The sequence below is a fragment of the Callospermophilus lateralis genome, chromosome 1 (genome assembly GCF_048772815.1).
Source record: "Callospermophilus lateralis isolate mCalLat2 chromosome 1, mCalLat2.hap1, whole genome shotgun sequence".
Classification (NCBI taxonomy): domain Eukaryota; kingdom Metazoa; phylum Chordata; class Mammalia; order Rodentia; family Sciuridae; genus Callospermophilus; species Callospermophilus lateralis.
The window spans coordinates 84,086,899-84,231,077 of record NC_135305.1 but is presented as its reverse complement, the minus strand read 5'-3'; the positions used below and the strand labels follow the sequence as shown (position 1 = coordinate 84,231,077).

At 35.6% G+C, this 144,179-nt stretch overlaps 1 protein-coding gene across 1 annotated transcript; it reads left to right on the top strand.

The window, feature by feature from the left end:
* Positions 1-24,320: 24,320 nt before the first annotated feature.
* On the top strand, positions 24,321-127,080 carry Hibadh (3-hydroxyisobutyrate dehydrogenase). The gene is made up of 8 exons (XM_076835800.2): positions 24,321-24,464; positions 33,521-33,681; positions 45,673-45,782; positions 48,540-48,661; positions 115,218-115,351; positions 117,025-117,101; positions 124,042-124,198; positions 126,117-127,080. The coding sequence occupies exons 1-8, from the start codon at positions 24,374-24,376 to the stop codon at positions 126,273-126,275; spliced, it is 1,011 nt and encodes a 336-aa protein (XP_076691915.1). The 5' UTR covers positions 24,321-24,373; the 3' UTR covers positions 126,276-127,080.
* The last annotated feature ends 17,099 nt before the right edge of the window (positions 127,081-144,179 follow it).

The window sequence follows — 144,179 nt, the reverse complement described above, 5'->3', positions numbered from 1 at the left end:
AACCTCTTTAGAAGAATTTTATTTATTAAACTGGAGGTTGTACTTAGGGTTGCTCTATCACTGAGGTACATTTGCAGTCCTTTTTACATTTTTAATTTTGAGACACAGTCTTCCTAAATTGCTGAGGCTGTCCTCCAATTAGCAATCTTCTTGTCATCTTTCTAAATTGCTGGGATTACAAGTATGCTGTCCCCACGCCCAGTTTTAGAAGGGATTTTCCTGACAGCTATTAAAATGCAAAACACATTTTTGAAGCAACTATTTATTCCATTTCTAGGAATTTATCCTCAGATTTATATTCACATTTTTGTTCAATTATATAAATTTGAAGATGTTAATTGCATCACTATTTATAGTGGCAACAAATTAGAAAATTAGAAATTGTTTAAATGAATTGTGGTATAACCATACAATAGAAAACCACAGTCTTTAAAAAAAAAATAAGGTAGATCTATATGTACTGATTTAAGATCATTTGCAAGATACATAAGGTACAATAAGCAAGATGTAAAACAATGTGTATATTGTGCTTCTATTTGAGTAAAAATGAGGATGCAGACACACACACACACACGCACACACACACACACGCATGAAACTTATTCTGGGTTGACTCTGGAGAGGTAAATGATGTCTAAAATGAGGAAGACATTTACTTTGTCTTTACGTACTGTTCAAATTTTTTTATTTGTTCTTTTTAGATGTACATGACATTGGAGTGTATTTTGGCATATTATATATATATGGAGTATAACATTCTAACTGAATTCCATTCTTGTGGTTGTACATGATGTGGAATTTCACTGGTTGTGTTACTGTTTGAATTTTACCATATAGTCACACACAAATTTTTTTATGATAATATAAATGTGAAATAAAATCACGACTCACCATTTCCGTTTGGATGCTTTTGCCAGAAAGTCCCAGAAAATTAGACTCCGTAGCCTTTTAATTGCCTCATTACTAGGAATTCATTGGCCTACATCATAGAAGTCCAGAGCAGGACAGCTTCAGATTCAGCCTGGTCCAGATTGCCAGGACTGTAATTTCCTTCTTCATTGGATTGGTTCTTATTTTGACTTTTCTCATGACCAAATGCCATGCCAATCTGACGGGGACCATGAAACCCACTCCAAACTTCCTCAATGCTGATATAAAGGCTTTCCATGATTGCTTCCACAAAATTATCCTTGTTCATAAGATTATTATGAAAGAAAAAGAAATTAGTTTCTCTTCTATGGCAACAGAGTAAGCCTGGAATAATGATTGTAATACATCCTTTGAAAAGATATAATTTATAGGAGATCTCACATTTGATATAGCCTATACCATCTGTTAGATTATCCTATTACTTAGAATACAACCATTGGGGGAATGGAAGTACATTATTTGAGAATGTCAGGCTTGAAGACAATATGGAGTAATTATCATCATAATGAGTATATAATAAAGGGATTCATTAGGGTTTAACTTTCTTTCACTAATGATTGCCTAGCCAAAGATGATATTCCTGGAGGACTGCATCATGCAAAGAAAGTTGAAAGTGTCATGGGCGCCATATACAAGACAATTATTGTTGGCCATATTTAAGATTGAGTCCTGTCTTTCAAATCCCATTTGTCTCATGTTTCTCCAGAGTTGCAACAAATTCTTCTAGATGGGTTGCTGGATTAGTGATAGAAGTAATGGAGAATCACTTGGAGTGTTCAGAGGACTAAATTTTGTGCCCCTTCCCTAACACCCAATGTGATGGTATTTGGATGTAGGACCTTTGGGAGGTGATTAGATCACAAGGGCAGAGCACCCGTAAATGGGACAGATCCCTTGCAAAAAAGGCACCAGGTTCCTTTCCCCTCCACCCTGTGAGGACAAGCACGTGAATGAGAAAACAAACTCTCACCACATTCTCACCAAGTCTCCTAGGCCCTTAACCTTGGACTTCCCAACCTCTGGGACTGTGAGCAATACATTTTTTTTTCATCGTTTATAAGGTACTTAATTTATGGCATTAAAAATACATTTTATTTGGTGTGTTTAAAGTATACAACATGATATTATTGGAAGTCTACTCACTTAGCAGGAATCCTCAAAACAGTGCAGTATTCTTAACTGTATTACTCGTGTTATCCATTAGATCTCAGGACTTGTTCATTCTACATATTTACTACTTTGTAAATACCACTAATCAATATCTCCCTATTTCCTTCCTTCCCTGCCCTCAGTAACTCCTGTTTTATTCTCTGAATCTATATATTTGACCTATTTTAAGATTCCATATAAGTGGGAACATGCAAATTTTTCTATCTCTAGCTTATTTCACTTAGCATGCCCTCGAATTTCACCCATCTTATAGCAAATAGCAATCTCTCTCTCTTTTGGGGGGGTGGGTACTAGGGATTGAACTAAGGGGCACTCAATCACTGAGCCACATCCCCCAGCCCTATTTTGTATTTTATTTAAAGACAGGATCTCACTGAGTTGCTTAGCACCTTGCCGTTGCTGAGCCTGGCTTTGAACTCGTGATCCTCCTGTCTTAGCCTCCAGAGCTCTGGGATTACAGGTGTATGGCACTGCACTTGGTGGCAATATCTCTTTTTAAAGGCTAAATAATATTCCATTGTGTGTGAAATGACACAAAATCTTTGCAGGGTTTTTGTTTGTTTGTTTTTGTACCAGGGATTGAATGCAGAAGCTTAACTACTGAGTACATTCCCTTTTTTTTCATGTTTTATTTTGAGACAGGGTCTTGCTAAGTTGTTTAGGGCCTCACCAAGTTGCTGAGGCTGGCTTTGAACTTTCAATCCTTCTGCCTCAGCCTCCTGAGCCACTGGGATTACAGGCAAGCACCACCAAATCGGAATATAGCAAGTATTTTTTAGTATTGGCAAATGGAGTTACAAAAAATTCCACCGAGTGAAGTATGTACTGTTAAGGTCAACTGTCCTGCTCAAAAGATGCCCTAAATCTGAAATAATCTAGTACTTGGTTCATACTTTCTTGGTCATGAATTTAGAGGTTATAGGACCTGGGTTTGAAATATCATAGGAGATGATTATAAATATGGGTTCCCTGATTTTATAAATATGGGACCCCTGATGATAGGAACCTATTTGGTGGTCACATCCTGCAGGTGCATAGTTGAGTGTTTAGGGTTAAACGTGGTCAGATGCAAGTGATAAATAAGTGTCTTTATCAATAGCTACATTGCCCCTGAGATAGACTCAGAGAGAAGGGGAGGTTTATGATTAAATTGCATGACATTGTTGCCTAGAATGCTTAGGGAAAACAGAATTATAGCTCTTCAAAAGTTACCAGTTTATCTTTTGGCCAAGAGTGTCCTTTGCATTTACCTGACTAATGAAAGAGTTTATGTTACACATGGGAACATAAGAGTCCCTAATGGGCCAAATTAGTTTTCTGGAAAGGGCCCTTGTGGCTCTCTCAATTGTATCCTGGCACAATAGGAAGCCCTGGATCCAGACCTTGTCTTCTGGGACATGTAACTGCCTGTCGTTGCAATGGAAATCTTCTTTAGTCCCAGTTCAAACAGCTGACCGGCAGAGTATGGCCAGAGCCTTGCAAACATGGACAGGTGTAGGAATTTTGTTTTAATGGCGCTAGGTGAGGTTTGCCAGTCCTTCGGAGGCTATAGGACTATGGAGATTTTTGAATGGATGGTCTGGGATGGAGACAGCCTTTTGATTTCTTTGTCTCCAAACATACTAAAACTTGAAATTGATCATTAAAAACAGGGGTTTATTAAATCTCTGGTTTAAATTTCTAGGGACTCATATCCTCTTGGGTCTTCATTTTGAGTTAACTAAGAGTACCAGGTTTTTGTTTTGTTTTGTTTTTGTTTTTTAGATTGGTCCTTTTGGAGTTGAAGGTGAATTTCAGGGTGAGGAGACCTTTTCTATCCTAGTAATTAAGCTTCTCTGGTGTCAGTCTCTGAAATTGCTGAGCTCATAGCAGAACATTTGTCCAGGTGTATCCTGGGGACAATGGCTTTGGAGGAATCAGTCTCTATTGCAAATGAATGCTAGGGTATAGGGTATCTTACAGGGTCTCTAGCTTCCTGACTGCTGTGGCAGTAACTGAATTCTGTGTGGTCTCTTGGCTTTCGTCTAAAACTGTATAATATAGTAGCCACAGGCTACACGTGGCTACTGAGCACTTGAAAAGTGACCCATCTGAATTAGGATATACTTTAAGTACAAAATAGACTCCAGATTTTGGAGATTTAGTCTGACAAAAGGAATGTAAAATATCTCATTGATAATTTTTAGTATTGGTATATGAAGAAATGGTAATATTTTAAATATCATATTTTAATAATATGTTTGGCATATTATTAAATAATATATTTTAAAAATTATTTTAAAATTTCACTTAATTTCTCTATATGTTTTTAAAATGTGACCCTGGAAGATTTGTAATAGCATGTGGCTCTCATCATGTTTCATTAGCCAGTGATAGTGGGAGAGTTAGGCAGTGAAGATGTGGCCAGAAGCTGCAAAATCCAAAATTTATAAATAATTCTCACATATGAGGAGGATCTCTCTACATTCAAGGCATTCAAAATGGATTTTCCCTGGGTTGTCTCAGAGATAGGCATACAAGTCAAGATCCAGGAATCAAATAAATCTATCAATTCAGAGAGTCATAATCATATTGTTAACTAATGCTAGGAAATGGTTATGGTTTGGATATGAGATATCCCTCCAAAAACTCATGTGTCAATATTAACAGAAATGTTCAAAGGTGAAATGATTGGATTATAAGAGTTGTAACCTGATCATTGGATTAATCAATTTGTTGGATTGATAATCTGAATGTGTTAGTGGGTGGTTGCTAGGCAGGCGGAGCATGGATGGAGGAAGTAGGTCACTGGGGGCATGCCTTTGGGGAATACATTTTGTCCTTGGCTCCTTATGTGTGCTCTCTCTGTTTTCTGGATGCCACGAGTAGAGCAGTTTTCCTCCACCATGCCCTTCTACCATGATGTTTGGCCTGACTTTTGGGCCCGGAGCCCATGGAGTCAGCTGACCATGGAGAGAAACCTCGAAAACAATGACCTTAAAACAAACTTTTCCTCTTCTAAGCTGTTTTTGTCAGGTATCTTAGATGAAAATCTGACTAACATAAAAATTATAGTATTTGAAACCAGCTCGCAAACAACTGGAATAAGCTCGGACAAATTGCTCTGTTTCCTGAGAAATATGCCCAAGACTTTAGCTCCTTAGAGCTCTTACTATCTGATGAATGTATCAGATGTAGTGCTTGCTAGGGAAGAGGCAAGTAGCTTGTGGTGCCCTCTGGTCACTGTGTAGGCAACTGTGCTCCTAATAGAGGGTCTCATTTTTCCCAAGGAACAAGGGAACTTGGCAGCCTGATTTGAATTTGAAGGGGAATTTTCTCCAAGAACAGTTGGCTACATGCTGTGGGAATACTCTACCATAAATCAGCATTTGCCACAAATGCACATTGGAAAGTTGGTTGAGTCCATCTCAGATACTATAGAGACATTAGACCCTGGCTACCATCAAGGAAGTTGGGAGAGTAGGAACAGAGAGACCCAGAAAACTGTCATGGCACTGACTTTCTGACATAAGCACTCACTTCAGTGACCAATTTCAGTCTTTGTTCCCTGATGTAATCTTGCCATGTTGTGGAGGCGCCTGGAGAGCATCTGCCAATCTTGATTCTGTGCCTTTCAGCAGCTTGATTCAGCTACGTGCCTGATTCAGCTGTGTGCCTGATTCGGCTGTGCACAGCAGCATTTGGAATCTGCTATGGTTCGGATGTCAAATGTCCCCCAAAGTCCCATGTGTTAAAGGCTTGGTCCCATGGTGGTGCCATAGAGAGATGGTGGAATGTTTAAGAGGTGGGGACCAGTGAGAGGTCCTTAGATCATTGGGAGTGTGCCATTGGAAAGGACTGTGGGACCCTGCCTATCTCCACCTTTCCGACCTTCCTCCTTCAGTTGGAAATATGAGTGCTCACTATGATATGCACTCCTGCCATTGCCATCCACTGCCCTCACCAGAGGTCAAACCAACAGGGCTTGTCTAATCTTGGACCTTGAACTTCCATTACTGAACCAAATAAACTTTTTATCTTTATAAAGTTAGTTGCCTCAGATGTTTCATTATAGTAACATTATGTTGACGAATACAGGATCAATCACCTCTCATCAACAAAGTCAGTGGATTTTCTTAATCAGGTTCTTGCTTGGTTTCCCATTTTTTTAAAAAAATAATTTTTAGTTGTAGATGGACACAATACCTCTATTTTATTTATTTATTTTTATGTGGTGCTGAGGATCAAACCTAGTGCCTCACACATGACAGACAGGAGCTATACCACTGATCTACAAACCCAGTCAATTGGTTTCCCATTTTTGGCCTTCTTTTTCATTTTCTGTCTAGCTCTAGACCTTTGCATTTGATAATCTTAACTTTCCCCAAAGAACCTTGCTTTATACCTGTTCTACTAGATCTCCTCTGGTATTATAAGAGAAAAAGAAGAAGAAGGAGGAGGAGAAAAAAAACAGCTAACATAGCAGTTCTGATTGCTATCTTTGCAAACACCTCCCAGCATCTAAACTAGAAATTGGGAAAGATTCTTACCACACTGACTGATTAAAAAAAAAAAAAAAAGATGGCTTGCTGTATCTAAACTGTTTGTGCAAGCAATGCATTTTTATGCCAAACAACTTTTTCTCTCTAGGACTCCAAAATTCTGTGACAGGCAGAGGGTTCTATGAGACAAGCCCCCAGTAAAAACTCCAGGTACGAAGTCTACAATGAGTTTTTCTGGTTGTCATGGTGACAACATTTCACCTGTGTCACCATGACTCCTTGATGAGGAATTAAATGCTTAATTTAATGTCTTGTGTAACTACATTGGCAGAGAAGAATTACAATCTTATGCTTGGTTTCCTCTAGACTTTGCCCCATGTGCCTTTTACATGAGTTTGCTTTGTATCTTTTTTTGCTGTAATAAATTATAGCCATGAGTCTGACCACATCCAGACTCCTGAGTCCTAGTAAATAACTAAGTGGTCTCAGAGACCCTTGACATATGATATATAGAACTTACTGGAGGAAAATCTAATTTTTAGTTTGATTGACCCTCAAAAACAGTTAAAGAGTTGGGCCCCTGGATATATTGAGGTTCTGAGTGCTTACATTATGGTACCCTTCTGGACTTGGGAGACCCAAAGCACTAGTATGTGGAAAATTGGCAGATGATGTAGACTTCTCAAAAGACACTTGTTAGGAAAGGTTACCTAGGGTACACTCTAGAGAGCTCAGTGAAGGAAGATCAAGGAAAGTTTGGAGGATTCAGTATGGAAGAAAGACATTCCTTAAATAGAATCCAAGGCCATATCCCAGAAAGGGGAATAAACATTTCTCAGCCACATTGACCAAGTAGGGCAACACCAGAAATTTTATTGAAAAAAAAAAACAACTTAAAAGCTTAGGATCAGCACATAAACATCTTTCTTAAAGAATATTGCTCTTGTTGTTTTTAATTAATGTCTTATGGATGTACACAATGGAGGGATTCACTTCGTTGTATTCATATATGAACATAGGAAAGTTAAGTCAGATTCATTCCACTGTCTTTCCTTTTCCTAGCCCTTCTCCTTTCTGTTTATTCCCCTTTGTTTAATCCAATGAACTTCTGTTCTTTTCCCCCGCCTTGTTGTGGGTTAGCTTCCACATATCAGAGAAAACACTGGACCTTTGGTTTTTTGGGGACTGGGTTGTTTCACTTAGTATGGCAGTCTCTAGATCCCTCCATTTACTGGCAAAGGTCATAAAGTCATTCTTCTTTAGGGCTGAGTAATATTCAATTGTGTATATGTACCACATTTTCCTTATCCATTATCTATTGAAGGGCATCTGGGTTGGCTCCATAGCTTAGCTATTGTGAATCGTGCTGCTATAAACACTTATATGGCTGTGTCACTGTAGTATGTTTTTGATAAAGCTTTTCTCAGGAATCATTTTAGTGACACAAAATTCACAAATGGAGTGTGAAAAAGAGGATGGCATTATAGAGACGTTTTAAAATTATTCTACCATAGAAAATGCAAGTTATTTGTATATGGATGGGGTGGATTAAGTTTAGCACCAAACATTTAAAAAATATTAAACAAAGCCCTGTTCAATTTCATTAATTTTGTTGTCTCATAGAAAATCTGGGTTCAAATTCCCAATAAGAAGGCAGTTTCTGATTTTTTGAAAGTGGTTAAGGGTATAGATATTGGTATCAGATACCTGTTTTTGAGTTCTAGGGCTAGCTACTAGGTATGTGACCTTGGACAAATTAATAACCTCTTTATGTTTTAATTGCAAATAGTTTTGTCCTCAAATGCAAATAATAATTATAATTATTTCATAAGGTTGCTAGAAGGACAACCTGAATTAAACCCTATAAAAAACTTATATAGTTCCTGACATATAGTATGTGACCAAGAAATGATAGCTACCATTATCATTATTGTTATTTTTATTATTGTAAAACTGATTCCTGTGCTCTTAGAAAGTAAATTCATGGCATGTCATAAGAACATGATATGTCTCAATAACTTGTAAATGAAATAAAAGAGAATTTCCTCTAAGAATGTGACTATACAAATGACAAAAAGGAATCATTGGGAGGATAGCTAGGAGATAGTTAGAAGGCCTAGAAATTTCAATGAAATCAGTTTGAAGTTATGATCATATCTGTGTATGTGTGTGTGTGTGTGTGTGTGTGTGTGTGTGTGTGTATGAAGTACTGGTGATTGAACTCTGGGCTTTGCACATGCTAGCCAAGCACTGAGCTACATCACCAGGCCTTTTTAATTATTTATTTATTTAGAGACGGAATCATAAATTTCTCAGGTTGGTAATGCTCCTGCCTCAACTTCCCAAGTTGCTGGGATTACAGGTGTGCACCACCATGCCAGGCTAGTTGTTATCTTATTTTAAGAGTGTATCAGTCATAAAAAGTTGCTATTCAACTGTGGCAAGATAAAACAGTAGGTCCAGGACTTGGAGTTTTATGACTTTGTTAGAAAAAAATTGGAAGACCTGATGAAGGGCTGCCAACTTTCCAATTTACAAAAGATGGGCATAAGAAAGATCCAACAGTCTATGGCCACTATGTTGTCCCCAACAAAAGAGGCTTTACCATAAAAAAATAAGAAATAGCATATTTTCAGAACAAAGACATCCCTTCCCAGAAGTCTACTCATCTAGAGAAATATTTTTTTTCTTTTCCTCAAAAACAGTTGGAAGTTTCTTTAAAGATAAGCAACACTCTCTGATCCAGCCCGTGGGATAGGAAAAGTCATAGAGATAAACAAGGAAAAGGAAACCATACCATCTAACTTTGGCCTATTGTCTCCAGTTGCAACATCATTTCCAAAGTGAAGAGAAACATGGAGATTTAGGCATTGACTTTGAGTACTTCCAGTTAGGAAGGTCACCAAAGTGACAGCACATTCACTAGACATTTGATTTGTTTGCTTCCCATTGTTTTGATTTCATACCCATGAAGCAACCTTGGAATTCCAGTGTGGGTCCTTCCACAGGGAGACAATGGGTTGACCACATGAACTTAAAATATTTCTGGCAAATCACTGAAATGGTTTCTGACTATGATGAGCTTCCCATGTAGCTTTGTTATAGGAGACAGAATGTGCTGATTATGCCCACAGAAGGGCATTGCTGTTTTATTTTTCCTAGTATACTAATAAATTTGCATCCTGGTGTCTATTTCAGTCTCTTGTGCTTTTTAGTTAACTTGTTCCAGTCCCTCAGGACCTGATTACTTCTAACCACTGAGGAAATGAAATTTCTAGATTGTGGAAGCAAACACTCTTCTTGTAGACAATGTCACGTACACACTGTTCCATTTTCAGAGTCAGGTTTATCTACTAAGACATTTACAAGGAAAACATAAAGTACAAGCTAAATTGCTGTAATAAAGAGACTCTAAAATGTAGAAACTTCAAGAAGGTAGAAGGTTTTTTTTCTCTCTCGTTAGTCTAAACCAGGGATGGTCTGGGGGCTGTGCTCCAGGAGAGCAGATGCTCAGGCTTCTTTCAGAGACCCCTGCGTCTTCATTATCTGCTGGGTGTTGTCTTTATCCACACAGTTGAATCTGGTTGCTTCCATGCTTATATCCCAGTCTGTGGGAATGGAAAAAGAAAATGTCCAGGGCAAGACTCCAGGTTTAAGGAAAGATCTGGAAGGTGCACACATTTCTTCTGTTCATATCTTATTGGAATTTCATCATATAACTACATCTTGTTGCAAGGGAGACTGGAAATGTTCTGCTCAGTGTCATGTGCTACAACCAAGCACAGAAAATACCTTGATTGCTCTGAATAACTTATCTGGACTTTTGAATGATACCTGTGAAATGTGACCTAACCTTATTATTATGGAAAGAAGAACAAAAGGATGGGTACAGTGGTATGTGCCTAGGATCTTCCTCCAGAAGCTGAGGGTTCACTTGAACTCAGGAGCTTGAGACCAGCTGGGAAATAAAGTGAGAATCTGTGTCAAAATAAAAGAATAATACTAATAAACCTGTCTCCCCTTCCTTTCAAATGGAGGTAAACCCTGTACTGAAATCTGTGTTAATCATTTTCTTGCTTTAACAAGTATTTTTAATACATGGATATGTATTCATAAAAAGAAATTCTTTCTGTTCTACCTGTTTGAGTGCCATCTACATATTTTTTGTGACTTGTTCAATGATGCTTTTGAGGGTCATCCAGGTTGACAAGAACAGCTATATTGCATTCATTCATACTGCTATGATAGTTTTCCATTTTGTGCATATACCACAATGTTTTATGTATTTTGTTGGATATCTGGCCTCTCCTCCCCAGTTCTTTGTCATTTGGAGCAGTTGTGTTGTGATCTTTCCTACCTAAAATATGTGCGTATTTCTCTTAAGATAAATATTTAAGAGTGGAATTAGATTTTTTGCAAATTTATTAGGTAATGGCAAGCAGTTGTCCACTGTCATTGACCCAATTTACACTCCTTCCAGCTGTGTAAGAAAGTTCCCCATTTCTCTTTTCATTGTATCAAAGGACAATATTAAAATAATTTAGCTTAAAAAATTTACTGGGCTTTATTTCTGATTGTAGAATTAAACACACTTCATTCCAGAAAAGAAAAAAGGGTTCCAAACTTAGAAAGAAAAGGGCTTGAAGAAGCAGGAATAAAAAGCAAAAGCAGATTGGTCATCTCAAAGTTACTGGAAACAGGAGAGTACCGAGAGCAACACAGGATGCCTGAAGATGAAGCCAACACCGTGGCAGGCAGCAGGAGGCCCAGGGAGAACACGTCTCTCTTAAAGCCAAGCCCATTAAAGGAGTGAGACATTCATTTTATTTCTTTAAGCAAATTAAACATTTAAAACCATTTGTGCCATGGTCTGAATGTGTCCCCCAAAATTTACATGCAGAAAACTATCAGGCTGAAATTCAAGACCTCACCTCAAACTTATTTGTATTCAGTTTATTCAATTACTTTTTGTAATCCCTATTTACAAGGTTAAATAATTGTTGACCACCACAGAAAAATTTCAGTGCTGAAATGCTAGGGAAACACTCTATCGCTGAGGTACACCCCAGGTGGGTTTAGAAGCTTAAGTTAAAGCAACAGTGTGAAAGGTAGAACTTTGGGGCAGTTTAAAGTTTAGGTCCTGAAGGTGAATTATTCATTATATAATGGATTAATGCTGTTACAAAATACTTTGTGGGAGTTAGTTCACCCTCTTTTGTTCTTCTGCCATGTGAATACACAAAGTTTATCTTCTCTTGCCCTCTGGCCTCTTCTATGTGAGGACATAGCAATGAGGCCTGCACCAGATGTAGGTGTCTTGATCTAGGTCATCGCAGACCCTAGAACTATAGGAAACGAATTTCTGTTTTGTTTAGATTAACTAGGCTGTAGTATTCCATTCAGGAAAACACAAAACAGACTAAGACAACTTGAGACAGGAATACTAAAATGATGTGCTGTCTTTTCTTTTTTTTGGCTGGGTGGAGGGGTGGTACTGGGATTGAATCCAGAGGCACTTAACCAAGAGCCACATCCCCAGCCCTTTTTATTTTTTATTTTGAGACAGAGTCTCTCTAAGTTATTAAGGCTGGCTTTGAACTTGCGATTCTGCTGCCTCAGCCTCCTGATTTGCTGGGATTACAGGTGTGCACCACTGTGCTCAGCTGTTGTGCTATCTTAATTATTAGGATTAAAATATTCATAATTTGTACGTATTCCTTTCTAATGTTGTTAATTCTACCTGTTATGTTAAGTAACTGACAAAAAAGGTAAGCATGATTCTAAACTTTTCCTTTCTCAGGGGTCATAAAAATTCAGGCCCAAATGAGGAACAAAATCATCAAGGTAAAATATAATGGAAATTTTTGTGGACTTATAACGCGTTTAAATCGTAGATAGTGTGGATTTGGGTAAGACTCAGTCGTGTTTTTTTTTTTCTTTTAATTTTTTTTTTTTGGTAGTTGCAGCTGGACAGAATACCTTTGTTTTATGTGTTAATTTTTTATGTGGTGCTGAGGATCAAACCCAGTGCCTCACACATCCAAGCAAGTGCTCTACCACTGAGCTACAACCCCAGCCCTCACTTGTGTTCTTATCAAGTCATTAGAAATTATGTAGCATATTGTTCTATGTATTTATAAGCATTAACAAGTTTGGTATGTTTTTATCTCACAAAAACAGAGGAACATAATTAATTTGATTAAATATTTATGCTGAATTCACATATTGAGGATCATATAGTAAGTAAAACAACTATAAATATGAATTAGTTGTATAATCATAATTGTTGGCAGAATCAACACATTCATTACATGGTAATCAAACTTATTTAATTCCTTTTTGTAATCCCTATTTATTAGGTTAGATAATTGTTGACCATCAAAGTCAAAAGTAAAGGAACTGAAAAACACATAATACCAGGTATGCTCATTGCTACTATGGTATCTGTGCTACTAGACTCCCTCAGAAGACAGAGTAAGGACATATGAATGTGTACACTAACCTGTGTATACACACATTGATAAATACTTCTATATGTAACCATCTGTTCTTATATTAAGCTCAAATTCATGCTGATGTCTCCAACTCTAATCCTTTGAAATAAACAAGTTTTGTGAACTTTGATATGCTCTCTACTTGTGACACAATTCAATTATCTTATTGGTTTATGTCCCAAAACATTTTGAAATTGATTGTGGCAAAGACTGGTCATGCCAATCCAAACACATTCTCCATTTTTTCTCTCAGCTATATCTCTAATCTTTCTTTTCAGGTACATATTGCTATATGACTGCGTTCTGGCCAGCCAGTGGGAAGGAAATTGGAGGGTGGGATTTACATGAAAACTTCTGAAAATAAGAATGGGCAGATGGCACTTCCTTTACTGCCTTTCTTCTTCCTTTTGCCTTGGATTCAAGACAAAATGTGAAGCTAGAAAAAAAAAGTGCCAGATAGTAAAACAGAAAGAGAAGCCTGGATTTTTGATAATACAGAACTGTTACACTGGCCCTTGTCTGCTTATCACTAGATCTTTCTTTCTTCTCTCTCTCTTTTATTGTGCTGGGTATTGAACCCAAGGCCTTATACATGCTAAATAGGTGCTCTACCACTGAGATCTATCCCGTGCAGACTTCTTTTAAGCGTGGAGAAAACAAATTGCTATCATTTGGATTTTCTGTTCCATCCAGCTAAATCTGATGCAAACCAATAATTTTTTAAAGTGACGTTATAGTTTCTTCCTTCTTTTTGACCACCCCTTCTCTCTTTCTCTTTCTTTTTCCAGTGCTGGGGATCCAAACAGGACCTTACACATGTTAGGCAAGCACTTTTAGCCCAGAGATAATTTCTTCTATATCTAAATTATTTTCATGATTGCTTATATATTATCAAAGAAAATACTTTTTTGGGGGAAGGTTATATTGAGTTGAATCCTAAACACTGGGGCATAGAGAAGGTATATTAGAAATTGTTGTGAAAAAGAAAAGAAAAAACAGAAGAGGAAGGAAGGAGGAAAAGTAGGGAAGATGAGAAGAATACAGGGAAGAAGGAAAGGACAGAACCTGGGGAAGTCAGAGTGAAGTCATATCATCATGGAAGTGACTAAACAAAATCATATCTTCAGGATAGGTGCAAAAAGGATTAGAGAGTGGGGGCCTTTTTGGGAAACTGTCTTTCCTTTCCCTCCCACATTCTTTTGTTATACTCAATGGTAAGCTTCTAAGCTATGTTTCCTTTCTATCAGTCTGTTTTTATGCTGTTTAAATTGGGTGATTTCTATGGTTCTATTTTCCTGTTCACTGAATTTCTCCTTCATTCTGCTGTTGAGCTCATTAGCTGAGTTTTTGTTTCAGTTACTGCAACTTTCAGTCCTAAAACTTCCATTTATTTCTTCCATCTTCTACTTCTTTGCTGAGACTTTCTGTTTCTTTGTTGAGATTGTTTACTTTTTCATTTTCTTCAAAAACTTTTTAATTGCTCATTGAAATATTTTTTTCTGATGATTGTTGGTCTTTGTCAGACAAGTTTAACTTGGGGTTTGGCATCTGCTGATTGTTTTTTTTTTTTTTTTTTTTCATTCGGCTTGAGATCTTCTTGGGTTTTGGTTTGATGAGTGGATTTTGACTGAAATCTGAATGTTTGGGTATGAGGACATGTTGAGTCTTATTTAAACATTGTATTTTAATCAGTTTTTACTAACATGGTTCTTGCAAGGGAATGAAAGAGGATGGGGACTTTTAAATGACAAATGGTGATAGAGGTTAGCTATTCTGCCTCTGTTACTGCCAATGTGGGGGATGTCTCATTATTGCTAGGCAAGGGTGTGAGTTTCGGCTTCCCTAAAGCTGGCAGTGATACTCCCCTACTTGGGGCAGGGGTTGGAATGCCTCCTTAATGTTCCCTTCGTGGCCTCCAGTAACCATGATGGCTGAAGGAATGATAACCTCCTTCCTGCTGGGCAGTGGTAGAAGTCCTGACTCTTCACTCTGTGTCTTCTTATACACCACAGCAGAGAAAGGCAGGAGTGCCTCATTCCTGTAAGGTAAGTGTGAGAACCTGGGTTCCCCGAGTTGGTCTCCAGTAACTTCAAGTGCAAGGGGAGGTGCGTGTGTGGAGAACTCATTACTGCCCAGTGTTGGTGATGGAAGTCTCAGCACCTCAGAGGGGTTGACGGGGGCGGAGATTGAGGTGTTGGAATGTTGAGGTGTCTCCTTGCCTCCTGGAAACTATAAAAGTCTAGGCTTCCCACTTGGCCTTTGCTTTGTGGGTTAGGCCCACTGTTTGGGTATGTGTATGTGCCTCTCTTCCATCCTGGCATGTTTCTGTCTTGCTAGCGTGCTTATTTTACATTCTTTGGCTAAACAGAGCAGCTTTTTATTAGGACAGTTTTGGTCTATGTCTCTTTTTGCACTTTGGTGTTTCTGTTTTTTGGCTTCTCCAACAACCACTTCGGGATATATTAGGCTAAATAAAAACCCAGGAGGGGCTGGGTTGTAGTTCAGAGGTTGAGCACTTGCCTTGCATGCGTGAGGCACTGGGTTCAATCCTCAGCACCACATACAAAAATAAATAAATAAGATAAAAATTGAAAAAAAAAAAAAACCCAGGAATTTACTACTACTGTGTTTTACTTTAGGTCCTGAAGTCCCTAGGTAGGATGGTTTCCTTTCTCCCCCTTTCAAATCATCTTATATTTGTTTTATATACAAATGAACCCTAAATTATGATGGTTTGATGATATTTCAACTTAATCATGGAAAGAAAGCAACACAAATTTAGTAGAAACCGTACATCAAATTGTGAATTTGCATCTTTTCCAGGGCTACCAATATGTGGTATAATCCTTCTTCAAGATACTTAGAGATGGTGGAGTAGAGGAGTTTGCTTTCTAAGCTGCTCCATGATGTGAGACTAAGAAAGTAGGTAAATAGCTTCTCAATGAGGTGGGTGAAAGAGGGTTATTACTGTGATTTAATACTGAACACTCAGAACAGCTTTAGGACTCAGAAGGTTGGATACAATAAAACAAAAGAAAATATACTGCTGGCAGCTGCTGGAACTGATTCACCACGGGCAAAGTGTGGAGGGGGACTAAAAAACTTGTTTCAGGTAACATGGAAGTTTATCTTAGTATGGAGAAATCAGAGATTAAGGTCACTGCTGAACTGATCCAGAGAGTGATCTACACTATATTTTCCTGAAAGAAGGATGCTGTGCATCTCCCAGTTGTCTGCAGAGAACCAAGGCAGGGGCCATTGTGGCCAGCAGCTATGGGAGCAAGTCCAGGAGCCCAGACCTGGGTAATCTGAGTTCAGTTTGAAAACCAGATCTGGCAGATGCCTGCCATGTGACTCAGAGTGTGCCTAAGAGTCCAGGAGAAATTCAGGCACAGAGAGTGTTTTGCCCAGGGCAATAGAGGGTGTTAAGACCTGAAAGATCCTGGGTCTCTTCCCTATCTGAGTCTGGTGGCTTGCATGACCAGCTGTGGTGGGCTGGAAATGCAAATGGGTAGGTGGAAATGACTGTGCACTTGGGGACTGAGCCCAGCTGCTGGGAAAGACAGGATTTGTAGGTGGCAGAGGGGGCAAAGGAGTGGCTCTTCCATCACAGGAGTGCAACAAAGGGGAGACTCCTGGGCGCAGTCTCCCAGTGTGTTATTACTGTGACTTAATACTGGTCACTCAGAACAACTTTGGGACTCAGAAGTTTGGATACAATAAAACAAAGGAAAATATACTGCTGGCAGCTGCTGGAACTGATTCACCACAGGCAAAGTGGGGAGGGGGACTAAAAAACTTATTTCAGGTAACATGGGGGGTATCTCAGTATGGAGAAATCAGAGAGTGTTTTGCCCAGTGTGGATATGCAGATGCCAGACGATGGAGGTGCACTGATTTAAAATATTCAGACCAAGTGCCATCAAAAAAAGCACCTAAGGGTTTATCTAGACCTAAACTCTGCCTTCAGGATCTCCACCTATAGGAACTGCTCTCACAGAACACTACAGGGACCCCACGCTGAGAGTGGAGCAGACAACACTCTCCAACCTGCTCTACCTCATACTGCCAAGAAGGGAAGCAGAGAATTTTTGAACTCCAACTAGCAACTTGATGAGCAACCCAAAAAGGAAAGACTTGATAGCCTGTGGCTACTACTCTTGTGGGCCATATATACCTCAAGAAAAAAGGAAAAGAAGGATATTTGGGAACAGACAACAAACATCAGTGACAATTTTTGACCACCACAATGGAAATAATTTCTCAATTTTTCATCAAGAAACTCTGTCTCTCTCTCTTCTTTCTCTCTCTCTTTCTTTTTGGTTATTTATTCTTTCACTCTTCCTTTAATTTTTCACTTCTACTTTCTCTCTTCCTTCATAATCATCACATCCTATATCTCTTCTGCATTCTCCGTGTTCACCTTTTGAGATAGCAAACCCTTTTGCAATTACTGTTTTTACTGTTGGCAATTGCTTATCATACCATTTCTGCTTATTGTGCCAATTAACATTGTAGGTGCAATAATAGGAACTAAGTATTTAATCTAATGTTGTATATTGTTTGCATTGGTGGTTGTTATTATTTGTCTCCCCCTTAACTGTGAGATACTAGAAAACTTCAGGGACACTACAATTTCACAGGGTAAAAACTCTGCTGCCTCATATTCACACTGATAAAATGGGTAGACACATAGAAAATATCCCACATACTTCAGTAATGGAATCCCACATACTTCAGTAATGGAATCCATTGACACAACAGTAGAGGAAATGTCAGAGAAGGAATTTAGAATGTTCATAATTAAACTGATCTGTGAGGTAAAAGACAATGTGAAGAGTGAAATCAGAAAGAAAATACAGGAAGTAAAAGATCACTTCAATAAAGAGAGATTCTGAAAAAGAATCAAATGGAAATCCTTGAAATGAAGTAATCAATGAATCAAATTAAAAATTCAATGGAAAGCATCACCAACAGACTAGATCACTTGGAAGACAGAGTTTCAGGCACCAAAGACGAAATATTTAATCTTGAAAGTAAAGTTGACCATGGAGAAAAGAAGTTAAAGGACCATGAACAGAATTTTCAAGAATATTGGATATCAAGAGAAGGCCAAATTTAGGATTCATCAGGATAGATGAAGGCCCTTAAATACAAACTGTTGTGGCTCAGCGGTAGAGCGCTCGCCTCATACATGCAAGGCCCTGGGTTCGATCCTCAGCACCACATTAAAAATAAATAAATAAATAAAATAAAGTTAAAAAAAATACAAACTCAAGGAATGCACAATTGTTTCAATAAAATAATTTCAGAAAATTTCCCAAACCTTACTAGTGAAATGGAAAATCAAATACAGGAGGCAAACAGGATTCCAAATACACAAAATTATAATAGCCATATCAAGATACATTATTATAAAATTACCTAACATACAAAATAAGGATAGAATTTTAAAGGCTGATAGAGAAAAATGACAACTCACATTTACAGGTAAATCAATCCATATTTCAGATGATATCTCAACCCAGATCCTTAAAGTTAGGAAGTCCTAGACTAGTATTTACCAATCTCTGAAAGAAAATGGATGCCAACCAAGAATACTACACAAAGCAAAATTAAGCTTCAGAATTGAAGATGAAATAAAAACCTATGATAAATAAAAGTTACAAGAATTCACAACTAGAAGTCTACACTACAAAACACACTTAATAAAATATTTCATAAAGAAGAAAGAAAAAAACATAAAAATATAAACCAGTAGAAGGAAGAACTACAATAGAAGAATAGTAAATCAAAGGAAAAACAAATATAAATTAAAATCTAGAAATAAATCAAAATGACAGGGAATAAAAATCAACTCTCAATAATAACAATGAATGTAAATCATCAATCAAAAGACATTAAGCAGCCTGGTGCAATGGTGCATGCCTATAATCCCAGCAGCTTGAGAAGCTGAGGCAGGAAGACTGCAAGTTAAAGCCAGCCTCAGCAAAAGTGAGGTGCTAAGCAAATCAGTGAGACCCTGACTCTAAATAAACTACAAAATAGGGCTGGGGATCTGATTCAGTGGTTCAGTGCCCGAGTTCAATTCTCAGTACCCCGCCGGGATAAAAAAAAAAAAAAAGATGTAGGCAGATCAGATTAAAAAACAAGACTCAACAATATGCTGTCTCCTAGAGACTCACCTCATAGACAAAGACATACACAGACTAAAGGTGAAAGGATTGTGAATCTTGTAAAAAACCAGGGATTTCTATTCCCATATTGAATAAAGTGGACTTCAAGCCAAAGTTAATCAGAAGAGACTAAGAAGGTCATTTCATGCTGCTTAAGGAAATTATACAGTAACAAGAAATAATAATCATAAATATTTATGCTCCAAACAATGGAGCATCTACATATATCAAACAAAACCTCAATATCAAAACTCAAATAGACCACAACACAAAAAGGTGACTTTAATACACCTCTCTTATCACTGGATAGATTTTCCGAACAAAAACAAGATGAAGATACTACAGAATTAAAAAATACAATGAATAGTTTAGACTTAACAGACATATATAGAATATTTCATCTACCAATGACTGAATATACTTTCTTTTCAGCAGCACATGGATCATTTTCTAAAATAGACCATATCTTAGGCCACAAAGCAACTCTTAATAAAGAAAATAGAGATAATACATTGCATTCTATCAGATCATAATGGAATAAAATTAGAAATCATTAAGATAAAAGTTAAAAGCTACTCTAACACTTGGAAACGAAATAATATAGTATTGAATGATGAATGGATAGCAGTAGAAATCAAGGGTGAAGTAAAAAAGTACTTAGAGATAAATGAGAATAGTGATACAACACATCAAAATCGCTGGGACACTTTGAAAGCAGTTCTAAGAGGAAAGTTCACAGCATCAAGTTCATTCATTAAAGAATAGAAAGACACCAAATAAATAATCTATCATTTTATCTCAAGGCCCTAAAAAAAGAACAAATCAACACCAAAATCATCAGGAAACAGGAAATAATTAAAGTCACATCCAAAAATCAATGAATTGAAATAGAAAATTCTAAAAAATCAACAAAACAAAAAGTTGGTTCTTTGAAAAAATAAACAAAATGAATAGACCCTTAACCAAGCTAATTAAAAGAAGGAGGGAAAAAAACTTAAGTTATCAAAATACGTGATGAAAAAGGAAATATCACCACAGACTTACTGAAATATGGACCATAATCGAAAACTATTTTGAAAATTTATACTCTAATAAATTAGAAAATCTTGAAGACATTCAAAAATTTCTAGAGATATATGGCCTACCCAAGTTGAAACAGGAGGATATAGAAAATTTAAACAGATCAATTTCAAGTAGTGAAATTGAATGCACCACCAAAAGCCTACCAACAAAGAAAAGCCCAGGATCAGATGGATTCTCAGCTGAGTCCTGCCAGACCTTCAAAGAAGAACTAACACCAATCCTCCTCAAATTATCCCATGAAATAGAAAAGAGACACTGTCTCTAAATAAAATACAAAATAGGGCTGATGATAGTGCCCCTGAGTTCAAGCCTCAGAACCCTACCTCCCAAAATATGAACAGTCAACAAATATATGAAAAAATGCTCATAATCTCTAACAATTAGAGAAATGCAAATTAAAACTACAAAGATTTTTACCTCACACCAATTAGAATGGCAATTATCAAGAATACAAACAAAAATAAGTGTTGGTGAGGTCGTGGGAAAAAGGGTACATTCAGACATTAATTGGTACAACTACTCTGGAAAGCAGTAAGGAGATTCCTCAAAAAACTAGGAATGGAATCACCATTTGACCCAGTTATCTCACTCCTTGGTATATATTCAAAGGAGTTAAAAATCAGCATACTATGGTAACACAGGTACATTGGTGTTTATAGCGGCACAATTCACAATAGCTAAGCTACAGAACCAATCTAAATTCCCATCAACAGATCAATAAATAAAGAAAATGTGGGATATATATATATATATATATATATATATATATATATGCCATAAAGAATAATTACTTTAGGACATTTTGACAGTAAATGGATCTGGAGCCTATCATGGAAAGTGAAATAATAATAAGCCAATCCCAAAAAAACAAAGGTCAAATGTTTTCTCTGATATGTGGATGTTAACACAAATTGTAGTGGGGGAGAAAGAACAATAGTTCAGTGGATTAGGCAAAAGGTTATGAAGGGAAGGGTGGAGGATAGAAATAGCAAAGACAGTGGAATGAATCTGATATAACTTTCCTATGTACTTATATACCACAGTGAATCTCAACATCCACAAGACTGAGATCCTAATTAGAATAAGATATATTTTATGTTTGTATAAATATATGAAAATAGATTTTACTGTCATGTGTAACTAAAAAGAAGAACAATAAACCCTCCTCAAAGTCAACAGCAGGGAGGTTTGTCCAGTAGAAAGAAGGGAATATGGAGAGAGAGAAGAGGAGGGAAGAGGAAAGTACTGGGGACTGAATTAGAGCAAATTGTATTCCATGCTTTTTTATATTTCATGCTTGTGTATACATACTACATTTCTTATGTCAAAATGAATCCTAATATTATACATAACTAAAAAGAACCAATAAGGGGAAAATGTTAAAATGGGGGAAAAAAAGATGCTTAGCAGCACCTTTGTACTATTGTTCTAAAGGTTAGGTATATGAAATACATTTTCAATTTAATAATATTTTAAACTTTTGATGGGCTTGGCATATAACCCTATTGTAATTAGATAGCATCTATATAATGTCCAGGGTTTTCCGCTGTACTTAGTGAAAGGAAAAAAAAATTACATCTGCAACATCCTTCTGGAATCAGAACAGCCACTCCTATGCTTTGAAACATAACTTCAGACAAAAATGTGTGGCAAAGACGTAGAGTGAAGTTGCCAGTGCCTTTCAAATCAAGGTATCAGGAAGGCAATCAAAACAAGCAAGGCATAGGCAGTAACTGCCTTTACAAATGCAATATCTGTGAGCACTTTTAAATATTAAGAATTACTAAAAAAAATCATAATGCTTTTTGGAAACCTTCTGTGAACATTCCTTAAATTATGAATCAATATAGAACTTCTGGGAGAAGGCAACAGCCTACATGATGTAGAGATATGGAAACATTATAATTTATCCAATGATCACATCCGAGTAAAAGGAATCCAACTTTCAATACCATTCATGTTTCAAAGCCATCACCACTGTGAAAAAAGAAAATTAAAAAAATGACGTCCTGCCCTACTTAGCTCTGCCTGCTCTTCCTGAGCTCCATCTTTCTAACCTTGGGAAAATGCTGTTCACAGGAGGCAGCCTTCCGTAAATAAAAAAAAAAAAAAAGTACACACACACACACACACACACACACACACGGTCAAGAAAAAAGCCCCATAAACAATCTAGAGAAGCAAGATCAGTAGCTCATAATAAAAATGACAAAAGTGATCTGATTGGGTATAAAATTTCAAGAGGACTGGGATATAAAGAACTGGAGAGATGAGTGATGTGTTGCTTTGTGCTGTAAACAGCTCTCTTTGGGTTGACAAAGTTGGTAGGTTATTGCACTTCAGCAAGTAAATGTAGAAAACTGCAAGGCTACATTTATTGATTGCAGGTCCATTCCAGCTAAACTCTAAAGAACCCAATAAGAGAGAAATGAAATGCTCCTGAAATTAATTAACAGTCCTTTTAGTGGTGGGGTCCCAAATCTTGGAGAGTGTCTGATAGTTAAAATGCGTTTTTCCTATCTTTCTCCCCATCATTCCTTCCTTCTTTTCAGTAGGTATAGGGTAGAAGGTTGTGGCAGAGTGTCACAATGAAGGGAATTGTTTTTCTACTAGTTACAGATGGGTCCTTGCCCTGGAAACATGCCCAGAAACATGAAAAGCTGTGCTTGGAAGTTATCCAATTATTTGCTTTCCCTTTAGCAGTTTCTAGCTCCATGGGTAACTGGGCAAAGTTAAAAAAAAAAAAAAAAAAAAAAAAAAAAGACAATCCAAGTCAAATTCCTTATTTCTGCTACGTAGGTTAGAATGAATACAACCCTAGGCAAAAGAATAAAAAATAAATTTGGGAGTGGGGGTGGGATGGACAACTTCGGGATTCCTATTGCCCAAGCTACATCTCACTCTCTTCTCTTTTTTTACTACCTTTCTCCCAAAACTACAAGTCTTGTGGCTCCCAAACCTTTGGTGAAGATATGAATCCCCGAGTTTCTTATGCACACCAAGCACCCAAAGAATAAAGAATAGATGTCTGTTTCTCTAACACGTAACATGCATTCATATAGACTATTTTCTCGATTTTAATTTACCTTTACATTTTGCTTACCAAATTGAGGCAGGGCGTGAAATTTTCAAATATTAAAGAAATATGTCTTGCAATAGAAAGAGCAAGTTCCTGGAAATTCTGCTTCTAGAAAGAACAATCATCAAATTGGTTTCCTATTTTTCAAATTTACTGAGAAATTATCGGGTTATACAACATTAAATCAATTTCGGAATTATTACATACACAGTAGATTTCTTTAAAAAAATTTTTTTTGCAGTTGTATATGGACAGAATGTCCTTATTTTATTTGTTTATTTTTACGTGGTACTGAGGATCGAACCCAGTGCCTCACGCACATCAGGCAAGCGCCCTGCCGCTAAGCCCCAGCCCCAGCTCCACGGTAGATTGCTCATTGTTTTTCAATAGGCACTAAAAATACAAACGCTAAATTATAAGATCCATACTTAGAAAGGCTGGAAATTTCATCTCTTGCCTAAAAATTTTTGCAGCTGCTGCGAGACAAAGTTTGTCCTTGCCTGCAACGTAGAAACGCATAGCTACAGCTCTTGGAAGGAGGGTTTCTGGGTGCAGGTGCTCTGAGGAGGCGGGAGTGAGCGACAGACACCTCCTCCCACACAGCCTCCACGTCTTAGTAAACAAGGAGACTCAAGCTCGCAGGCTGAAAACGTAGAAGGAGCCTGAGGGAGGGGCCAGGGCGCGGGGCGGGTGTGGGGGTATCTGGGAGTTCCTATTGGTCCACTCCCTGTCTATAAGGGAGTTGACAGTCTCCGCCCCCGATCCCGGGCCTCACCTCTCCGCGCCACGCTCCTCCCTTGCGGGAGGACGCACTTCCAGATCAGTGAAAGCGCATGCGCGAGCGGCCCCACGCCGAGATCGCGCCAGCCCGCCCGCGGGGTTGCGCATTCGCGCATTCTCGAAGTCTGGGCTAGCTGGGAGGCGGTGGAGGTCACCGCGGGGAGGCGGGGCGGGGGCAGCATGGCAGCTTCCTTGCGGCTCCGAGGAGCCACCTCCGGCCTCCGGTACTGGAGCCACAGGCAGCGGCCGGCAGCAGCCAGCCTTGCAGCGGGTAAGGACCTCGCGCCTCTTCCCCAGGTTCTTGTCTGGCCGCCGGCTACAGGCGACCAGAGGGCTGAAGAGGTCTTTTCACCCAAGGTTGCTGCGGTTGGGTTGGGGTTTAAAAAACAAAAATTTAACTTGTTCCAAAGGCCTGGCCTCCACTGCGGCCACCCCTCCTGCCTGTAGTTCTGTCTCTTCTGCCGCAGTCCCCTCACCCGGCTCCAGATGTGCGGGGTTCAGAACTTAGGAAGGGGTGGGCAAGGACTTGGGGTGAAGGGAGGAGTATTTGGGCCCAGGACCTGCTTCTTTGGAGTTTGGGCTCCGAGGACATTTGGAGGCCCAAGCAGTAGGGGCGACCCCGCATTCACCCCGACGACCCCTGCCCATCCTGACGTCCCAGGTTGCACAGTCAGTGAAAACACTCGGGCCCACAACAGTTTGTGTTTAACCACCTTAATTGGGAGAGATGGATGAATAACATCCCAGCATTCCAGCAAAGTTTGTCACCCTTGACTAGCGGGGTGGATTTACCTCTTTTCTGTAACTGCTGCGTGGAAGAGTCACTTCTGACAAATTATTAACCCAAACACTTTGAACGTCCTCAAAATTGTAGTTTCAAAACGTCCAGCCAAATTGAACCTTTCCAGAATCCTTCCCCCATACAGTTAGAAGTTTTGAACACTAACCAGGGACTTAAGAAGAGGCAGTTTTGAGAGCTACATGAAGATCCACAGGAAACTAATTCAGTCCTTCATTTTTCCCCTGAGGAACCTGAGACCCTTTTTGGATAAATAAATTAGGATCTCCCCAGCAGGATCTAAAAAGTAGTCCTTGATTCTTCTTAGTACCTGCATTTTCCAGGACACCAGGGCTCCTCTTATATTGAAAAAATGTTGATTTGTGGGGATACTGCCCTTGTGTTTCTGTAAAATTGAGTTTTAACGATGCACTGTTTAGTATGATCATATTCAGGATTAACAAAGCCTTACTAATGGGGTTGGGGTTGTAGCTCAGCAGTAGAGCACTTATCTAGCATGCACTAGACCTTGTTTGGACCTCAATAGCCCCCCATCTCCTGCCCTCCAAGAGAGGAAACTCACAAGTCTTTCATATTTCATTAGATGAGTAAGATGTATTTGCTGTTTAGTGATTTTTACAAGATGTTCTAATGGTATTTGAAAGAACTCTTAAGAGTTGTGAAGGTTCTTACAATTCCTGGTAGAAGAATCTGAGGCCTAAGACTATAATACTTGCTTTTATAAATTGGAAGGACCTACCTCACAATGCTGGTTAGACTACTTTGGCATATGATCTTTAGGTTTTTTGGCACAAAGTTGTTGTAAGAATATAGATTTATGAAAAACTTTAACATAGTTCTTTTGTGATGAAATGTTTAAAACGGATCAGCAATTGTTTTTTATTCTGTGGAATTGTTTTAAACACTCATGTTGATTTTAGTTTACTACAAAACAGTTAACTCTTTTGAGGTTCAAATCTTAAAGGATAGAAAAAAACTTCACATGTAGATTTGGAGTTTAGGGACATTACTAAAAAGAACCATGATTAAATAGTAACATTATTTAGGGCTGGGGCTATAGCTCAGTGGTAGACCTCTTGTGTTGCATGTGTGAGGCACTGGGTTTGATCCTCAGCACCACATATAAACCAATAAATAAAGATATTGTGCCCCATCTACAACTAAAAAAATACTTTAAAAAATAGTAACATTATTTAGTATTCTGAATTTTGTAGGCTATTTACCTTCATAGTATGTTACATGTTTATAACATATGGATGGCAATGTTCTAAGGATCCATATAATTTATTATTAAAAAAACATAAAAGTTATCAGTTAATACCACACCTTAATTTTGAAATTTAGATGATTTTTGTTGGCATTTTAGACTACCAAGAAATGGATAACTTTGGATCATGTTACATTTGAGAGATCAAAATCTGTAAACTTGCATCTTTAAATTTAGAAACTAATGTTGCCAAATTTTCTAGCTAGTTTACCAGTTAATCAATGAATATCACCTTTTTATTATGTTGTCTGATTTTTTTTTTTCACTCCAGCTTTATATATCTGCAGTCTGACTTTGCTATTTCCACATACTACTGTCAGGACTTACTTAAAGGAAGTTGTATTCTTTAGGTTTGAAAATTTTTAGGGTAATCATAATGCCATTATATTCCTTTGGATTTCTGCCCTTTTGGGAGCAAATTCTTCTTTATTTGCCAAACACTCCTTCTCTTGCTTAATTTTCGCTAAATGTTGTCTTTTCCCATATATGGTTCATTTCCTAAATGCATCTATATGTTCTTTATTCTCTCTTGTTTCTTTCTTCTAACCCACTGGGCAGGCAAAAAGGGGCATTTGGCATAGGACTTGTCCCATAGTGCTACTTCATGATTATTGTTAATAAAAGGAACTAATATTTATTGACTATTGTGTGCTAAATGTTGCTTAATGTTTTACATACATTATCTCAAGTAACCTTTATAATCATTTTCTCATGTAGGTGCTCTTGTTGATCGACAGTAGACAATCTTGTTGATTTTAAATATTATCACCATCAATAAACAACTTCTCTTTTGATATCAGCTCAGCTTGTTATATTACCACCCTTTCTCTAACTTTTGTCATAAGCCAAGATGAAATAAAGATAACTGAGTCTATCATTGAAAGCATCATCTTCATTGGTGTTCATGTTGGCTCATCAACATGGGCCTTATTGTTCTTGATGGCCTCAACCTCAGCAACATCAGCATTCTACTTCAGTTCTTCTAGGACTTATCACAGAATTTGGCAGAATTTTTCTTGGTAGGATTACACAAGAACTAGTCATCTGATTGATTTAACTCTATGATTCTCATTCTGTTAACCAACCAGCATCACTATTACACTTTGTCTTTGACTCCTCCTTGTCACCCTCTAATACATGGACATACTTTCTCGTCTTATTTCATTAAGTACCTTTCTAGATTTATATCCAACCTCAAACTTATTTATAATTAGCAGTTTCACTGATGCCTTTGATAGTATCCTAATATTTTTATCAGTCTTCTGCTTTAGTTCTGGGTAATATCCATTGCCTTTGGTTTGTGCCTTCCCTCTGGCTGCCACCTCGGTAGTGATATGGAGAGTCACAGAAGTTTGCTGATTAAATGCAATGCTTTGTCTTGTTCATTTATTGTTACATTTTCAGATTTCCCACAGCTTTGACTTAGGGCTGGCAGCCCCTGAACCAGATATTTGGCAGAAATGGCATTACCATGTACTGGTTTAGGCAGTTTGGAACCTGACCCTGAACTTGGGAGTCAACCTGCAATATGTAATGGTTGCTGCAATGGTTTACCTTTGCTGGATCCACTTTGTCACCTTAGTTTCTCTGTAATTGTGATAGGACTGGCTTTTATCCCCATAAACACTTTGATGAAACCTTTCTGGTTAGTAGTTATTTATTCACATACTGCTTATTCAGCACTCATTGTGTGCCAGTTCATTTTCTTGGGAAAGTAGTTATAAAAGTTATGTATATGTGATAAAAACTCAAAAGGATATAAAAAGTAAGAATCTTTTCTTCAAATCTGATCCATTACTCTAACTCTCCAGGTGTAACTGCCAATTATTATATATCTATATAGAAAACCAGAAAAATAAGAACACTACATATTATTTATAAAGTTTTGCATCTTGCCTCCCCCCCCCCCACTCAATAACTTGTCTTGGAGATTTTCCCTATGCTTTTAGATAGATATATCATATTCTTTTAAATATTGGTATAATTTACATTGCATTTAATATAAATTATCAAGTATCCTTTTAATGCATATTATGAATTAAGTGGCCTATTTGCAGTTATTTAATTATTTGTGGGTTTTCTATTATAACAAACAGTTCTACAATAAACTATATATTTGTTATTCAGAATTTAGTGTATAATAACCAGTTTTTATAAATAGTTTATAAAACTTTTAAATAAAGTTTTATAAATAAAGTTGTATCAGAACACAGGCACACCCAATTATATTTGTATTGCCTATAGCTGCTTTCAAACTAGAATGGATGAGTGGTACAGTTGTGACACAAGCCTTATGGCTTGCAAAGCTAAAAATAATTTACTATTTGACTCTTTCCTTCTTATGAATGTCTTTTATAGTTTTTTTCCAAATCAGGATTTACTCAGGTTTCATACATCACATTTGATTGATATATTACTTTCTTTATATTACTTAAAATTGAGAACTCTAATGTTTGTTTTTATAATGTTCTAAGTGGATGATGTTGATGTTTTAAAAACAGCTATTTGCAATGTAGTTGATGTACAATAAACCACATCTATTTAAACTCTACAATTTGGTAAGTTTGATGTCTAGGTACCTGAGAAACCATCATCACAGTCGAGATAGTGAATGCATCTGGTACCACTGCCTTAAATTTCCTTGTGCATCTTTGTATATATAAATAAGAATATTTGTGTATTTTTACTGGTTTCAGATTTCTAGCTTGACAGTTTTTTCCCCCTCAATATTTTAAAGATGTTGCTCCAGTTGTATATTTCTGATAAGAAATCTGCTTCCATTCTTTCCCTCTGGCTGCTTTTAGCATTTTGATTCTGATGTGTCTTGGCATAGTTTTCTTATTTGTTGTATTGGGATTCATTAAGCTTCTTGGAGGCATGGAGTTTATAGTTTTTAACAAATTTGGAAGAGTTTTGGCCAGTGGGTCTTCCCATAATGCCATTAGTTCTTCCCATAGTTTTCTTTCTTCACTTTTCTATTTTGAGGACTCCCATTGCATATGCATTTGGCTGGTTAAACTGTCTCAGCTCATTAATGCTCTTCTCATTTTTAGAATTATTTTTTTCTCTGTTTTGCTTTGGGTAGTTTCTTTTGCTATGCCAGTGAAGTTATTGATCTTTTCTTCCACAGTATCTATTCTGCTGCTAATCTTCCAGTGTAATTTTCATCTTACACATTGTAGATTTCATCTCAATTAATTTACATTTGGATTTTTAAAACTATCTTCCATATCTCTACTTTTGAAATGTTTGGACCACAGTTATAATAATTTTTAATTCTAACGTCTGTGTCATTTTCAGGGTTGGTTTTATCTTTTTGACTTCTAAGTGTACTTATTCCCTGAACTTCAAAGAAGTTCAACCTTTGGGCTTCAGCCTCTTTGTTCTTGTTTGCTGACTCTCACAATTTCAACTCTAATTTTGAAATAGATGGTCAACAGATCTCTCCCTCTCTTTGTCTCTGTCTGTCTCTCTCTTTTCTCATCCTTACTATGGGAACTTTTCTTGTCCTGTCCCTGCAGCCTTGGTTATAATGTTTCTAAGTTTGCTGGACATCTTTGACCTCACGGACAGCTCATAGTTACCCTATTTAAAACTAAGCCAACTCTCCTTTTCTATTTCTCTACTTAGGGTATTGATACTACTATTCTTTTAGTGTCATTTTTGGTCTTTGCCTTGTTTCACCCCTTAATCCAATTTGTTACTTTTTTTTTAGGTCTGTCTTTGAATAATTTTTCCTATTTGTCTTTCCCCATAGTTACTACCTGTTGATTGTCTTTTATGGACAGAATGTTTGTATATCTTCAAGATTCATAGATTGGAATTCATACCTTTAAGATGATGGATTTGAAGGGTGGGACCTTTGGGAGGGAATTATGTCATAAAATTAGAGCTTATATAATCAGAGACATGAGCTCATGTCCTTTCTTTTTCTGCCTTGTGAGAATACAAAGAGAGAATGGCCATTTGCAAACCAAGACACTTGTTCTGGTATCTTTCTTCTTTCTTTTTTTTAAAGAGGGAGAGAGAGAGAGAATTTTTAATATTTATTTTTTAGTTTTCGGCAGACACAACATCTTTATTTGTATGTGGTGCTGAGGATTGAACCCGGGCCGCACGCATGCCAGGTGAGCGCCCTACCGCTTGATCCACATCCCCAGCCCTATGGCATCTTTCTTACCTTCATTTTGGACTTTCCTTCAGAACTATTGTTTAAGCCACAACAGGCTGAATATTTGTTGTAGCAGCCTGAACTAAGATCTAGAGGATTGCTATTACTTTTATATTGGTCTTCTTGAATTCAGACTCTTTCCTTCAGTTCATCTATTGTATAATGCTGCCTCATTTCTCTTTCTAAAGCATAAGTGTGATCATATCATTTCTTTATCCCACCCTTCAATAACTATCTGTTGCCTCCAAAATGCAGTCACATTGTTTAGCATGCTTTAGTCTTCCATATTATGGTCACATTATTTCTTCTAATTTAAATCTGCTGTTTCATTTCTTTGGGAATGCCATAGGAAGAATGGAGGACAGTGTCATACAACTGAAGAATCTAGTCATACTGACCTCATTTGAATATTGATGTTATAACTTAATAAATTTACTGAAAGATGATAGTGTATAATGACAATGTTATCTATAAAGTTTTCAGTGTCTGGCATGTAGTAAATTTGCAATAAACATTAATGATTTTTGTTATCATTCACTTCTGGCTTTCCTAGTTCCTTGCATATGCTCATGTTCTTTTTCTCTGACATTTACTTCCTTTCTGTTTTCCCTATTTGAAATATTACCTATTCTAGAATACCCAGGTCAAATGCTTCCTTCTTCAAGTTTCCCAGATCTTGAATTTTCCTTCTCTTTTAGTAGTATTTTTAAACAATATTTTATCCCAACTGTCTTATATTAGTATTAGATTGCATAGTGTACATCATCTTGGATTTTAAGACTGTTGAAGGCAAGAACTGTGTTTCATTAGTGTCTTCCATGTCATCTGGCGTGGGACATGTGCATAGTTGCTTAATATTTGTTGAGTATGGGAATGATTTACGATTTGTACTTGTCATAGTGACATAGTCTGAATTCAAGACATAGTTGCCTGCTAAATTAATGGCCTTTAAAATATAGTCTTCTTAGTTTCTAATGTTTTTAGATTTTTTTTTTTTTTTTAGTTGTCAATGGACTTTATTTATATGTGGTGCTGAGAATTGAACCCAGTGCCTCACACTTGCCAAGGCAAGCGCTGTACCACTGAGCCACATCCCCAGCCCTAGATTTTTAAATTATACCTTTCCAGGGGCTGGGGTTGTGGCTCATTGGTACTGTGCTCAGTATGCATGAGGCACTGGTTTGATCCTCAATACCACATAAATATAAAATGAAAATATTGTGTCCACCTAAAATTGAAAAATAAATATTAAAAAATGTAAAAATTATCAAATAGAATAGAATTTTTTTTTTAATTATACCTTTCCAACCTTAACACGATAGTCTGGAACAATAGGACTAAATTTTCTCTCAGGCCATTTTTGTCAGTGTGCTTATGAGCATCAGAATCCTTTTACAAGCCAAGTGCAGTGGTCTACACCTGCAATCCCAGCGATTCTGGAGGCTTAGGTAGGAGGATCATGAGTTCAAAGCCAGCCTCAGCAACTTAGTGAGGAACTGAGCAACCTACTGAGACCCTGTCTCTAAATAAAAATATAAAAAAGGGCTTAGGATGGCTCAGTGGTTAAGCACCCCTGGGTTCATTCCCTGGTACAAAATAATAATAGTAATCCTCTTATAATGTATACCTCTCATTCTGTTTAATTTCAAAATAAAATTTATTTTTAGATAAGTGTCATTTCTTTGTCATTGAACCCCTGTGGCCAGAAAATCAGGCAGAGGGATCCTGTTTTTACTCAGCATGTAAACTTAGCACTAGTAATGGTGATCTTGCTTGATCTTACTTGACACTCATATTTAATAAAAGTGGTAGAGACAATAATCAAATTAAAATGATTTAAATATGCTTCTAACCCAATAAGGCCCCTATTTCTTAAGCATTAGAGCTTCAAATAATTTACTTTTAGAAAAATGTCATATTCAGATTAAGTTCAAGGAAGAGCAGGAATCAATAATTTGAGAGGATCTGTAACATGAGAGGGTGTCTGATTAGTTGTTGTACTAAACAATTTTGAAACTGGAGTCTTTCAAAGAAAAAAATGAAAAGAAAACTGGCAAATGAAAGGGCAAGTGGAGTTATTTCTCTTTCTTCCTTCCTTTGATGGAGCTTTTTCAGGGCAAGGACCCCACCTTGCTTTGTCTGCTCCAGAGCTCCTCAGTACTTCATATGCAATGAATATTTGTTGAGTGGTGTTGGTTGAGTGGAGTTCTAAAAACTGAGACATTGTATCTAATGTTATTTTTGTGGTAGGGTAAAACTTTTTTTTACTCTAAAACTTTACTTTGAATAATGTGCCCCCAATGTAATTTTATGAGAAACAAAAACCAGTCTTGAATATAGTTAAAGAGCCCCCCTTCCCTCCCTTTGTCTTCCCTTGCCACCCTCCTTCCCTCCCTTCATTTTCTTGCCACCTCTGAAAATCCCTCTTTTCTGAAGGTGCAAAGTTGTTGAGCCCAGGTCCTGATATTGTTACCTTTGCCATTTAAAGCCCATGGAAGCATTTACCTCACCTCCTTTCTCCTCCCTTCCCCTAGGACCACTTTTGTAAAGTAGTAACTTTGGTTGAAATATATTCTCCTAGATTTAACATTATATTAAGATTTTTTTCTTTTTAAATTTTAGTTATTGAACATACGGTCTTGGCTTGTTAAGCATATGTTTTACCACTAAGCTATACTTCCAACCTAAGATCTGTCCTAGATGTAAGCCTTACCCATATCATTACCGGAGATAATATAGATATAAGGAACTAAAATGCTTTACATTGTGGGTAACTGACAAGAGGAGATTTACAAATGATAACATTTTTAAATTTATTGTTCAAAATGGCAAAAAGATGTTATAGAGGTAGAAAATAGAAAAGATTGCTTAAACTTTATGAATGTTTCATGGAGAACTAAATAATTACAAGTAAAATTTGCTTGCACATTGTTGATACCTTTAAATGGGGTTAGGTCATTATTTTTAAACTACTCTTTTAGAAGTCTCTTTTATAGTAAACATAAATGGCAACTGACTTATAAATACTGAAAGAATGTTTACAATGAAAAATGTTATCTGCCCCTATTGAAAGTAATATATTGAAATCAGTGTGTTCTAGGTCAATGGCTTCTAAGACTCCAGTTGGATTCATTGGACTGGGCAACATGGGGAATCCAATGGCAAAAAACCTCATGAAACATGGTTATCCGCTCATTATTTATGATGTATTCCCTGATGCATGCAAAGAGTTTCAAGAGGCAGGTGAACAGGTAAGGTCTTTTTTGCATATTGCTTTAGATTTTGATAATTAAAAATGAATGTATGCCAGGTACAGTGGCTCACACCTGTAATCCAGCAACTTGCAAGGTGGAGGCAGGAGTATTGCATGTTCAAGACCAGCCTCAGTAACTGTCTCAAAATAAAAAGTAAAAAAAGAACTGGGGATGTAGCTCAGTGGTAAAGCACCCCTGGGTTTAATCCCAAGTATTAAAATAAAACCACAAACCAAAAACCAGAATGTACATTCAAATAAGTGACATCTTCTTGGAAGTATATCCAATGAAGTTGTAAACCTAATTCATTGTTAACTTTATTTCATTAGCTATTTAACATTTTTTCAGGATCCAGATATACAAGAAAGGAGCACTTCCATTAGCTACTTGGGGGAAGAGGGTCTATCTGTCCTTTAACAGGTGACCTGGAACATTTCCCAAATTTGGTCAGAGGATCTTGTTTTGCCCTACTAGTTTCCCGAAGTAGTAACTTTACTGATTATGCTGTTGAAGCAGTTCATTTAATGGAAATAGCCTTCCAAGTTAGTGAAAGACAGGCAAGATTGTCTTAGAGATACAAAACTTTCTTGAGTCCTGGATCAGATAGTTACATGCTGTCTTAATGGTGGCAAGTTACTTACCTCTGATGGTTTCCTCATTTGTAAAATGTGCATGATGAAAACCTATGTCATTAGACTGTGAAACTCCAATGAGAGAATATATATGAATATATTTTGTAAACACTTTATGATAGCACTCTGTGAATATCTTTTAGCTATTGGCTATAAACCTGGAGATGACCTAAAAACACTGTGTGTTATAGTGAAGAGTTGAGTTATAAAAGATCTCTAGAGTATTGTTTTAGGAGGCTACCATTTGTGTTTCAAGAATTTGGAGATTGGAGTTTATCATGTTGAATGATAGCATCTGCTGGTTAAGTCTTGTATATTGTTTGGATTTATTGAACTTTATTAGTAACTCAGATGACAAGAGACCATGTGTTAGTATCTGAATTTAGAGTTTTGATTTTTTTATATATGGGGCAAGTTGTAGAGTGGTAATGGAAGGTAGAATTTGATCCCAGAACTAGGAAAAATCTATAAACCTCCTGAGAACTATAGAAAAAGATGAGAGAAAAATAAAATTTAGCTGGGTGCAGTGGTGCACACCTGTAATCCCAAGGGCTTGGGCGGCTGAGGCAGGAGGATCGTGAGTTCAAAGTCATTTTCATCAACCTAGTGAGACTCTGTCTCTAAATAAAATATAAAAAAGGGCTAGGGATGTGGCTCAGTGGTCAAGTATCCCTGGTTCAATGCCTGTTACCAAAAATAAATAAATAAAAACAAAATTTAACAGTCAACTTCTGGATGATAGACTTGAAAGTAAATACTGTGAAATGCAATGCCCAGATAAAGGACAGATTTAGGTAACTTAGAGGCCATTTGCATAACTGGACATCCTGTATATTCTTCCTCCCATGGTTGTAAACTGTCTGGAAATGGCAGCAGTCTTTTATGAGAATGTCACTGTGATCTTGGAACTTGTCAGTAACGTTGAAGCTTACTTACGCCCATGTAGTCTGTGATAACCGACCCTGTCCTCCTAGTGCAATAGGCTTGTAGATGACCTGAAGTAACTTAGAAACTTAGTAACCTTGTTTGAAAGATTTGATCAATAATTTTGCTAGAAAATCTGGAAAAGTGGCCTTTTGCCATCTTCAGATATGGTAAACATTTTAAGCTGTTATTCAGTCTGAGATGAATCAATTAGCAGTTATTTTGAAGAGAGAGATTTTATTTTTAGAAATAATACATCTGTGGTGTTGTCATTTTATAATGGTTTATATATTTGTAAGAGTAGCAGTGCTACTCAGTCTCTAAACTGAGGAAATATCTTCAGTTAAATTCAGAATTTAACTAAAGGGAAAGATACCTGGACTGGCAAAGCAGAAGCTCATGGCCTTTTAAGTTATTATTATTGCTGTTACTTTTCCTTTTATGCCTATAGCCTTTAGACCTTACCTATGGAATAACTAAAATGATTGTCACTACTTTGTGAATCTTTTCTGCTTCTTCCTAGATTCCAGATATTTCTGATGCTCTGCCTGAATTATCTCATATTCCGAAGTTACCCCCTTATCTCCATTTCCCAACAAAAATTCTTGTTCTTTGTTAATTTTAGGTAGGTATGAGGCAAGCCTACTTTAAGAATAAGGCTTATCCGTGAGTACAGGAGATATTTACATATAAAAAGGGAAAGGAAAAACTCTAATATTTAGTGAGCACCTCTTGTGTGTCAGGTCTTTTTCCAACTATTTTTATCTTTGTAACATTTTATCTTATCTCATTTTATCATTTTATTATCAGGAAACTCATTTGTGGGGAAATTAAATAATATCCCAAGGTATACAGTGGGTGAATAGCAAGAGCCAGGATCTAAACAAAGATTTGTCTTTGACTTTAGAGCTTTGGCTCTTAATTACATGGTGCATAGTCACTAAATAGTGAAATTAATGTATCAGATATTTTGGAGCATCTTCCTTGATTCTGAAATAAAGCAGCTTGTTATCTATTTATAAACTAGGTTTCTGAAAAATAAAGTGCCTAGTTTCTTTTTGAATATGTAGTCTCAGGTCACTGATCATATATCCCCTGTCCCATTCTCTCTTTAATGTGTGGTTCTATACTCTTGAAGTTTGTTGGAATTAATTAATAATTATCCATTATAATGGGTTGTTTAGTGGGTATACAGAGGTTAAGTATATCTTAATAGAAGACACAGGAGTAATTATTCATGATCTTGGATTTGGCAAAGAATTTTTAGATCTGACAGCAAGAATATGAGCAATAAAATTAAAAACATAAATTGGACTACATCAAAGTAAAAACTTGTGCTCTAAAGAACACCATCAAGCAAGTGAAAAGGCAATCCACAGAATCTGATAAATATTTATATCTGATATGGGACTTATATCTTGAATATATAAAGAAGTTGTTTTAGTTGCCTTTTTCATTGCTATGAACAAAAGACCTGAAAAGAACAACTTAGAGGAGGAAAAGTTTATCTTGGCTTATGGTTTTAGAGATTCAGTTTATGGTTGATTCAATTCATAGCTCTGGAGCCAAGGAGAGGCAGAACATCAAGGTGAAAGGGCACGATGGAGGAAAGCAGCTCAGGACATGGCAACCAGGAAGGAGAGAGAGCTCTGCTTACCAAGGATAATATATAAACTCTAAAAGCACACCCCCAATAACCTATTTCCTCTAGCTGCACCCTACATACCCATAGTTACTGCCCCGTTAATCCACTCTCAGTTGTGGCTAGCAAGCTTTTATAATCCAATCATTTCACCCCTGAAAATTTTTGCATTGTCTCTCACACATGAGCTTTTGGGGGACTCTTCAAATGGTTTAGATAAACCGTAACAGAAGTCTTATAACCCAAACATAAAAGGCAGGTAATTAAATGGGCAAAAGATCTGAAGAAGTGTTTCTTCAAGGAAGTTATACAAATGGCTAGTAAAGACACAAAAAGATTCTCAATATCATTAGTCATCAGAGAAGTGCAGTCAAAACCACGAGGTATGCATACTAGGATGGCTAGAATAAAAACATTAGAGAACAGCAAGTTTTGGTGAGGATGTGAAGAAATTAGAACCCTCATAAAATGTAAAATGGTATAGCTACTTAGTAGGAGTTCCTCAGAAAACTAAGTAAATTAGAGTTATGATATGACCTAGCAATTCTACTCATAGGTATATGCACAAGAGAAGTGAAAACTTGTATCCACACAGAAACTTCTGTAAAAAAGCATTACTCATAACAGCCAAAAGATAGCAGCAACCCAAATGTACAGCAATAGATGAATGGTTAAACAAAATGTATTATGTCTATATGATGGAATATTATTCAATAATTAAAAGGAATGAAGTACTCATATTTGCTACGATATAGAACTCTGAAAACATGCTAAATCAAAGAAGCCAGTTTCAAGGACCAGATTCTGTACAAGTCCATTCATATAGAAGTCTAGAATAAGAAAATCTATAGAGATAGAAAGTACCCTGTTGCTTAGTGCTGGGGATGAGGTGGAGGTGGACACAGAGGAGTGATAGCTAATGGATATAGAGTTTCTTCTTGAAAATGTTCTGAAATTGACTGTGATGATGGTAGCACATACCTGTGACTATACCAAAAGGCTTCAAATTATACATTTTAAATGGACAAACTGGATGGTATGTGAATTATGGCTCAATAAAGTCACTTAAAAACTGAGGTCTTGAGGTATAGCTCATTGGTAGAGTATGTGTTTAGTCTGTGTAAGGACCTGGGTCAATCCCCAGCATGACCTTAAAAAAAAAAAATCCAAGTCCTAACTCCTGGTACCTATGAATGTGACTTTTTGGGAAACAGGGTATTTGAAGATAAAAATTAAGGATCTTGAGATGAGATCATCCTGGATTTAGGGTGGGCTCTAAAACCAGTCACAAGTGTCCTTCCAATAGACAGGAAAGAAGACAAAAACACCCAGAGACGAATGCCATGTGAAGATGGAAGTGGACTTTAGAGTTATGCTACTGCAAGCTGAGCTATTCCATGAGCCACCTGAAGCTGGAAGAGGCAAAGAAGATCCCTCCCCTAGAGACTTTGGAGGTAGTGAGGACCTGCTGACACCTTGATTTCAGACTTTGGTCTTCTGAGCTGTGAGAGAGTAAATTTCTGTTTCAAGCCACCATGCTTATAGTAATTTGTTGTGGCAGCCAAGGGAAACTGATATAGCAAATGTTGGGAATCTATAGAATGCCTGGGTTTGGGATTTTTCTTCACCACTTAGAATCTGTGTAAATGGGAAAGTTTTTTAAAATTACCTCTAGCTCTGTTTTCCCATTTGTGAAATAAGGATAATAATCATACCTTTTTCATGGAGATATTATGAGGATTAAATGAGTCAATATGTGCAAAGAACTTAAAATCGTGTTTGTTACATAGTCAACCAGTGTTAGCCAGAAATTAGCTTCTGTAATCCTTAGATGCATAGGACGGGATGATGTGTACCTGTAATCCTGGCAATTTGGGAGGCTGAGGCAGGAGGATTGTGAGTTCAAAGCCAGCCTTAGCAACTTAGTGAGGCCCAAGCAACTTAGAGACCCTCTCTCTAAATAAAATATTTAAAAAGGGCTGAGGATCTGACTCAGTGGTTAAGTGCTTCTGGGTTCAATCCTTGGTACCAAAATAAATAAATAAATAAATAAAATAAAATAACAAAAACAAAAGACCTTAGATGCATTTCAACTGTACACATCTGTTATTCCTCTTCTGATGCTCTCCATTCAGATGGCATGTCAGAGTCTCTTGACTTCTTTCTTTCTTTTTTTTTTTTAGTATAGTTGTACACAGTACCTTTATTTTATTTATTTATTTTTATGTGGTGCTGAGGCTTGAACCCAGTGCCTTGCACATGCTAGGCGAGCGCTCTACCACTGAGCCACAACCCCAGCCCCTCTCCTCATTTCTTAATGAAGAAAAGTTAACTTTCTATTGCTCTGATTATAAAGTTCCTATAGATTACTGTAGCAAAACAGATGACAGGGCTGGGAATATTGCTCAGCTTTAGAGTTCTTGTCTAATATGAACAAGGTCCTGGGTTTAGTTTCCAGAACTGAAAAACAAACAAACAAAATCCCAGGTGATAACCTTCATTAAGTCATTAACTTAACAGATATTTCTTGAGTACTTTCTGTGTGCTAGGCACTGGAACTGTAGCCCAGAATGATTCATAGTCCTTGCCTTTGGGGATCAATAGTTGGTCTTAGATTATTGAAACACACAAATATGTGATTCCAAATTGTATAGGTAAAAAGAAAAAAGTAAAATGTCATATATATATATATTTTTAATGTGCATTATCTTAGGTGAGAAAGCAGATAGGGGGCGTTCTCTTAAAGACCTGACATTTAGTCAGACAGCAGAATACATAGAATTTATCCAAGATAAGAATGGGATTGAAGGAGCAATTTCTTCAAAAAGAGGAGTTTTAGTCTCCATTTGTGAGATATTTTACTTTAGGTCAACGGATATCACTTGAGTACCTGCCATTTGTCTAACAGATCACCTAGTGCAGTAGTGAATAAAACAGGTTGAGTTGAAAGTGACAAGGTGTTGGATATGTCTCAGGAGGCAAGCCAAATTAATATTACAAGGAAATTTCTATTAAAATTGTAATTGATTTGACTATAATATGCTAATAAAGCAGTTTTTAAGGAGGAAAAAAACTATTAAGAGTCATTTCTCATGGAAAACTATACAAATAATAGATTATAGATTTAATGACCAGGTTTTTCTTTTTCTTATTCCTTGTGATATGTAAGTGGGAGTAAGGAAAGAAGATGGATTCTGGATAACTGTTCCTTTGAAATTAGTGAATGAAGACTTGCCTTTACTTCTTGTGTGCCCCTCTGACCTCTGCACCCAGTACACAGTGGGAAGTATTGTGTGTGGTTCACACTGAGCCCAGAAGCCTGGAAGATGGAATTCTCTTGACCTACATTTCATCTTCCTCCCATCTCTGGTTGTCTTAAGGGTCTGTACTCGAGTATTGATTGTATCAGTAGTGGAGGGTAGGAGAATAAAATGTGTTTGAATGAAGTGAGAAAGAGAGTGAAGAAGTTTTGGGCCTGAGAGGAAGTATCCGGTTCTTTTTTTATTATTTCATAATAAAATGAAAATAAAATTTATTTATTGATAAATGATTTATGTTGGCAACTAAGAAAATATTTTGAACGGTGGCAGTATCATTTGAACGAGTGTGATTTTCTAGTAACACCCCTTTAATAAGTAATAGTAATTCAAATGATCAATAATTCAAATGAATAAGTTCAGATATATTAATATGCTAATATTATTTTGTGGCTATGTTTAATTTTTCAAATTGTTGGATAAAAGTAAAAAATGAACTTCGTTCTACACTATAAGGCAACGACAAGACTTGGAATGAGAAATGTATGTGAAAACCACGAAACTTCTTGCTGTTTTGTAAAACAGTGCCCTGAAGGGATTAAAGGTTAAAGAATTCTGGGTGAATTTTAGTTGATTCAGACATTTTAATGCTAGATATTCACCTTGCCCCACCCTTCCACCAATGTTACAATATTAAGTGAAGCTGATCAGGTGAAAGCCAGAGTAATCAAAGTATCTCCCCCATCTTCCAAATTGCAAAACCTTGCCAAGTTGATTTCTGATGTTCACTGTGCTTTCAGTGAGAGATTAGCAGGGATGAAAAAGTTGTAAAATATTTAACTCAAGGAATCTAACTCAAAGAGCAATCAGCTAGTTTTCAAGATCCTCATAAAAAGTACCATATGGGTCTGGGAGTGTAATTCAGTGGTAGAGACCTTGCCGAGTATGTGTGAGGCCTTGGGTTGCATCCCTCCCCCTGCCAAAAAAAAAAAAAAAAAAAAAAAAAATCATGGGTTAATAAGGAAATAAAAATTTTGACATGTTCAGTATTTTACATGACTAATTAGCTTATTTATGTCTCCAAATGTTAACCTAATGAGGCATTTATAATTTATCAAATTTGTTATTTGTGGACATTTCCATTAAAAATTTGGACTTTCCTGATTTAGTATCCTGTTATTATATCCTTATTTCTGTTGGAAATTTAGATTTGACCTACAATGCATCATCACAACTTTTAGCACCTTTGATAACAATGTAACTAATGATAACCATTAGGCTTGTATATATTAGAAATAAAAAAAATCAATACATAGTCAATGTAGTGTTTTAAAAACCTAAGATTGCCTGGACCCAACTCCCAGTTCTGCTATGTGCTATCTGTGTGGCTTCAAGTAGACTATTCACCTCTCTTTTGCTTAAATTTCTTTATCTTATAAAATAGAGATAATAACAATAACTCCCTCTTAGTCCTAGAGGAGCTGGCACATGAAGAGTGCTATTACTGCCACTGCTACTCTTCCTGTGGTGCTGGTTGTTGTATCTATACCATGTTTCTCAACACACTTTTATACCACTGTCTTGGCTTACAAACCACTGTCTTGGCTGAATCACTAAGTCCAAAGTATTTTGGAAGAAAATTGTAGACATATTTTTAAATGAAAGAACAATGATAAAAATTAAAATTAAACTATATGATCATTTGACAGCATCCCTTTTTATGGATCTATTCTGCACTGTCCCTTCTCTCCTACTTTTATAATAAGAAGATGCTCGTCTCTTTTTGGAACTTAAGGCTTAGCATGAAGGGCATGCAACTTGTGCTTCATTTTCATTGTCTAGGATTTTCCATGGAGATGCTGATATGTGCCAAAAGTCCCAACGTATGCATCTTTTTCGTATGAGTTTTCTGGTTGAACGAGGCTTAATTAGATCCTCTTTTGTTTTCCCTTTAAAAAGTTGGAAACCATTTTGTTGTTCCTGGATCAGAAGGCTGAACATGTTTGGTTAAGTAAATCTCTTGGGCTCTAATCTGGCATCCACTCACATCTTGTTAAATAAGAACTTTAAAAGCCTCTTGCTGAGTGGGCTCCATCATTGTTGACCAGGTGTTTCAAGATACAGGCACAAAACGTTTTTGTCAGTCAAATGTAGTACAATTTTGAAGTAACAGTGTGTTTTTCTACTTCCAAAGATTAAAAACCACTGGAATAGAGGTGTAACAAGGTCATGTTCATATTGTTTCTTTGCAAGTTTCTGTTACCCATTTATTTGGAAACGATGCTGAGCTTGACTTTCCTGACTTTTGCCTAGAAGAGAGCAAGATTTTTCTCTTCATAGAAAGCAACTAGGCAACAGTTGTCTCCTTCCAGTGGATTTGTAAAAAAGAGGTACATTTCCTTCAGATTACTCTTGGTCCTTTTCCTTTCCCCGCCTTCAGCAAAGCATATTTTGTCTTGAATCCATCCAGTCTTTTACTCTTTATATTACACAGTTGCCATTGAGGTATCCTGGCAGACAGATTAATTAAGGTAAAGTCCAGAGAAACTAGCTGTAAGAATTCTTACTGTAGATATTGAGATATACATGGAAACCAATTTCCTATAGTCAAAATTGTGATAATAAAAAAGTAGACTCATCTTAATTCATAATGGTATAAAAATGAGGCTGTTGTAATTAGCAGGAGATCTGTCTGGACAGCCTGGGCAGTCATAGCAGAGCCAAGATTCAGTCAGCCAGGCTAGGAATTGTCCACAGATGTGGAGGTATTGAAGACCTGCACAGCATGAGTCCTGTGAATGCTGTCCATTTGTATTGAGTCCCTGCAGGTGTTCCAGCCCCATTAGCCCTTTCTTACAGGGGCCACACATGTCCTTGAATTTAATGTTACTAAATTTAATGTTACTGCCCAAGTTTCCTTTTTTATTTTGTAGATAGAAACCCTTAAAGATAACCCAAATTACTGTTTTTATATTATAGATTGATTGGGAAACCGAAGCCAGAGGTTAAGTGATTTGTGCAAAATAGCACATGACTTCTTGGCTGAGCTGCAACTGAACATGGTTCTCTGGCTTCCCCAAATTAGTGTTCTTTTCTCTGATCCATGCTGTCTTTGCTTATCCACTCAATTAGCAAATGTAATTGAAGGGACTCTAATTAGTTCAGCTCCTAAAGGCTTTTGTGGTTAGTGTCAGATTGGCAAGAGGTTGTTTTTTTTCCCCTTAGATTTTGAGTTGTGGCCAAATTTCGTCAATTATTTCAGTCTTGAAGTCATCACATTGATGGCAAGATTATTTGAGTGTTTGTCTATCTGTCTGATAAACATGCCTTTGTAATGCAAATTAAAGGCTGTTATTATAATATACCAGTGTATGTCATCATGAGACACGGAGCAGTTGTGGCCACTATAGTGGTGACATTTCAGCTTTCACTATCGTGTATTTTTTCCAGGCCTGTGAGCTTTGACACTACTTTAGTATATAATTGAGGGGTTTAGCAGTGCTCTGGAAACCCAAGCATCTGCTAGGGATGCAGGGGGCTGATTTGCCACCCCATGCACTTGGCAGTTGGATGAATTGGCACTGCCAGTTCATGGGCATGAGAAGCTTGGAGGTGTGAAGTACCCTTAGATCTGTAAGCTAATTGCTACTGCCCTTTAGGGACTCTCAAGGAGTTATTTATATGAAATTGAATTTCTTTCAAAGGAAGAGAACTCAATTCCTGCGAGGAAGCCTAAAATTGACTCTTAGACCTCAGGACTTACTGATATCTCTGAAAGATCTAGAGATGGATCTACAATAGAAGGAAAGGCCACTGAAAGATATGCTATCATTTGCATTGTATTTACTATACTAAAATGGAGATGAACAAATGGGGCTCTCCAAGTAACCATGTTCTTGAGAGTCTAGGAGTAGAGAATTACAACTCCTATGACTTCCATTTCTTATCTCTTCATGTTACTACTGAGCTGTATTTTTCTTGAGTAAATTTGAATGGTTTTCCAGGAAATGGTTACCTCTTTTTTTGAATCTCAGTATTTGTTTGTGTGTAAGAAAAGTTTTCATGTTAACATTTCTTTGTAATTTCATGGAAAGTTTTTTAAGTTTTCAAAATTCTTTGTGGCCTATCCCTGCTACACATCAAAATATACATGTTGAATGTACCTCACTGTAGACTTTAAAATGTTCCATTGTTGTTAGATCGCAACATTGAGAGAGAATATCTTTGTTTTGTTTTAGAGTATGAGGTGGTCTACATTTCTTCTCTGGACTTAATACACAAATTGCTAGGATACTAATTGTCTGAAAACTTAAAGAATGGTTTTTGAAATTGCTTTGTCCAGAATTTGATTTAGAAGCTTATATTTTAAGAAAAATTGAAATGTAATTATTTCTAGCTCATAATAATATTTAGATTACATACTGTGTTTGGTTTTCCATTCTTTGACTTTCATCAAATGCATATAAAAGATAAAAAGAAAATGTTATATAAACTTCTACCACATGAAAAGCAGAGACATTCCCATTCCTAAGATGCTTTCTCGTCACTTCACATTTTCTGATAGAAAACAGGTCAGTTTCTCCATACATGATGCTTATTGAATAGTGTCAGTTTTTACATGTGTAAGTCATCCTGGAGAGAAGTCTTCAATTGATAGTCCTTCATCTTTTTTTACATGGAAAAACAAAAGACTTTAGAGAAAGTTTTGTGACAATTGGGGTGATGGGCTCCACTTCTATTAAAGGAGAATTTGAGTCAAATAGTACATTCTCAGTCTGTCCTGACCTCTTTGGTTGCCAACTGTGTGGCCATGTGTATCAAACTGTACATGTGAGAAAGAGAGAAAGCCGAGAGCAGGGGGAGAGTGTGAGTGAGAGTGTGTATGCATGCTTGCATACATACATATACAGAGCATCTTTCCTCTGTAGTATGTTTATGGTCATTTTAAAGCAGAAACGAGAATTGAGAGGGTACCCTGATAACTATTCCTGTGTCTCTTGTACATACAGTTTCCCCATGAGTTCTGATAACTCCCCACATCCTGGTAGTACTCACTGTCATTGCAGGAAGTGTTCATGTCCTGTCCTGACTTTTGTGAAATGGAGTGATTTTTTTTCTTTTTTGTTAGTTTGAAAATAGAAAGTAGAGGATGGTGATGGTTTGTATTGAGATTTTGCTAATTTTTTTAGCAAAAATTTTGATTTTGTTGCCCACCAGATTACTTAGTATCCTGTAGTAGTGCTACCAGCTCTATTGTAAAAAAATAAATATTTTTAAAATTTTGCCCTTTTCCCATTTACTCCCTTTACATTTTTAAAAACAAACAGTAGATTTGATTCCACAGAAACTGCATCTGTTCATGGATAAAAAATGGACTCCTTATTTTGGACAATAAGCTTTTTATTTTTGTCATTTGTAAACAAGATTTGATTTTTGTGTTCTGTTACTTAAGCACATATACAAAATATACTTGTGTTTTAGAAACTGCTTGCATTTTAATTTAATAAAGTGCCTTCACAATTTTTTTTTAAAGGTAGTGTCTTCCCCAGCAGATGTAGCTGAAAAGGCTGACAGGATTATTACAATGTTGCCTACCAGTATCAATGCTGTAGAAGCTTATTCTGGAACAAACGGAATTCTAAAGTATGTATTTTTCAACTATGGATATTTTCTTGTTATGCTAGTTCATGAATTTCACATTTGTTAGAACTGTTAAGAATTTACAATTATATTTGCTTAAACTTTCTATACTATTTTCTTCTTCCATAAAGTGAATAGTGGTTTTTTTCCCCCTCATTGTAAAGGGTTTATTTTTTCCACTGGAGTCAAGTATGTGACATTTGGAAATAAGTTTTTTTGCTTCTGTTTCTTTTCTTTAACTCTTGCATTAAAATTACACTTTCATTGGTAACGTTTAAGAGGCTTTTAAAGTTTGCATTTTAAACTATACAACTATTAAAAGTGTAATTTTCTTATGGCTTTTAGGAATTCAAAAAAAGGGTTCTATGAAAAATAAAACCAAACACTGGAAAGAACACTGTTATTTAATATTTTATTATATAATAAAAAGTTACTGTATGTCCTCTGGGTTAGTGTATCTGTAGTAAGCACTTCAGGAAGTTGGAATTTAAGGTTTGCAGCAATTCTTTAAATAAAACATAATTTAGGTCAGAGTTTCCTTAGCCAGTACCTATCTTCCCTGACTCTGTGCACCTTTTGGTTAATTGGCGCCTGTTGCCAAACCCTTGTGGTTATGTTAGGATGATAGTGCTTGAATTTCCAACTTAGTTTTCTGGTCTTAACTGGTTCCTATTCCTGACTTCTTTTGTTGTTGAATTTCAGCAAAGAGCTTGTACAAACTAGTGGACTCTATGGACACATCAAGAAAGGGTTGAATTCCAGGAAATTGTAATACATGAAATTTGAGGTTTTTGGAAATTGAATTACTTTGGAAAACTAATAAAGTTGGAAGCAAAAGACACTTGGATATTAGGCAGAAAACTGATAAGATAAATGTTTAGATTTCAGGGATGGTTGAAAGACACTCCTTCTGGATGAAGCCAGCAGGCAGGCCCTCAGTGTGTGTGGTCCAGAGGCATTCTTGCTGACTCATTGTCCCTCCTGTTTCAGTTAAGGCCCTGCCTTACCTCTCAGGGAAAAGTTGCAAAAACTTGTGTGGAGACAGGACCCTATCTGTATTAATATCCTTTACTTTGGAGCGTGGTGGCCAGCCACCAAACTAATTTTGTCCAGGGGGTGCTTTGAAAGAGTTTGGCTTTACATTGAACTATAATTTGCCTCTCATGGATGGTTCTTTATTTTCTTCTGGATAAGGATCAGTTTTCTATATCCAGTGCATGTGTAATTTTTTAGATGATTTCCAGTTGTTTAAAGATTTAATATCTGGGCTGGGGTTATGGATCAGTGGCAGATTGCTTGCCTAGCATGTGTGAGGCACTGGGTTTGATCCTCAGCATCACATAAAAATAAATGAATAAAATAAAGGTATCATGTCCATCTAAAACTAAAAATATTTTTAAAAAAGATTTAATATCTTAAAAATAGGAAGATTACAGAAGACTGATAAACTTAATTCTTATTTTTTAGGTTACATAAAGTAAAACCTACACAGAGGTGATCTCTAATAGTTCGTTGTGTCCTTCTATGGAATATACCAAGCTTTTGAACTAGAACAATTTGTATGTCTAAAATTGTTGTTTAAATCATGTTGTTTGCAATTTTTTCCTATAGAAAGATTTTACTTTTCTTTTTAGTAGTTCTTATCAGTGATTCCCCCGCCCATTTTCTTCTTTAATATTTATACTTGCTGAGTTCTCTTTTCCAGTCATGATTCCTGGCTGAGTTAATATTACCTTGTAGTAAGAACTTCGGGAAATTTGAATTAAGGGCTAGCCATTGCCCTTAAATAAATTATAATTGAGGTCATAGTATATTAGCCAATAAAAATATGCACTGGCTTTTTAGATAATAAGGGAACAATGTAGGTATATATATTCTTATAGTAAAAGTAGAAACATTTTACTACAAGAATGTCATTTGAATATTGAGGTAAGATGTACAAAAACACTGCTTCCTCTTTGTATATTTTAATTTCCTACAGAGAACAAAAAACTTTGTGAAATTTCCAGATTTATTCTTGTGTTTTCCTACTTGTTTGATATTTTTGTCTTTAAAAATGTATTACTTGAGGCTGAGACAGGAGGATTGCAAGCTCAAAGTCAGCCTCAGCAATGGCGAGGTACTAAGTAACTCAGTAAGACCCTGTCTCTAAATAAAATACAAAATAGGGCTGGGGATGTGGCTCAGTAGTCGAGTGTCCCTGAATTCAACCCCCAGTACCCCCTTCCTTCAAAAAGTTTTACTTATAAAACAAATATATAATCCTAAAGCAAATGGCTAGATTTCGATTGTGTTTAGTTAATCTAGTAGAAATTACATAGATATGTGAAATTTGTAGTATGGCTTGTTAAAGACAAATAAATTACTTTTTTAAGACTCAGTGACTTTACAAACAAAAATTTAAATCCTATTAAATACCCTTTTAAAGTTAATAGTTGTTTTAAATTGCTTACATTTTAGCTTTACCTATATTATATGGTTACTGTGTACTTTACCTGAAACCAGAATGTGTACCATGTAGTTTATTAGATTCTTTTGGGCTTATTTGGAAGAGCTTGGGTTTACTTTGAACTATAATTGATCTGGAAATGAATATGAGATTTTTTGAACCAGTTCAAACTAATAATGTTTTTAATACTAAGCCAAAGACCCCCCCACCTTGATATCTGGCATATTTTAGCTGATTTGAACTATATAAGTAGTTGTATGCAGTGTTTATTCAAAGTTGTAAACTATGAATATTTTTATTTATTTACTTAGAAAAGTGAAGAAAGGCTCATTATTAATAGATTCCAGTACTATTGATCCTTCAGTTTCAAAAGAATTGGCCAAAGAAGTTGAGAAAATGGGAGCAGTTTTCATGGATGCCCCTGTTTCTGGTGGTAAGTGGTAGCTAAAATATATGCATACCTATTTCTATTTATCGAAAGTAGCTATTATGATTTTGTGCTACTCAATAATTTCCAGTTATTTTTAGACCTGTTTAAAGATTCTTAATCTCACATTAAAAATAAAAACAAAACAAAAGAGGCATATTTAGTACTCTTGAGATACATTGTTTTCAATTTAGACACAAGGAGATTATAGCTTGAATAGTTGCAAATTTTTGGTCTCATTACTATGGTTAGAGATAGATAAGTTCCTAGAAATTTAACTATTTTTTTTTTTTTTTTTAATACTAGGGATTGAACCCAGGGGTATTCTACTCTGAGATATATCCTCAGACTTTTGAAATTTTATTTTTGAGACAGAGTTTTGAAATAAGTTACCCAGCTAGCATCAAACTTGTGATCCTTTTGCCTCAGCCTCTTAAATTGCTGGGATTACAGGTATGCACCACTGTACAAAATTTAACTTTTAAGAACGAATTCAAGAATTAGCTTGAGTGGTTCTTTCACTGTTGAAGAAAGTAAAGAAGTGGTAAAAAGAAAAAAGTCATCTCACAAGGAAAACAGGCCCAGATGGTTTTACAGATGATTGTCTACCAAATTTTCAAGGAGCAGATCACCTAAAATTTATTCTTTTCCAGACAATAGAAAGTGGGGAAATAGGGGCTGGGGCTGTAGCTCAATGGCAGAGTGGTTGCCTTGCACATGTGAGGCTGGGTTCGAACCTTAGCACCACATAAAAATAAATGAATAAAATAAAGGCATTCTGTACAACTACAAAATTAAAAAAAAAAAAGAAAGAAAATGGGGAAATACATCTCAACTTACTCTACGAGACCTATGTAACTCTTGATATTTAAGACAGAAACAGTAGTAGAGAGAAAAATTACATGGAGGTCTGTTTTAGTCATGATGTAGAAGTTAAAAACTTTTAAAAAGTGTGTTAGTAAACTACATCCAACCATGAATGAAGGAGATCAAACACTACAACCAAGATTGATTTAGCCTGTGTATGCAGAGATGGCTTAATATCAGAAAATTTGTAAATGTAATTCACCATACAACATACTTAGACGTCATATGATCATCTCTGTAAGAGAAGGAGACCCACTAATAGAATTCTAAAATCATATTATACCAAATAATAGAAGGATCTGGGTATTTTGGAATGGCAGGATTACAGATAAGACTTTGTGTAATTCCCAAATTTTTCAAAATTACTCTGTGCCCCCGCCCCCCGCCCCACATATTTTTAGCTGTTAATGGGCATTTATTTATTTATACATTCGAGGTACTGAGCATCCAATCCAGGGCCTCACACATGCCAGGCAAGTGCTCTACAACTGAGCCACCACCCTAGCCCCACATGTACGTGTATTTTTAGTGTAGAAATAGAATAAGAGTTTTATTCCAATTGTGTTAAACTTGACTGAAAGCTTTGGAGGTAATAAGTAAAATATAATAATTCAAATCAGTTTCTATTTTTTCCATAGAAAACTGAATGATGTTTGTTGAAAAGATCTTATATTTCCAATGATTTTTCCCCCAAAGTATTTTGAATATAGATGGAGGAATAAATAATTATTAGCTTTTATTGTTATATTGAGTGGACATAGGCAATTTGACTACAAAATACTAGTAAGCTTTGTGTTGGTGTGGCTTTTATAGGATGAAATTAATAAACTGAACAATTCTTTCTTTTGAGTGGATCTGTAGTTGAGTTTGAAAATTGGTATGGTGGGAACTGGGGTTGTAGCTCAGTGGTGGAGTGCTTGGCTAGTACATGTGAGGCACTGGGTTCGATCCTCAGCACCACATAAAAATAAATAAATAAAATAAAGATATTGTTTCCATCTACAACAAAAAATATGAAAATAAAAAGAAAATTGGTGTGGTACATTTGATCTTACTGTTGACTTTTAAAAATTTTAAAAAGTTTTAAAAATTGACACATATTTATGGGGTACATCTGATGTTTTGATACCTGGGTACATTGTAGTAGTAATGTTCAAATCAAGGTAAATGTATCTTCTCAAACATTTTTTTGTGTGTGGGAAAAACATTAAAAAATGCTTTCATCTAACTTTTTTGAGATATGCATTACATTATTATTGTATATAGTCATTTTACTGTACAAGGAACATGGGAACTTATTTTTCCTAAGTATAGTTTATTACCTTGTGGTCAACCTTTTGCCCTCCCTACCTCCCTCCTTACTCTCCCCAGCCTATTTTAAATCAGATTACCTTGTGTTGTGTTTCTTTCTTGTTTTTTTTTGCTATTGAGTTGTTTGACCCCTTGTCAGATGTGTAGTTTGTACATCATTTCTCCCATTCTGTAGGTTGTCTCTGCTCTGTTGATTGTTTTCTTTGCTGTGTGATCTTGTTGTTTGATCTTTTATTTCAAGAGTACAATTTGAAATTATATTGCCCAGGCTGGCCTTGAACTCAAAGATCCTCCTACCTCTGCCTCCACCTCCTTTGTAGCTGGAGGTGTGCAAGGCAGGCAAATTTGATTTTTAAGTGTTGTTTTAACTTTCAAAATGTAGTCTTATTTGTGTGAATACTTTGAAATACTCTTTTGTTCTTATCAATCTATTTAAAACCCTACTATAACTGTGAACACATGTGAATCTGCATTATATTGTTGATTAAAAGTTTGTGTAGGGATTTATTGGTTGACACAGGATCATTATGAGATTAATTCGTATATATCACCACCTTGTTTATATTGGTGATCCTATAGTTATTAATTTCATAGCTATGATGGGTTAAAAAAATTCCACTTTCTCAGTTAAAATAGATAAAACTTCCTGTATGTTAAATAGTCTGATTTTAAAAAATCATTATATCTTAACCAAGAAAAATTGAATAAGAGGGATATGGGAAAAGCATAGCTTAGATACCCATTGTGGACCCACAGTTTTATAGATGTCTAAATTCATCAACCTTGAAGTATTAGATATTTAGGATCATTTGAACAAAACCTTAAAAAAATTTCTCCTGTATGTTATCTTTTTCCTAAGCTTAATTTTATTTCTTATCTCAAAAAAAATTTAAAGGAAAATATGTATGTGTGTGTATATATATGTGTAGTATATTCGCATACACACACAAATACATTAGTATCATAATAGGACCATAGTGTACTTACTGCTTTGTGGTTAACATTTTCATTTTAAAGAGGTTTTTTTTTGTTTGTTTGTTTTTTGTTTTGTTTTGTTTTGTTTTTTTAACCCCAGATGAATTTAAAAGATTTTTGAGAAGTGAATGGTTTCCTCAATCCAACATTTTCCTTTGCTTCTGGAGAGGAAGTAAAAAGAGTCATTATTATATTATTTATTAGCCCATAGAGTAACAGATTGAAGGTTTTCCTCACATTTCATTTCAATATTTATTAGACCCATCACAAATGGCTCCTGTGTACATCATTCTTTTTTTATTTTTTGATAATCCTGGGGATTAAATCAAGGGCCTTACAAATGCTGGGTAAATGCTCTACCACTGAATTACGTCCCCAGCCCTATACATTATTCTTAATATAAATAATATAACTTAAGTGCTCTATGACTCACAGTGTGAGGAACCAATGTATACTTGCATAATTTTCACTGTATAGTATAGATATTTTTTATAAAGCACTCTAGCATGCTTTAACCTATTTGGTGCTTCTTTTTAAAGATGCCAAACTGTATGTGGCTCTATCAAAGCCCATATTTTGAAGTTTAAGTTTTTCGAGTACAGGGAGTCCTTTGTTGTTCCTTATTTTTATTAAATACTGAATATGAATGAAAATATCAGATATGTGTAAGGTATAAATCAAGTACATGTTGAGCTAATCTGTATCACCCAGTTTAAGAAATAGACTTATCTTACCTTTGAAGTTTTTTTAATATATTTTTATTTCTAATTAGCACATAATAATTGTACATATTTATGGATATTGTATAACATTTCTTAAGTACAGGTATATGACAGATAATGACCAAACAATATATAATGATCAGAACAGGGAAAATGGTATGTCTGTCACTTCAAACATATTAAATGCAATTCTTACATGTTTCCCCCAATCCTATTTTCTCCCTGATTAGAGATAACCAATATCATGAATTTTGTGACTAATTCTCATGATTTTCTTTACAGTTTAGCCTCATTTTAAAAATCTCTTTATAGTAGTTTTATTTTCCATGATTTGGAACATTCTAGAAATGGAATTATGCATATGTTCTGTGACTTGCTTTTTCATGATCTGTTCCTGAATTTCATCCATGGTGTTGTGAGAGCCACTAGCTTACTCAGTGCCTTTATGAGAATTGGAAAGAGGCACCCCCTTTGCACTGAAACAGCTCCTAGGTGAGCCAGATTCACCTTTGTATTATTTTTTTCTGAACAGATGTATCCCTGCAAGAAGGTTTATAGTCTGTCAAACTGTGGATTGAATTTATTATCTACCAAAAAAAAAAAAAAAAAAAAAAAGACTATTGGAGTAGACAAAGGGGAATGAAGGGAAGGGAGGAGGGACAGGATAGAAAAAACAGTAGAATGACTCTGATCTAACATTCTTATGTACATATATGAATATAGCACAGTGAATCTCACTATCAGGAGACATTAGTTTAAACAAACAAAAACTATAAGCAAATAGCCGAACTATCAATAGAATAGAGGGTGGTAGGCAGGAGGGGAAGGGGAAGTACCAAGGACTGAATTAGAACAAATTATATTCTATGCTTCTATAATTATGTCAAAATAAATTCTGTTGTCATGTGTAACTAAAAAGAAATGATTTTTTTGAAAAAGAATGTAGCCTTTACTGATATGGCTGGTGGGATGGGATGTCCATGTGCAGTGAATAGATATCTTGCCTTTATATGGTCGTTAAGTATAGCTCATTACTTTCAGCAGCTGTATGGCATTCTTCTATATAAATACATCATACTTTCATCTTTTCTATTGTGTTATACATTTGTATTGTTTCCCTTTTTTGTGTTATTCATATTCTTATACATCACAGAAGTGTATCTGACTTTTCAGTCTTTGGTTTCTCCAGCATAATGCTTGGAACATGGTTGGTCTTAAATAGTGTTCAAAAACTTCTGAGTTCAAGTGGAAAAACAACCACATGAAATAAATAGGCAGTGTTGATATTTTTATAAGTGGAGATATTTTACCAACATTGGAAATAGCACTCAGGGATGTTTTAAGTAATTTATCTCAAGATCATACTGTTATTTAGTGGCAGAGTTGAAGACTAGTGTAATGATGTTTCATATTCTGGAATATTATTTCCAAAGAGTTCTGATTTATTCCAGGAGGAAATAAAGATTGTAAAATGGAGGAATGCCCTTTAAATTATATATTTTTGGGCTGGGGATGTGGCTCAAGCGGTAACACGCTTGCCTGGCATGCACAGGGCGCTGGGTTCAATCCTCAGCACCGCATAAAAAAAATAAAATAAAGATGTTGTGTCCACCAAAAACTGAAAAATAAATATTAAAAAATTCTCTCTGTCTCTCTCTCTCTCTTCTATTTTTAAAAAAATTATATATTTTTTTTCTCATTAATTGGTTAAAATAACTAACAACTGATGTGATACACTGTTATAGTAACCATCTCTAATGACCTCTTGTATCTCTATTCTGTATTCCCTACATTGACTCTGGGCTTAGCCATCTGATTTGCTTTAGCTAGTGGTATTTTTGTAAATATTAGGCAAGAAGTGGCTTTGAAAGCATTTAATACATTGATGTGTGCCTTCTTTTGCTATTGAAAACCCACCAACAGAAAAGCCTGGGCTAGCTTGCTGGAGATATGTATACTAAACCACTAAGCATCTGAGTGAGGCCATCTTGACTACTGGGCTCCAGTCAAGGTGCATCAGATGTCGCAGCCACATTAGTGACCTCAAGCCTGACCAACTAGGCCAAGTCAAAATTGTTTACCTAACAGATTCTGAGAAAGAAAAGTTACCCATAAAGTTTTGGGAATAGGTGTTATGTAGCAATTGATAACTGATTGAGTTGGAAAACTAGAATTCTAGTCCAACATTCAGTAATAAGCTGGAGAAATGAGCTGAGTCCAGAAAAGAGTTGTTTGTTTCCTATGTCTATATTTCTGAGTACCATGATCTTTTACTGAATGTTACCTAAGCATCTATCCTGAAGAGCTGATATGAGATACCCATATTAGTAAGATCTGGAAGAGTAGTTGATAAAAATCAATAAAAATTTTTAAATCTTCTTATGGACTGCTGAGATTAAATAGTGTATCTATCTTTTAAGTGTCTCTTGTGCTCTTAGAATTGAGTTTTATTGTTAGAAGTGGACTTCTCAGCAATTTAGTTTTTACTGTTATTTAATATATGGAGAAATTGAAGTTCAAAAAGGGTAAGTGATTTGCTTGGGGTTTGCCATCTTTAAACAAATTTAGGACTAGAATCCTAGTTTTCCTGTTAAGTCTAGGGCTCTTGATACACTCTGCCAGACTTCCCTTCAGTCTCTTTTTATGGTGGTTTCCTCCCTTTTTCACAGCAATTCCTTTCTGAGGACTCTTTTCCAACTGTTTCATTACCTCAGTGACTAGTCCCTTCTCTATTTTGCTGGGTGATAGGCACTGGCATATAGTGAAAAAATAGGGGGAATTGCCTTATTTTCTAACCTGAAAAAGCTTAACATTTCTGTTCCAGAGTCACTTGAGAAGTAGTAGTTGAGAAACTGTTATTCTAGAATTTGAAGGAATAAGAGGTCAGATCATTCCTATTAACTGGTTCCAGGGAGTCTTTGTTCTTCAGATAGATTGAGATAGAACCAGTTTTTGGGGTCTTTAAGTGTTCCCTGGCTGGTGCTGTTTAATCAGATAAACCTCCAGAGAAATAAAAAGAAAGTCCTGTTTTGACATATCCCTCTCATGTTTGAGTTTAACTGGGACAGAATCTGTTCTGAGTTATAAAGACTTGGGAGTTGAACATAAGTATACCTGAAAGCAGAGGAATGAGAAGATTGTTTTATATAGCAACAATGAGACTGTTTTCCCAGATGTGGAACACATATATAAAAACTTAAAATATAGTATATAATATTATATAATTATGTAACATATAATAATGAAAAGAACATGATGATAATAATGTTAATTTTTCCATACCCTTCTTCTCTGTTCTTATTGTATTATCATCTCTGTTATTTTAAGGACCCCTGTCTTATGCTTATGTTTGTTCCTGTTTTTTTTCTACTAGACTTTGAAGAGGGCAAACAGTTTTATTCAATCTTTATCCCCATTAGATACTTCTAGTGGGCATTTTTAAAAGTATGGCTGATTGAATCAAGAATCTTTTGTATGTGTGTGTGTGGTGCTGGAGCTCAGATCCAGGGCCTTGCCCATGATGTGCAAGCATGCCACTGAACCACATCTTCAGCCCCTTTTCTGTTTTTGAAATTCAAGACCAATGTTAAATATTTGGGGACTTCCTGCAATTATTCCTCCCTCTCAAACTATATAATATTAGAACAACTTAAAGAGGAAGTCCCTATATTAAAAGTTTAAAATTTAGGAAAACATACTACCAATGTGTGAATAGTTGAAAAATAATGAAATATGGTAGTATTCCCAGTACTTAACAACCAGAAAGAGAACTTATTATTAACAGTTTGTTCTCCAGCAGCATTCTGGGCATTGTAGAGAAACATTGTTCATGCTGAGTTAGCTGTTAACTAAGTTTTCACTTCTGCATATCTTTCAACAATATTGACACAGTTGCATTAAAAGAGGTTGGAAATATAACCTAGAATTTATATATGCAATTATATTATTAGTATATTATAATTACATTCTTATTATTACATAATTACATACTATACTTGAGTTTTTAAAGATTTATTTTTTTAATTGTAGGTGGACACAATACCTTTATTTTATTTTTTTATGTGGTGCTGAGGATCGAACTCAGGACCTCACGCTTGCTAGGTGAATACCTCTGAGCCACAACCCCAACCCCAATATTTGAGGGTTTGTTTTTAAAAGAGTTTAAAAAAAAATTATGTATTTTTTTTAGTTGTAGTTGGACACATTACCTTTATTCATTTATTTTTATTTGGTACTGAGGATCAAACCCAGGGCCTCGCATGTGCTAGGCGAGCGCTCTACTGCTGAGCCACAACCTCAGCCCTATATTTGAGTTTTTATATGTGTTCCACATCTGGGAGCATATGATAAAATGGTTAATACTTTTTATCTCAACTTTATGGATATTTAAAGAGAGAGTAACATCAGATTTAACTTATACAGCTAACTCTGGGACAACAGAAAAATTTTACATCTGGAAATGGAAAGTATATGGAAAGTCAACTGAAAACTCACAGATGATTCCCAGTAATAACTCAAGGGAACCTGTGGTATTTGGATTTAGACTTGATAGCTCTTTAGTGAATATTTTTTTTTTTTTTTTTTTTTAGCTGTAGGTGGACATAATGCCTTTATTTTTTAATTTATTTTTATTTTTATGTGGTGCTGAGAATCGAACCCAGTGCCTTACCTGCACTAGGCAAGCACTCTACCACTGAGCCACAACCCCAGCCCTTCAGTAAATATTCTTAAAGAAGAAAGGGAATTGGTTAATTCATATCATTCTCTTACTACCTTTAGTTTCATTTTTGTTAGTGCTATTGTACTTACGTTAATGAAGAAATTAAAAGAAGGAACTTTCAGAAAGAGAAGGCAAATTATCGAAATCAAGGTCTACATTTCTTTCTTCAGTGAATTACTTTGCACTTAAAATTATTGTATTTATATAATTGTTACAAGATTACCTACTATATCTGATCTTTCTTCTTATGCTGACAGCACCTTGACCACAAGGGACATGCCTCAATCTCCCATTTCATTCAATAAACATTTCCTGAGTACCTTTTCTGTGCTAAGTGTGCTGTAGCCATAGGGTTAGCACTTTGCTCTTGGAATTTTTGTTTAATAGGAATAGAGAATGTAAATAAAAATAAATTCAGTGAGAAGTGCTGTGAAGAAAAATAAAAGGCAAGTATTAGTTGAGGTGGAGAGTAAAAAGAGAACTCTTACATAAAGTAGGTGGATGCCCTTAATTTTTTGGGGGAAAATGACATTTAAGCAGAGATGTGAATGCAAAGGTCCAGGAAATAGTGTGTTTCAGTGGAGGGAGCTGCTTTGTTCAGACTGTGAGGCATGAACAAACTGGCAGGTTTCTGGAACTTATATTGTTTCACCACTAGGATTTAGCTGGTAGTTTTACTTGAAGGTTGTTAAATTGAATAACGTATACTTGACTTTCCATATGTCTCATACTGTGCCTTTGTTTAACACTTCATGGAGTTTTAAAAGTAGAGCTAACTGGGCTTCATGTAAATTAGCCTTTGACACTGCTCTCATTATGAAATTTGTAATCCTCATTTAATACAAATGTTAAGTTGTACCATTTTGAATACATGTACTTCTTTGGGTGGAGGGAGTGGATGTGTTGCCACAGAATTGGTTCCAATTTGATCAGCTCTCCTCTCTAGCAAATGCTAGACAGAAAGCAAATTTAAAACTATTGTTGGTGACTCATGACCAAATACTGTTCAGTTTGCTCCAAAGACATCATTATAGCACTTAACTGTGCTTGAACAATTAAGCTAAACCCACTGATTGCTTAATATATCTATAGGTTTGCACAGAGAATGTAAGTTGAAGTGATTCTGAAGTGGCACTTGTACTTAGCCCCAGGCTGGCAAGCCTCATTGATTCACCAAACTGTATTGTTCCAGTTAGGAATTAATGTCAAAATTAAATAATTGAACTTGTGTGTATGTGTTTATATAGCAGCTCCCTACCAGGAAACCAAATTTTATACTCTACTTGGCTGGGTTAAGTTTTAGTAATTTGAGGTATTCTTAGAATATGGAATAGTAAGCACAAAACCTATTAAATTTCCTTTGGAGTGTTAGATTTGCTTGCTAAATCTCAGTGAAAGTTTCACATAGATTTCATTATTGTTTTTAAAATCAAGTGCACAGTCTTCACCTTTACTGCTCACTGAGCTATATACCTACTGTTTTCCCACCAGATCTGAATCTAATTCATGTTAAAAGGACCACAAAAACAAAAATTATTTCTGTTTTGGCACCTATTGCTATTATAGTTAAGGGTCTGTTGGCATTTCTATTAAAATGTTTTCTTAGAGAAGTTTATAACTTGGCAGTTTTACTTGGCTTTGGACTGAAACATTGCTATTTCTGTCCAAAAGCAAATTCTTTTATCAAATTTCATAGAACTGAATTTTCTGTGGTTTATAATGTGTTGAGGTTGGGAGGGAATATCATAATAGGTCTTTTTTTTTTTTTTTTTTTGATAGTCTCGGAAGCTCTTTGATTGCACAGTAATCTTTGTTCCCTCAGTAAGAATTTATTTATTTTTGTTATGGAAGATGAATGAGTTCTATAGAGTTGCTGTTACAACATGGTACCTATAATTAACACTATATTCTGTATTTAAACATTTGGTAAGAGGGTAGATCTCATGTTCAGTGTTCTTACTCAAAACAATAGCAGCAGCAGAAGCAGCAGTAATAGGGTAGGAAGATGAGGAAATTTTGGGAGGTGATAGAATATTTACTACCTTGATTATGCTGGTAGTTTCATAGGTGTATGCATCAAATTGTAGACATTAAATATGTATGGGTTTTGGTATATCAATTAATAAACCTATTAAATAAATTTTAATTGTGAAATAAGTTGGCCAAATAATTTATTTTCATGGGCCCTCCCTTTCAAGAGGTGTATTGCGGATCTGCAGGTATAACTCAATGGTAAAACACTTGTCTAGCATGTGCAAGATCCTTAGTTCAGTCCCCAGTACGAGCTGATATTAATTGTTATGATATTTTTAAAGTTAACTTTTCAATTAGCATTTCCTATATATTATAAAATTTAAAAGTACATTGTAGCATTCATTTTTATAGGAGAGACTTGACAATTAAGTAAAAAGACTCTGGTCTTATTTAAATTTGGTATTATTTTAAGTTTTATTAACTCAAATAGTTAAATATACTTTAACTTTGATGGAAAAACCCATTTCCATAGAAATGATTTAAAACTCATTGGTATCAATACAGAAAATTATGTTAGTCAATTATGTTACTTAGCCATTTACATTTCCCATAATTTTATTTATCACCTGATAGCCATTTGGTTTTCTTTTTGTCTCTTGAGGGTATCTTTTGTCCAGGGTTTTCTAATTTGCACAGGTAGTTCAGAAATGTGGTAAATAAATTTCAAGGCTTTCTTTGAAATTAGCCCTGAAGAAGATGTGCCCATAAAGTCTCTTTTATATTCTTTGGCGTACTAAGACTCCCTTATACAGTTGTCACAGTCAAGAGTCTCTGAATAAATGTAAATAAGTTCTTAAACAGTGAAGGAAGACTGTTGACTGATTGACTTATTGCCTGAGATGGGAAAAGTTGAGGAAGCTTTAAAAGTTTTGTTTCCTAAGAAAATTGTAGAATGGATTAGAGAAGGTGCATGTTTATTACTTTATTCAGAATTTTCTTTATTGTTATCATTATTTATTGTTAGTAATAGTTATTATTTCTAACAACCTAGTTTATTTCTAAAAATTTATTCTCTCAATTTGTAATTCTTTCATGTCCAATTCTGAAGGCCTAATTTTTTAACTCCATTGTAATTTCCAGTCAAGTAACCATTTTAAGGGTTGCTCTTTGCGAGGCTCTGCCTTGTGGAGAGACACTGTGTTCTCTTTACATGGTTATGCTGAAAAGTATACGGGATAAGGTAGGGGTCCTGCCTAGAGTAATCCCAGGGTATTTTTAATGTCCTTTAATTGCCAGTCAGGATGTAAGTCAGACCAGACACAATTGGGTCTGGTCATGTAGTTTAGGACTGCCTAGTCATGTTTATATAAAGGTGAAATAGACTTAGCAAATAAATCTGAAGCTATTATTTATGTATAATTTATTTTTCTTAACATCTATTGATTCCTAAGCAATGTGAAATTAGTTCTCTTATACTTTACTACATATCTTTATGTTATTTTGCTTATGATGCCTGGATAGCGTTGAGGTGGGTGGGACAAAGAGATGGAATTAAGATTTGACAAAGTTCTTGTTACTGTGATCAAAGTCAAACTGTTAGAGACTTTATAAGTTTTCTAGGTGCCTGATTTTTCTTAAAGTATGTTTATGTTTGATAATATTAGCCATGAGAAGCATATGAAGTTTTAAATCCTTCTTTCTATATTTGCCATATAATTCTATTTTGTTTTGCATTGTGATGGGTGTTTTAGTTGTGAATATTTCAGTTTACATGCAAACTTCATAACAGTTACCCTTTTTTTTTAGTGCCAAGATGGGTAGAGCAACAGACATGCCTTCTCCCTCCTGCCTTGAAGGGATCTTAACCTCACCTGAAGGTGGAGGGTTGTTGCTGTTGTTGCTTTGTATCTAGCTCAAATTATCTCCGGGGATATGGCATTTTCCCCTCTTTTTAGAAGAGTACTAAGAATTTCAAGATTAGCACATTATGTCTTTTCTTATTGAGTTATATACTATTGTAGTTATCATAATTGTTTATTCGTTGCAGCCTCTAAAAGGGCATTATTCTTAATGAGTTTTAAAAAATGAAACTTAATATAAGGCTAGGAATACAAGTAATTTAATCATTAATTAATTTTATTGCTCCTAATTCTTCTTATGTGTGAGAGTAATACTTGTTCTCAAGTGACCAACATTTTTAATGTACTTTGTCTATATAGTAAAAGAGTAGAAAAAACAGTCTTGGCAGACACTGAAATAGTTAATTGGCTTTTCCAGCCAAGATAGGTTTGTAAAACTTTCTGAAAATTAAGAAATGGAGGAAAAGAATTTTTCTTTGCACTAATGACATATTTTATTAACCCTTTACCTTAGGCTGTACAAAATTTTTTGTAGTGTTCTTTTACTAGATAAGCAACTGGAGGAAGAAAGATAGTTTATTTACTATAATTGTTAAATATCTTTCTGCAGACATTCAAATAGTGAAAAATTATTTTAATCTCAAATCCTGGGTAGTTTTTTTTTTTTCTAAATATAAGTGATAATTTTGAAAAAAAAAAAGAGCAACCACATAAGTCTGACTTTGAGACCTATAATCTTTAATAGCAAACTTTTAAAAATAGCATTTAGAAACATTTGATGATATTTTGTGGTTTTTAATTGGGCTAAACTTTTACACTCTTATTAGTACTCATATAAAATCAACAGGTTTTCATGATCAGTCATTTACATCTTAAATCTTGCACTCTGCTCTATAAGGAAATAGACTGCTCAACACCATATACTTTGAAGTTAAGTGGGAGAGTCTACATTTGATACAAAAAAGTTACCTTACGTGATGTTTAAGGACTAACAGACCAGAGAGAATGATAGATAGAGTGAATGAGCAGGAACTTGAGCATGAGCAAGCTTGGAGTGAGAGATGACTGTCCTTTTCCATTTTAGCTGCTAGTTTGTACTGCAAATTGTAAAGTTAAACTTTTTGGAATTGTTACTACCCCAAGTGGGAATATAAACTATATTGAACAAAATTTATTTAGCTTGTTAAAAGTCAACATAAAACTAATTAATTAGTTTATATTATTACATCACTTCTAGTAGAGATTCAAACTAGTACAGAGTAAGAGGAGTTGCATCAGGTGAACTGACTGCTACCCATATGGGGCTTTAAGATAATGATGAGTTTAAATTTCCTCTTAGAGCTAAGTGAGAATAAAACTGCAGGCAATAAATACTCTTGGCCAAAGCCATTAAATGAAAAAGCTGGGAATTCTCCAGCTCTTGACTTAAATTGTTTGTTTATCAGCTGGCGCCTAGTCTGGAGTCAAGAGCTGGAGATTTCTATCTGTGACAGAACTTTGAAACTCTTGCAGGACACTTTCATTTCAACTTAAGGTAACTTGAGTTTATAGCTTCGGCTTTAAAGATTACTAATGATTTACTCATTTCCTTACCATTTAACCAGAGTGGACTTTTTCCCAGGAAGGGATCTGTGTTTATTTAGGGCCTTTGTCTGCGGAGGGATTAAAAGGCAGCCCACCAGCATTGTGAACTTGATGGTAATAAAAGGTCACCAAAACACACCATAAAAACATTCTTACCATGGAATTAATTATACAGTGTAATTTTACAAAGCAACCTGATTATTCCATCCATACTCCTCTTTAAACATTTCATTATTTAAAAATTGAAGTTTTGATACAATTTTGGTTTATGAAAAAATATTTTGCTTATTTTATGGTATTTAAACACTAAGGAAATTGTCATGTGTATACATGCAGTTAATAGCTTTAAAAAGCATAAATTTTAAAACAAAAATTATTTTTCAATTATGGAATGAATAGCTTCTTTGGGATGAAGGTAGAATTGTCAAAAGGTTTGGTATTTTACCAACCATCTCAGTTAATAAAAACCAGAGCCGGGTTTAAGAGTTTATCTATGCCACCAGGTGGCATTGCATCCAAACCTGCTTGTGATAAAAGGAGAATTTTAAAAAACATTATTTTGTTTTTGAGAGGACATAATACTTCTATATTTTGCTTTTGAAGTTGGCTTAAAAATACATCTGATATCAGGGTTGATTAAATATATCCAAAGAATTGAAAAGGTTTATTTTTTCTGCAAGTATGTGTTTTTAGTTTGTTGATATTGAAATGAAAGTAAATTAAAATGAAACATTTTCAGGAATTGCCTTTTTTTTTTAAGTAAAATAAACAATTGGTTATATTGCTATCATTATTTTGTTTTACATTGGGTTACTTTTTTTGCTTTATTTGTCATAACAGTAGAGAGGGGATCCTGCTTATAAAAGTCCTCACAAATATTTTGAACCCCCCCTCCCCACCAGTGCTGCGAATTACACAGCCCGCACACCCCTACACACATTCTCCCAGGCCCTTGTAAAAAAGTGTCAGCAGGTTTCACTGTATGGGAATTTTTAAAAAGAGGGAGAGACCTTTGAAAGGTGCAAGTTGGTCCTTTTCACAAGGCTAACTATGAGATTCATTAGGCAGTTCATGTTCATGTCTTAAAAGCTGTTTTTGGGAAAGTAAGTTCTTGAGTTTCCTGTACTGGTTTTCAGGGAGTTTTTATAGTTTCAGAATCAGCTCATTTTAAAAGTGATAATATAAAAGCAAAAAAAATTATAAATTTTATAAAAGTAATATACTTTCATTAAAATCATATTTATGTTCTATTTTTATGAATCTGTAAATATAAGTTAATAAACTATAGCAGAAACAATTAAATTATTTAATATAACTATCCAGATGCCTCAGTATGTTGTCAGAATAAATACGATTGAGTGTATATTATATTAATTTTTATTCTTTTTTATTTTTAAGTGCATTCACCATACAGAGAGATGTTTAATGCTTGGCTTTGATCATTTCTCAAAAAGCTATATGAAATGTTACTCATTGTATACTCTTGCCTCTTCTCTGAGGCTTCTTAATGTGCACAGCCTGTTTAAGAAATGTATATGTTTTCAAAGTAAATGTTTGACCTCCCACCTTGATGGTCCCATTTAAAAACAAAACAAAACAAAAAACTTTTTTCCCTTCTATTTTGAACTTGATTGGAATGTGTGCTATACTAAAACTAAATATGTGCACTCTTTAGTATTATAAGAGAGATCTTTTTTATTTTAAAAATTATGATTTCACATTTGAAAGTAGTCTAGACACAGGTACTCATGACATTTGACCCTTAATATTTTACTTTTAAACTTGATACAACAGTCTGCTTCCTAGCTTTGTTGTATGCTAATATTTCTACTTATTTAACATCAAAAAGCTGTAGTGGTTTCTCTTTATAGATTATGCCTGTGTTCTGGAATTGCCTCCTGCTGTCCATGAATTGCTTCATGGCTTGTTGTATTAGAATTTCTCACTAGGGTTTTTGTGATATTATATAACCAACATTTAAAAAAAAAATCAAATTTGACACAGTAAACTGAATTAGCACAAATTATACTCACTATTCATAATTATAATTGAAGTAATCTTCATGGCCTGGCATTTATGTAGTAAGAGTAAGCAAATGCAAATCTCATGTAATGATATGCATATGTGTAATTGCATACAATGACTGTATTTTTCTAGTTATTTCTTTAATATTAAATAACTCTTTTGCCAAAATTCCAGAAATCTACTTTTTCATTAAAAAGAAGTTATTAGAAAAAAGTCCTACTTGTTAGGGTGCATGCTGTTTAGTGATGAAACATTTAGATTTGGCTGGGCTGCTCTCCTTTCAGTTGAAAATAGTATTGGTGTGAGTGAGTGCTGCCATGGGAACCTCCACATAGATATAAAAGGCAAGGCTGTCTTAAGTGGAAAAGGAGAGGCAATGTTCTAAAATACTGGTGGGCCTAAATGATCTATTTTACATATGTGTTGATGGGGAGGGGTGTAGCTAACATGAGAAAGGGAGAGAAAGTAGTGCAGAAAGTAAATGTTAAGAGTTAAAACCATCTATTTATACTTTCATAGTCTCAGATGGAGGTGTTTAAAATGTGATTCTTGTTTATTTGTGTCATTTACATATGTTGGGGAGTCGTCTTCTTATACATTATTTTATAACTACATCTGTGGAATATGTTTAACTTGATTTGACTTTTGATAAAAATGTTTAATTCAGTGAAATATCCTGGCTCAAAAGGTTTTAGGTGTTTGAGATGGCTTTAATTTTACTGGTGGCTTTTTCATTTAATTCTTTTTCAAATATCTGAAATGTTTTAAAAATTAAACTGACTAGGAAACAGCTAATGTGGCTTTCGGGAGAAAGTTGGAATTTAGGTATTATTATGTTTTTAATATTAGCTTTTAAAATTTAAACATTTTCAGTGCATATTTAGGCAGGAAACAATGGCTTACTGTGTCTGCATATATAATGTGTGAGTTTTTTTTTTTTTTAAGGAGCCGGGGAAGCAAAAAACCAAGCATCAAATCCTTTTATATCCTTTAGGAACACATGTGCAACTCTGATAAAGGTGATTTGAAATCAACTACCTTAACTGTATGCAAAATAAATTTTTTTTGTATATTTTGTACCCAACATGAATGAGCATGGTAAAAAGCAGCAGCAACAACAACATCATTATCATCATCATTATCATCATCATCATCATCATCGAGATTTAACATGTCAGATACGAATGTAAAAAAAGAAAAGACACTAACCTGACAAATGGTTTAAATTTATCTTTTTAGTCAAGGTGGAGAAAAAGTAAAGCTGTTGAGAAGTTTTTAAATGAAAAAGAATAGTTTAAAAGGGGTGAAGGGGTGAAAAAAGAAGGCATGAAAGACAAATACTGCTTCCTGGGCCTGCTTGCATATGATGTAAGGAGCCACCCCTGGGAAGTGTATTGTTTTCAACCCCAGGTAAACAATTCTGGGTATCTCTTTGGGGGTGGCTGAGTGTTGGTTTCATAGGGATCCTTGAGAAGTGAGGGGCATGCAGAAAGTTCAGTTATCAGTGGATTTTTCAGAGTGAAAAACATAAAAACAAGAATAAAGAATGAGAAAGTGTGTTTGTGTAGAAAATTGACCAAGTGAAACCTATGAGTGGTTTGAAATAATTCCTAAATTTTAGAAATGCCTAGTTGTCAGTAATCTTTTTTTTTTTTTAAATAAGAGACTGTGGCTTTCTAGTATAAAACATTCAGCAATGAAGATACCCACTTTTAAGCGGACTTTTGGCATACTATTCTGCTTCTAAAAAAGAAATGACTGCAAAATTAAATTTCTTGAAAATATAGGTAACAAGAGGGATAAAAAATTATGTTTATTTAAAAAAATTGCTGAGAGAATGAAAATAAGAGCAATATTGTGTTGTTTTCTGTTTTAGTTTTTGCTTGCTGCTTTCTTTCCTCCATTCTTCCTTGGAACAAAGTCTGACAATCTTAACAGAGTGAAAAACATTAAAATGCATACAATCTTATCAATAAGAATGTTAAACATATTTTCAATTTTAATCATCTGAAGACAGTTACATAATAGAGAATTTCCTAGAAGAAGTCAATTTTAATATTGATCAAAGTACCTTTTGTGAGTCAGGCTGTCATGCTGAGTGTTTATGTGAGTTATGTTTTTTAAAACACCAATTCTTAAAACATTCCTATGAAATACAGATTCTTCTCATATTTTAGTGAGGAAGTTGAGCTCTCTTTGGAAGGGATGAAGGACCACATGCAATTATTGTAAGAATTAGCTTGACTTAGCTCAAAGAAAACATTTTAGGTAGAGGATTTCCAAATACTATGGTAGGACTATTATCTTCAAGTTAAGAGTTTCTTTTGGTTGCTAGAATAACGAAAATGCACAACACCATTCAGTGACATCCTCCCTGCTCACACATGCCACCCCCAACTATGGGAAGAATTATTAGCAAAATTTTAAAAATCAAATTAAATGAATTAGCACAGTTTTCTTTTTGTTTTTATGTGCTTGAATCTATTAAAGGAGAGGGACAAAAGGGGTAAGAAAATGTAGAACCAGAAGTGAAAACCAGAGATTTAAAAAAAAACTTCTGAAATAACTTTCTTTGTAGGTTGTTTAGGAGTTGGAGTATTAAAAAAGAATCTGTCTTATTAAGTTATATAGTCATATGAGTTCACGTTTGTCTTTTTCAGTTGAATGTATAAGATTATAGGTTTTTATAAGTTTTCAAATACCAAAAATTAGCCTTTACAAAATATCAGTGAGAATTTCAGTATACATGATTGATCAGTGACATACTTTTTTAAATGTTTACAGAATTTAGCATTAAGACTTGTGAATAACAGCGTGCCAAGCTTATCAGTCAGTAAGAACAATAAAAACACATCATTCAGTTCTAATTTGACATTACAACTATCATTTCATATTTTACTGAAAGAACTATATAATACATTAGGGATTTTGATGATTTTCATCTTATTAGTATTTTTAAGCACTCTCAAACACAATCCTTCAGCAGCTTGTAACAGGATTTTTAAGAGTGGTGTATGTGAGTGTTGTACCTTGAAGACAATGCAGTGAAAGATACTTTCTGTACTTAGTTCAGATTATGTTTTTTTTAAAAAAAGTACAATTAATCCATACTTTCCATGGTGTAACCACATAATTTTCATTGAAAACTGTAAAAAACTGATGTTTATGACATTTTGCTTTCTCTGAATATTGTATTTTTCTGAATTTTATAGGATCAAGTATGCTAAAGTGGAAATGCTTAAGTGCATATTTTGGAAACAAACAGAACCCCACCCAACTCCTATTTTAAGTATTCTAAGAGTGAGAATTTCAAGTATTTAAATAGCCTGATAACTCTGGTTTATGACTCAGATTTCTAGCTCTAAAAATGATTGGCAGCAGTTTGGAAAGAAGAGTGAGGAGGAGGCCCTAATCAATATTTTTTTATTTTTTTAATTGTCTGTGGACCATCATTTTATTTATTTATTTTATGGTGCTGAAAATTGAACCCAGTGCCTCACACATGCTAGGCAACTACTCTACCACTGAGCTATACCCCAGCCCTAACTAGTATTCTTTTAGAAAAGATTAGCAAGAAATTTCTGTGGAAAAAAGCCTTTTAAACAGATATTTTGACCCTAATTCCAAAATTCCAAGGGAATAATTATTATTACTAGTTAGAAAATTGCCCAGAAATTAGTGATGAGAACTGGAGTTTAGCCCAGTCTTATTTTTGTGTGGTTTTGCTCATTCTTTTTTCTGTTGATCAGATTGTAAGGAACCTTTATTTAGTAGGCCATCTAATTATGGCAGAACCAGGGTCAAATTCAGCTTTGCTTGGCTTTGGTGAGTTATCTTTTCTAATCAAAGTGCTGAATGGTAATGAGATTCTTTACCAGGAAAAAAAAAACCGAACAATTCTTGATCTTTTCTGTGCTTCATTTTTAAGTCAGGGTGCTTTTTTGAAGGTAGAAATTGTGACTTTAAAGGGTGAGTCATGCTATTCCAGGAGTATGCTAATATAAACATACAGCTGTGTTTTCATGAAGGGGAGATTATGTGGGAAACTATAGTAATGAGGGTGAAGAAAAGGAAGGAAGCTTAAAGAATTCTGTTTTTGTTGTTTAAGGGCTAGAACTATGGGATTTATGTGCATTATCAATTATATGAGGATGAGAAGTTAAAAAAACAATAGGGAAAAAAACTGTACAGAATGGTAAAATTTTGATGTCTGAACTGAGCACCTTTTATTAAGTATCTTTGCAATACAGTTAAATGCCAAAATAAACTAAGGAATTGTTGACACATATTTTAATTTGTAGTATGTGTCTTGTGGCTATGAGGGTTACAACTTGGGTATGAGTTTTGGGAAAAGGTACTGTGGGAATGAGGCTCCTGTGGTTTCATGCCCTAGCCATTTACTATTTTCCATGTACTTCCTGTTGCAAACTAGAGATGAACAACCATGTAGCTGGGCGACTATGCTTGGTTCTTCTCCCCCAGCCCATCAAAACAGTTTTATTGTCTAAGAAATAAGTTATCTCTGTTTTTATTCCACATCCCATAGTAGCTTAAACTCTGAATTTCTTTTTCATTGACGACAAAATGAAGGTGATGTGCCTTCCTTTTACTTATGTCTGAGTTTTAAATGTTGTATTTTTTATGTGATAATACTCCAGAATGTATAATTATAAAGAACCAACAAACATTGACTTATAATTTTTCATGCATATCTTTTGAGAGAAAAACAAACCTTTCCTTAAAAACAAAACTTTGTTTTGAGTAATTGCTATTTAATTTTATTGCTGTTATTTTGCTTTGGCCTGCTTGATTTTAATAAATTTTTAAATAAATAAAACATTTTAAATATGAAAGAATCAAAGTAAAGTTTAGGATGTAAATTTTATCTATTGGATTCATTTTTTTTTTCCAATTCCTACTGAAAGTTCTTAAATAAATGTGCTTACTTTTGACTCTTCTTTTAATTGGACCTCCAAAAAAAGACTTTTTGGGGAGATGTTTAGCCCTAAACCACAACTTTTATTGGTATATGCCTTATTCATGAATACCTATATTTGATACGGTGATTGCTTTCTGAAGGGCTCCTTAGTTATTCTCTTTCAGTAATGATTTAAAAGGGATGGAGGGATCAATCACTTGTTCTCTCAAGAGGTTCTCCATTTAACCTTTGACAGAGACAATTGTGTTATTATGTCTAGTTTCAGTTGTACCCACTTTGCCTTGATTATATTGGGGATTATATTTTTTTCCTTTCAGTGTTTTTTATCAATGTACTCAATACATAATTATTGAAGTGAAATGGTGACAAAGTTTCTGTGGGAAAGAAGTTCGTGTTTCCTGTCTTTGTTGGTATTTGTGGATTCCTAATCTCCTAAGAGTCTTGGGATGGGGTTTGTACATCACAACCAAGGGTGGGTAGTTTTTATGGTGAGGAAGAGGGGAAAAGATAGTATTGAAGCAATTCCTGTCTAGGTCTGCAAAGTGCAGATTGCATTTCTCTTTCAGTGGTGTTAGGTTTATGGCCCTTTTTTTTTGGGAAAGTGCTATTAAGTGTTTGGAGACCTTTATCTTTGTTTTGTTGCAGCAGATGGAGTTGTACTCTGGTGGTTTTTCTAGGTATGATAAATGTCATACTAAAACTGTGCTTGTTGGAAGTTTGATCTGGAAAGTTAACTCTGTCTTTCAGTTTCATGAAGAAAATGGAATCACAGTATTCAAATTATTAAACAAATAGGCCCATCGGCGGATCAGCAATAATAAAATGTATTTCTCATTGAATCTTGTAATTCTTTTCTTCCTTTTAAACAAAGGTTTAACCAGAAATAATGACAATTTTATCAGAAATAATATAAATAGTAGAAATAGTCAAACCTCTTTCTTCAGAGCTTCCAGGGAGAAATGTCTAGATAATGAAGAATCGACCCTATTTTATAAAAGAATAATGAAAGCAAAGAAATTATGTGATTCTCTTATGTTATAGAAAGATTATTCCAGGAACAAAGTTTTCAAGTCTTCTATACAAAGCAGCCGTCCTTTGTTTTCTAGAAAAAGACATTATGTATATTTCTTACATTCTAAGAGGTATTTCCCTCTTTTCCCTTGTCTTTGTTAGTTTAATTCTATCTTGAGTAATAGTATTTTAGATAATACATACTTCTAATAGCTTTGATGCAATCTGTGTTTAATCTACACTGGTGCTGAAATATGCTAGTCACCACTTTGCTACTGGATTGAAATAAATTTAATTGATTTGAGTTCTCCCAACAAATAAACTTTTTACTAAAAACAGGAAAGTCTAATCAAATTCGAAGGCAGAATTTTCTTCTTTTTTGTGTGATTTGCACTGCAGATGTACTCTGATACAGTTAAGAACAAATTTATACCCTGCATTGAATCTGTGATATAATTTGCAAATTATTATCCTTACATGTCAGTTATTTGCATTTATAGTTCCTTACATTAATATAGGTTTAATGGTGATTCTTGATTCTGAAACTTCCTCTTCAAGCTCTTTTATGTTTTATGTTCTAGCTTTTATGTATTCCCATCTTCAATAGTTAGGAGAAACATAAGAAAGGGTCATGACAGTATTATGACAGTATATAAGTAAAAATAGTCAGAAGCTCCTATTTTTACTGTATTTAGGAAAAAAGTTGACTTACATTCAAAAGAATAGTTGGCAGCTTGGGGTACAGCTCATTGACAGTATTCGTGCTTAGCATGTGCAAAGCCCTGGATTTAATCCCCAGCACCAAAAAAGAAAAACAAAATAGTAGATAGTTTTAGTGGTGTCTGGACTCTTTGGTTGTAGTTACAACACTTGAGATGTAAAATGCAGAGGAATTTGGTATGGGGGATTCTGGTGGTACTGTTGGAAGATTATTGACAAAAAGCATCATATTTTTCTTTTTACTGAGACTGCTAGGAGGCCCAGAGCTTTTTGGGACCCAGTAATAATCATCATTTCCTCTGCTCTTCCCTTTTTCTGTATGATTTACATTTCACTTGTGTCTTTAGCTTAAAATTTTTAGTTTCTATTAAATCTGCTAGACACTGGGAGTATGTTTCCTTCTCTTAGTACTTATAGTCCATGTGTTTATGTCATCTTAGAAACTAACTCAAAATCCATTTTGGAAGTAAGGATTTAATCATAAATATGTACTCATAACCATCAGGTTTGCTTATAATTTTTCTTTAAATTTTTCTTCAGTATTTTTTTTTCTTTTCTTTCTTTTTTCTTTTCTTTTCACCCAGGATTGAACCTGGGTGCTTAACCACTGAACCCGTTTTATTTTTTATTTTGAGACAGGGTCTCACTAAGTTGCTCAGAGCTTCGCTAAGTTGCTGAGGCTGGCTTTGAACTTGCCTGCCTTCTGCTTTAGCCTCCCAAGTGAGCCACTGAGATTATAGGCATGTACTACCATGGCAGGCCTCAGTGTACTTTTATTCTTGCCTTTATTATCATTTTCTTTGCTTGTTTTTCCTTCTATTTTAAAAATGAAATGAAGACTTCCTCCCTCCTTTTTCTTTTTAAAGCTTCTGTATATTATAAATGAAGATTGTGTTAACATTGAAAAAAATACTTTATTGTTTATATGTGTATATACATATAAAAACAAAAATGAAATTCTCTTTTACAACTCCTTTCCACTTAATATCTTTTTTAAAAATATTTTTTAGTTGTAGATGGACACAATACCTTTATTTACTTATCTTTTTCATGTGGTGCTGAGGATCAAACCCAGTGCCTCACCCATGATAGGTGAGTGCTTTACCACTGAGCCAGATCCTAGCCCCTCCACTTTATATATCTTTTAGTACATAGTAGATTTGCTGTATATTTTTTTTAATTACTACAAAGTATTCTATTAAGTGGACAGACTTCTTTGGTTACGAAGAGGCTACCCTGAGTATTTTTAACCATAGATGTTTTTGTCTATATGCAAACTTATCAGTATGAAAAATTCTGAGAAATGGAATTGCTAGGTCAAAGAGTATGAATAAGAGTTGGGGATGTAGCTCAGTGGTAGAGTGCTTGCCTAGCATGTAAAAAGGCCCTGAGTACAATCCCCGGTATCACAAAAATCAGAAGAATTTTTAAAAAGAATATATTTTAAAATTTGATAGATATTACTACTTTTTCACCAAAGTTTATATTTCAACCAACAGTGTAGGAGAATAATATCTGAATGTGTTCCTCAAAATTCACATGTTAGAAATATAATCCCCAGTGCAACAGTGATTAATGCCATTATAAAAAGGTTTGACCAAGGAAGTTGGTCCCTTGATCTCTTTTTTGTCTTTCCACCTCCTATTCTGTTGAGAACACAACAATCTTTCCCTTTGAAGGATTCATTGTTCAAGTCACCATCTTGGAAGAAGAAACTAGACCCTTACCAGATGACAAACCTGCTAATGCCTTGATCTTGAACTTCCTGGACTTTAGAACTTTGAGAAATAAAATTTTGTTCTTTATAAATGGCTCAGTCTCAGGTAATTTGTTTTAGCAGTGCAAACTTCGGGGTATTTATTCACAAGTTTGCCAACACTGTCTTTATATTTCTTTTGTAATCTGGTAGGTAAAAATGGTATAGTATTGTTTTAGTTCTCTTCTTTTTTTTTTTCTTCAAATTATGTGTTCCTCTGTGTATCCTGAAGATTTTTTTTTATGTTTCTTTGAACATTTTAAGAATGTTTTAAAACTTTTTAATGTTTATTGCTTTTTAAAAATGATTGTTTTTCCTGTCCTTTGGACATACTTTCATTAGATTCATTCATCCAGCAGCTGCTTGTTTATTATTTACAGCGTGTTAAGTGTTATGGTAGGTATTGATCTTTTCTAACTGATATGCATGCTCATTCATTATTTCATTCAACAGATAATGAGTATTTACCATGTACTAAGTATTATTCTAAGTCTGGGAATACAGTAATGAGAAAACACACACACACACACACACACACACAATTTGCTGTTATGGAAGTTATATTTTAATGAATGTGAGAATGTGTGGGAAAATATAAATGTTGAAAATATTTTCTGCCAGTTTGACCTTTTTTTTAGTCTGATTTTTATGGTACTTTTTGAACTACAGAAGTTTTGAATGATTGATTAGTAGAGTCTATTAGTCTTATCCTTTATGGCTTCTGAGTTTTATGTTCTATTTGGAAAGGACTTACCCTACCCAAGTTTGTAAAATTTCAAAGGTAATTTCTTTTAGTTATTTTATGACTTCATTTTTAACAATGTAAATCTTTGATCAATATGCAGTTTATTTTGGTGGCAGAGTTGATGGTAGACATCTAGATTACTTTTTCTTTTTAAAATCTATTTAATGAAAAAAATATTATCTTTACCCTATGAAGTTCCAATATGCCATTAATTTAATGCTGTCAATTCCTGTAAGCATTGGGGTTATCTCTGAGCTCTCTATGGTGTTCTATTGATATCTCATGGTTGATTCTTTCATGAGTAGGACCTTTTACTTTCTGTTGGTTTTATTTTATTATTTGGAGGATAGTCTTCTCAGATTGACCCCCCACCCCAGAATTTCCCCCAAATTTCCGGACTGCTTTTCCTGGTTATTGTTCTATAGAAACATGAGTTACTTTTATCATGTTCTTCCCAAAATATTCTATTAATATTTTCATTAGGATTACACTAAAGTTATACGTTAACTTATGGGAAATTGGTGTATTTACAAAACTGTGTCTATTAGTAGGAAAGAGGATAGGCAGGACTATCAAGGTTCTTTTGAAGTGCTACCCATTTTGTTCTTTATGCTAAAAACAGTGAGATATCATTGAAAATTTCAAGCAGAAATGAAGCATGATCAGATCAGAATCTCTAAAATATGAAATAGCCATAGTGTGGAAAGAATTTGCGAATCAGGTATATAAAAGGAGACTAATAGGGAGGCTACTGAAATAGTGCAGGCAATAGGGGTGGTAGTTTGAGCTAGATTCATGGTTGGGAGAGATACAAAAAGGTGGAAGCATGACTTTTTATTTATTTTTTTTTTAAGAAAAACTAGATTTAGGTATTACAAGAAATCAGCCTATAAAATTCACCAAGAATATAACTCAGGTTGAATGGAATTTGGTGAAGTGCCACTTTTTTGGTTAAAAAAATAAATAAAAGATCCAAGTTGGTCCTAGTACTTTGTTTATTGTTTTTATCCTGTCTTCCATTTATTATCATCTTTCTTCCTTTTATTTCTTGACCCCTAAATCAGACTCTCTTCATTAGATTTCTATTCTTTATTCTTAAACATTCTTTCATTCAGTAAACGTTTACTGAATATTATTTTACTTTCTGTTATTTTAGAAATAATTGAGACCATGAGTTGGAAAATTAACTTATTTGTCATAAAAAGATTCTTTTATCAGAGATGATGAAAATGTAAAATTCCCAGTACATCTTGCCTTCTTGAGACAATCTTGTAGGAGTTACTTCTAACAATCTGCATAATCTTTGTTTAGCTCTTCTTTCCAATTAAACCTGAAGTATGAAGGCTTAAAATCCAAATACAGTTCACCACTTTTGGCATTCCCCATCTGTATCATTTTTAGTCTCAATTTGCATTGAGTATTAAATATTTAGTTCATTACCATCAATATTAAAACTTTAATTTTTCCACTTTCCATATGAATTTAATAAACCACGAGTCATGCATTGTGTTACGAATTTTTACATCAGCAGTCTGGGCTCTGTTCTATACAACATTTTTATCTGAGCAATGCAATGAAGAATAAACTAATATTTGTAAAAGCTCTTAACACAATGCCTGACACATAATTTGTTCTTAGTAGGTCTTTACTAAATTTTATTTTGGATGCTAACATGCAGATAATGACAGTGAATAATGGCATATGTAGAATAGTATATAGGAAGTAGAACAATGCTTATCCAAAAGGTTGTGTCTGCCGTCAAGCAGCAGGGTTCCTGGCTTTGCTTACCATAAGACTTTTAGCCCTTTCTCAATGGTAATGAAGAGGATTGGATCATGAAATCTGTGACTGACCAAAAAGAAGTATGTGTGTGTGTGTGTGTGGGGGGGCGCTAGGGGTTAAATATCTCACATCATGAAATAAAAATCTAAAATCTAGAAGCATTAAAAAAAAGAGAAATACTTGAGGGGGATGGATGACTTTATTTTAAAAAAAAAAAAGAGTTATATTTTAACTCATGGTCTGGCAGTCCAAAGTTGAAGGTCTGCATGTAGTAGTGGCCTTCTTGCTGGAAGAGTTTGGAGGTATGCAGAACATAATATGGTAAAGAAACAGGAATCATGCATGTATGTCTTGTCTGGTCTCTCTCTTTTCTTATAAAACTACCTGTGTTCAATCTGGAGGGCTCTACCCTGATGGCCTCATCTAGTTCTAATCACCTCCCAAATGTTCTACCTCTAAATACTATAGTTTAATTCAGTTTCTACCTTTTTAATATCTCACAATGGGGGTTAAGTTTCAACACATGAACCTTTGGGGGACACAGTCAAACCATATCCAAACGAAGCACCTCCTATTCAGTTTGTATTCTGTTGAGTTATTGGAAAAGAGATGAATAGACTCTTGAGGGCCTTAAGATGTATTAGATGGGGCAGATGCATTTTCATAAAACAACACATTATAATAAATGTATAAGAACATGCAAAATGAAGTTATTGATCTGTTTGGGACCATCATAGAAGAGGTCTGAATTGCAATTTAAAAGATTAACAGAAATTTGTCAAGTGGGGAAGAGAGAGGTTGTTTTTAGACAAAGAGGATATACCATGTGCAAAGACACAGAAACATGAAATAGCACATGATTTGCTGGATTATGGAAGTTTGCTACTTCTGGATTTGGCATCTCTGATTTTTAAGTGGCAAGAAATAAGATTGGCCAAATTGACAAAACATCCACCATGTAGGTTCTTCCAGAATTTCTGTGTTCAGAAAAGCAGTTATGTTGATTGGGTGGAAGAAAAGACTAGCATGAGTAATTAACATGGCAAATATTTAAAGCTTTTAGAAACTTACATCACCAATTTTAAAAAGTCTTTTTTTCACTTAGATTGACAAGTAAATTGTACTAAATTTCAAGAGAACAGATTTAGTTAAATGTTTTTAGACACCATCTTTGTAAATGCTTTCCATTGTGCATGTATTAATAAAGTTGCCTGTGTCATTAGCTTGAGGTAGTCAGAACTTACAATGGGTTTGGTGATTTCCTGAGTAAGCCAAGGGGTCTCAGGTCCTCACCAAATTCCTAATTTACTTCCAAGGAGAGAACTCCAATTCTGGTCCACAAAACAGGACTTCTAGAGCTTTGAGAAAAGGCAGCTTGGAGTGTCATAGGATTTGGGTTCAGGACTCAACTTTGATTGCTTACAAGTTGTATGACTTGGGCATGATCACACATTTCCAGAAGTGAGTCATAGAATCCTTACTAGAAAGAAAATTGCTCAGAGAACATGACTGTCACTTTATATGCACAGAAGTAGTTTTCTAGATTGCATGTTTACTGATCGTTTTACACCAAATAGTTGATTTCTGGTTTTCTCTTAGTTTCTATATTTATGACAGAGGGAATTATAATCAATTTTTCTGCTATAGATTAGATCTATGACCTTGAGGAAGTTGTTTATTATCTCTATACTTCATTTTCTTATCTGTAAAACGGACATTATAAGAGTTGCTCTTAGAAAAAGATGCTCTAAGAGTTGCTCTTAGAAAAAGGTGCCTGAAACTGGACATGGTGGTGCATGCCTGTAATTCCAGTGTCTCTGGAGACTGAGGCAGTAGGATTATAAGTTTGAGGCCAGCCTAAGCAACTTAGTGAGACCCTGCCTCAAAATAAAAATAAAAAGGGATGTAGCTCAGTGGCAAAGTGCTGCTGGGTTCTATTCCCCCGCCTCCCCGCCGTACCAAAAGAAAAGAAATGAAAAAACGTGCCTGATCCATAATATATGCTTAGTAGTGTTAATTAAAATCACTTTGGGGATTATTAAAGGAAAAAGAGTGAAGTTCTTATGTAGTCAGTAAGAATTTGAGCAGAGTAGTTTCAGGATGAGTCGTTAGTTACTGATTTTTCACTTTATGTACAAAGAGCTGTAGGGAAAGGTTTTACTTATCATAGAAATTAAAACAGTTTTGAAAATTAGGAGACTGCTGTTTTTGCTTTGTTAAGTGGACATATTTTACACAGAAATTCAATTCTGATTAGTGAATGGAATTAAAGTATTTAATTATAGTACAGAAGTGAATTTAGTATACTGAAAAGAGTACTTCTATTAAGAATCTGAAGACAGATCTGAGTTCCCTTGTGGAAGGGAACCCCTAATCAAAGTGTAAGCATGTTAGTGATTTTTAACTCTTACAGAAATATACTTTGCTTTTTTGTTAACCTGAATTGGTAAGTATACATATAATATACTGATAAATCCATTTCATTAGATAAAAATACACATTTTCAGTACACCTCTATTACTTAATATTGTCGTTCCCACATTTTTAAAAATGTCAATACTCTGGATAGTTATTTGTTTCTATAATGTAAATGACTCCTGAATATATTTACACTTTTACATACTTGAGTGAAATAATTTATTTTTAATTTCAATTTTAACTTGTGTAATTTTTTTTTTAAGTTTTGGTCTCTCAAAAGTTAAAAGATACTTGATTGAAAAGTGGTTGTTAAATAGTTTGCTTTAGCAATTTAAGTCCAAGTATATAGGCACTTTGCTCTTTTCCCATTTGATCAAGAGCAGAATAAAACAATAAAAATAGTGAATATAACCTCTTATGCTTTTAATGTTGATTCCTTGGGTAAAATTGGGGAATTTTTACTAATTTCTAGAAGCAAAATTGTTGAATTGTGCATTAGTAAAATTGTTTTAGCAGAATAAATGAATGGCTTCATGATATACTTTAAAGTACTGTGTTCTGATTTATCCAAATTTCTTGTCTTGTGTTTATCATGGCCTCTTTCCTTACTTGTCTTCCAGATTCCCTTAGAAAATGAAGCAAAACAAATAAAAAACCCCCAACAACTCTCCCTTGTCCACAGGCTTTAAGCCTGAAATAATGTTTACATTTGGCTTGTTCCTGGCCAGCAAACTTCTTATTCTTTCAGTTTTATAATCAACAGTGAATTGTTACTTTCAGAGTAAAGATTCTGTACATTCCTATATAGAAACTTTCCTTATCTGGACTGGGGTCCAGATACTATTATGTTTCTCTGCAATAGCTATTTTAGCTAAATTTCTCTTGCTATGTATATCACTGAACAATTAACCAGATATTTATTTAGACCCTTTCCCTCCTAAACTCTTGTACTCAGATCATGAAAACTGCTAGCTTGGAAAAGCAATTACTGATAACCCTCATCTTTTGCTTTTACCTTCTCAGTTATTAAAATGTCTGGCTTTTAGCTGATATTTCTCTGATGAGAATCTTTAAATTATAGCTTTACCTTGGTAGAATCTTTTCTCAGTTGTCTTTTGAATAGATTGGAAATAGTCAAATGCCTTTGAATACTTATTTCCTCAATAATATTTAAATCACTGGTTGGTTAAAATGAGCATTGACAGAGAAAGAAGCTTCCTAATTGTAGGGGTAGTGGGGAGGTGCAGGCAGTGTGGGGAGTGCATGACTGGGTGTGGCTGGGAAGAGGTGTAGGGAATTGAGACAAGGCAGTGAGACATCCACATGAACCTTACCTAACGAAATTTCTTGTCACCTATTGCCTTTTCATATAAAACTGGTGTTAGTAAAATACTATTACAGCATTTGTCTCCTAATAATTCATTTTTTTGGTCTAATATAACTTGTTATACCAATTTTCTTTTCAGTCGTTAAGATTTAAATTTTCTATTTCGGGTAGTAAAATCATTTCTGTCAATGTAGGGAATCTGCAGCTTTAACACCTCTTCCTGTCTGATTAGAAGGGTTTCTTTTGTAATTAATTTTCCGCTGAGCTCTTGTGGAGAACAGGAGCCCACTGCAGAGAGGTTAGAACACCGTGGACTTTAGCTGTTCAGTTTTAATGATACAAGGGAATGGCAAAGCAAGAATAAATGAGGTACTTTTTGGTGAGCATAAACTGTGAACTGACTGTCAGCGTGAGATGGGTTCTAGGAGCAGTTAGCCAGCAGTACCAGGGCACACTCCAGTGATTGAATTTGCATAACAAGGCTTGCTGAAGAGATCTGACAGGCACAGAGATTTGTCTAGCTAGAGAGCTCCAGATGGACATGACCACGCAGCAGCTGGGTGGCACGTTGCTCAGCATGGACAGCACCGCCCAGACTGGCAGCTGGACCCTGGCGACTGCAGGGCTGTGGCAGGCCAGCTGGTGGCTTCTGACAGCCAGTGGCCCTGTTAGAGAGCCTTTTCATAATGGCCTGTCAGGGTACTGGACCTGCAGGGACCTGCAAGAGAATGTCACAAGTCACCAGTGAGGGTTGTTAAGCTAAAGAAATCTGTCCCAGGCAAGTGGAGGTGGTCACTATTTCAGTCACAAGGCTAACACCTCCCAGAGTGGTTCCCCTCTTTTACAAAGAGGACAGACTATCCTCCCCCTCCCCACAGTTACTCTAGACTGTGGTTGTTCTGGGTTTTTGTAGTTTTCTTAACACATTGAAACCAGGTTGCCAACCTTCCAGGGGCCCATGAGAATCATCACTTGGGATGAAAATCAGTATTCCTTTTCGTATTTTCCCTCTGTTTTGGGGTATTTGCAATAAAGGCATATTTGTTTTTTTTAAACTAGTGATAATTTAATAATTTATCACAGATTTATTATTCATAGGAAAAAAAACAACATGTTTAAAAATAAACTGTGGAGAAAATGAGTGAACTGATGGTACGTGAAGTCAGTTTGTTCAGATTACCTCTTCCTCCCCATGTCCAGGTGGATTACATTTATGTAAGGCCTTAAAATACCCATATTCTCAGATGAGTAAGCATGGAAGAAGGCTAACTTTGAGCCTGCTGTTGATAAATTTTATATCTATGTTCTTAAATTCAGGATTTACTCTCGTAACATTTCTTCTCTTAAAAAAAAAAATCACATAACTATCTAGCTAATACAACTTTTTTTTCCTAAGGGAGGAAAACTGCTTAGATTTCTCTGTAAATTGAAAATTTTGCTGTTATAAGCCCTAAGTTCACTTTTAGTACAATCAAATTCTAGTGGGAAAAAGAAAAATGTTTCCTTTAGGACTGGGGATACAGCTCAGTTGCTAGAGTTCTTGCCACACATGCACAAGGCCCTGGGGGTTCAACCGCCAAAAAAAAAAAAAAAAAAGGTTCCTTTGCATGTCATTGACACTTGATCTATTTTTACTTTCTTTTTCTAATATTTATTTAGTCCTTATATTATCCTACTGATATTAAACAGGGTATGATATCTCCATTTTAATAAGGTGAAATGAGGGCCACAAAGAAGGAAAATGTCCATTGCTGCTTGGCTAATTGTGGGGTAACCTGGACTTGGAGGCAGTTAAGGGTGGTCTAAGAGAGTTACCATTTTTAATCCTCAAATTGGCAAAGAGAAAAATCTGTTCTCAGCAAAGATAGGGGAAATGTATAGCCTTGTAGGCATTGTAGAACATTGTATAACATTGGTTCTTTTTTAAAAAATATTTTTTTAGTTGTAGATGGACACAGTACCTTTATTTTATTCATTTTTATGTGGTGCTGAGGATTGAACCCAGTTCCTCACATATGCCAGGCAAGTGCTTTACCACTGAGCCACAATTCCAGCCTCAGAACATTGGTTCTTTTTTTTTTTTTTTTTTTTTTTTATTGATTGTTCAAAACATTACAGAACTCATGATATAATGTGCCATTTATGGGCCTGAAGGGGGGCTTTGAGGTCAACATTATTTTTCTAATCATATAGTAGTATTGGTGGTACAGAAGGAATAGTGGATAGAACTGCTATTTTTTAGCATAAATCAAGATGGCAAGATTATGTTTTTAACAGCCACACACATACAGTTTCACTTAATGTTCTTGAAGAAGTAATAAAAATTATCCATTTATTAAATCTTGGTTTTTGAGTGCTTCTCTTTTTAGTATTCTATTTGATGAAATGAAGAGTTCATAATTGGTTCCATGGTTGTTGAAGAAAAGTACTTATATATTTATGAGTTACTAGCTAAACTGTCAGTTTTGTGGAATATCATTTTTATTTGAAAGAATGACAAGACATTTTGTAGAAAAAGAACAAAGTTAGGCTTTTATTGTAAGGAAAACCACTTGAAAGTATTTGTTGCCAACAATAAATCTGGATCCTTCAAGTAAAAATTAGACCTTTGGAATACTTGTACTTAACTATATGAGCTTAATAGCTTTCTAATACATAAAGATGCTTATGATTAAATTGGTGTTCCTATTTAATAGTGTGGATTTTTATATTATATATTGGGAATTTGGAAGATCTGTGTAACTCACTGACCATTATATAATGTTATTAATTATGTTTGCATGAAAGACACAAAGTACAAAATAAGATTTTAACAACCATATAAAAATTTGTTGGTAACAATTTCAGATTCCATATTAGAGATAGTCTTTGAGAAATCATTTGTCAGGTTTGGTTCATTATCAAAAAAGAATTTCCAGTATTATCTGAAAAGGTTATTAAAATACTCCTGCTATCTTCTAAATACATTGTCTTTATGAGGCCAGCTTTTCCTTATCTACCTTAACCAAAATCATCTATATATATTTCTGCATTTAATCCATTATGAAAATCTAGCTGCCTTCTTTTAAGCCAGAACCAAAGATTGGCAGTTGTAAAATAGTGCTACTCTTTTAATTTTTTTTCCTTTGGTAATTTTATTTTAAATTCTAATTTGTTATGTGTGATAGCAGAATGCATTACAGTTCATATTACATATATAGAGCACAATTTTTCATATCTCTGGTTGTACACAAAGTATATTCACATCATTCGTGTCTTCATATATGTACTTAAGGTAATGACGTCCATCTCATTCCACCATCTTTTCTACTCTCATGTTCCCTCCCTTCCGATCCCACCCCTTTGCCCTATCTCCTTTGGTAAATTTTAAATATTATATAAAAAATGTAAAATAAGGCTGGATATGTACCTTAGTAGTGGAGGCTTGCCTTGTTTACACAAAGATCTGAGTTTAATAATACTACTGTAATTTAAAAAAAATGTTTGCTATAGAAGTATATAACATATAATGGGTTGATTATTATATTTTTAAATGAATCAATATATAAACATTTTAAAAAATTGTTGTCTTTCTCTCTTTTTCTCTCTCTCTCTCTCTTTCTTTCTTTTTCTTTCTCTCTTTCTCTTTCTCTCTTTCTTTCTTTCTCTTTCTTTCTCTCTCTCTCTATTCTCTCTCTCTGTTTCTCTCTTTCTCTCTCTCTTTCTCCCCTCCCTCCCTCCCTCCCTTCCTTCTTACCTACCTACCAGAAATTGAACCCATGCGTGCTAAACTACTGAGCCACATCCCCAGCTCTTGCTTTTAATTTTTTAATTTTGAGACAGGGTCTCACTAAGTTGCTGAGTCTGACTTTGAAATTATGATCATCCTCTGTCATTCTCCCGAGCTGCGGGGATTATAGGCATGCAACTGGCACAAATTAATTAATTTTTGATATAGTAAATACCAGTAGGCAACGCAGTGCTGGAGTTCTCAATGACACTTTAGAGTATAAAGGGGTCCTAAGACCAAAAACTTTAAGGACCACTGATTTAAAATATTGATGAGATTTGGAAATAACCTACATATTCCAATGAGGGAATTGATTAAATTACATATGAATCAAAATACTGTAGATAAATATTTGACATGAAAAGATTTTATAGTATTTTGTTAAGTTGTAAAAAGAGGTTATAAGACAATAATTTTATATTTTGCTAAAAATTATTATAAAGATACTATATAGTTATTGTAATGTTGTTCTATGATACTAGGGTATTAAGCCATTTTCTCTGGAGAAGGAAAGTAGAAAATCCTTTTTAAGAAGGATTGAAAGAATATTAGGCTGCATCATGAGATATTATTTCCTCTTGGCTTTTGATGAAGACATCTTTTTCTGTACTCATTTTGTGACACTGGCCAAGTTGTTTAGCCTGTATTTTTTTCTTCTTCTTATTTTAAAAACCAGGACAACAACTCCTCTTTCATCAATTCATTGAAAGGATTAAGTGAAATAATGCACCTGGCTTGTAATAGCTGTATATAGTGTATTTACTTCCCTCTAACATCTCTCTCAACTCTGAAATTCTGTATGACATCAATGTATCTGTGACATTTAGTGGCTAATAAAGCTTCTTTGACAATAAAAGGAGCATATGTAAATATTATCTTATTTCTGTGAAGAAAAGTTTTGTAGAATAATAACTATAATATGGAAAGTAAATGTCATTATATGCTTGCATTTTGGTAAAAATAGTTAAGGGAAACTAAATTTAATGACCTGCAGTTATATAATAAGTCCTAGGCCAGAAACTTTTATAAAATTACTTGGTGCTTTGCTGACATTATTTCATTAATCCTCATAACTACTCTGTGAATTAAAATATAATGTTATTTCCATTTTACTGAAGTAGAAATGTTCTCATAAAGAGGCTGAGGAACTTGTCCTAGTCATTTGTGGAGGTGGAACTAATTTAAAACTATATCTGGGTTACTATAAGTTTTGTGCATTTTACCTATATAAGATGCTATCTTCAACAAAAGAGAAATAAAAAAAACATTTGATGAATTCAAATTACAGCTCCCAGCTCCTCACTGTGGAAGACCAAATGGATTTTGAGGTGAGAATAGCCTAGATTAAAGTTTATGTCTTTAAGATTATCTTGGCTTTAAAAACTCATTCCCTAGTGTTCAGTTAAATTAAAATAATGCATATGAAACCCAGTGTCTTGTATAGCATAAGCATTTAACAATTGGAAGCAAATTATAATACTTCCAAATATAAGATGGAAGTTTGAGTTTCTGTTCATAAAATAGGAGAAGAAAAAAATATTTCCCATAGGTCCATAGTTCCTTACTTGAGGCCCCATGAGTTTTATTTCAGGATTATAGAAAGATAGTATATTTATTTACTATATTATGTAACATCCCTAGCAGAGTTCAAGGAAGCCCCTGTAATCAAACACATGAACTATTTCTGCAGTACTAACCAAAATAAAGGAAAACAGTAGTGACCAAAAGACCTTGACAAGAACAATGTAGAGGAAGGAAAGTTTATTTGTGGCTCTCAGTTTCAGAGTTCTCCATCCACAGATGGACTTTCTATTGCTCTGTAACCAAGGTGAGAAAGAATAGCTAGACAGAAAGGTATGGTGTAAGAACACAGCTTAGGACTTGGCCACCAAGAAGCAAAGAGACTAAACTTGGCTCACCAGGGACAAAATATATACCCCAAAGGCATATCCATGGTGACCTAACTTCTCCAGCCATACTCTACCTGCCTACAGTTATTACCCAGTTAATCCATGCAAATGGATTAATGTACTGATTAGGTTAAGGTTCACATAATCCAATTGTTTCTCCTGTAAGATTTCTTGCATTATCTCTCACATGGGGGACACCTAATATCTAAACCAAAAAAATTTTAAAAATGCTTCATATCAGTTCAGGTAAACTTGTGCTGCCAAATGAGTGAACAAAAAAAAAAACCTGTTACTTCTTACATACAGAACTGTTTTAAGGAAAATAAAGAAACAACAGTTACCTCACCAACTGAGATGGTCTAGTAATAGCATTCTGCAAAAGAGACTCTTAAGTCCTAATTAAAAACAATGCATTTTTTCATTCCTATTCTCAAATACTAAGAATTAAATCCAAAGAGAAAATGGGTATTTCTTCTCTCAAATAAATGTACTTCATTTTAAATAAAGTTGAGGGCTGAAGTACTGTATTTCTTCTAGAGGATTAACTGTTATCACAGAAAGCATAAAAAGCCAAATCCATTTGAATTGTCTTCTTTTTCCAGATTCTATTTTTACAATAGAATCTCTTTCCATGTAAGTAAAAATATCTGAAAAATAATATTCTGTGTTGTCGTCTTTTTAAGTACTAAAAGATCTACAAATACTCAATTCTCCCAAACTGTGAAAAAGACTGAGAAATATATATGAAAAAGTTATGGAGGAAACAATGGTAATTTTGCAATGTGTTATTTTGATTTACTCATTTTATAGTGTGTACATGCATCAGAAATTCACTTCATATACCATAAATATATAAAATTTTTATTTGTCAATTAAATCTTAATAAAGTTGGCAGGAAAAAAGGAAATCTCTTGTAAAAGAAAAGGAATCAAGTAATTTTAAAGGAAGGAGACTTCAAATGTTAGGAAGATAAGCAATCATAGTTAAGGGCAGTGCCTATTGGAGTCAGTTCTAAAGCAGAATAATGAAATAGCTTCTTCTTTATCCCTAACTTCCTCCTGCCCTCCCTTCCTTCCATATTGTACTTATATCTTCTATTGTGCCTGATTGTACATTCCTAGCTTCTTTGTTCTTCTTTACCTCTGTTGAATTTGACCCCATCCTTGGTCAAATACAACTGTTCATTTGTGCTACATTTGCCCTCGAGTAGCTGAATGTGGCTGGAGTAAAATGGATGACCATGTTGGCATGGCTTCACTTTTAAGTTGATGATCACTAATCTCAAGTGGGCCCTTAGTACTGTTTGACAGTTTTCCTTAATTTCCTCAGTCCATTCACTCATTCCATCATCTGAACAATTATTTCACACCTTCTGTTTTTAAACCTCTGGTACCTTTCCCCAGTGTCAACTGATGATCTTCCTTCTCTCACTTAAGAGAATGCACACAGTGGTGAAAGAACTTCCATGTGATCCTACTACTAAGTCTGCAAGCCCCCATGTGTTTCTGCATGTACTCTGCCTTCCCTCTGTCACAGAGGATGAACTCAGTGGTCTCTCTATACCCTACCTCTTACTTCTGCTGTGATCCCCCCCACTCTTACCTTCTCTCCAATTAATTCAGAATTTCTACCTCATATTCAGTTGGGATTGAAGACTGCTCTATGAGAATGTAAGCTCTACCAGAGCCAGAATTTGTTTTGTTTTATTCACTGCTGTATTCTCACTGCCTGTAACAATACCTAACACATAGTAGTCACCCCGACTTATGTGGTATGGATAAATGAATGAATCTCTCTAGAAGAAAAAGATACAAATTACAGTGTAAGCTCTGAAAAGCACAAAACACCTAATAAATCACTTTTCCCTGTGTTTTATGTTCAGCTGGGAACTAAAAATCTGTTCATCTGACAATACTGGTATGAGGAACTTTCTACCTAATTATTATAAACATTATTTAAAACATTTTTTTCTAGAATTCTTATGTAGACAGTTCTAGTTATCTGGACAAATTTTGATTACTGGTGGACCAGGATTTTTCTAATTTCAAGTGTTTAAGTTCTTTTCAAATGAGTTTCATTGAAAGAGTGGATCTATACAAATTCTAGCTTCTCTTGTTTTTACTCATCACTGCTGCTGGGTATGATAGTTCTTTTTTGAAAAATGCCTATATGGCCTTACCATAATTGATTGCACTTCTTTAATTAAGCCAGGGAAGCATTTTTTTTCTTGATACTTCTGTTTTATGAAAAACCATAGGAAAAACAGTCACATCTGTTTTAATTTGGTCCTGTACTTTTCCCAGTTTTTAATTTGTAGAAGTGTTGCTATTTAAACAGATTCTCTTGTATTTTGAAAATGTACATGTGCAATGTACATGCAGTGCAGTTTTAGTATAAGAGTAAGCAGTATGGATTTTTCATGGGCTATAACTCAGTAGCATGGCAGTATGTTATAGAACCAGTCTGCAAATCCTGCCTTTCTTACTAATATGAGTCAAATAGTGTTATAATAAAGATCCCTAGCCTTTTTTTTTTTTGTTCATGGTAATGTTTTTTATTTCTAAGACCACTCTAAAATGGAAGTTAGGTCATTTCTATACACAATGCTGCAGGAGATATCCTAAAACAAATCCCATTGCTATGGTTAGTCATTCACTTGGTAAGCTATTATCAGGGCAGACTCAGCTATTGGAGACAGAAACATGGAAATCTGGATTTTAAAATGGAGATGTAGTCAATTTAATTAATAATTATCCTGTTTTTAGAAATCGACTCAGATGTTTCAAAAAGTATCTAACTTGTAGGTCCAGATGTTTATTTACTTCTATTGATCTTTAGGTCAGAATTTTTCTCTTTCGTCCCCTTTTAGAAGACAGTGAAAATAGAATTCATGAAGCATTTCTAAATATTGAGTATATAGAGTTACATTTATGTGTGGATCAGTGCTGTGTTACCTAATTATTTGTTCTGTGTTTAGTTTCAGGTTATATATTCTTCTCTCCCTTCATTTTCCTCATGCACACATTTCTATTTTCTTTTTGACTGAACCATTCACTCCTAGGGACTTGTAGCATATATTTTTCTGGGAAGAGGGACATTTTCCTATATAATTCCAAGGCTACTATCACATCCATGTAATTTGACATTGACTCAGTGTCATCTAATATATAGCCCATTTTCCAGTTTTCTCAGTTGTCCCCCAAGTAACTGGGCTTTTCAATTTTCTTTGGTCCAATATCTAATAAAAATTCATACATTACATTTGGTTGTCATGTTTCTTCATCTTTAATCTAGAGTAGTTCCCATGACCTCCCTTAAAAAAAAATCCTTCATGATACTGATATTTTTTAGTCTAGACCAGTTGTCCAATGGAATGTTCCTTATTCTAGATTTGTTCGATTATGTTCCTTACTATTAATTTGAGATTAAATCTTTTTGGTAATCATATGGAGCCTGATTCACAAAAGAAAAAGAATTAGTTTTAGTTGAAGAAGCAGTTATCCTTAATTTCCTCAGTCCATTCACTCATTCCATCATCTGAACAATTATTTCACAACTTTTAGTTGTAGAAAATCTTTTACTTACTCTGCCTATTCTCAGATGCTTTTCTTAGAGACCCAAATTCCTAACCCAGGTACAAGGAAACTGAAATTGAATTTGCTTTGGGCAGGTACTGAAAGCCTAACTTATTATAATGACAAAAGTTTATTTCTCTTTTTAGTAAAAATCAATTATCTAATTTGTGGTTTAATGTGCCTTTCTGAAACCCATGTGTGCCTTTCTGTGACCTTATAGGAATCTTGAAATGGCAGTATCAAGTGATCTCTTCTGAAACGCCAGGATTTCAGGTTTACATCCCATCAAAATGACCCATTGTGTAAAACAGAAACAGGGTGACCTGCAGGATGCTGTATTTCAGTTGTACTATGAAAATGAAATATTTCATGCTAGCATTCTCTTCTATCTGTGCTCATGGAAGGAAAGAGGAAATCCTCAAGTCTGTGTTTTTAGAGCTTTCTGTTCTAATTTGTTTATATTTGAAACTTGTGTTTAAAAAGTAAGAGTTTACCACTGATTTTTATAAACAAAATGATATCTTACTGAAATATTAATTTATAGTGCTAATATTTTAAATGACTTATTGAACTTATAAAATCATGTATCTTCAAAACAAGTTTCTCATAGTTGTAGCAAATGGTCCTGTTTAATTAATGTCTTCAGCTCTTTAACTCTCACTTTGCAAAGTTAGCATACTAAACTCTCTAAAATACTGTTTCATTTAATGATGTGGTAAAGGACAGTAGATGTTAATAACAGTATTCTACTGTGAGGAGTAAGGTTTTCTTGTTTTGTTTTGTTTTTTGAGGTCAGCAGTGTTTAGTTTAATCAGGTTGACATTTCTTGCTGGTGGGTCATGAACTGTTGATAATAGCATTAAATGGTGATTCAGTTGTTACAGAAGGTACAACTCATTATCCAGCTAGTATATTAAATCATCAGGAAAAGCAACTGGCATTCCACATCCATGTGTTCTGCAGCAGTGGTATATGAGGGAAGTATATATTTTCTTTTGTTTACATCTTCAATTTATTTGTGGCTTAGTCACATTCTCAGAGGGTGCTACAGCATTGCCACTACTTCAGAGAACAAGGTCAATAGCTTGAATGATTTGGTAGGATGAAGGAATATATATATATATATATATATATATATATATATATAATTCTTTTTATAACATACTCAAAATCTTCTCTTCAAATTGTTAGCCTTTCTGAAATCTTGTTTTAATAATCAGTGTATCTGGGTTGCAAGTAATACAAGCAAATATTTTTATGGAATTGTAGCTTGAGTTTGATCTAAAACTACTACTGAGAGCACATGGATCCTTTTAAAAGATAATGTATTCGTTTTAAGGAAGAGATGATGTTCAAAAAGTTCACATGTCAAAAAAAGAGGTAGATATCTTAAGAAAAGTTATTGTTGTAAACACTTTAAGAAAATTTTAAGACAAGCTAGATTTCCTGTTTTTGTTTTGCAATGCTAGGGATCAAACCCAAGGCCTAAGCGCTTGAAGGCAAACACTACTACTGAGCTACACCCCCAACTGATTAAGTTCTCTTTCTTTTAAAACAGTTGCTAATCAATTGCTTTTTAAGATGAAAGCTTGAAGTTTAGTATGCAGTGAATCAGAAATTACTGTCTTTTTGAATTTTAAAATGTGTGTTTTCAGCATATGTCTTGTGAATCAGCAATGAATAGATAGTAGTATGACAATTGTATCAATGCTGGTTTAATTTTTTATTGGATAGAAAAGAATTAGTGAATCAGTAGCTAATTAGTAATAAAATACCCTTAACTCTCAGCCCAGGATCTCACAGATAGGTGCTAAGCTGTGATTTGTTAATGAATGTGTGACACTTGGACAGAAGCAGGAGAGCTTTATAGCATTTTATGTCGTTACACCAAATTTATTTTAAGGAGGGAAAAAGGAATGTTTCTTTTTATAGGGAGAAGTAATTACCTTATTTTGGGTAAAAACATTCTTTGAATCTGTGCTGACTCTTTAAGAAATAATATAGCATTAGAAAATTATGAGCCACTAGAGGTCACTATTTAGTAATCAACTTTTAATGAACTAGAACAGTCAGGAAAGCCAATAAATTACAGTGTGGATTTTTCTAATTATGAATTCATATTTAATCATTCAATGACAAGTTAACTGTGGAAATGGTTCTATGTACTTTGCATATGTGTTTATGCTAATATACTATTATATTTCAGATATCAGTCCTCCATCATTAGAGTAGTACATTGCCAAAGGCTTTCTTAACATAATCTTAATTACTAATTATGAGTTATAATTAACTTTGTTACTACCTCCACCCATTTTGTGGGCCAAAAGTTATTTTTAAAAATTAACATTTTGCTGTAATACAAGTTAAATTTAAGTGAACATAGGTGTAATGGTTGATCCGTTCCTTCTTCTTTCCTTTAAGTCTTCATGCATTATTCTTGCACCCATCCCTTTTCTCTGCTCTATCTCACCTAATTTCTTTCTTTCCTTCTTTGGATTCCTCTTCAGCTTTAATGGGATTCAGCCATTTTATTTTGTCAGTGACTGCATGTTCTCAAGCTTTCCATCCTTGATTCAGTGAGAAGTAGAATGTAACTTTTACTGCATATGTTAAAGGAATCCCAGGGTGGGCAGCTTGAGCTGAGCCAACCAGCAAAGGGAAGATGGTATGCATGTAGGCTAATGTGCTGCTGCTGTTACTGCTGAGAGCAGATGGCTCTTCTCAGCCTGTCCAGCCGGAATCCATTCAGGAAATGGCAGATTTCCCTACTCATGTGATAAAAAAGGGTTTCTTCTTTAAAGACTAGGCTGGTTGCAAAGAGGAGGTCTTCTAATAATAGGGGAAAAGCTGAACATATGCACATGTGTTTTGTTTCTTGAAAACAATCCTGTACATTCTTGCTTAGAAAGCAGGTACATCAGTACATTGCTGCTCAGACTTCCTCTACTTTTTACTGCCTCTACCACCCCTAGTAGATGCCACTCACTCCTCTGCTGTTATCTTCAATACTTCACTGTTGGGTTTGCTTCAGTCCACCCAAGGTACGCATCTGGCACATTGTCCAGAAACCTCTGGTTCCTGATGTTCCATTCCAGTCTAGTCTTCTCAGCCTACCATTCAAGGTCTTCCACCTTCTGAATCCAACTTAGTTTTTCTTTTTGTTTCCTGCTTTTTATCTTCATGTGCCTTAAAATCTAGCCAGACTGGAACCATCACTATTTCCTAAACACATATTTCATTTACTCAGATCCATAGTTCTTATTGATGCTTTCTTTTACTGGGATTTTAATCTCTGCCTCCTTTTTTTTTTTTTTTTTTATGGTCTGTCAAATTTCTAAGTATAACATAGATATTGCCTCCTGGTATCCTCTTTTTTAAATTTTTAAATTTTTTAGTTGTAGTTGGACACAATACCTTTATTTTATTTATTTATTTTTATGTGGTGCTGAGGCCATGTGCTAGGCCAGTTCTCCACCATTGAGTCAGAAGCCCAGCCCTTCCTGATATCCTCTTTAGGTAGAGGTGACCTTTCTTTGAACCACTGACATTTAGGGCACTTATCATCCATTGTAATTCCATTGTAATCATTTTGTTACCTATAGGTTTTTTTTCCTTAACTACAATCTTGAGATTCTTAGAAAATAAATTAGAAGTGCTAAAATTTTCAATAAAAAGCCTACTCGGAAGGGTGTTTGGCTTTATAATTTTATCCTGGGGAAATTTAAATAATTTTGTAATGTTAAGGTTTGTGATATTAGAGAACATTGTAGAATATACTTCACAGGAACTTTTTTTCCATAAACTTTTGGAGGACTTTTGTCCAATAAGTTGGGTTTTGTCTGAACATGAGATTAATAGTTAACTTGCCCTGTGCTACCTTCTTTATAAAAATCATTGGAATTATAAAGAATTCTCTATTAAATCTCCTAAGAGGAAGATGTAATTTACACTAATATGTTAAATTAATATTAGGCAAATGTAATTTTATCCTAATACTTTCATAGCTTTATTTTTAGGGGAATTGAGAATTTAATTAAAATAATCTTTTGCTTATAATAGCTCCAAATTTCTTATGCTTTGATTTAAAAAAAGAAGAAGAAGAAATATGGAGGATATGTGAATTTGAACTCAATTTTTTAGCTCTTTTAAAATATTATTTCCAGTGGTTAAGTACTGTATATAAATTTCATATTATTAGAGAAGGAGGTGTCCATAACCATTTTTTTCCTCTCCTAGAATAACAGTAAGAAAAAATTTTTCATGCTTAAACCTATATATGTACTTTGTTATGATAGAAAGTAAACTTGCAGAGTTTTTTGTTTGTTTATAAATCAAACAGGTAGAGAATTACCTATTTGAAGTTTGAGGTATGCTTTTCCTTGGAAACAATATTTTCTAATAAATTTAGGCCCCTATTTTTGCCTCTACTATAGTCAACCCAGAATCTCTCTAAATTATAATACTATTAGTGTCATGTTTCTGTGTAAAATAATTTCTGTAGTCCAGGGTGGAATGCAAGCCAGAAAACCAGTCCTTCCCATTCTTTGAGAAAAATTTGCCTGCTGCCTCTTTCTCCCCTCTTCTGAACTGTGGAATCTAAGTTGACCTGTGGGAATTTACTTAAAATATTTCAACTGTCTCATCTCTAGAGTTTTATTAATTCTGTATTTTCATTACAGACTTTTCTGATTTCTGGGTCTTTATTTTATCTTTTTGCCCCTTAAGTCATTAATTTAGTTTTAAAGTTAAATCTCATCTTTTCTATAAAAGCAATTCTTTCTTTTGATTCCTATTTATAGTGTTTTACAGTTTCAATTTTTCTGATCTTTCAGGTTCAAATTTCCAGTGGAAATATAATGTAAGGCACATATGTAATTTTAAATTTTGTATAACTACATTAAAAATTAATAAAGTAATAAGAAACATGTATGAATATAATTTTAATAGCATGTTATATTAAACTCAGGCATCTAAATACTATAATTTCAAGATGTAATGAATTTGAAAATTATTGGAGTATTTTGGATCCTTCATACTGTCTTTGAAATATGGTGTGCGTCACACATAAATCACATCTGAATTTGAACTAGACATATTTTCAAAGCCACATGTGGCTGGTAGCTATTGTATTGGACAGTGCACTGCCGTAGAATTGGCGACTGCTCCTCTCTCCTCGGCCAGTGACATAGAATGGCTCTTCACTGTCTGCCGAAGTTCCTTCAGTGCATGCAAGAAAATTCACAGTTTTTCCCCCTTTCTCCCATACTTCCTCCATTCCTGTTTTTGAAATAATGTATATATGAGGTACTTTGTTAGCATAAGTCATAGTCCTTACTCTTGAGGAATTCACATTGCAATCAATGAGATGGGTGTGGAAAGTGCACTGCAATACTCTGTGGATTGATAATGGTCATAACAGAGCTATAAACAAGTATAAGCTGATGATATAGTTAAGGTCATCCACATTTAACAGATCTGACTTCTAGGCCATTTGCTTTCCTGAAGAACTGGTAGATGTTTACTGTTTATTGTGGGGGTTGGGTGAGTACATTCCAAGAGGAAAAGGAAGGTTTAAAGGTTCTGAATTGGAAAAGTGCATGGCAAATTCGAAGATGAAATATGAGTCAGTGTTTCTGGAGTTTTGTTTGTTTTAAATACATTTATTTATTATTTTATTAATAATTTTCATACTTTTATATGCCAGGTTTTAAGCTTTTACATTTCACCTCAGCTGGAATTTCTTTGTCTGTCCCAAGTCATTCCCTACTAGCACATCACAATCTTAATCTCTTTCTTGGCTCACACTAATCTGATCTTCTCAGTGAAGCTTCTCCTCTTCTAGTTTCATGCCCCAAATGTGATGTTTCCATCATTTGAATTTTGAGAATTTTAACTTTTTTTTTTTTTTATTAATGGTGATGAATAGTGTGTGTGTGTGTGTGTGTGTGTGTGTGTGTGTGTGTGTGTTTTGCTGGGGATTGAACCCAGGGCCATGTGCATGCGAGGCGAGCACTCTACCAATGGAGCTATATGAATTTCCTTTTTATTGAAGTAATTTTATAATGCAGCAACGCATGTCTGGGTCACAAAACAATTTGAGCAAGAATTGGACCTTAATTATTCAATATAATCTGAAGAGCCAGGAGTGTGTTCGTTGTATACAGAAGATATCCAGTAAATACTTAATTAGTGGATAGTAAATATTTTTAAGATATTTTAAAATAAAAAGTAAAGCACAAATTGAAATGATCTAGAGATTCCAAATACCTAGTATTTTTTAGATTACTTTCACAGAAAGTCTTCATTAACTTGATTGACTGCTATTTCTAGTTAGATAAAATTTCCTGGTTTCACATATAAAAGTAGATGCTATGAAAGCAACATGCTATTGTAAATTTTTAGAGTAGTATTGGTGCTAATAGTAGAGATGAAACCTGTTTTATTATCAGAAAAGAGTGAAAAGTATCCTAGCATAAAAATAAGAAGGAAATAAATCTTTCCTTTGACACTTAAGAAACCCACCCACTCATCCTCTCCTTTTTTCTTTATATAGCTGTGTACTGCATCTGACAGTATGGAGGAGGACTGGATATATTAAAATAGCCTACTTCCATAAAATACCCATGTACAAGGTGAATTGCAGTACACATCTCTTTTTTTTTTCCCCCCCTGTAGTGCTAGGAATCAAACCCAGGTGAGACATGTACCCATGATAGGCAAGTGCTCTACCACTGAGCTACATCCCCAGTCCTAAACATACTTTAAATACATTTTAGATTCCTCAAAATATAAGATAAATCTTCAGTGATCAACTAATTGAATAGTAACCTGAAATAAGAACGATACATAAACCCAGCAGCTTTGATTGCCTAGGGGCAGATGCTGATTTTGAGAACCATGGGCTTTGAGGGTTAATGTTCATGGGTAAGTATGAAACATGGGATAATGGGAACCCAGACCTTGTGCTCACACAAAGTGAAGAAGGCAACCCTTATCTCCCTTCCTAAAAATAGGCCATAACGCCCAAGAAGAGGCCTTACCCTCAGGGAAAAAGAGTAGTCTTTGAATGTTCTGCCTACTGGTTGAGGCTAGAAAATCTGTCTATCTGGATGTAAGTTGAGAAATAAAATATATTAACCCTTGAGTCTTTGTAATAGTAGTCCTGAATCCATGGGTGTAAAGTTCATAATTAAATTACCAGATTGGGAAAATACCCAACCAATAAATTTAAGGGCTTCTAAGTTGGGTTAATAGGGCCTTTGCCCATAGAAAGAATAAAAATCCTCTCGGAGAAAATTATCCTAAATCCAGGACACTTAGAGTTTACAAATATTAAGTACATTAAATATAAGCTCACAATTTAAAAATAATTTCCAGAGACAAAGAAGACAAGTCACCAGACTAGCCAACAGGAACAGATTAACTTCTTATGAATTACAGAATTTGAAATTCCCGAAAAAGAACATGAACTCACAATATATAAAACATTTAAAGAAATAAAAGATGGAATTGAAAACAATGAATAAGGAACTGGCACATATCAGAAATGACTGATGGTATTTGGAAAAATTATTGAAATCTGAAGGTCAGTAGCTGTGTTAAATAGCATATGGAAGCTGAAGAGATAATTACTAAATAGGAAGGAAAAGTCTGTAGAAGTTATTCAAATGTAAAGATGAATCAGAGGTGGAAAGTATTAAAGAAAGATTAAAAGACGTGGATACATGGCTAGAAAGAAAAAGTTAAACGAGGCATCTAATTGAGGTTTCAGATGGAATAGGGGGAGTGGTCAACATGGTGTTTGACAATTTTCTAGAATTGACATAAGTTCACAGAAACAGGAAGTGCAAGATATGCCAAATAGGAGTTAAAAAAGAAATCTTAGTCAGGCATGGTGGTACATACCTGTAACCCCAGCAACTGGGGAAGCTGAGGCAGGAAGATCGCAAGTTCAAAGCCAGCCTCAGAAACTTAGCAAGATCCTCTCTCAAAATAAAAAAAAAAATTAAAAGAAAGGGTTGAGGATACCTGAGTTCAACCCCTGGTACCAAGAAAAAGAAATCTTACTAAGTAGCCAGAAAAATTTTAAAGTACCAAAGACAAGAGAAAAATATTTAAAACAACAAGGGGAAAAAAATATCACATATGTAAGAACAGTAGAATGGCCCTCAAGTCTGTCTGTCCCATCCCAGCATTATTGATGTGTAATTTGTATATAATAAAATTCATCCATTTTAAATGTGGAGATTGATGAATTTATTGATGCAATTTTTATTTATATATATTCATATAACTACCATCACGGTTCGGATATAAAATATTTCTGTTACCCAGAAAGTTTCCTTTTGTTTCTTTGTAGTCAGTTCCTTCCCCAGCACAGGGTAAACACTGATTTACTTTCTGTCAATATAGTTTTGCCTCTTCTAGAATGTCATATTTTACAAGTATCATGTAAATGTGCATGTAGAGTTTGTATAATATGCAGTCTTTTGTGTCAGTAGCATACTTCATAAGAACAATTGAAGCCAGAAGACAGTGGAACAATATTGTCAAAATATTGATAGACAACTCTCTACTTAGAATTCTCATCCAGCAAAACTTTTCTTCAAGAATGATGACTAGGTGCCAGTGTGTTAAGAGGGAGTAAATACATTCTTTTCCTCTCCTACTGAATCTGACTAAAAATCTTGGACTGAATGAACATGAAGTAACAAAAGCTCTGGCAGTGAGTTTTCTGGCCCTCCCCATTCTTGCCACCACCATCTTTTGTATCTTCAGCCTGCATTTAAAGGTGCATTAAGTTACAGTTATTCTGGTCCAAGATCAGGAGGCAGGTTTTCATAATACAGAGAAGAAAGAAGGGAGTTTTATGTTTCTTTTTTCTTTTCATAGCTCTGCCATAGGAGCCTCACTCCCGAAGTTGCTATTCTGTGGGGCAGTGGTAGCTGAGCAGATACCTAAAAATCCGAGAGCAGAATCCTTCTCTTGTAGCAGAAGAACTATGGTCTAAACAATGTGAAGGAATCTATATATTTTTTTTCTTTTATTTCCCTGCTGCTTGGCCCTGGAGACAGACCCAGTAGAAGAAAGTATAGGACTTTCTTAGAAAGGGAATTGGAGGTGGGATACTAGAATGTCAGAGGGTTGGGAATAGTTCTTACATAAGAAGGAACATAAAAAAAATGATATGTGTATGATCTTCTGAGGCCACACCTGAGGAATACATCATGAATGTGACCCTAAAGAGCATACCAAAGGCTTTATGAGTTTAGCTATGGAGTAGACAGTCTCCTAAATATCAGCCTAGATTCAGGCTGGTGCACATGTGGGACGATTCAAGTAGCACTGCAAAGGACTTGAAAACTGAACTGATATTTGAACTACAGCCTATGAAAGTAGGTTAGAATCTGACCCTAACCTGGTTGATTGCCTGGTAACACACACACACACACACACACACACACACACACACACACACACACGTACTATTTCTGTATGTATATACAGAAATTCTGTTCTTCATAGAATCTGAACAAGACCCATAGTTTCATAATGTATGATATTCCAAATGTCCACGATACTATAAAAAGTTACTCAACACAGAAAGAACCAAGAAAGTGTGGTAAATTCTCAAGGGAAACAACAATTAAATTGTCAACCACAAAATTACTCAAGATGCTTCATTATCAGCCAGTGACTTTAAAATAGCTATTAGAACCACTCTTCAAAAAGTTAAGAAGATAGGAGCTGAGTGAGGTGGTGCGTGCCTGTAATACCAGTGGCTCTGGAGGCTGAGACAGGAGGATCCAGGGTTCAAAGCCAGCCTCAGCAATGGTGAGGTACTAAGCATCTCAGTGAGACCCTATCTCTAGATAAAATACAAAATAGGGCTGGGGATGTGGCTCAGTGGTTGAGTGCTCCTGAGTTCAATCCCTGGTACCAAAAGAAAAAAAAAAAGTAAGAAGGCAGAAATCTCAATAAAGAAATAGGAGTTTGAAAAAAGAATAAAATGAGAATTTTATAACTGAAAAATACAGTAATCAGAAATTTGAAGAATGTTCACAAGCAGAGTAGGTATTACAAAGAGTCAGTGAATCTGAAGTGTCCAATCTGAACAATGGAAAGAAAAAGAAATCTTAAAAAAAAAAAAAAAAATTGAACAGAGCCTCACGATCCTGTGAGACAATATCAAAGAGTCTAATGTCTGTGCCATTGGGGTTCTAAAAGGAAATGAGTGTGGCTCAGGAAAACATTTGAAGAAAACAGGTTGAGAGCTTAAACTTACAGGTTCAAGAAGTTTGGTAAGCCCCAGATAGAAATCTATGCCCAAATTATCATAATTTAACTGTTTAGAACCAGAGACAAAAATAATCATGAATTGACCAGAGAAAAATAATGCATTACAGGGGAAATGATTGGAATGATCAGAAAAATCTCAGAGATCAAAAGGCAGTAAAACAAAATTTTTAAAGTGCTAAAATCAGAATTTTTATGTGGCAAAAGTACCCTTAAGAGAAATGAAGTGAAATAGAGATTTACAGCTAAAAGAATACTAAAAAAAAATTAATTGTTGACTGACCTGCTCTACAAAAAATCATAAAGGAATTTCTTCAGTCAAAAGGTGAATGACACCACAGAGAACTGTGGAACTTTAGAAATGAAAAAAGAGCAACAGAAATTGGATAAATATGATAAACTATTTTTTCCTTTTAAGTTCTTTAAAATATGTCTGATGGTTATGATAAAAAGTATAACAGCAGAATTTTTGCTATGTAAATGTAATACAGATGTTGAATATTATCAGATTGGATTTTTAAAAAGAGACCCAAGTATGTGCTATCTTAACTTTAGGTAGACTAAAAAGGAAAGGGAAAACGGCATACCATGTGGATATTAATTAAAATGAATAGCAGAGGATCTGAATAAATGAAGAGATATCATTTATCTGCTTGATAAAGTATGTAAAAGAAGTCTCGAGAGAATATATAAATTTTAAAGCAAAACCATATTGTTTCTTTTTAAAAAACTTAAACTTTTCTGGAAGAATACATCAATACAAATTGCCAGAAAGTTTTTAATAAGACAATTAGGATTCTGTTAGATATCTGAACATAATATTAAGTTATAATAATTAAAACAGCATGGTGTTTGCTCAAGAATATACAGTAGGTTAGAAGACAGAAATGAGTCCCCAAACAGACCCATGTCTATATGGGGACTTAGTATCTGAATAAGGTAGTCAGACTAGTAGGGGAATTGGTGAATTATTTATGAATTACATCAGGACAGTTGAGTTCATTGTTGCAAGGCAAATTCTTAACACTGTACACTAAAATAAATAGCAGATGGATTGAAGAACTTTAAAAATAAAAAGCTTTAAAAGACCAGAGAAAAATATAGAATATATCCCTCATCTTTGCATAAAGAAAACTTTCTGAAATGACACATGATCAAAAAAAAAAACAAAAAAGAAAAATGTTGACCAATCCAAGAATTAAACACACACATACTTATCTGTGTGACAAGATACAAAGTTAAAAAACATTGACAGAAGAAGAAAATTAAAAAAAGATAGGCTTTCAGAAAATATTTTCAAGATATAAAAAAAATAGGCATAACAAGAATGGTAAATGAACAAGTAAAGATCAAGAAATCAGGAGGAAAGAAAGAAATATATGATAAGCAATTTACTGAAGAAGTAGTATATTGGCTTTTATGAAAAGGTGCTCAGCTTTGCTGGAGGACCAAGAAAGACTATTCTGTATCAAGCATTGCTTATTTAGTCTTTCACAATCCTGTCAAGTAGGTGTTATAACATACCAATGGGCATTTTTTCAAATATTGCAGTTCATGAAAGTGGTGGAATGTTTTTTTCCATTAAAATACTTTCTATATTCTTTAACTTGTGATGGATATATAAGTTTTATTTCTAGAATCCATTTGAAGGTGTTAATTTGATACATTTCCTTTAAAAGAGAGGACAAGAAATGCAGTTTACTACCCTTGATCATGTGACCCGTTAAGCTTTCAAGACAAATTTCTCTCTCTCTCTCACACACACACACACACACACACTTACTTGAGAAGATAGTACTTTTGAAAGAATGTGTTTATAGTGTTGAATTAACTTTCAATTGATGCAGGGTTTTTTTTTTTTTTTTTTTTTTTTTGAGGCCTAATAGGTAATTTGTCAGCGTCCAATTCATTGTTTCATGAAATATGGTTTCCTTTGTCATTTTTTCTTTGATGATATTTTCCTGAGCAGTAGAATTACTGCTTGTTTTAAATACACACACACACACACACACACTCATGAGACAGCATGGATGTAGGAAGGCAAGAAAGATGGAAGCTTATTTTTGCCAGATGGGGAAAAGAAAGAGTCATCTAATTTGGTTAGAGTATTAGGCATTGAATGTCAGGGGCCATGAAATGAGTCTGTATACAAATGCGTTTTTAAATTTTGCAGATAAAGGGTTTTTTCTTTTATGCCATCAAGATTTATTCTTATTAATCCTAGGATTAGCCTTTGACCCTCTTTTTAATCTTTTAAAATACTGTAATGGCTTTAAAACTTTCTAACATTACAGTGACCAGAACTCATTAGTATTTTGTAAATGGTGTCATACAGATTTCCATGACTCTCTTCAGCTTGTTTTCTATAACAAATCAAGAAAAAAAACTTTATAAAATGATATTCATAATTTCTCTGAATTATTATTTCCTACATCATTTCTCTCCTACCTCCCTTTTTTTGGGCAATTTTTTTACCATCCATTTATTAACTGGTTACTTTGCAAAGAGATAATGGTCGAGAGAAAGCAAACAGGTAAGCAACTATCAAGCATTTCACATTCACTTTCACATGAGAGAGTGCTGTGATCAATAAGAAGAGTATGAATAAAATGCATGAGAGTGTTGCACAGATGGGCTTCATGAGTTCTTTGTGATGGATTTATTGAAAATGGCACTTGAGCAGAACCATAAAGAATAAGTAGAACCTGAAGTGGGTGCTAGAGTAGGGAGTGAATGTAGATGAATTATACCAGTACAAGGAGACAAGGTGGGTGTAGAAAGGCAAGAAAGATGGAAGTTCATTCTTAGGTGGGAAAAGAAAGAGTCATTACTTTGGTTTTGAGTGTCAAGCATTGAGTATGAGGAACCATGAAATGAGTATAGGAAGTTGAATTGGGACCAGACTTTGAAAGAACTTGCATGCCCCAAGAAGGAACCTCTATAGTAAGTTAGACATACAGAAAGATAAGATTAATGGTCCCCATGGGATTGGTAAGGATTGGATTCAAAGGAATGTGTGGCAGTATTTTAGGTGAGATGAACAGAGGGCAATGACTATGGAAATTGGAGAAAAATAAAATGTAGAGTTTGGTCAAGATGGTAGAGTAAATTCATATTTGGATATACCTGCTCTGATCTAAGCATAGGAAAATAATAGAATGTAGTGATAGAATATGAGAAAGCAGTAACAGAATGCTGCAAGACAAGATACATGTCTCCATGGATCAGAAAAAGAGTAGAAATACAGCAGATTAAGTGACACTAACACTATCAAGCAGCTGAGCTCTGGATCCAAAACTGGGCAGCAGGGGTTGAGAATTCTCTTCCTAGTTAAAATGGGAGTAAAAGGACTCCACATGAGTAATCGGGTACTGATCTTATCCTCAAAACCTGAAGCTAGAAGCTAATATCTGCTTCAACCCTTTACTTGGGCTACAAGGGGCAATAGGGGCAGGATTTGTTAGCAAGCCTTGAATCTTGGACATGGGAAGACATTATTATAATGGTAAGACCAGGCATTGAACTAGGCTCCATGACTGCATCTGCATTTATTTCTAATAGAGCAGGAGCTCCAACATACCAGTATAAGAACTGCTCCTAAACTGGAGGCTTGAGAGATCCTATGAGACAGCTATAAAATCACATTGAGGGGCTGGGTGCTATGACACACATCTTTAATCCCAGCAACTTGGGAGGGTGAGGCAGGAGAATCACAAGTTCAAGGCCAGCCTGGACAACTTTGTGAAACCCTGTCTCAAAGTAAGAAATAAAAAGAACTGGGGATGTATCTCAGTTATTAAGTACCCCTGGGTTCACTCCTTAGTACTAAATCAATTAATCAACCAATCACATCGAGGGAAAAATGAATGAAAATATCCAAGGTGGGTCAAGGAATGAGGATTAAACAAAATGATCCTACAAGTCAGAATTCCATGAAAAGGAAGAAAGGCAGTCAATAGAATAACCTTACTTTATAAATTCCTAAATCATGTATTTCAGTAAAAAGAAAAGTGATTCTAAGGAGCAAAATAGAATATAAGAAGTAACAATGGAACAATGGATACAAAATGATTTTTAAAATAAAATCATAAACTTTATCGACTCTTCTAAACACTCTCAAAAATCAGCTTTTTTTTTTTTTTTTTTTTTTTTTTTTTAGCCTAGTTTTGGATCCAGAGCTCAGCTGCCTGATAGTGTTAGTGTCACTTAATCCTTTGTATTTCTACTTTAGAGCAGAATTCTGTTGGTTATCTTGGCCATCAGTAGATTAGTTACTGTTGCCATGAACGTGGGGTACTCTTATTGTCCACCTGTATAGTTCTTTGGCCAGAGGGCAGGATTTGTTATCAGAACAGGATGGAAAAACTTACTGTTCAGAAGCAAAACATAGGTGTAAATTTATATCACCATTAATATCCTGTAGAACTAGCAATCTACGGAACTAACCTTGGGAAAGGCTTTTATAGAACTTCTAGTACACATAGGTAGTAGGGTCTAAACTGAGAATACACATGCAGAAAAAGAAGCCAATTAGTGAAGTGTTTGAAGGAGAGAATGGGAAGACAAAAGTTGTTAGAATATATTGAATTTGTTGTGCTTCTGAAGGCCAGCAATAAGGAATGGCCAATAGATAGTTGAAATTTTTGACTCTAGATTTGGAACTGACAGATTGACTATTGTCTTTGTTCTCAGTATACTGAACAAGTTGTAGCTGTTGGCTGTGCATGTAGTCAGGAGATCATTTGTAATAAGGGGTGAAGAGGGAGAAGACTATCATCCAAGATAGGTTAATACATATGGTTTATTCATTTCTTAAAAAAAAAGTAAAGCAAGAAATATACCTTTCTGCTATGATTAATTCTCATGAAACCAGATAGAGTTCTCCCCACTTACATTGTCAACATTTAGTAAATAGTTGCCTTTATCACATATATGGTTCACAGCATGCTATAAAAGTTTTATTCCAAGGTTTTAGTGCTTGAAGTTGACTAAAAATATAATTTTAAAATTACTTCCCATAGGAGTGGTTTTTTTTTTTTTTCCTCAGTAAGGAAACAACCAAGTGGAATACACAGTGTAAACAGTAATGTGTCCTTTCTCCTCATGCAAATTTGGTTAACTACTTTTCCTTCAGTTTATGTCATGCATCATTGTAAGTGGTTGCAAAGGTACACAGTGGCTGAGGTCCTAACAAGAGTGGCAGAGTGGACCACTTTCAAATACTATGTGGAAGCGGACACCTTCAACTAGGCTTTCCCCACAAAATTTACAGTTTAGATTCTCAAGGGATTTCTAAGTGGATTTCAGAGATGGTAGGTCCTGGTTAGTCTAGTGCATCTTACTAGTTCTGCATCCACTTAATTTTAATTTTTTGTTATTCACAGTTTATGGGCTGTTGCAATTAGTTTATTATCTTGCCTTTTGCTTATTCCTTTTTTTTTTTTTTTTTTTGGTATTGGGGATTCAACCCAGAAGTGCTTAGCTAGTGATCCACATCCCCAGCCCTTTTTTTTTTTTTTTTTAATTTTGAGTCAGGGTCTCACTAAGTTGCTTAGGGCCTCACTAAATTGCTGAGCTGACTTTGAACTGCTGTCCTCCTACCTCAACTTACCAGGCTGCTGGGATTACTGGCAAGGACCACTATGCCTAGCTTACTTACTCCTTAATTCCATCCTTTCTTGTCTACCAGCCACCACTTCCTTTTTTCCCTACTGGTTGCAATACCTCCTGTGAACAATCAGTTCTCTATAGAATGGAAGTCTGATGATTATTATGCTTGTTTATTCTTCTCACCAAACTGGGAGAGGGTAGATCCAGAGGGGCATGGAATATGACAGTAATTGCATTCCTCAGGACTTTTCTGTTAGTCTTATTTTACTTTGTGATTGATAAAGCTGAATGAAAGGAAGGTATATGAAATTTTTAGGACAATATCCAACTCCACATGCAGAACATGTTAAGAAAGTAAAATGAGAAGGGCATTAAGATTGCATGCTATTTAATGAAAGATTCTTTATTTGACATTTAAAAAATTATTTTTAAAATTGAAAGATATATTGGTTACATGATGGAATTTTGTTTTGGTTTTTGTGGTGTAGGCAAGTGTTCAACCACTGAACTACACTCATGTTCACAAGACTGAATTTTAAAACTCATATTCTGCAAAGTCATTAAGTCACTTCTGCTTGGGTTGCAGCTATTTGGCCTTCAGGAGCCTTGTGTTTCATTGCAGCCTGACATTGGGCACCATCTTGATCTGGGCAAATGTCAGTTGCTTATTTATGTATGTCTGTATTTTTGCAGTGCCAGAGATTGAACCTCGGGCATTGTGCAAGGGAATTACTTCTAAAAGTGAGCTTCAAAATGAAAGCATACTATTCCATTCATTGACTTACTATACCCTAAAGCTCTGCTTTGCGTTTCTTTCTGAGCTTCTGTATTGCACTGGTCCTTCTTGAGCCACCCTAGCTCCACACAGAACATTCTGTTGCTCTTTCAGCATAAGCAGGGCTATTGTGATATTTATCTGAATTCAAACAAGGCTAATTAAAAGAGCTGCTGACAGTTGTTGTGATCTGACTTTGACTGCAGCTTGATGGTCATTATGGGTAAATAATGAACCAGGTCTGCAAATGTAGCAGCTGCCAACTTGGGATAGAAGAACGGCTATTGCTTCCAATTTAAGGATCTATCGACCGCTTCTCTTCTCCCTGCAGATCTTCTGCAGAAAACAAATGTTTTCTGCTGCTGTGTATTGTGGTTTCAGCTGTTTCAGATATAGACTATAATTTCCTTCTTTAATATTTAACTTAGGACATTATTAGCTTACAGAGTTAACTTTTCTATTTTGAAAAAGTTCAGCTTTGTCCTTGTATATGTGATAACTAGCTTATCATTTGTAATTATTTATATGCATTTAATTTGTGTATTATGCAGGAAATAGCATGTCTAGAACAACAAAGTGTAGCTTGTAAAAATATTTCAAAAATCTACGTAGATAGCAGCTTTTAAAAAAAAAAAAAGAGAGAGATAGATACATGTTCCTTTTGTTTTCTAAAAGATAGACACCTCTTGCCAAACCTTGGTTTTGGGTTTTCTTCATCTCATCAATGGCTTATGAAATATTTTGATACAAATCCCTATTCATCAATTCAGAGGAACTGCAGTGACTTTCATTAAAATGCAATACTGAATATATTGTCACTCCATCACGAGCTTTCCCTTGTCCTATTAGTAAGTAGGAACAGGTGCATTAAAGGTAAGATAGACGGCAAATTGCATTCATAGATTAAATATACTTCCCTGCAGATTTCCCACACTCACAAGATACAGTTTCTGGATTTAAAAGTCACATTCTAGAATTTGGTACAAGCCAGTACTTAACACATCTCTAGCATTTATTCAGCTGCTATGAAAAGACTTATCTGCATTATGTAAAATCTGAGGATACAGTGATGCTTTCTTTGTGCATAATGCAGCGGAGTTTCAGGATCTTGCTGGGAGGAAATGATCCTAAACATGCCCCTGAAAGACAAGTCTTACTTTGAAAAATAATGATGAAAAATTGCTTATTTCTCCATGTATTTGTATCTATGTTTATTTCAGGAAAAGCTAACCAAACTTTGTTTATCTGACTCTAAGAATGGTGCTCTGAATGTTTTTGCTTTTCTGTTTCCAGCTTGGATAATGCCAGAAGTAGTGTTAACAAGGGGTTATGTTATGCTGGCTTATGTTAAACCAGATCACCCCTAACATGTGCAGAGCCATTCATCTGTGTCACCAAAACCCAAGAGAACATCTGACATGGACTCTGAAACAGAAACAGTGATCACTTACAAATCAAACATGGCACGCTCTAAACTGATTGTGCACGGCAATCTTTTCTAGAAAGGACAACTAATTGAACATGATAAAGTGTAAAGTTAATTAACACCCTTAAATTTGTTGATTACTTTCACGGGATTATATTGTTCGTTGAGTAGCAGCTTTCTGTCCCAGCTGTCGCCTTTTTCAGCGAATGTCTCTGGTAAACAATAGAGACACCATAACAAGTCGTAAATGGTCCCTGTGACAGCAGCCCCTTGTGAGGCTGCATCTGTAGAAAATGATTAGAACAATTGCATTTTAAAGACGGCTCACATTGCAGCCCAAGTCCCATTGGTCCTCTTCTTGATCTCTTTTGATGGCAGACTGGTTAAAACATTTAAGTTCTTTTGAGTAAATTAAGTGATTTACTACGTTTTGCTATATTTGAGTGGGAGTGCTTGGCAGCAAGGTTTTTATAGTAGTAAAGAAAATGTAATGCTTTAGCTTTCCATCTCTTCCCTCTCTGGATTTGAAGGCTTCTTTCCAGTAGTCATAGAATAAAAAATGATCTCCTCATTTCTGATTTAAAAGTGGTTATTCTGGGTCATCAGCACTTGCTTACATCATGGTTTATCTTTTGGTTCAGCTTTTCAACAAGGCTAAATTCCAAATTTCAGTTATTTGCTGCTGTTAGGCCAAAGTGCTATTAGACATATCACTTAGAAATGCTACTCAATGAACATTTTTAAGCCTAACATGCCATTCAGTTTGTTGTTACATTTGAATTTTTTATAACACTTGTATAATAACTATATAAAATACCTTTCCAATGTATTCTTTCATTTGAACTTAAAGTATTTGCCAAGTGTTTTTATTACCACTTTCAGATGGTGAAATCAAGACTGAGAGGGCTATGACTTGTTCAGTGGTATGACCTTGAACGATGGTTTCACCCCAGGTCTCTTAATTCAAATCACATCTTTTTCATTTTTTAACTCTAGATAGTAATGTTCCCATACATGTGCACTTATGTTCATGCTTGTTTATGCAGCAGTAAGCGAAAATGCCAGTACCACACGTGGAGAGTCACGCTATTCCAAAGTAGAACATTTAAAAAATATGACTAATTGACAAACAAAAATGGTATATATTTATCACATAACATTGTTGTTTTAGAATAAAAATACATTATGGATGGCTATATGGAGCTAATTAACATGTGCATTACCTCACAAACTTATTTTTGTGTGTAATAAGAATACCAATATCTACTCTAAACAGTTTTCAAGAATATAATTTATTTTTATTAAAAAGTTGAGCTATTTTGAAGCTGGGCCTGGTGATATATGTCTATAATCCCAGCAGCTCCAGAGGCTGAGGCAGGAGGATCAAGAAAGCCAGCCTCAACAATTTAGCAAGGCCCTAAACAACACAATGAGACCCTGTCTCTAAGTAAAATACAAAAAATGTGGGGGTTGGGGATGTGGCAATGAGACCCTGTCTCTAAATAAAATACAAAAAGGGTGGGGGTGCTGGGGATGTGGCTCAGTGATTAAACACCCCTGAGTTCAATCCCTGGGACAAAAAAAACAAAGTTGAGCTATTTTGATAAACTAGAAAACATGAAGTCATAATTAATCTTAATTAGTATTCTTGGTCATTTTATTAATCACTGATTTCTGCTTTGCCTACTTTCTAAGAAGAAATTTAACATTTATCACACACAAGCTTTATATTGGGTAGTGAGATTCTAACTATTCCTGTGTATAAGGATCTTAACGAGACACACCAGAAAAATCATGAATTAGAGGAGGTAGTAAAAATGCTTATTAGAAATATCACTTAGAACATTATAAGAATAGGAAAAGGAATAGAAAAGGGGGTCATGGCCATGAAATGCTATTCAGAGTTGATATGAATATGGTCTTTAAAGATAAGCAGTGGTTAACCAGGAAAAGAAGGAAGGAAAAGGAATTTCATATAAGGAAAGAGCCTGGGAAAGGCATGGATTATTGTACATTCAAGCCACTGCAAATACTTTTTAAAGGCAATTTTTCTTGAGGTAGTTGATTAAAAACAAAACAAAACAAAACAAAACAAACAAACAAAAACCCCAGAAGTGATTAGGGTTCATTGACAAGAAAAACAAAGATTAAAAATCAGAACCAATATAAAGGAGAAAAAGGAAGTTCATTGCTTCTTAAAGACAAAAGGGAAGGTAGAGTGAGTTGTATAGTTCTTTTGCTGAAACATGAAAGTGCAAGTACTTCAAAATAACTTACTTAATGGGAAAAAATAGGTGGAGTTCTAAGACTATAGAAGAAATGTTGAGGAATAGTGAATAATGCTTTTAACTGCTGCTTATATTTACGTTAATGCATAACTGCGGTTTTATGCATATAATTATATTGTACAGTAATTCTCTTGAACTTATTCTTTATTCCTGATTTTCTCTTCTCTAGTTATTTTGTTTTGCTAAGCAAACTCAGATCTGTTATGAAGGAAGGTGGGGCATTGTGTGCATTAGATAACAGACAGAACTCAGTGTCCATATGTAAAACCTGCTGAATTTCTTGCTCTGTTCATGTTAGTCTAAACTGCTCTGAACCACATTTGCAAGTGGAGTCAGAATTCTTATATTCCTATAAAAGTTTCCACAAACCTGCCCTGTTGTCAGTAAAACCATTACTCTTTGAGAATAGTTTCTTGTTTCCTTTTTCACCTTTTCTCTTTCTGAGAATTCATTATTCTTTCAATGACAGAGGTTGAAAAATGGATAGAAAGAAGAAATCAGGATTTGATTGTGATTGCCCTCATTCATCTGACACTTGGAATATGATACTACCTTTAGCCTTATTTCTGGGTGTACATCTCTTTTCTCTAATTATATTTTAGACCTGGGTATACATATCTTTTCCCCAAGTACATTTTATTGTTCTATGTCTACCATAGCTTTACATTTTGGGCTTTCTGGAATAGTCATATTTCAGATATCCTCTTTACCACAAAATAAGTCTTGCTTTTTGATTAAGAAAAATATGCTTACTTGTTGAATCTTTCCACCTAGCACAAAGACTTAGCAAATTGTTAAAGGCACTGAATAGATGCTTGCTGTTGGAATTTTTCATTTGTGAACCTGTGTTTGACTATATTTATACCTCTCCTGAGGCATGCATCTCTCTTTATTATTCAAATTTTCTTATCCCTTCCACATTTCCTGCTCTGCTCCCACCACCCCTTCCACCATCACATGTACTAGATTTCAAACTCCTTGAGGGCAAGGACTATGTCTTCATTCCCAGGGTTGAAAACCACTGAGATATATAAATCTTGGGTGATCAAATTTTATTTGTCAACTAAGAGACTTTAATTATATTTAAAAGCACTTTTCCTTGTAAGGCTGGTTGAAATAAAAACATACTGCCAAGAGAAGTGATAGACGACTATCATCTTAAAAGCAGGGTAGTCAACTACCCATTTTAAATGATGTGCACATTCATCTTTTTATTTGTCTATACAAATGAGTTCAATTTTTCTGATTCTGGGGCCATGGAATGGAATCACTAGAAACATCATCACCAGAAAGTGTTAGATAAACCCTATAGGCAACCACACTACTTGGTAGATTTAATTAATGTACTTAGAAAATTAATTTTTTTTTGTACTGAGAATTGACCCACATCCCCAACTCTTTTTAATTTTTATTTTGAGACAGGGTCTTACTCAGTTGCTTAGGGCCTCAGTAAAGTGCTAAAGGTAGCCTCAAACTTGAGGATTCTCCTGCCTCAGTTTCCTGAGTCACTGGGATTACAGGCATGTACCACTGCACCCAGCTTCTTTTTTCTAATTTGAAACAATTTATATATTATTTGTACAAAGTGAAACATCACCTTGGTTTGTGTGTTAATTTGATGAATGTTCAAATGTGGATGTATATGAATCTGAGAAACCCAAATTATTATAGAATTTCAAAAGCTTCAAAGTAACTCAGTGATTATTTTGTCTGCTTCACTTCATAATTTAAAAAAACTTAGGGCAAGCGGTATTTTAGTGACTTGCTAGAATGATAAAAACACTTTGTGATACCAGGCAGATCTGGCAGATCTCCATGAAAGCAGTTAGCTGTCAGTACTCACTGTAGTTATTCATTTTCTCAGTCTTCCTTCCCTACTGTCTACTTTCTTGGCCTTTTCATGCTGCTATAACAGAACACCTAAGACTGGATAATTTATGAAAAGCAAATTTACTTTTTACAGTGGGGAAGTTCAAGATCAAGGGGCTGGCTAGCATTTGGCGGGGGCCTTCTTGCAGCATCATTCTGTGGCAGAAGGGCAAAGATAGGACAAGAGAGTGTGTAGGAGTGTGAGAGTATGTGGGAGAGGTTCAAACTTGTCCATTCAGCACTGTCACATTGGGGATAAGTTTCTAACATGTGCCTTTTTTTGGGACACACCAAATCACAGCATATTTTTCTCTTTGAACCAATAGTCTGTTAACTAAGCATCCCCTATGTATCAGACTTTGGATATGGGGTCAGGGAGCCAGCAGTCACTGCCCTGAAGAAGCAAATGTTCATGTGGAGAAGACAAACTGAAACAGAGGTCTTAAACAGGTGGTAGTAAGTACTGTGAATGAAATTAAGGCAGGTAAAGGAGATCAAGAGTGATAAGGTGCTCTTTTGGATTGTTACAATGAGTGAACAGGGAAAGCCTCTTGGAAGAGGTGAATTTTGAGCAGAGATGTGAATGAAGTGAAGGCTATAAGTCATGAATACCTGGGAGAAGAACATTCAAGGCAAAAGGAAGAGCACATGCAAGGGTGTGGTATGGGAATATGCTTGACCTATTTCAGGAATTGGTAGGAAGCCAAGGTAGCTGGAAAGCAGCAAGTGATGAAAAGAATGATATGAAATAACATAGGAGAAGTAGCCAAGGCCCATGTTAAAGGACCCTCTGGGACTTTGTAGAACTTTGAATTTATATTGGAAGTGATGGGAAGCCTTTGGAAGGTTGAGAAAGAGAGGACACATGAACTAGGTTTATATTTTAGGAGGATTATTCTGGCTGCTATATGGAGAACAGACTGTGGAGGCAAGAGCAGAAAGGAGATCATATAGGAGCTATTGCAGAAGTCCACACTAGAGATGGCAGTGGTTCAGACTAGGGTGGTAGTGATGGATAGAGAAGTGGCCAGATCCCAGGTTTATATCTTCTTAGGAGCAGGGAGAATGGTGATTCAGCCTTGACACTATAACTAATCACAGGACCTGATACTAATAGGCATCCAATTAATAGTGTTGAATGGATGAAGCAAATGCAGATTTCTCATACCTTTCCCTTACTATGCTCCCATTGAGAGATTTTGCAAAAAGTCTTCACAATGTTGCAGTCTTAACATGGACTGCTCTGTAATACTTAACTTGGGCTGGCCTGCTTCTGTTGTTTATGGATGTAGAACAGATCAGTTAATATTTAGCAAACAAGGCCAAGATTATCCCAGAGGAATTCATGGCTTAAATAATCAAATGGGAATTAAACACCTACTTTGTAAGCCCAAGTTTATAAAATATTAAGCCCTTATATTTAAGTGGCATTTTTATTTTACTACATATGTTCACATATTCATACTCTATGAAGAAGTTATTAATGCTTTTCCAATTTTATACTCTGAGACTCAAAAGTTAAATAATCTTGTTTATTATCACACATCCAGCAGATAATATATCCCCAAACCCAGATATTATATCTCCAGATCCTTAACTATTTTTCTACTATGCTTATTCTTCTGTTTTCCACTTGTCTATTGAGTATATCATATACTGCGATAGATAATGGGGAAGCTGAAATAAGCAAGACCCCGGTGGTGACCCCATAGGAAAACTCAGAAAAGAATATCAAAGATTTTAATAAAGTATGATAAATGCCATAGTAAAATTAAGCACAGAATATATTTTGTTTTTTTATATACCACTATTAAAATACATAAGTAAAGTATAGGTTGAGTATCCCTCATCTGGTGGGCCCAGAAGTGTTTTAGATTTTGGGTTTTTTCAGATTTTTGGAATATATTGCTTATATGTAATGAGATATCTTGGGGTTGGGGGGCTTGCTAAACAAGGAATTCATTTGTTTCATATATGCCTTATAGACATAGCCCGAAGGTAATTTTACACAGTATTTTTAGTGCCTCTGCATTTTTGACTGCGTCCTGTCACATAAGGTCAGGTATAGAATTTTCTACTTGAGGTGTCATGTTGATGCTCAAAATGTTTTAAATTTTGGAACATTCCAGATTTCACATTTTTTGGATTAGGGATCCTTGAGCTGTAAATACTTCTTTCAGTATTCTTGCAACTGAGTATGCATTTCACATATTCTTTTGGAAAACAGACTTGAATTAAAATGGTATGGCCATATAATACATACATTTTTTTTGTTTACTGTTGGTAGACATTAAAATCTATACAATGTCTTCTGAAATTCATAAAATGTCTACCCAGTTTTTGAATTCCAACTTCCTAGATGTTCTTTCCTTAGTCCAAAATGCTTAGGTTTCTTTTAGAATAACTCAGGTCCTAGTTATGCCTTTGCAATAGGACTAGGTTTGATAGTATCATATGGGTAAAATAATATATATGGAAAGATAAGATTTGGTCCTAAGAAATGCCCAAACTTTATACCCAGTTTAGTTAGACCCTTGCATTAGGATATAGGTTATGATAAAGTCAGAAATGATTACAACACCTCTTTGAGAGGAAGAAAGAGTGGAACTACCAGAGACTTCAGAATTAAAAGATAAATTATTCTTTCTTTTGTGGTCTGCTCTTGCTTAAATAACTTATTTCTTCTTTTTGAAATATGTGTTTGAACAAGTGAGAAAGTGCACCTGTCAAAAGATTAACCAGCTGAGAACCATTGTCAGCATTAATTTTCCTTTAATAAATGACTCTCTGAAGCTATTTAGCAGTCTGTAATCTAGATACAAAGCTGTTGACCTATGATGGATAGTGCTGGATTTGTTTGTAAGCTTTGACTTAAATTGTCTACTTAATTTCTCTGGGTCAGATCAACAGGATTAGGAGAAAGAGTGGTTATGTGGTTTGAATAAAAATAGCTAAAGAAATTGAGCAAAATAATTGTAAAACATTAATGGTTTCACCATCTTGGTGAAGTAAGTTAGAAACAAGCAAAATGACAGCCACTTAAACATCAGTATTATCAAATATTCAAATGACATAGGTCAGATAATTGAAAGTATTTTTTTATAATTGGATTTTTGTACATAATCCATTCCAAAGTGTGTTGGAAGATACTGTGAAATAATGTAATTTCAACCGTATGTGCAAGTGTTTCCAGCTTTTATAACGTGGGCACTCTTTCCTCCAAGGTTGTTGACTAACAATGCTACCTTCTTTTGCCTTTAATAATTGGTTAAAAATAGTGTGACCTACAAAAGAGAAAGCTACTGAAGTTGGCAATAGCAAAATATTACATTTGAATGAAATAAGAAACTCTTGGCTTTTTTTTAATGTCAAAGCTTTATTTTATTGAATAAATTAAATCAGAAAAGAGGCCTTTACTTACAGGTATCTATTTAATGGCAAGGTTCAATACTTAATACAGCTATAGTTCCTTTATTCCTAGCTGTATTTAAAATAAGTTATAAAGGCAAAAATTATAATACGATAGTTTTTCCATTTACCTCCTTTTTTTCCCCGCTTCAGTACTAGAGATTGAACCCAGGGGCATTCTACCACTGAGCTACATCCTTAGCCCTTTTTAAAATTTTATTCTGAGATAGAATCTTGTTAAGTTTCTGAGGCTGGCCTTGAACTTGCGGTCCTCCTTAGCCTCCTCAGTTGCTGGGATTATAGATGTGTGGCTGAGATGGGAGGATTTTTTTGAGTTCAAAGCCAGCCTCAGCAACTTAGTAAGACCCTAAGCAACTCAGCAAGATCTGGAAAGTACACACAGGAATAATCAGTCTTAGTAAACAAATTTTCTTTCTCTTAACAAAAGGAATCTTACCACCTGAAATGCCTTCTTGTTTATGGGCGAGAGAGCAAGTTCTCTCTTTTTAGATCTCTTTGCAAATCCTTCTGGCTGCTGCTGTGCTGGTCAGAACCTAGGCAAACCTATCATGGAATAGGTTTCTAAGGAGAATAATAGATGAATTAGAATAAAATTCGCATTTCAAAATCCTATATGTATTGTGCCAAAATGTTTAAGATGAATTGAGAATGAGAGTAAGATTAAATCTATGTGTCTCTTTTTGTTTGTGGTTAACCTCATGGCACTTGATTACTGAAATATTCTTGTGGAGATGTAGAGCATCTTAGACATATGTGGTATATATACAATTTGGAGGCCAGATGTTTTCATTTGGTTTTGGGATTTTCTCTCCTTTTACTATTTGAACATTTAAAGAAATGTATCCTTTTGCTTCTGTCTCTTTACACCCAAATGATTCAGGTGTGGGAGCTGCTCGGTCTGGGAACCTAACGTTTATGGTGGGAGGAGTCGAAGAGGAATTTGCTGCTGCCCAAGAGTTGCTGGGGTGCATGGGCTCCAATGTGGTGTATTGTGGAGCTGTTGGGACTGGGCAGGTAAAATTGTCACATTAATGACCTTGATATAATGATGCAAAATTGGCTGATGGTGTTTTCTATTTCCTGACCACATTCTTTTTTCTCTTTATTCTGCTCATTCTTGGTAGGCTTAAGCAGATGCCAGCCAATTTACTTATTAAAATAAAACTTTTAAAAAATATCAAAAGTTCCATCATTATGATCTTGGCATGTCACCCCTGAAACCAGTCCTTAAAACTATTTCTGTTTAGGTGCTCGTGTTGTCTGAGTAACTGTTGCCCTCCATCTGATTTTGTAATTACTTGCTATAGCTCCATTTATACTACAGTCAAGTAGAAGTAACCTATGTCTTTTAATATTTTTCTTGAAAAGCACATAATTTTCATCTAGAAATATGAGGTGATTGACAATACTGAACTATGAAGTCAAATAAGTTGTACCCTTCCCACTCCTAACATACACACACTCCTTCAATTCTTCCTTCCTTCCTTCTTCCAAATAGTGCTTTAAAAAAAAAAATTTAGAGAGAGAGAGAGAGAATTTTAATATTTATTTTTTAGTTTTTGGTAGACACAACATCTTTGTTTGTATGTGGTGCTGAGGATCGAACCCGGGCTGCACGAACGCCAGGCGAGCGCGCTACCGCTTGAGCCACATCCCCAGCCCCCAAACAGTGCTTTAATCTTAGTTACCAGTATTCTCTTTCTCTCACACAAGACTTCTGTATTATCCTAGGTACATTTATTGTTTCCATACCTTATATGTCATTCTTTAAGCTCTGTGGAGTTTTGCTTCTGTGACTGATTGCTGACCATCTTGTCCATGCCACATATGACCTGGTCCAATCTTTCTTTCATTATCTTATACCTAGTTTACTGCTCAGAGGGCCTAATAGGTCTCTAGATACCAAATGTATCACTCTGTGCAACACAATAACCAAAACCAAGACTAACAAGGTGCTTGTATCATGATATGTACTTCTTTTTTCTGAAACTTTGAATAGATTCCTGTTTCCTAACATCAAATCTTAGCTCTCTGTCTTAGCCTTCATAGCTCATAACAAGCTCTTGGCAATTTCAACAATCAAATTTCTCACCATTTCCTAAACTCTATACATATGAGTAATTTTCTTACTAATTCCAGAAATATCTAATGCTCCTAAAAATTTAATCCCCTTTATTTATATATTTATCTTTTACTCTAATCTCCTCCTTTCTTTTCCTTGCCTATTTATATCCTCTTTTGGCTTCCTGAGAGACAATTTCCACCTCTTGTCTTTGGTGATCTTGTTTCTCTGAAGTTATGCTCTCTCTGCCTCATAACCTCTGCCATATATTGTGTCATTTTATTGTTTTGTTTGTTCATTTTTTGCCTTCCATGTAGCATATTATTCCCATTCCCAGTGAGTTCTAAATTCCATCCCTTAAAGAGCAGTCATACCACATGGAGGGATATTCCCTGTAGTGCTGAGCCCATAGTAAGTGCTGGGTCACCACTGTGAGTTTATGACCTAGTGGAAGAGATCCCCATGTCTGCTGTGGGGTAGCCATTGGGCTTTGGAAGCATGCTGCAAGAGAATCAACAGTTGAAAGCTGCTTCCTTTAGAAAGAAATCTATGGAATTGGGCAAAGAAAAATTTTCTGTGTGTTTTAACGTGAAAATAGAGATATTTCGCATGTATTCTTTTTCAGGCTGCAAAGATCTGCAACAACATGCTGTTAGCTATTAGTATGATTGGAACCGCTGAAGCTATGAATCTTGGAATCAGGTTTGTTTAGTAGTACATTTTCATATACTAACAGTTTTATTGGCTTTCCTATTTGATTTTTGGTATTAAAAAAACCCTGATGTTTGTGAGAGATAAATGAGTTGATCCAGGGACATTTTGAAAGCACTTCATTATTGAACTTTAATAGACTTTGCTTATTGGACAAGCAATAGGACCCTGGAGAGCATGAATACTCTTTGCCATAGCCATAAAATATATTGCACTGTGCATTTTAAGTTATATTATCCTTTTTTATATGGAAGCCCCATTTCTTCTATTATGTTAAATGCAAGGAACACTTTTACTATAAAAATTAAACATTCTTTGGCAGTGTCAGGAAAAATCTGTATGAAACACAGCTTTAATGTATGTGAATTCAAGTTTATGCTACTGTGTGACTAGTTTTATGTACCTATTCTAAATATAGTCCCCAAAATCTGCACTAAAAGTGTTCTTGGTAGTTTGGTTGCATTCATAAAGCTACAATTCATATGCATAACTTTCATTTTAACTGGAATGTAGTTTGGTTAGTTGGCATTAGGATCTGTCTTTAAAATAAATGTCATTCATACTTTGCTTAAAGTGATTCAGGAATTCTGTTTTTACTACAGATGCTCATCTTTTAGAATACTTAAGGTTAATGTCTTAATTTTAGCCTTTAATCTTTTGGTTTAGGAATGCTACAAATGATTAATCACCTAATTAATTTTTGAATATTTTACATTTTGTGAATATAATAAATATACATTTCTTACTTTAGAAAATGCTTAGTAAGCAAGATGTTTTATTCAGATGCTTTCTTCCTCACATTCACCAAGCTGCTAACCAAATATATCACAAAGCAGAGTAGTGGTTCATATCACAGCTTTTGATACAAGCAATAAAATGAGCCAAAGTGCTTGAGATATTTTTAAAAACATGGTAATGGATTCACATTTCCTCTTAATTACCATATCAAGATACTGTTGTTTTATTGAATTGCCCTTGTCTCAGATGTTAAACTATCTTGACCTATTAAGTTGTCATGTTGTAATTGAGATAAAAGAGGAATTTGCTTTGCATCAGTGCTAATTGGTTTATCAATATCCTGTACCATTTACATTTTAAAATTGAATGTCTATAAGATGGTAAGGCATATCTTTATAAAGCCTTAATAAAACTAGTAGTATATAGGGAGCCCTCCGGAGTGTTGTGTCTATATTGTGGCCAGTTGTAGGCTGTGGGTCACTTATCATATTTAAAACTGGTTTCTAGTAACTTGGTTTCATGTCCATTCTTTAGACTAATTTCTTGGAAGAGGAAAATACAAATTTCTGGAACCAAAAAATTGCATACAAAATTAAATTGTTGTTGACAACAGGATTACTATGCATATGCATCTTTGTTTTCTTAATTTTTAACTTTTTTTTAGTTGTTGTTGAACACAATACCTTTATTTTATTTATTTATTTTTATGTGGTGCTGAGGATTGTACCCAGCTCCTCGTACATGCTAAGCAAGTGCTCTACTGCTGAGCCACAACCCAGCCCCTGCATATGCATCTTTATAATTTTATTCCCATTTTTCTAGATATAAGAGAATGTATCATAAGAAGTTAAAGCCTAGATGGACCTATGTTATACCATAATACGACATATGCCCTTGTCTCTGCCATTTAGTCTTTATTTAGTACCTGCAGCATCACTGGGTTAGGGTGTTCCTTAGGCACAGTGGGGCATCTTCTGGAATTCCTTGAATAATTTTCCTGTTAGAACTCTGCTTAGATGCCCTTCTTAAATGAAGTTTTGTATAGGAAAGTGCTTGTGGATGTTTTTCTCCAAATATCAGCTAAGAAAGAAGAGTAGAAAATCAATTAAATAAAATGTATATAATGAAATGGAAAACTTTGGTTACTAATAGTGTGTGTTTTCAAGGAAAAAAATGAAAAGTAATATAATTCCAAATACAGACATTTAAGAGCAGAAGTAATAAATAGAGTTTAGTGTTTCCATGACTTTTGGCCTTGATACACTATTACAAATAGTATTTAGAAATATGAAACTTTAAAATATGTAATTTTTCCAAAATTCTACATATGTTCCGATACATACAGACACATAAAATATATACTAAAAGTCTGAACACAAGACAAAAACTTACTCATTTTATTTAACTGTTAAAATAATTTATGTTTTTAGTGTTACAACTAATAAATTACTTATTTTCATAACATTAGGATTTTACCACTTTATCTTACAAAATTGTCGGTGGTTTGAAAGCCCTAAAAGTGAGTGCTTCTGCTATTGTCTTTTCTCCATGGTTTACAGACATGGTTTAAAATGACAGGATTGTTCTCTAATAGAGTATAGAGAGTGGCCACGATTTATTGAGCTTTGCAAGGTGAAAAAGAAAATTGGCATCAGCAAGCATAAATTCCCAAGTAGTAAATTCCCACAAAGTAGTATAGCATCAAAGTGGTTCAGCCACATTTATATTCTGTTCGCTTTGAAGTGAATTCTTTTAGAGTATTTAATGTCAATATTTATAAATTGAGTTACCTATTCCTGAGAAGTGATCATTTCTGATTAATTTCATTCTTGTAAGTCAGTGTTTTTTTCTGGGACTTTGTTTTTTTAATAGAAGAATAAAATCTTACCATTTAAAATTCTTATTGACCCTACATTCTTTTACAGTGAGCCTTTATGGATGTTAGTGAAATTTTAAAATGTTGTAAAAAAAAAAAAAAAAAAAGTAAAGAGTGAAAAATATTGGTATATAATATATTTTGAAATTCTTTTTTATTAGACCTTTCCACTTTCTAATTGGGTTCCTAGTTAGGCCTTAGAAGTAGTTTTGTGGCCTGAGAGTCCCCTGCTTGCATTGCAGAGATTTGTTCTTATGCATCACCTAGAAACAACATTTTAATGTAAGTTTTTTTGTTTTGTTTTTATTTTTGCCCCATTGAGAATGGATTTCTTCTTAAATATTAGTAGTGTAATATGTTCTTTGCATTTCCAGTAAGGTCCCAAGCCCCTCCAGCAACCATCATCTTGTCTTCTTCTACCCAGGGAAGCTTGAAGTAGTAGACATTTTGAACAACTGAAAGCTGTTCAAGATGCAAACTTTTCCACAAGCATAATTTTTCAGGAGCTGTATATTTCCTGAACAGCAAAAAGACACCCTTAATGGTTGTCTTTTCTTTTATGTGATGACTAAAGCCTCTTTGCCATTTTTTCTATTTGTTATACAAACAGTTGTAATAAAAATTCAAACAGATTTCTAAATAATCTGATAAAATGCCATCGTATTGGCCAGTTCACGAACCACATGATACTCAGTGAGCCTAAAGCTGGTTAGAGGGTATCTGTATAGTTCTGCATTTCAGTTGTGCTACAGACTTCAATTTTCTCATTTATATTGGAATAGTATGTATTTACTGTGTTGTTCTGAAGATTAAGTGAGTTAATTCATGTAAATCTTTTAAAACAGTTATTGGCACAGTTGGTACTCAGGGCATGGTAGTCATTGCTATTTGTGGTTGTTGTGAGGGGGTATTTGAAGTGAATGTTTTTTTTCTTTCTAACACTTCTCACTACCTGGCACTATACATTTATTTGTTTGTTTATTGCCTGTCTTTCCATCTAGAAAGTAAGCTCCATGAAAGAGAATGACTATTTACTCATGGCTGTATCTTAAGAACATTCCTGGCAGATAGCAGGCACTTAGTAAAGACTGAACTAAATGAATGAGGAGAGGAGGGAGGGGTGAGTGAGGGGACAGGATATGGCACTTCTGCCTCAGTCACAGTTATCTGGGCATGTGTCTTAACTCACACCCTTCTGACTTGCAGGCACTGCTTCTCCTTAACTTCTTTATTGTCTCCTCCGCTCTATGCTTGTCTCCCACATGGACAATCTGAGTAACCCTTGGTGAATAAATGAACGACTGATTAAGATTGACATGGTTTTAGGTGTTTTGTTTCCAGATCAGTTCCTGTGATACAAACTTCCCAGTTTGGTGACAAATTGTTGTTGTTGTTGTTGTTCTTGTATTAAACTGAGTAGTAAAAACACTTAAGAGAATAAAACTTTTTTGATCCTTAAAACTATGATTACAGTGAAGGCAAAAGGTTTGGATTATCTTTAATTTTTGTTTTTAGAATTCATGAATCATTTTTATTTCTCTCAAAAGTTCATTTAACATTCTTGTGTTTTAGAGGTGAGTAGATTTGACACTGTGATGTTTGAATTGCATTATATATGCAATCAGAGCAATGAATTCATTCTCTGTTTATATCAGAGAACATTCCAGCAACTGTAAAGGCACATGCATGCACACACGTACTCTCGAACCATATCCAGTGGCAAGTTATTATGGGGACTGACAGACTGTCATCCTTTTGATGGCTTGAGCTGTATATCTCCTGAACAGCAATGGGGCTCTTATGCAGAAAGTATCATATGTTCCCAGCCAATTTACAGGGAAACAGCAATAACATTTTATCATGGTTGAGAGCCCAGTAGCTGCTTCCTATTAAACTTGCCCTTTCAGATACCTGTCTTGGATTAATTTGTTGATTTCAAATGGAAACTCAGTCTTCTCCAGTGAAGCATGACGTTCTAGGATAGACTCTCTGAATGACAATTACTGTGTATTCTAGCTGGTTTCAGACCATTACAAGCCTTGGGCACAGTGGAAGACAGAGGACTTCAGTAACTGATTTTAATATCATGTCTAATTCTAACTGTCAGTTATGTATGTGCCAGGGAAAGAATCCTCAGAAAGATGAAATGCAAAACACTTCTCACTTGCTCTTTTTAATGATACACTTTGCTGCAGAGTGGGGGGCAGGGGAGTAAAAGCCAGGAGGGAGTAGCCATTTCCTGAAGGGAATCTGCACAGCAGGGGAAGCTTCAGATTTGAAAAGTGAGCTTGGAACAACTGCCACCTGATTTTTTTTTTTTTTTTTTTTTTTAATGTGTGTGCCTCTCAGGATGCTTCTAAATAGTACTGTGTTCACCAAAACGGGTTTCCACAAATCAGTGCCAGTATTTTTCCTTGAATGTTCAAAAAAAAAAAAAAAAAATGAAGGATTTCACAAAGTTAGGATAATAAGCTTTACTCATCATTTTGGTGGGTTATAGAGTGTAAGTTTCCTTAGCAGTAAAGATTCTTAGGAAATACTGCCAAGTATAATCTGGTAGATTATAAAGAAGGATGTAACTTTGCTGCTTTAGATGATGAATCATCTTAAAGAAAAATCTAAGATAGGAAGCCCCTAAAATATATTTCAATGGGTAGGAAAAGCAGTGTTTTGGGGTCTTTAAAAACATTCTGTCCTTATGGTACACATCAGATGTATATGTTCTTGGACATTTATGCTTAGAGACTAGATTTTCAGTTACAGCAAATTAACTGGTTGTTAATAATTTTGATTTTTCTTTTCACAGTTATTTCCTAAGCACATTGGCTTTGTCTTTTCCTAAGTCATGTGCACAACATCATACTGATAGTCTAATTTTATTTAAAAGGGGAAAGAAAATTACACAGCAAATTACACATGAAACAAACTTTGATCTTTATAAAAGAATTAATGAAACTGTTGGGTTTCTCTTTGGTAGTCTACCATTGAACAATGTATGATAGCTGATTTAGATGGAATCTTCTGTGTCTATAATCTTTAGTAAAAACCCATCATTTTAACAGGGGCCAACATATGAATTCAGATAGGTAGCATGCCACATAGCCTTCCATGAACCACTGCTACCCCTTAAAAGCCAGATTATATATTCCATACATATCCTGTTGGCGGTAGCCCTTGCTCTAGCATCAGAAAAATGTTTTACTGTTCATGATATTCAGATTTTGAAATGAGCAAAACATATTTCAAACACAGAATAAGCAAGAACTTAAGCATGCCAGAATGCACATTTTTTTAACCTTAAGTGTCTTTTTTCAATTCTTTATTTTCTAAAAGAGATTGATTTTAACAAAACACAGAAAGCTTTTATGAAAATTGTTTTATAATGACCCTTTGCATGAAAGAAACCAATAAATTGCTGGGTTTAAAGTTTTATTTGAAACTTTATTCAGTGATACTTGACAAAACTATGCTTCTCAAACTGTTAAGATCTCTAAAATCAAAGTAATACAACATTTTGATATTTTTCTAGGGTCTATATTGAATAGCCACTATGCCATCAGCCCAGTGGTAGAACAAATGATGTTTCCGCTTGGGCAAGCTTTGTTTTATCAGGATCAGTAACCTTATCAGCAGTTGACCCAGAACTATAATGCATGTCTCTGAATAGATAGCATATGTCACAGCTCTGGGCAGACTTGCTTCATAAGCAACATTATCTAATGAAGATTTAATAAATAAAGAAAAGTTTGCAGCAAGAAATGTCTTCCTTATAAAGATAACTTCTTTTAAGCTCATTGTACTACTCATAGCTGACCTCTTGCATTTATTCTCACAAAAGTAATAAACACATATATGAATGCATCCACAAGGACTCCCATGATGTATCATTTATCTGTTAGTATTTCTGAAATATATCATTTATGTGTAAAGAATGTAGCATTTAGATTTTCATATTGGTTTAAAATTCATAAGTAACACATAAAAGCAGTAATGTTCAAAAAACTAGAAAACCCCTAGTGTGACAAACCAACCACATTTTCATGCAATTATATATTATTATTTCTTCTCAATTGTACAGTAGTGCAGGTTTTCTCTAAATATGAATGTCTTGGCTCAGAAATGATCATGTTTAATCAATCAGTAGCTTTTAATATCCTATAATTCAAGATTAAATTCTTCACTCTCAGATCAATCTGCTTTGATTTTAAAAGACATGTAATAAATGGAGAGAGAAGATGGAGCATCCTCATGTGTAAATAAGTCATGCATGACTTGTACATTTTGACATTTAACACTTTTTTCTTTGACCTTTGACAGGTTAGGGCTTGACCCAAAACTATTGGCTAAAATCCTAAATATGAGTTCAGGACGGTGTTGGTCAAGCGACACTTATAATCCTGTTCCTGGAGTGATGGATGGAGTTCCCTCCGCTAATAACTATCAGGGTGGATTTGGAACAACACTCATGGCTAAGGTATGGTAAATGCTGAGGCTAACCCATGTGGTGGCAGGGAATGCAGGGGGATGCTTAGTGGTCTGATTTCTCTTCCTCTTTCTAACAAAATATGTCTGTCCTAGAATGTAAAATTAGTAGAATAGTGGTTCACTTTCCCACCAGAAATTAGTAAAAATTTATATTAAAAAATCCTTATCTTGTTCATTTTATTCCTGGGCTTTCAGAAGAATAAGCAAGGATTTTTCTTTTGTCCATGGGTTTGTTTGTAACATGAGCTGGTACAGTTTTGTTCTTCATCATACATTTATGCTAATTTACCAACTCCCTAAAGTGGGAGCAGTGACTTTCCTGATAGTTAACACTGCACATACACAGTGCCAGGGAATCTTTCCCATGGTTTCTAAATACATCTTCCTGTTTAAGAATATATATAGATTTATGTGTAAATTAGTTAAGTCATTTGCAAAGCAAGTTTTGGGCTTCCTTTCATTTGTGATCTTAACTGTAAAAAATACTCTTTAGACCAGCAGACTTTCAGATTTCTGTATAAAGCTTATTCTTCACCAATTGATTTTTTTTTCTGATTACAAAAATAATAACAGGCACTCCTGGATGCCACACTTGGCTTACTCTCCCTCATGCCTTGTGGCATTTGTCCATTGGACTTTTTGAATATACCTTGAATTCATCCACTTCCCTTTTCTTCTTCCACTGGTGTCTTGGCTGCAGCTCATTTAGTTATACCACAGGTGTCCTTAGCTGGTCTCCTTGCTTTTTGACCTCATCTTCTTCAATTCATTTTTTATACCATAGCAAAAATGGACTTTTTCAAATGTATAGACCTGATTGTGTCACTTCTCCCATAAATTTCTTTTAAGAGTTTCTGTAACTTACAGATTAAAGTCCATCTCCACAATTTTCGTATAAGCCCCTTGGTGATTTGGACTGCATGCCTCACCAGACTCATTTTTGCTTTCTCATTCCCTCTCTTTGCTTCAGCCACGCTGAACTCATTTCTACCTGGGTTCTCACTCTGAAACCTTCCTGTTTGCTGTTCCCGCTGCCAAGATCATTCTTCCTTGCCCCTTCCCTCTTTTACCTGGCTTACACCAATCCTCCTTCAGATCTTTGCTTAGCCATTTCTTCCTCTGGATGACTTGACCCAGCACCCACACACTATGCTTCCCAGGCTCCCATGGTGGGTACTTCTCCAAATCATATAAATGCTTATTTAATTGTTGTTATTCCTCGGTAGACTGAGTTTGGGTGGGCTGTGGCTATCTTTTTCATCATTGAATCCCAGCTTCTTGTTTGTCAGTACACTTTCAATATTTATTTGAGGAAGTAATATTTGAAACTCTGTTTCCTATTTTGCAGTTTATTTCTGATTGTGTTAGAATTTTTGTATGGCAATGTTATAGACTTCTACAGATTTGAAAATCATTTCTTTGTGTAATCCTATTTGCATAGTAACTCTTATCCAGAAATAAACAGGTCTTATAGAGGATGGGGTAATGAAGGAGACACTCAGAAATCAAGGTTTCTATTTGGAACAGCTTTGCAGCTATATGCCAGTACTTATAAAAATATATAAGGACTAGGGGTATTGTGGTAGAGTGCTTGCCTGGTATATGCAAAGCCCTGGGCTCAATTCCCAGCTTACCAAATTGCAGGGGGCAGGGTGAAAGAAAAGAAAAGAAATATATACATATATATTATATGTATGTGTGTAGATATATATAGATATACATATATACATACATACATACATACATATATATGTATATAGAGAGAAGAAATAATGTTTGTAAGAAACATTTTTTCAAAATCTGTTTTCCTTCTCTGAAACCAAAGCATTAGGAACCACAGTTCAAAGCGCGCCTTTACCACCAATCTTAATGTATTCTGTATTCCCTCCTGCCCTTGTTTGATTTAGGATCTGGGATTGGCACAAGACTCTGCTACCAGCACAAAGAGCCCAATCCTTCTGGGCAGTCTAGCCCATCAGGTCTACAGAATGATGTGTTCAAAGGGCTATTCCAAAAAAGACTTCTCATCTGTGTTCCAGTTTCTACGGGAGGAGGAGAACTTCTGAACATGCCCTTTGGCCATGGACATTGTTGGGAACCAGACTATCGTGGAGCCACCTCCTAGCTCACTCCACAGTAAATGGGTTTAATCAAAGGTCATCAGTCTCTTTTGATTATCTGTGTTAAGTACTCCCTAGGATTTTCCACCCATTTTTAACTGCTTATTCTTTTTGTCTATTTAGCGAACATATTATCGGGGGGGAACATTTTTTTTTTTTCTGCTGGCCATTTATGGTTTCCGCTAACTAGCTGAATTAACCTTTTTAAAAAAGTTTGATCTTTGAGTATCTTCTACTAAATCGTTGAATACTTTGAACAGGAAATTTACTTAGCAAATAAAATAAAATATTGTCAAATGTTTTGTTGATAGGATGAAACCCATCTTAAAGGAAAGAAAAGAAATTGCTGTGAGGAAAGGAGTTAGAGAAAGGAAGTATAGTGAATTACTACCTTTGTTCCTCAGGAAGTGTGTCCTGTTAACCACGAGCTGGTATCTTGCATTCCTGAGGTTACAGATTTATTTTCCAGGGAGTTGATAAAGCCAGAGGACTTGTTGCTGCTTGTTTTATAATTCGGACTCTGTTACAATGTCTCAGTGTTCCCCTCTTGTCACAACTCCTAGTACTCAGCAGATTTATTTCTATATTTTTTTGCTTCTGTATACATTCTTATTACATATTTTTTGACTTCAAAGAATGATATCTTTAGACTGTTTCAGAGCCAATGATGATATTTGCTTTAGAAATTATTACATTATTCTAAAAATAACCATATTATTTTGAATTTAAATAAATTTATATGCTGATAATATCTTCTTGGAGTTTTTGTTTCTTCTTTAAAAAAAAAAAAAAAAGGCTGGCTTTACAGACTAATGGGGAAAGGAAGGTAAGAATGAGGAAGGAAGGGAGGGTGAAGGGAACATCTTGGACAGCAGCAGGCCAGCCTCCTGCTGCTCTGCCTGAATCCTTGGTTGTCATTGGTTTGAATGGTTTTTTTTTTTTTTTTCTATTTCAAGAAGCTGTATAAATTCAGCCTGCTTTAAGTGTAACATGCACGCCCCATTATGGAGAACAGTCCCCACTTTTCCTATGTCAGCCCCGAGAAACATTCCAGGTGATAGACCTAGATATCAAATTGGCAAAAGTATTACTACTTCCATCGTTTTCCTGGTGATAAAAAGTTCCAGGCACTATTATAAGTCCTAGGGATACAGTGATGAATAAGACAGAATTCCTGCTCTTATGGACCATAAATTCTGGTGTGTGCATCTTCTAATAAACAAGAAGTAAATGTTTATATGTCAGGTGATAATAAGGACAAAATGAATAATAAAACAGGATAAAGGGCATGGATAAGAAGTGCCAGGTGTATTTGTTAGGGTGGTAAGCAAAGCTCTTTCTGATAAGTTGGCATTTGAGCAGAAATAAGAAGTCAGGGAACTGGGCATGGTGGCACATACCTCTAATCATAGCAACTTGAGAGACTGAGACAGGAGGGTCTCAAGTTCAAAGCCAGGATGGGCAACTTAGTAAGTCCCTGTCTCAAAATAAAAAAAAAGGAATGGAAGTATAGCTCAGTGGTAGAGTGCTTGCCTAGCATCTGTGAGGCCCTTGATCCCCAGTACCACCAAAAGAAAGAAGTCAGAGAGCAAGCCATGCAGGTATCTGAAAAATAATATTCCAGGCAAAGTACAAAAGCTAACAAAGTGCAGAAGCTAAGAAGCAAGATAATGCTGGACATGAGGAATAACAAGGGGCCTGTGAGGGAAGTGACTCAGGTTGAAGGAGTCTGTGTTGGGCCTTGTAGGTTATGGTAAGATATTGGCTTTTATTCTGATACATTGAGATGAGTAGTTTATCAGTTAGCTTTTGCTGGGTGACAAACCACCCCAATATTTAGTGGCTCAAATAACACATTTTTTATTTTTTGAAGATCCTCTAGTTTTGCTTTCAATATTCTGGAGCAGGTTAATTCATCTGGAACTGAAGGGTCTCACTCTGCTGGACAGCTGGAATGGTTGGGACTTCTCTCCAGTGGTCACTTACCCCAGCAGGAAGACAGCCTGAGTTTGTTCACATGGTGGCATTCCCTGCAGCAACATAGGACAAGCCACAATGAACAAGCACTTTTCAACTCTTGGCTTGCTTTGTATTTGTACTGTCCTGTTGGCTAAAGTAAGTCACATGGCCAAGCCCTGAGTTAGCATAGGAAGTGAGCATGTGTACACAGGGAGGCATGATGGCAGCCATTCTGCAAACAACCTATGTGGGTGGAGGGTTTTGTTCAGAACAATGATCTGATCTACTTTTTAAAAGAATCCCACTGGATGCTGTTAGAGTCTGTAAACAAGTCTGGATGGCACCTGGCATTTTGCCAGAGGGAGTGGTTTGTGAAGTAATGCCAGTGAGCCATTAAGTGTGGAGATTCCTTATTGGTTGACTACTGTATCTAGTTTATGTAAATTAAGATAAGCTGTGTGGAATGTATAAATACCCATCCTGTCCTACAATAAACGGCTCCCACTCCTGCTGTATCAATCTACACAAGTTCCTCGTCACCCCCCGGTTATTTTGCTGCAGCCGGATTGCGGCAGATGCCACATGGAGAATAGTTGACAGGAGCACAAAGGGAAACAAAGGGTCCAGTTAGGAGGTGAGTGTAACAATCCACATGAGAGAGAATGGTAATTGGGACCAAAATATTACAACAGGGAGCAAGAAGCCATCAGAACTCTGGTGTACTAGCACACACCTGTGATCCTAGCTACTCAAAAGGCTGAGGCAGGAGGATCACAGGTTTGAGGTTGCCTCAGCAACTTAGCAAGACCCTATGTCAAAATAAAAACAGAAAGAACCAGGGGTAGCTTGGCATGGTGGCACATGCCTGTAATCCCAGCCACTCGAGAGGCTGAGACAGGAGGATCTCGAGTTAAAGGCCAGTGAGCAATTTAACAGGGCCCTAAGCAACTCATTGAGACCTGTCTCTAAATAAAGAAAGGGTGGGAGATATGGCTCAGTGGTTAAGAACCCTGGGCTCAATCCCCAGCACCAAAAAAGGAAAGAAAAGACCAGGGGTATAGCTTCAGTGGTAAAGCACCCTTGGGTTCCACCCCTAGTCTGAAAAGCCAACACCCCCCCCCCCCCCCGCAAAAAAAAAAGTACTCAGATTCTAAACATAAAAGATAGAACGCTGACTAACAAATGGGGCCAGGGAGAAAGGGAAGAGTCAAGGATGACACACCACGGTTAATGGCTGAGAAATTGGAAGAAAGGAGTTGTCATTATGGGAGGAACATTTGGGGAGGATGGTAGAAAATATAGGAGTTTACCTGAGATGTTCAATAGACACCTAAGAGAAGAATTAAGTTTCCATGAACCAAGCCCTGCGGCATTCAAACTTTTAATAGTTGAGAAAATAAGGTAGAACAAGCAAATGCAACTGAGGGTGACCAGTAAAATAGAGGGGCAGGGGCTGGGAATATGGGAGCATTGTCCTGAAAGCCAAATGAAAACTGTTTAAAGGAGGCAATGATGGTTTCAAAAGCCATTGATGAGTAATACTAAGGCCGAACACTGATCATTTGAATTTGGCAAATGAGAGGTCATTGGTAAGTTTTTGAAAAGTCTTGGAAATGAGGGTGATTGAGAATGACAGGATGGGAAGAGGAATTGGAAACGATAGGTTTAGAGATAACTCTTCAGGAGTTGGATGCAAAAGAGAATAAGGAGGGGAACTGGGGTGTCGCTCAGTGGTAGAGTGCTGTCCTAGCATGTGTGAGGCACTGGGTTCATCAGCACTGCATAAAAATAAAAGTATAAAAACAAGGGACCAAGGAAAGTTTTAGTATATATATATTTTAGATGGAAAATATTTCAGGATTATACTGTTGGGAGAGGAATGGTCTAATAAAGAGAGAAAAGCAATGATATGAGAGAGGACACCTGCTATGTGATATCTCAAGTTGTTGAGAGGGGAGGGGTATAAGCGTGGCTGGATCTCTTAAAATTAAAAAGCCAGCAAAAACAGATTACATGTCAGACTGTGAGCATCCTGCATGAAGTATAGAATTGTAATTAATTATACAGCTTTTAACATAGAACAATGAATATTCATTCTGGAAAGGAATTTAGTGACCTCTAAGTGTGATCTTGTGCAAGTCACCCTCCTTTCACCGTTTATTTTCTCATCCATAAAATTGTCATAAACCATGTAACCTAACATGAAGTGCTTGCTTAGAAACTTGAAAGTCCAACAGATATCAGATAATGGACAGTCACAAGTGATGGTGGGCATGTGGCGAAATTGGAACCCTTAGACCGTGTTTCTGAAAAGTAGTTTGGTGGCTTCTCAAGTGGTTAAACATTAGAGTTGACACGTGATCCAATACTTCTGTCCCATGTGTGTACTCGCAAAATGAAAACATATCCACACACAAAAATGTAATCAAGTAGTCATAGAAGCATCATTCATAACAGATGACAAATGGAAACAATCCCATATATCTTTCAACTTACAATTAGATGAACTGTGGTATAGCCATGCAATGAAAGATTATTTGGCTATAAAAAGAAAGTGCTGCCAAAATTTAACTCAAAATGGATCAAGGACCTAGGAATTACACCAGAGACTCTGTGTCTAATAGAAGAAAAAGTAGTTCCTAATCATCATGTGGGATTAGGCCCCAACTTCCTTAATAAAACTCCTATAGCGCAAGAATTAAAACCAAGAATCAATAAATGAGATGGAATCAAACTAAAAAGTTTCTTCTCAGCAAAAGAAACAATCTGTGAGGTGAACAGAGAGTCTACATCCTGGGAGCAAATTTTTACCCCTCACATATCAGAGCACTAATCCCTAGGATATGTAAAGAACTCAAAAAGCTAAGCACCAAAAAAACAAATGACCCAATCAATAAATGGGTCAAGGACCTGAACAGACACTTCTCAGAAGAGGATATACAATCGATCAACAAATATATGAAAAAATGATCATCATCTCTAGTAATCAGAGATGCAAATCAAAACTACTCTAAGATATTATCTCACTCCAGTCAGAATGGCAGCTATTATGAAGACAAACAACAATAAGTGTTGGTGAGGATGTAGCTGGTGGGACTACAAATTGGTACAGCCAATATGAAAGCAGTATGGAGATTCCTTGGAAATCTGGGAATGGAATAACCATTTGACCCAGCTATCCCTCTCCCCGGACTATACCCAAAGGACTTAAAAACAACATACTACAGGGACACAGCAGCACAATTCACAATAGCTAAACTGTGGAGCCAACCTAGATGCCCTTCAGTGGATGAATGGATTAAAAATGTGGCATATATACACAATGGAATATTACTCAGCATTAAAAGAGAATAAAATCATGGCATTTACAGGTAAATGGATGGCGTTGGAGAAGATAATGTTAAGCGAAATTAGCCAATCCCAAAAAAACAAATGCCGAATATTTTCTTTGATATAAGGAGACTGGCTCATAATGGGGTAGGGAGGGGGAGCTTGGGAGGAATAGATGAATTCTAGATAGGGAAGAGGGGTGGGAGGATAAGGAGTGGGCAGGGGATTAGCAAGGGTGGTGGAAGTGATGGACATCATTATCCAAAGTACATGTATGAAGACTCAAATTGGGTGTCATCATACTTTATATAAAAACAGATATGAAAAATTTTGGTATATATGTGTAATAAGAATTCAAATGCAAAAAAAATATGTATAAAAGCATGAATTGGCGAGAACATACTGTATATACAAAGATATGAAAAATTGTACTCTATGTGTAATAAGAACTGTAATGCATTCTGCTGTTGTGTATTTAAAAAAATAAAATCAATAAAACTAAAAAATAAAGAAAGTGCTGATACATGCTACAACGTGGGTGAACTCTGAAAGCATGCTAACTGAAGAAGATGGACACAAAAGACTACATATTCTATGTTTGTATTTACACAAAGTGTCAGAAAAGGCAAATTCATAGATTTTTGTGGTAGATGGGTGGTTCCCAGGGACTGAGGGGAGGGGCTTAGGGGAATGACTGCTAATGGGTATAATGTTTCTTTCAGGGGTGATGAAAAGATTCTGGAATTAGTAGTGGTGGTTGCACAACTTTGCAAGTGTATTTTTAAAACAGTGGGTTGTATAATTTTAAAATATATATTTATTATTTGAGGGGAAAAAAATCACAAGTTATGTTCTGTGTCTTGATAAGTCTTTCTCAACTTGTCTCAGCATCCCCCCACCCCCAGGACATGGCAATGTCTAGAGACATTTTTGTGGTCACACTCTATTGAAATTTAGTGGATAAGAGGCCAAGGAATCTGCTAAACATCCCATAATCCAGAACAACACCCACAACCAGAATTATCCTGTCCAAAATGTCAGTAATGCAGGATTCTAGAAACCCTTTTCTAAGGTTTTGCATTGATCCCTGTCCCAAACCTGCATATTAAAACATTTTGGTCTCCAGCTTCACCAGCAGACCCGCTTTTCCTCCTGGACCCTGTTCATCCAGATTGCCAGGGACCATCTCCAAATCCTCCCTCTCCTTCATCCTCTGTCCACAGCTAATTCTAAATCTTCCCGTGTCTATTGCAGGCCTTTCCTTGTATTGATATAGGCTACTTCGGTATCTGTAACTGTTCTTTTTAAATTATTAAATAGTTTTGTTGTTGTTATCTTTATATAATAAAATATTCTCCTTTTATACAACTCGATGGCTTTTAGTAAGTTTAGAATTATACAACCATCACCACAATCCAGTTTTAGAATATTTCCATCGACCCTCTAAAATCCCTTGGGTTCATCTGCAGTCACTCCTTATTCTTTCTCCTTCTCTGCTCCCGTCATGGACAACCAATAATCTTTCTGTCTATATTCACAGCTTCTTCTTAGCCACGGATCTTTCACAATTCACTCTTTAAACTGCCTCAAGAGAGGTCCTTCTAAGACAGCAATCTAATCCAGTGGTTCCCCTACTTAAAATCCTTTAGTCTGCAATGCAGACTGAACTCCTAAGCATGGTATTCAAATCTCTTTGTGCTCTGGCTTCTATTTTACTCCACCAGCACCTTTGTCAATAGTTCTTGCCATTTTCCAAATTTGCCATGTTTCTCATACCCCAGTTCCTTTGCACATGCCATTTCTTCATCTGAGATGCCCTTTACCTCCTCTACCTGACTGGCTGGCTCAGGCACCTTATCTTCTAAACAACCTTCCTTAGCTGCTTCAGGCTGAGTCATTTTCCCTCTATTTCATACCTCCTTGTTGATCTCTCACATAGCAGGACTTACCCCGTTACCTTATATTTACTGCTTTGCTCATCTGTCTTCCACACCAGGCTGAGAGCACTTGAGGGTACAGAATGTGTCATACCAGCCTTGAATATCCACATTGAGTTCAGAAACTGGCATTGAGTAAGAGTTCAGTAAGTGAATTTATAGATGGGTAGAAGTTAGAGCATTACATTTATGTTAGGTGAAATTACTAACTGCATAAATTTTTGTTCTTTAAGATTCTTGCTAAGCAGACTGAGTTTATTTTACTTAGGGTTTCAGCCTCAAATGAATACGGTTTGTTACACATAGCTACCCCCCAAATCTTGTAGAACATGAACCTTTTACAAAGATTTTTGATCAAAATTTTAGTGTATGCTCTGAAAACTGAAGAAAGTTGTGAGGGCAGGAGAGTAGGTGTTGTTAGTAGAAGCTCCATCTAACCTTGATGTTCTTTAATCATCTACTTGCATACAGGTGAAGCCTGCACCTATTTCCTTTATGGAGAATAATAGTTCCAAATGTGAGCTTTTAAAACATGCATAAGGTGCATCTCACAACAGCACAAGTTTGACCCTGCTCCAGGGAGTCTGTAAGTAGTTCCATGTAGGAAAGACTGTTTGCTGTCCTACTGATCTGGCACCATTATGATCTGACTCAGCCACAGCACAGTCCAAATTTAAGTAAACACCATATGGACTGGTCCTATGCCTTGACTATTCTCGGGCAGATCTTTATCTTGTTTTCTAAGCAGTCAAAAATGTGTATGATCTGTCCACATTGTAGAGGGGAGAAAGGCAAACCTGAGCAAAGAATGAGGCAACTTTATCCATGGGCATAAATTCTCCCCAGGCTACTGTCAGAAGGCGGCTGCTGCTCAGGAAAACATCCCGAGTTACTACCAGCCTTAGCTGCAGTAACTGTACCCTTGAGCATTCTCAAATGGCCAGCCAATGGGGAGTCCTCTGCCCGAGTGAGGTTTTTAGCCATCTTTCAGTTCAATTGAAGAGGGAGCTTAAGGACATCATAGGGATTTGTAACGTTCCATGCAAGGTGTCAGACCCGTAAACTAGCGTGTCCATCGTGCCATGCACGCATGGAATCGTCTCTCGTTGGCGACAGACAGATTGAAGATGACCTTTTACTATTTAATTGTATTCATCATTTAATAATTCAAGAATACCTAAAAGGGATGAAGACTTCTTCATTCAGACTAGAATTAGACACTTTTAGAATGTTAATAGGAAATACAGGAAAGCAGAAGCACCTTGCCACCAGCCTGAAGGGAGTGCTTTTAAATGTCTTGGTTTTAAGATCTGTCCCTGGGCTGGGGAACTGGAGACCTAAGTTCTCACCCCAGGCAGCACTGAGATGCATGATATGGTGGTTATGTTTCCCTCTCTTGACAATGAGGGCATTGCACTGATATCTAAGGTTTGTTTTAACTTTAAAATTCTGATTCGTTTTAGTTAAGGGTTTGAGAAAATGTGAGGCATGTTCTTCTGACAGGTTTTGGACTCTCTCTTGTTAGGTATTATTTATTGCTCATATAGCCATCTCATTTATTAGGGTTTTTTTTTATAGCCAGGAATAGATTCAGAGATCAATACATTTTTATTAATGATAGTCCGTCATGCCTGGTAAAGAGATGGCAAGAGAGCTCATCTAGAATGAGCCACTTGAATAAACCTGACACACAAGCTTAGCTACGAGCTGCATTTTGGCAGGCCTCTCTATAAAATAATGACATTGGCGGAGGGGGAGGCTATGGAAACCTTCCTCACAGCCAGACTCATAAAATCAAAGGGCAGGTTTGGGGTGTGTTTCTCAGCGTTGGCTGTATATGCAAATCCTGTGACTTTTTTGAGTATAGCATTTTATCTTCAAAAGGACAAAATTTGGCATTTGCCATAGTCATTAAAAATGATAAATGCCTAAAATACTTTAGCATTTGGATTACTGGAGGCTAGAGCAAATATTGTTTCAATACTAAACAGTATTTCAGAGTAGAAAACTTCTCACTGAAGTTGTCAGGTCAGAAAATTAAAAATCTTTCCCTACTTTCCTTTAATCATTTGAAATTAGACATAATTGTAATTTATTCTTCTTGTGAAAATGAATAGTCTGGGCTCTTTGCAAGTGAATTTCTCCTCCCAGCTTCATTAAGAGATAGCCTCATGCCCCTGAAAGAGTTAATCCACTTTCAGATGGAGCTTTCCAGCCCTGTGAGCAGAGTTCAGATGATATCAAGTTCACTGTTCTTTTACATTTGTTTTGAGTCTCTTGAACTTCATTTTCATTCCAATTATGGGTAGAATTTGAAGTATTCTTTGGTCATTTTAGACTATTTGAGACCTTTTTCCAGAAATTTCACCTCAGAGTTTCCATCTCAGAGACCCCGAGAGCAAATGTAGCTTTAATCTCTTGTCTGTCTCTCTGTCTCCTCTTAATGACCTTAACCCTGACCTGAGGCCTGCTCTCTATAAGTGCCAAACTTGATTCATGCTCCTTGCTTGGTTTAGTTTTGTTCCTTTAATGAGCCAAGATGGCTAGGGAGACCTGATAGCTTATTTGTGCTAATGTAAGTATGCTCTGCTAGTTAACTCCTAACTCATTTATTTGGCTTTTACTTTTGCCTAGAATTGACCCTTTGTCTGTGAGATGACAGGTCCATATTTTAAACAAAGAGCTGCAAACAGTTCAGGTAAACAAGAGAGTCAGGAGCAGACGACTACCTTGAATGAAAGATAAGGCAGCTTTTAGGAGAAGCAGAGTGTTCGCGCATCCCATGTGACATTAGTGTGAGAGATGTGGCAGAAATGCCCGCCTGCTGCACTCCTGTGCAGGCCCCTTTTCCTCTTGGAGGTTCTAGCAATCATCCTATCTCCAAGTTCTTTTTTGTGTTTGAGACGTTATCGTCTGAAAGTCTTTATTTTTCTGATACTGTCAGTGTGTGCAGGGATGCTTTCTTTTCATGTGCATTTAATACAGAGTATCTCATGTTTTTTTTTCTTCTCCCTAAGTTACAGTGGTAGAACTGGGCCATCAAGGACACTTAGAAGGTAATAAGCAGGAAGAGACTCCTAAAGGGAAGATTTATGATAGGTTTGGATTCTCTGTTGTCCAGCTTGAGACTTTCAGCCCAATTCGTTTTGGATTGGTCTGTCCACAGGGTTCTGACAAATGTGTCTATCCTTGTGAAATTTATGCTTGCTTCAGTGTCAAAAAAAAAAAAAAAAAAAAAAAACTATTAAAAACTGATATGACTTTGAACAGTGGCTTGATCCCTGATTATGGCCTTTCCTGGCCATCCCATTTAATTTCTGGCAGGACCATCTAGTGACATTAAAAGCTGCCCCTTCCAAGGCTGGGTGTTCCCCGCATGGCACTGTACTCATAGCAGTTTAGTCTAGCTCCTTTTATAGGTCAGTGACACCTGGAAGCTTGTATAACTGTGTCACCACAAATCTTAAAAGATGCAATTTTCTTGGCAGCTTCATCCTCCTAAAATGAATTGGAGGGTGGGAGTGAAGGACAGGGTTCTAATCTCAGTGTTAGGATCAGGGAGGGAGGTCTTCAGCGTCCTCATCCGGGGAAACCGCTGACCAAAAGACCAGGAAAGAAGGCTGCAGTAAGTAGCATTGGTTGCACGGAAATTCTTGTCTTTTTAAACCATCTGCTTGTTCTCTGATTTTGTTTCTTGAACGGAACTGATGGCACCCTCTTCTACAGCATAGCTTTACATACTTAACCTCTTCTGAAAAAATAAAAAGAAAACTTCAAAGAAAATTCTTCCCAAGGCAGTCAAAGAGTTATCAAATCTCCAGCTCTTCAGAGTTGAGGAATCTTTTCTTGTGTTAGCCCTGTTATGCCAGATGGTTTCCTTTAAAATAAAAAAAAATCATAAATGCATTCTGCATGGTCAGGTATTGTCATCTTTGCAGAGAATTTTCTTTGCCTAATGTCCTATCTGATGGGCCATTCTGTGTATTATATGCTACATAATCTCCACAAATGTATACTGCGGTCCATAAAACTGCCATACTGTTTTCAGAAACTAGTAATTCACAAAGTAAACCTGAGACAGTGCTGTTAATAAACACAAATTGCAAACAAGAAGGTAGTAAGTGGAAATAATGCACTCATTTAGGAGTAATAAAGCCTTTGATCTTACTTTGAAGGAAAGAGTCTATGTTTAAACTACCCATTCAGGGACAGCCAGATGCCCATAAAGAGCAGTGCTTTGCTTTGATAGAAAATCACTGAGGCCTGTCTAGCAGGTCTGGTTTGTAAACAGATTAGTTAAGGGCTCATCAGGACTGATTTGCATAGGATTCAGGGAGCCCCAGTCACTTTTTCGACCTTAATGAGCAATACCATTTCCAGGTTGAAAAAAAAAAAAAAATCATTTATTTATTTTTTTTTTAAATTTTTTTTCACTTCAGCTAGAAATCTTAGATAATTATTTTTGCAGCAAAGGGAGAGAATATTCATATAAAATGAACCCTCTCTTCCTCAGCTAATGGGAAAATGATGACCTAAGGCTTGCTTTGTTTGCTCTAAATGGTGGAGGAAATAAGTTATGAGTGTAAGATTAGGTTACAAACAAGGGTTTTCCATTGTTTGAGAACTAAAGGGAGATTAATCTGGATTATAAGAGAAAAGGTAAATGACTGCAGAGGCAGACCATCAATATATTTATTCACAGATGCTTGTTGAGGGCCCTGGAGCTAAGCTGTGCTCAAGGCAGGCAAAGCCTCTGGCCTCAGAACCTACCAAAGGCTGTTTTTGCAGAGCCTACCAAAAGGAGAAGCTGGAACAGAGGACAAAACAGTTCAGCCTGTGTAGGCACAGGTTCTGAAATCTCCACCAGGTAGCAGCCATTGTCTTGAGAGATGGCAGAAATAGCTTTTCTAGAGGAAATGGATCTTCTTGTTAATCTGGTAAACTGATTGAATCTTTTTTTTTTTTTTTTTTTTTTAGCGTGCTAGGGATCAAACCTACTCGTGAATGCTAGGCAAACAATCTACCATAGAGCTGTACCCCTAGCCCTCCACTTTAGTTTTTTTTTTTTTACTTTCAGAATAACTAGTAATCGTCTTCCATCAGTAACCAGGAAAATGTCTTCTCCTTAAATTTTGGAGTGAAAAGTCAAAAGAAAATCTTTTCTTATTCTGATCACTGAAAATAACAAATAGAGCAGCTCAGTGGAGTCAGGGGGTAATTCTAAGTAAAATGAAACAATATCTGAAGTTTTCAACTCTGACTGCCACAAGTTCAGGGAGGCGAAAGTGGCGGTGGTACGCTTCTTTGTTGTTGGCAGTGTCCCACTGACACACAATGTTTTAAAATATTGTCAGCACTGGTGATACTGACTTGCTCAGTTCTGAACTTGGGTTGAAATAACAACCTTTGGCTCTGGTGTCCTGTCTTCTCAAGGCCAAGGACCTCAGCCTTACCCTGCTTCCTAGAAGCGAGATCCAATCAGCACACTCCTATAAATGTCACCTTGGATGCATTCCACTTGAGAGGACACATTGCAGCCCTGGGAAGTGTTAGAAGAGAGACTGAGGACAATTTCATACTGACTGGAGCAGGACTCCAGGTCCTGTCCAGGTAATTCAGATGGATGGGGGTGTCAGCCCTCTGCTTTTCCAGATGGATTTGATTAGGCTGAGGAGGAAGAGGAGACTCCTTAGGTTGCCTCCTTAGGAAGACAGGTAGGAGATGGTTCTAGTAAAATCCATTTAAGACCAAGTAAGACACCTGCACCTATCCATAGGTGGACAGAAATCTTGGTCCTTCAGGGGACATATATGAGGCCTGGGACTAAGCAGCTCTCTTTCTGGCACCTCCCTCCAGGCCCACTATTTCCTGATGGGGAGATCTCCTCCAGCTAGCCTTTTCCACTTCTGTCTCAACTTCCTTAGTGTCATATATCTTTCTGAACATATGCAGACAGGGGTCCTTGCCTGGGCACAGCCCTCTAGATGGTCACTGACAAAAAGACCCAAACCAACCACTCTTGACGTGTGATAGTACCCGAGTCTTTACCTTCACCACAGGCTGGCATGAGGCAAATCGGCAAGACCACTGCCTAGAGTTGTCCAAATTGAGCTCCATGATGGGAGGGAGCACAGCTTTATCACTGAGGGATTGCAAGCATCCAGTATAGTACCTGGGACTCACCAAATACTGCAATTGTTGGGTGAATGAATGAATAGATTAATAAATGAATGGGATAACCATTTTCTCTGATATGCACCCCTAATTTTTATTAGTAATTCTCTTGACAGTCTACTTTCTTTGGCTCATCAGAAACAGATCCAAAGCCATGGCACTGGGGTAGGACCGGAAGAAAGGAGAACTGATTGTGACAAAGTAACTTTACCCATTTTTAGGAAGTAGGAGTTTTGCCAATCTTAGGAAGCCTGGCTCCAAAGTTTGGAAGTTTTTCTTCAGTTAGGACCATGCCTCTTATTATGGACCCCATAACAATTCCAGAGCATCAGGAAATGCCCCTGTGAACTCGGTTGCATGCACAGGCTGCTAGGACAATCACTTATCTGTAGAAGATGCTCAATATATGTTCCTGTCCCTGCTCCCAGTGGGACTGCACTGGATGCTGGCAGGTAGAATCTTTGACAGGACTCACAAACCTCTTATCACATTGAAATGCTGCTGTGATCCTCATGCTCAGAAGATACACAAACCCACTGTGTCAAGAGGCCAGAATCTCTGCTTCTTCTTGTTTTCTTGAGTTAATATGTATGAGTGGAATACATTTTAAAATCCTCCTTTATTTCAGAAACTTGTCATTAAACTTTTGAGAATAATGCTGAAAATCATCTACTGCTGTTCTCGTCACCTCCTGCATCTTTTAATGTGGAAACATTAAAGCAGTATTAAAAATCAGGTGGGGGCTGGGAGCTTAGCTAAATTGTCAAGTGGGTGTTTAGCATGTTCAGAGTTGTGGATTCATCCCAGCACCTCGATGAATAAATAGATAAATAAATAAAAGTCAAGCCATGAAAGGGTCATGCCTGAGTTTTAATTCCAGTTTTGTGCCATTTCCTAGTCTGGGTCTTGAGCAAGTGACTTAATCTCTTTCAGTGTTAGTCTTCTCATCTTAAAGTAGGGATGATAACAGGACGTACCCTAAGGGGTAGATGAAAGGCAATCTATGTGTTGCATGCTGCCATATCGTAAATGCTCAGAAAAATAAAGAGCTCTTATTATGATCTACTGTTAAATAAGAAACCAGTTTGTGAAAAGCAAACTTGATAAACAGGAGACTTCAGTCAGCCTTCTTGAATTTGCTTGACAGAGATTTTTCTTCTCCAAGGCCATAGGTCCCAGTGGAAATAGTGAGAGGAAGCCTGGTTCTCTCAAAACCTGGCAGAAGAGAATGAGCCAGAAATGTGCTAGACTCCCTGGCTACATCTGCTAAGACAGACAAAATGGTTGACAAGTTCCTGCCCTGGGAGATAAATATTGTGAATGAAGTCCAACCTCACAGCTGGATCTTGGGCACATATCAGGTCTGTAAATGGTCAACCCAGGGGGGCAAATGGTGACCTGTCATCTTAGTCCCCTGCCTGACCCTGCCCTTCTCCATTCTTTGATGTGGAAAATGGATATTTTCTCAATCTTATGTAAAGTGCTATGCAAATGTGGTGTCAACACATACTCCCACCTCCATCCAATGAGATTGCTTCCCACACCCCCACTGAGTCTTTAGAAATTTAGAAATTCTGGAGCTGCCAGTCAAGCAGACCTTTCTCTAAGCCAGTTTCAAGATTGCTAGCAAAATGTTAGCAATTGTATTGCCACAGTTTGTGTACTGCAAATGTGTGTGTGTGTGTGTGTGTGTGTGTGTGTATATATATATATATATATATATATATATATATATATATATATACAAAAACTTTTCTGGAGAGCAGTTTGCTAGTAGATTAAAGAAATAAACACTTGTTTATAATTACAAAATTATTTTTTATCTTAACTTGTTTTATAATATTGACAGATTCTTTTCCATACTTTGGGCTTCTTATCAGCCTCTTTCTAACTGAGCTTTATCAGGTTCAGAATGAAGTTTTTTTTTTTTTTTTTTTCTGACAAAGCAGTGAAGTGGGAAGAGCCTCTTGGAATTCTAGGAGCTATGGAATGTTCCCTACATCTGCTAGAAATTGTCGATGGAGTCATGACGTGGCCAGTGAAAATTATCTATCAGCCTCATTGTAGCCACCTCCAGCTCTCCTAGTTGTTAGACAAGGAATACAAATGATTGCATATGGGCAACCAAACATGGTTCTAAAATAACAGAGCCACAGAAAAAAAAAATAGAGCTACTGTGTGTATCCAGGAGGGGAGGGAGAGGGGAGTGAAAGGAGAAGGATAGACGATTAGAGAGAGAGCCTCCATCATTTGGGATAGCATCTTGGGAGACAAGGAAAAGAATCAGGGCTTTGGAATATAGCAGACTTATGTGTGAATAACAGCATTGCCAATAAAAATAAAAATTTCTGTAGCTTGGCTTTCTTAGCTATGAAATTGAGAAGCAATTCATAGAACTTATACTGGGAAATCAAAAGAAATTCGAGTCCACGTAAAGCATCTGAGCTGTGGAAGGTGCTCACTAAAAGTGAGTTCCATTTTCAAATATTTTTTCCTGTTGTCTCCTTAAGGACACTATGTGTTGCATAAGGGGTGTTGATTTCAGATTCAGAAAGCATGATCCCTGTGACATCTCTGAAACATTTTATGTCCCAGATTTGAATGATCTGGTTTAAATAAGTGGGCATAGTCTTCACGATCTTGTGGAATTTTCAGGTATTTTTCTTGTACTGACCTTTTCAATTAAAAACCCATTGTTGATTAAGAAGTTGGTTGAATAATAATAATAAAAAGTAGGTCAGTAAGTCCAAGAGAAGCATTTAAAAAGTGATTACATAAAATCTGATGTTTCACCCCCTAATAAGCACTTGTGTTTAGCATCTTGGTGATTTCTATTCATGTCCTTTGCATAACTCACTGGTGGCTTTGAAGTGCACTCAAAAGAACTAAAAAGGTTAGTGAGCTAAGGGACAGGAGGATGTTATAAAGCCTGAGTTTACCCAAGTGCCCCATGCAGATAAGCACCAGGGTAGAGGAAGAATAAGAAATAGCCCTCAAGCTTGGGCCTTTGGTTTCACTTCCTTCTGTCCCAAGTAGTTGCTAAAGTAATTTACAGTTAGGAAAGCTGTGATCACCCTACCTGAGGCAGTAAAAGCTCATGGTGGGGACTGCTAATTTATCACAGGCAGTAAATGCTAACAAATTATACTGTACTAAAAGAGCCATTGCCCAGGAGTTTAACCCAGAAGATACCACCGACACAGAGCTTTTATTATTATTTTTCCCTTAAGATGAGTGGCTGTTTAGTCCACGGGATGCTTTTTATTATACTTTGTGAGTTCTTTAAATCAGATCCAAGGCTGACTTTAGTTTCTGACTTTGGTCTCACTGAGTTGCGTAGGGCCTTTTTTCCCCCTTTATTTCCTATCCCACGCTTAACCTCTGTCCCATAGCAGCTTTTCCAGTGTTTGGAGAGGGTATGTGGTTTGACCTGCCATGCAGTTAGAATAGGAAAATGTGCTCAAGGAAAATGATGTTTAACATTTGCACTTAGTCAAGACTTAGGCTTTCATTTTAACAGCAAACTACACCTCAATTGCAGGCTCCAACAGCAGTTGCACGTTAGGAAGCCCACTGCAGCATATAAAATGATCACCACAGTCCATCATGTTCCTTCTAGTGAAATCTAATAATTTCTTGTTAAAGATGTAGAAATTATTTAAAACCAATCCATTCAGGGGAAAAAAATCCTCTCTGGCTAAATTCATTGATACCATAGTACTTATTTATTTTTGGTACCTGGGATTGAACCCAAGGACACTTGGTTCTGAGCCACATCACCAGCCCTTTTCTATATTTTATTTAGAGATAGGGTCTCACTTCGTTGTGTAGGGACTCGCTAAATTTCTGAAGCTGGCTTTGAGCTCACGATCCTCCTGCCTCAGTCTCCAAAGCTTCTAGGGGATTACAGGTGTATACCACCATGCCTGACCTCATATTTATTTTAAAACCTCCAATTAAAAAGAAAATAGCCTGAGGATATGGCTCCGTGGTAGAGTGCTACTCTAGCATGCATGAGGTCTTGGATTTAATCCCCAGCATTCCAAAACAAACAAATCAACTAAAAAGATTGCCTTAAAATATGACAGGCTCCCAAAACTTCAAAGCCCTTGGTCATGGAAGCTTTGAGCATCTATATCTATTCTCTTCCTAAATGCCATAGAAAGGAGAAGAGCCAGGAAATATCACTTATTTTGCCTTTTTGGTGTTGATCTTTTAGAAAGGTTGCAAACTTTGTTTTTGTTAGTTTGGATTTTTTTTCTTTCCAGTTGAGCAAAAAGAATTGCCTTGCTTTTGTGTCACCCATCCTTTTGCTCTTGTGGACTGGGGACAAGCAGAGTGGTATCACTCGAGGGCATGATGATGTACAGAATCTCAGCCCAGCTCAGAATCTCCAGTGCAACTCAATCCCCACACAATCCCTTTTCAAGTTCAGTCTGAGGAGAACTGA

What these genes read in the sequence shown, in the direction of transcription:
- Hibadh (XM_076835800.2), top strand. Translation starts at nt 24,374, where the DNA reads ATGGCAGCTTCCTTGCGGCTCCGAGGAGCCACCTCCGGCCTCCGGTAC. An exon ending in AGCAGCCAGCCTTGCAGCGG is followed by an intron (nt 24,465 to 33,520) that starts GTAAGGACCTCG and finishes TATTGAAATCAG; the next exon opens with TGTGTTCTAGGTCAATGGCT. An exon ending in TTCAAGAGGCAGGTGAACAG is followed by an intron (nt 33,682 to 45,672) that starts GTAAGGTCTTTT and finishes TTTTTTTTAAAG; the next exon opens with GTAGTGTCTTCCCCAGCAGA.